Raw genomic sequence first — 144,179 nt, forward strand, 5'->3', positions numbered from 1 at the left:
ACTGGTCCTGTTAGCTAGGGATGATGGGAGTTGTAGTCCCAAAACAGCTGGAGGGACGAGTTTGGGGATGCCTGCACTAACTGATACTACTGGAACCATGTTGGGGTGTGTGTGTGTGGAGGAAGTGCCTGAAGCAACAGAGTCTAGAGTTCAGCCCTCCTCGCTCTCCTGCCATTTCTCAGGTGGAAGGAAGAACAACAAATTTGATGGTTCCTGTCACACTTAGACTGGCCCTGAGCCAAAATTTGCACATGGGTAATTTCTCCCCTACCCTGCACATGTGAGTAGACAACTTACATGGTTAAATGTGCATCGGTACTGGTGCATGCGGTGGAACAGAGCTGCCCGCAGGTGTAGCTGCTGCTTCACTGGATGGGACTGTGATGAAGTGGTCGGAGAGGTCAGGCCATGAGAATGCACTGCAGGTATGTGGTGGTGGATGAGACTGTGATGAAGTGGTCGGAAAGGTCAGGCCATGAGAATGCACTGCAGGTATGTGGTGGTGGATGAGACTGTGATGAAGTGGTCGGAGAGGTCAGGCCATGAGGATGCACTGCAGGTATGTGGTGGTGGATGAGACTGTGATGAAGTGGTCGGAGAGGTCAGGCCATGAGGATGCACTGCAGGTATGTGGTGGTGGATGAGACTGTGATGAAGTGGTCGGAGAGGTCAGGCCATGAGGATGCACTGCAGGTATGTGGTGGTGGATGAGACTGTGATGAAGTGGTCGGAGAGGTCAGGCCATGAGGATGCACTGCAGGTATGTGGTGGTGGGAGTCCCAGCAGCACAAAGGCACCTTCCCACCATTGCTGCCGCCCTGTGCAGCGAAGCAGCTGTGATTCTGGTGCTGTGGTCCATCCACTGCTACTGGTGCTATCCCAACCTAACTCTCATTGTGGGGCAGCTTGAGAGTGATTTGTGAGGGGAGCATTCCTTGGGCCAGGATGCTTCTTCCATCCAGTTGCTACCCATCAAGGCGGTGGTGGAGCAGATGCCCTCAGCTCACATTTAAAGTGAGCCATGAAAGACATGGATCAGTCCATTAGCTGATCCAATACATAACCAGGTTGGTGCTGCCCAAATGAGGAAACAGGCAGAACTTTTTACACACACACACACACACACACAGAGAGAGAGAGAGAGAGAGAGAGAGAGATTGAAATTAAGGTTTGGATGGAGTTACCTCATTACAGGGTCCTATTTTGTTAGATAAATAAAATTGTGACCCTTAAATCCCTGTTGTCGAGTGTCTTCATTCCAGGATGTGTGGGCAATATAGAGAGAGATATTTGTCTTAAAATGAAGGGATTTCTTTCACACTTCACTCAGTACGTTACAGTTCCTTGTTGGGTTAGCTTCACCAGGATAGTGAGCATATTGTCGTTTAGACTACAATAATAATAGTCTTGAACTGAAATCCACACTTTCCGAAGGGTTTTATTTTTAAAAAAATTAATTCAGTAATTAACGAAGTGAACCCCTCCAAATGCTCATCCACTATTTTTATAAACAAGGTGGGCAGCTCACCTGAAGCATGGAAGAGGGAGAAGACAGAGAAGTGAGGCAGTGTTTGAGTTGCTAGCATGCAAGTCTGTCGTTTCAGTTGAAAAACTGGGAAGGAGCCAGCTTTTAAACAACTTGAGAAATTGCTGTGAATTCTGTTTTCATCTTATGTGTGGCTTCACCTTAAGTTGGTGAGAGGCCCACATCTCAATATTTTCACATTAAGCAACAGCACTCCTAAGAAACCTCACCTTCAATAATTATCATAACCAGGCTGAAGTCTACCCTCACATATGTAAACAGGAAACTTTACGTTTACTTCAAGTTAACTTCTGCTGCTCTTCTTTTGGGATGGAAAACAATCGCTCTACCATACCCAGAACTAGTCACACTAGAATTAGCCCTCAAAGGCAGGAGGATTGTTTTTTCAATATCACATCTTTCCTCATCCCTTTCATCAGGGGTGGCTCATCCCATTTCAACACTTGAGGCAACATGGGAAGTGCCATCCTCCCCTGCAGCCATCGTCTCTACAGGAGAAGCGTTGCAAGCATTGGCACCAATTTCAGATGAGATTGTGCTGATTTCTAGTGAGGTCGCGCTGAAATCACACGAGATTTCTTTTCTTGTGTGATTTTGGCAACATCTTGATGATAGTGGAGGCAGCACATCCGCTTAATGACTGCGTTGGTTCTGCCCAAAGTAATCTATTTGTCTCTGTGAACTGTCCTGCCCCACAGTGTGGAGAGATAATATCAGGGCAGAGAAAAATAAATACTTCTTCACAGAGAATATAACAAACCCAGGCCCTCTTACTACCACAAGATGTAGCAATGCCCACCAGCTGGACAGGTTTAAAAGGGGATTAGACAAAATATTTGAAGGATAAGACCACTAGTCATGATGGTCATGTAGTACTTCCAGAATCAGAGGCCTCTGAATAGCAGTTGTTGGAGCTCATGAGTGTTGCATTTATGTCCTGTTGTGGGCTTTCCATAGGCATCTGGTTCATAGCTGTCAATGTTTCCCTTTTTAAAAGGGAAATTCCCTTATTCCGAATAGGATTCCTCGCAAGAAAAGGGAAAAGTTGACAGCTATGATCTGGTTGGCCACTGTGAGGCTAGCTGGACCTTAAATTTCAAAGCTTTCTGCAATTACAAAGCAAACCAATATGGCCTCCTGCTAGTTGCTCTTGTTCCAGTTTCCAACACTTCTGCCTGACATGCAAGAAAGATGCTTTAGAGCAGGGCGGTCCAACTTTTCCTACCAAGTGGGTCACAAGAGTCCTTAGACATGGAACCCACGGGCTGCACACTGCCTTTTGAGGGAGAAAGGGCAAAATATGTCCCCTCAGCCCTTGTGCTGCCTACCTAAAGCTGGGTAAGCAAGGCACCAGGCTTTGGGAAGGGGATGTGAAGCTCTGGCAGGGTCCTAGAGCCCTCCCACATCCTTCCTAAAGCTAGGACCACCCTGCTGTAGAGGAAACTGTTTTGTTGTAGCTGAAGACCTCTTGAGGAAGACCAATGGCTGAAAAACAGTCGACATTCTTTGTCAAACAAATAACTGTTTGAACCGCTTGAGACTAGACTCTTTTTTCCATTTCTGTTGTTTGTGCATAGCCTCTTGTTCTCTCCAACCTTAGACTTCACCATACATTTGAGACTCAGGTTTTAATATAATAGATATAATAGTGGCTTGACCCACATCTGAAAATGTGGACCAGGCTGCACATCTGTAAAATGGGCTTGTGGCAAAATAAATTGTTCTGATTGTAGGATTGCGTCTGGTTCAAATGTGTGGTCTGCCCCGCCCAGGCTCAGAATAATCATTGCTGTCTTGTTTCCTTTCCCTCCCCTCTCTAGTTTTTAATCAGAAGGGAGTTGTTTACCGGCAGATTCAACACCGAGAGTCTATTTCTGCTGGATTTGATAAAAAAAACACAATTAAAATGTTGTGCAGGAGAGTTAGGCCAATTTGGCCAGCATCCTGGAACACACTCCAAGTGAAACCTGGAGGAATATACTGTACACGTAAAAAGAATTGTCCTCTGGGAATCCACCCCTCTTCCATTAACCTGATATTTTGCTCATCCTATTAGGAGATTTCTCTGAGGAGTGAAAATACTAGATTGCCTCATTAAGACTCATCATTTACAAGTTGTTGACAAAGCCTGGCATTTATCCTGTTGTCATAATAAATGTGAGAAAATGACCATTTGGCAAATAAATATATAAATAAACAATTCTCCCGTGCAACAGTAAATCACATAATCCAACCATATTCAGGTCTGGAGAGACAAGGTGTTACTATCTCTATGCGGCTCTATTATGTTGTAAATTATAGACTGCAAGAACAAAATACGTTACATTTTTAAAAAATCTAATCTTTTCTCTTAAAACAAAACAAAACAGTGTGTCTTGATTTATTTTGCCATTTTGACAGTTTTCTATCTGAGGCCGAAGTCCTGTACTTATTCATCTGGGAACGAGCCCCATCGAACCCCTGTGCAATGACACAAAGAGGATTGCACTGTGAATGTCTGAAATATTAACCTGAATAATTTATTCCCAGATCAGTTACTAGGGAGAACATACACTTAGCCTCCTTTTCAGAAGGCATCTACTAGATGGAAGAGGAATTTGGTTCAGTTCATCTTTTAATGCAAAACCTCCCTAATTTGCACTTCCTGAAACAATGCACAGAGCAAAACAGAGGTGACCTACAAAATGCCCACTTTCCTTTTATTTTTAATGTATTGTGAACTTTTTATTGTTTTTTTTGTTTTTCTTTCTTTATTCTGTAACTATTAAACCCTTAATAAATATCTTTTAAAAAAACAAAAAACAAAATGCCCACTTTCCCCAATTTTACAAGTGCAGCTCTCTGACCAAATAACGTGTTGAAAGAGGGTATGTTAGAGGGGAAAGCATGCACAAAGATGCTTAGATTAGTCAAAATTTGTTTGTTATATTAATCAAAATTAGTTTGCTAATGAGAAACATTATATTGGGGAGATTTGATTGGAAAAATTCACAGTAAAATGCCGGCGAATTTTTATGACAACCTTTGAAATAAAAATGAAAATCTCAAACCAAGGCAGAATTGTGAAGAACTGAATTTAAAACTAGAAAATTTTGAAACGGAGAGAACGTGAAACAGAAGATCCACCCATCCCTTTTCCCATTTGTCCATGTCATTTACCAATGAATTAGGTACATGGGACTCAGTAAGCTCTGTTGAACACAGAGGGATTCTGATGAAGCATGCATATAATTGCAGTGTGTGTAACCCTGCCGTTACAGCCTGATCCGTGGCCTGGCAAGTGTTAAAGAGGAATCTGGCTTTGCTGTGCTTCTCAGGAAATCCTCTCCTTCTTCTTGCAAAGTAGAGCTGGCAGGTATTGGTGGGAGCTTCCTGAGCACCTTCTGCCATACCGGCATAACATGATACTATACTCATTGGCAAATGCTCTTCCATAGAGTAACAAATATGTGATCTAGTAGGTCTACAAGACCTCTAAAGGAACAGAAGGCCCTTTTTACGAGACGGTCTTTGAGCCAATCAACTTGACAAACGGGCAGAAAATGTGTTATCGTTATTGTTTTATCCTGCTTCAAGAAACCCAGGACCGTGTATGTCATTGCATTTTTCATTCCCATGTCCATGCTCTACTCCACCACCATTGCTCCAGCCTGCTCTGCGGTGAGAGGAGATAGCAGGGAAAAGACATTACCACTGTATATAGCTTTCCTCCCATTTGTCATCACAGCAACTCTGTATGGTAGGTCAGGCTAGGAGATGATGACTGGCTAAGATCACCAAGAGAGCATTACACCTGAGGGAGGATTTGAACCTGTGTCCCCAGCCCTAGTCCAAACAATCTGTGTCGCTGATTTTCTGATTCTGCCCTGATTTCTCTTTGCCGGCAGAGCGAACAGCTTAGAAAAAAACATGTCGGATAAATATTTCCTTTCGATTTCTTGTGGATCCCCTTGTGGATGACAGGCACTTGTTTTTATTTCTGTTAATTGCAGAATTCCTGTGCAACATTTCTCAAGATGAGATGAAGATGTGCTGAGAGCCTGGTATCAGATGTACATTTGACTGGCTGTGTTTGTTCAACTCCGGAGCCACCCACAGAATCTGGCGGAATGAAGGAATTCACACCCGGTTTAAGGTGGATTTATCGACTACTGTATGCAGTACAACAAATAAGAAATGGAAGGGGCGAGTGACAACTGCAAACGGTACAGCAAAAGGCATAAAGATGCAGTTTCCCCTTCTCTTGTTCTACTTCTGTCATGAAGCTGAGGGAACAGCTCAGTCAGTAGAGCATGAGACTCTTCATCTCAAGGCTGCGGGTTTGAGCCCTATGTTGGGTTAAAAATTCCTGCATTGCAGGGAGTCGGACTAGACAGCCCTTGTGGTCCCTTCAACTCTACAATTCTATGATTCTATGACAACCTCTGTCTAAGACGTACCGTATTTTTCGCTCTATAAGACGCACCAGACCACAAGATGCACCTAGTTTTTGGAGGAGGAAAACAAGAAAAAAAATATTCTGAATCTCAGAAGCCAGAACAGCAAGAGGGATCGCTGCACAGTGAAAGCAGCAATCCCTCTTGCTGTTCTGGCTTCTGTGATAGCTGTGCAGCCTGCATTCGCTCCATAAGACGCATACACATTTCCCCTTACTTTTTAGGAGGGAAAAAGTGAGTCTTATAGAGCAAAAAATACGGTACTTCTGAACAAGGAAGAGAAACAAGAAAACCCTCCCGAAAGTATGTAGACTGGTGGAACATCACCATGGGCTGAAGCATGTATTTATGGTGGGGCCAGCACAGGCTATTTTACTGTGTGAAGTGAAGGACAAAATGGCATCCTCTCCTTTCATATACAGAAGCTGACAGACCAATCTGGTGACAGACACTGGTGACTGGACAGTGTTCTCCTGGGGTCAGCAGTCTTACTTTGGTGGTGCAGGGCAGGTTGTGTAGCCCACACAGTTCCAACACATCACCACTATTTGTCATTGTCCCCCCAAACTGCCTCACCCCCAGCACCCATTTTCCACTCAATGGTAGGGACAGCCCTGGCAGAGGTGGATTAAGGGCAGAGCAACTGGTTCCGCCACACTGTGACCAAGCCTGGGGCACCAAAGGGCGCTACAACTATGGCATAGTGAACTGAGCAGAACAGAAGGTGAGAGGTGGGATGGGGGGCACCAATTGTTGGCCTTGCATGGGGCACTGCTGAAATTTGAAAGTCCAAAGCCCTGGGGTTAACAGGTGGAGGCCCAAGCATGAAATCTGCTGTTTAAGAAGTAGATTCAGCACCCTCCCCAGTTGCCGGCACAGAAGAAAAAAGTTAATAGAAGGGGAGTTTAGAAGTTGTTGCAATGAGGTACGCTTGCACTCTGCTAGGGCAGATAGATGGTTGTCAAATGTATTAGCATTCAATAAAGGCATCGGGAAATTCAGCTTAAGGCAGTTGACATCTCACACCCCGAAGATTCACTCTTTGCGAATTCTCCTTTCCTCCAAAATGGCAGCAGATGTTCTGAGGCATACCACTCTTGTTAATATTCTTTATTCCAAAGTACCCTGTTGAAATAAGTTGCACTCAACCTGGAATTCTTTTCTGAAATCACAAGTTTCTTCTGTAAACACCTATAAACCAAACAAAGAAAGTGCACACATGCACACACACACACTGCTGAAATAACTGTTACAACAGCCAGCAAGAAGAATGAAAATAAAAGAGAAAGTTAATCAACCATCTGGAGTTGCGTGAAGGTTGCTTTGCAGAAGTTGAGCATAATCCCCCCCCCCCTTATTGGGTTACCAGCATGTTAAATAGGAACAAAAATCCTGTGATTGTATGTGTGTGTTTTAGTTTTGTTTTCCTGTGCAACTTTTCTATTCTAATTAAAAGGGGAAATGGTTTACTGCCCATGGAGGAGAAATTTCCTTCATCCACAATAGGCTAGATCTCTCAAATACTTTCATGCAGCAATGTATCTCAGTGATTATGCGAAAACCACAGAACAATAATAATAAGAATCAGAGCAAATGTTAACTCTAGATGGGTGCAATTAGAGGCCACTTCTGCGAACGGAATTTCAGCTTGACTTGTTTTGTGGTTTAGGGTAGTCTCTATTAAATATAGAAAAATCTAGTTAATTAATTAGACCTTAGTGTTAAATGAGTTTTTTAAGCCCGAGAGACAAGGGGAATGTGGGATTTGCAGGGCCCTGACAGTGCACAGTTAATGATGCTAAACCCAAAGTGAGTGTTAATGTAGGCTACAATATCTTAAGTGTCAGAAATACACTGGTAGATATGGATGCGAATCAAATGCTAGAGATTAATGAGAAGTAATAAAAGGTTAATTCACCATTGATCTGCAGGTTGTCCTTATTTGCTTGGGCTTTGTGGCATTGGTCTTCTAGACATTCCTGTTTTCTGTACACTGTCATTAAGAAATCTGATGGGGAAATAAGTATTACTTATAATAGTAATCATCATCGTCAAAGTGATCAATTTTGCAGACTCAAAACAATACTTTAAAAATTTATTTTAACCTTTGAATTTTTAGAATTTTGTAACTTGAATATAAACATCCCCTGTAGCCTTAAAGAGAATGTTTGGCTTCTCCCCATTTCACCTTTTTTTTGAAAGCACCCCTTTGTGAAATGATGCTAAACTGTTTGGCAGCAGGAGTTTTGGAGAGGAGAGGCAAAGTTGGACCAACTTGTCCTTATTTGGTCACATGTATCTGAGGAAGTGTGGGTGCATACCTGAATGCACATACTAATTCACTTGCTGACCCAGCTAGTCATGCATAAGTATGACTAGAGTTGACTTATAGCAAAAGCCTTCCTGTTACAGTTTGGGCTCTTGATAGACCTTTACTGGTATCCGATGGGCCTTGCAATGTGAGGCTGCCTAGAATACTGCCTGCCTGCAGAGTACACAGTCTTGTAATTCTTAACGTATAATGGCTACTTTCAAGCACAGCACATTAATGAAGCATGGGCTAGATTGAAAGCTTTTCCAAAGTTGATTAATAATAATAATAATAATAATAATAATAATAATAATAGTTCTCCACCCATCTGACTAGGTTGCCCCAGCCACTCTGGGTGGCATCCAACAAATATAAAAGGATAATAAAACATATAACTTTCAAAACTTCCCTATACAGGGCTGCCTTCAGCTGGCTTCTAAAAGTTGTGCAGTTATTCATTTCCTTGCCATATGATGAGAAGGTGTTCCACAGGGTGGGCACCACTACCGAGAAGGCCCTGTGCCTGGTTCCCTGTAACTTCACTTCTTGCAGTGAGGGAACCGCCAGAAGGCCCTTGGCGCTGGACTTCAGAGTCTGGGCTGGACGACAGGGGTGGAGATGCTCCTTCAGGTACACAGAGCCGAGGATGTTTAGAGCAATGCTTTGAATTTTGTTTGTAAACGTACTGGGAGCCAGTGAAGATCCCTTAGGACCAGTTTTATATGGTTTCAGCGGCCACTCCCAGTCACCCAGAAAGCTCTCTTAAACACCAGCAATGACATGGTTGTATGCATCTGCCTAGGGAGGGAGTTTCAAAGATGTGGGGCCGCCACAGCAAAGGCCCTGCCCCTGGTTTTCAATAAATAAAACAGCGCTCATCTAGGCCCTATTGACATTGCAGGATGTGTCTGCTTCCTTGCCAATAGGCATGTGCTGTATATCACTAGTCACAAGCAACACCTTGTTGCATGCAACTGTAGCCAGAGTGACACATACACACACCTGTTCACAATCACTCCATTGCACGGAATGTGAGTGATTTTAATCCCCCGAAAGGTATGTAGAAGTCCTCTAATGAATTGCTATCCTTCACAGAAAATGTGAATAATTTGGATAGTGGGGAAGGAGCGCTGTGCATTTATGGGATATTATAGACATCACTGACAGCCAGTTAGAAAGTTCTACTTGTGTCATTTCATAATAAAGAAGAAAGACTATTTCAACACTCCTAGCATCAAAGAACGCATGTCACAGAGATTTGCACAGAAATGGGTTGATTAATTTTTAATGGATTATGCCATAAAAAAGTTTCCTTATGGAAATTAGAGTGAGAATCGTGGCGATAACCAATAGGTTAATAAAGAGATTTCCAGAAAGCTGAATGTGTGGGACTGCTAAGTAACAGCAATCGGTTACAAAGGTCCATTATGTATGCTTTAAACCCCAGTTTATTTGCGTTTCTAGAAAGCATCACCGTTAATATTCCCATTTCCTTCCTCGGCGTCTTCATTCATAATTACCAAACTGCAAATCAAGCAAAGAAACCAGTGAGTCACAGCATTTATGAAAGGCTCTGGACAGTATAGTAAAGAGAAGTTACACCATTCACAGGCCTGTAGCTGATGTTACCTTTTTAAAGGTGCTCTTTGATTGAAAAGCGACTTAGGCTCCAATTCTATACTCACTTACCTGAGAATAAACATAGGACATAGTGAGACCTTCTTCTGAGATGATATCCCTTGAATCACATTCTTTCTATATTTATGGAGGGGGTTTTTTTTTGCCATTGATTGCTGTGGTGCAGCCTGGTCCACATGTGTCTGTGGAAACTTCTGATCAATGTGCAGCAGTGTGCAGGGTCCCCTCCCCCTGTTATGGATTAAGCAGCTCACAGATCAGACATGAAGGTGTAAAGAGGGCACTAACACATAGTAAGTACATTCTCCATATCATATGGTGCAGAAGCAGCATAGCCTTCTGACCTGCAACATGGAAAAGGGAGACAGTCCATGCAGAGGCCTCAGGTGTGATGCCTGATCAAATGGTGTACATATGTGTATGAATCAGATGGAGGTTAAATTGAATTTCTCCTTAAAATGAATGGGGTAAAATATACAGATGTCATAATCATAATCATGCTAATCAGAGATGCTGTATTACTAGATGTATTACTGAGTACAGTGGTACCACAGGTTACATACGCTTCAGGTTACATACGCTTCAGGTTAAAGACTCCATTAACACAGAAATAGTGCTTCAGGTTAAGAACTTTGCTTCAGGATGAGAACAGAAATCGGGCTCCGGCGGCGCGGCAGCAGCAGGAGGCCCCATTAGCTAAAGTGGTGCTTCAGGTTAAGAACAGTTTTAGGTTAAGTAGGGACCTCTGGAACGAATTAAGTACTTAACCTGAGGTACCACTGTACTAGATGTTGGGGGAAGGCCATGCAAGGTAGCTATTTCCATTTTGCTCCGCATTCAAAAGGAATCTGGTTCGTCATGGCTAGACACAAAGTGCAGAACTATATTGACCCCTTGCCCAATCCAGGTTGGATCATTTGAGAGCCAGTGGAGTGGAGTGTCATATTGGGATTGGAGAAACCCAATTTCAAACCAGCCATCAAGCTCATTGGGTGATCCTGTGCCCGCCATCTTATCTTTCTCTCAGCCTAACCTATTTCACGGGGTTATCGAGAGGAGAAGGAGGGATGCTACCTTGAATTCCTGAGAAGGAAGAAGCGATATAAATCAATAAATAGTTCTTATGCTCTTAAGCGCCCACAGACTTCAATCTTAATCAAATTCAACTGGCAATCCTCAGGATGCGCTAACTTTAAAATAGTTTTGTGCTTTTAAATATTTACTCTCTGAGCCTAAAAACAACTTCTCTGTTAGTCTCCTGTCATATGGATCTGGGGTTTATTATACTACTCAAAGACAGCATGGTGAATTTCTCATAATGTTGTTTCCGATGATCAAGGGAATGCCAGCAAGGAATCCAAGCTCATTCTAATTGATCAAACTGGTATGAATTTTCATGGTGTTTTCCCATTCCATGTGAAGATAGCTTCCTGCTTCAAGAGCTAAACACATAACAATGCAGAGCTAAAATGGAAAGAAAATGTAGGTTAAATGTACGTAGAAGCTTATAAACAAAACTAAGGGTAATGAATGTTAGGACATTTGCCACATCCCCGCTGGCCTCATTCCAGCAGCCAGCACGGTTGGACACAATGCTAAAGCTTGAAGATGTGCAGAAGGCTTGTCACAGTCCTATTCCCTAGATCCTCTCCTATTTTCCAATGCAAAAGGTGCTTGGTGGCAATGGAGAAATCATGACACAAGAGAATAGGCCTCAGCTCTCTTCTCTCCCATTGGGCATATCACCTATGAAGAAATGGTTGATCACCCTAGAGAGGCTGCTAGGGTAGTCTCTGAAGAATGTTAATTGCTCAGATAAGCCTTGGCGTCCAGCCCGCTTCGGTTGCGCAGTTCTGCTGGGCCTCCGGACTTCAAAGGCCACATTCCAAAGGCTCTGAGCAAACGCAGAGATTAAGCAGCGGCAAGAGAAAGCTGCAAGCTCAACTGCTTTCTTCAGTGTGCTTAAATAAAGTCCACTCAGGATCTTAGCAGCTAAAAGCAGTTTTTATTTACAGCAGACTATCCATTGTCTATCACAGCAAACAGCATCGTGAAAACACGTCCTATCTCCTCAAAAGCGAAAGTAGAGAGAAAAAACAAAGGCTGGAGATTCTCAGAAATGACGTTCTTTCCCCCTCCCAACTTGTAGGCAGGGCGTACAATCTGAGCTGTTTAACCCTGTAAGCTCAGGTTCTCCTCACACCCCCTCTCGCCCTGCGCTACTGTGGGGAAAGTATGTACAGAACTTACCCCCAACTCCAAACCACCACAAAACTCCCCATGACGCTGGAAGCTTAAAGGTTTGGTAAATCCATCGGCCAAGTTAATGTGACTGGCACAATACTTCAGCCGAATCAAACCTGACTGAACACTCTGGCACACATTTTGGAAGCGTATGTCCAGATGCTTGGTTCTGGCCTTAAATTGTGCAGATTCAGCCAATTTCAAACAAGGTTGATTGTCTTCCCAAACCGTGATGGGCAAGCTACAATCCCCATAGATCTCTTGCACCAAGCATCTATAGAACTCTAGTTCCCGGCACAAATCAGACAGTGCACTGAATTCAGCCTCAGTAGAAGACAGCGCAATGAGACTTTGCTTCCGGGACTTCCACCCAATTAGTGACTTCCCAAACTTTACCACTAACCCAGACACAGACTTGCGGTCCTGCAAATTCGCCCAGTCACTGTCCGCATAGCATGTGAGCTTCGCCTCACCTTCAGCTGGCAGCTTAAGACAGAAGTCTTTGGTATGCTGCAGGTAGCGCAGTACCTGCTTGATACCATGCCAAGCACTCACACTGGGCTTTGACGCTTCCCTACTTAGCAGGTTGGTAGCAAAGGCAATGTCTGGTCTGCTCCATTGGGACAGATACAACAGACTACCTAGAGCTGACTGAAAGAGCTCAGCATTCTCAAACTCAGCACTTTCTGCTTGCTGGCTATCTTTCACGAAGTTTTTCTCCATGGGTGTCCGAACTCCTGCACAATCGGACATTTTGAACTTCTCAAGCAACTGCTCAATCTTGCCTTTCTGACTGAGCAAGAAGCTACCATCCTCAGTTCTCGCTATCTGCACGCCTAGGTAGATCTTTACTGCACCCAGGTTCTTGAGCTGAAACCGCTTCCCAAGCTCTTTGGCAAACTTCTGCACCTGTTTGTCTGCCTTTCCAATGTGGATGATGTCATCAACGAAAAATAACACCAGTTCCTGTGAGTCTCCTAATCCTCTAAGGAATAGGCAACTGTCAGCAAGACTCTTCCTGAAACCTAGCTTCTCCAAAGCTTCATTCAGGCACAAGTTCCAATTCCTGGCCAACTGCTTCAGACCGTAAATTGACTTGTGAAGTTTCCACACAGTACCTTGCTCACAGTCTCGTCCTTTTCAGATTGGAAAGGCAGGAAGTGAAAGGCAACTCTCTGGAACTCCTTTTGGTTTGTCCACCACCAATCTACTTGATGGGGGCAAAGGAAGAGAGGAAGGGGAGCAGTAGAACAGCAGCGGCCAGTGGGGCACAGTGAGAAACAAGAAAGGGCCCACTACCATAGCAGGAAGGAGGCCCACTGACACCATGGTTCCCAATGGCTTGTAAAATCTGAGGGAGCCCTGAAACCAAAGCAGGTGGCAGCTGACTCCTGGCATACCAGAGAGATCTGAGGAAGGAAGAGGCAGAAGAGGAGGAGGAGAATGAGAATTATTACTTATAACCCACCCATCTGACTAGGTTGCCCCAGCCACTCTGGGCAGCTTCCAACAGAATTTAAAAGAACATAATCAAACATCAATCATTAAAAACTTCATGATACAGGGCTGCCTCCAAATGTCTTCTGAAAATCATATAATTCTTTATCTCTTTGACATCTGATGGAAGGGTGCCCCACAATTTGGGAGCCATTTCTGAGATTGCTTAATACAGTGGTACCTCGAGTTACATACGCTTCAGGTTACAGACTCCACTAACCCAGAAATAGTACCTCAGGTTAAGAACTTTGCTTCAGGATGAGAACAGCAGGAGGCCCCATTAGCTAAAGTGGTGCTTCAGGTTAAGAACAGTTTCAGGTTAAGAACAGACCTCCAGAACGAATTAAGTCCTTAACCCGAGGTACCACTGTACAGGGATGAGGGCCTGTGACTCTCCTGATGTTGTTGGACTGACTCCAGCTCCCATCAACCTCAGCCAGCATAACCAATGGTCAGAGATTATGGGAGCTGGAATCCAACAACATCTGGAGAACCACAGGTTCCCCATCCTTGACCTGCTGAGACTGGTTTGAGCAGTCACACTGCAACATTCATCCAGGAGATGAAAGCTTATTGCTAACTCAACCAGACTGAACCAAGAACCTGTTTCACCATCTTCAGCAATAACCTTGACAGTTGTGCAGCTACGGCCAGCACGCACTGCAGCCAACTTCCAGGTGTGCCTGTGATTTTATGGAGGTTGAAGACTTCCATACACAGACAAAGGGGAAACATATTAGTGCAGTGCTGCAGGACTGTGGTTCTGTACTCATTTGTCACATAGTAAAATCAAGACTATGGAAGATATCAAATATGCTGAATGCAGATGAGATCAGCACTTGCAGCAACTGCTACTTTAGATTCAAGTATATTTGCTGCCAACAGTAAAAGAATTTTTGATACGGCAAACTTGCCATTTTTTATTTCACAATTATTCTCTATAGTAAGCTGATGACTTCTGTTTAACGGTGTTTTTACCACAGGGGGAAAAAAAGATTTATTTGACCTACCTATATGCCTTGAAATATGTATTTAGCACAGCTGTTCTTTTGTGTTCAAACTCATCACCAAACACCAGCTTAAATGTAACCCACCATTGATCTGCAGTAAGTGGAAACAAAATCTCTTCTTAATTAGTATCATCCAATCACTTTTTTACATTTCTACCGAACACACACTGTGAACTGTTTAATGGACTATTATTTAGAAAAGTGGAAAAGGGGCTCGGATGGACACACACTGCTAGTGAAAATAAAAAACTCGCCGTGCCAATGAAAAATGTGTTGCAAAATAATGGGGGGAAAAAGATGTTTCGTTAAGATGGGCTTCGCTGGCATTTTACTGTATAGATGAACAGCGCTCCAATTACTGCCAACAATGGAGAAGGAGATAGAGAGATATAGATTCATTACTTTCAACATCCTTAACTGTCTACCACTGAATTCACTTATCTGCTCCCTTTTTCTACAGGACCTGAGGAGGGAGGGGGAAAGAGGAATAAACAAAGAACTGAGTAGAGTGAATGTGTCACAAATTACCACAAACACACTGTGACTCAATGCACTTTTCATTTCTCTCCTCATTAACTGTGTCTTGCTCAAAATGAGAGACTGGGTCTAAACATAATCAAGTCCCACAGATAACAATTGACTTGACTGCTGGGGCAGTCATCACCTTCTAGCTACTGGGAAATAAATTTAGAAATAAAATGAGTTAAAATAAAATTCACTCTGCTCTCTTTTCTGTGCTCAGATAATTTGAAGGCCATCACGGCCTACAGAAACAATCCATCTCGCACTGAAAAGGAAGGCAGCCTGTGCCAGTACCAATAAGGCATGTCTTTAGTGTTATCAAGAGTAAGTATAATTACACAGTGGAAAGGCCATCAAAGTGTCTTGGGCTTCTGGTATTTTTTTTTCCTGAGGTCTTCATCAATACGGATGTCTGAATGAAAAGAAAAAGTGGGGAGCAGGGGGAGAAATATCCTCCAGTTGGTCTGAGTGACCTGCAATCTAGTAAAGCACATTATAATTTGAGAGCAGGAGAGAGATTCAATAAAAAGAGAGAGAGAGAAGTATCTACTATCTCCTACTTTAAACCAGGAAGGATTAATTTTGAAAATCGTTGTGAATGTTCTTGTGGGGCTGCTTTTTCAATGCAGCAGTTTCTTGATGGAGCAGCCAAAGGGCTTGTTCATGATGGCATTGGCACTAGCCATTTGATTCCTGCCCCCCACTACACAACACACACTTGGTGGCTCTAAATTGTGGCTCCCTTCTGCAAGACTGATTTCAACCAGCTGGTAAACTAATACCCCAAACAAAGTTCCATTTCTTCCTGTGAAACCAAGGATATCCAAACTTACATGTCTGTTTTTTAAAGTTACAGTGGTACCTCGAGTTACAAATGCCTCAAGTTACAAACACTTCAGGCTACAAACCTTGCTAAGAAGAGTTACCTCGAGTTGAGAACTTTGCCCCGGGTTGAGAACAGAAATCGTGTGCCAGCAGTGAAGCGGCAACAAGAGGCCCCATTAGCGAAAGCACACCTCTACTTAAGAACAGTTTCAGGTTAAGAACGGATCTCCGGAACAAATTAAGTTTGTAACTAGAGGTACCACTGTACTGGCAATTTGTTCTTATTTAAGGTGTCGCAATGTCTTCCTCAAGAGCACTGGCATTAATAGAATGCCTAGGTCCCCTTTTACCATGAGTCTACCTCAAACAATGCCCAATTCATTTGATGCTAACAATTTTTGTCATTAGAGGAACATGGCTGGAAATGTGTAACAGTGGAAGTAGTTTTCCCAGAATGTGGGCCAGTTAGGTTGCAACACAATTCACAGGAACAAGGGTGCATATAGCACTAAATGAGAGTTCTTGTCTACGCTATGAGTTACAAGAACTAACTCTTCCCCTACCCTCGTTGGGAATAATTTGTGGTCACTACTGTAACTAACCTTTGTATTATCTAGGTGTATATTCCCTGTTTTAGCTAAGTAAGCAAGGGTTGGGATTACTAGGACCTATGGTTAAAAATTATGAACAAGAATTGTAGTTTCATAGTAAAAACTCAAAAGTTATGCTTGCACATTAATATTTCCTGCAATGTGGTAATTTTATTTGATATGGTTTTTCTGAAATTTGTAGAAAGAATGAGTTGCACAAGGCATGAATGTTGCCGTTCTGGCAATCTCAAATCGTGCCCTACAATTTCCTTACCAAAATCTGGCATTCTGTTGGTGTGAATCTTTTCCACATATGCTCTAAACCAAGATGCCTCAGTGAGATGACATTTAACATAAGCAAACATGATTTTTGAGGGTGGTGATGGTGGTAAAACTACAGTCTCACAGTTTACTACCAAACTGTCTGCAGGTTTAATGCTAAAATCTCTTATGTGTAGCATGTATTCCATTTTCCAGGGGAAGCATTGAAAAAGCATGCACTCCATCCCCCTGGGACCAAAATGATGTTGAACAATAGAGAAGGCAGCGGCTTACTGGAGCATGCACGAATTTGGGAGAATTTCAATCTGGCCAATAGATTGCCTACAAACATGGATCCCTTGCTCGCATCTCAGAAAACAGAAAGTCAACACAATTCTTCGAATCTGACTTGCTCTTAGCTCTAGCCATCATAATACCCCACCAAAAGGAAGAGGATATTGTTATTGTTGTTGTTTAAAACCTTTCCCCCTTTTTGTAAACTGCTTCTAGGCTGTTGTTGTTTTAATCAAGTGGTGTAGAAATTTTATGAAATAAACAAATAAATAAATAATCCAGCCCATTGCTTCCACGTGGAAATTGAGTGTGCAGGAAGGGTTCCTGGAGAAAGGAGGCCTGCAGGATGAAAGAATTTGGCTTCCAAGGTATTGTTGCAAGTTTAAGCATTCAAAATGATTCTTGATGCTTTGAAGTCAAGGGCAATTAAGAACCAAATGTGTGTGTGTGTGTGTGCTTTTAAAGGCAATATCCTAATTTCTACATTTAGAAATTGCAATTTCCAGCAGTTAAAAAAGTGCTTATGTAGAGCAGTGACTTTTTAAACATTCTGTTAAAATAAAAAGAAACCCTCAACTTTCTAAACAATGCTAAGCTAATTGCATAAAGTTTGACTTTCCATCCCCTACTTTCTAAATATGATATCATGGCTACAATTTTGTACTCACTTGCCTGGGATAGAGTAAATCCAATTGACCTCCACGGGACTCGCTTTTGAGTGCACTAAAGTTCAGTTTGGTGCATAGTTAAGTTGAGGTAAAACATCCGTTTTCAGCACATGTTCCAAATGTCTCTTATTTTCAAGGACACCCCTGATCTGAACCAATTTCCTTAAGTTTCCTCTGTTTTTAATTGTGCCTTTGGAGGCACTCACCCTTGGGTGACTGGTGCACAGTTTATTTGGGGACTATTGTACATTCATACTATATGAAGTCTCCTCAGAAAATCAAGTCACCAGCACTTTATTAATATAACCTATAACTCTTCTAACTGATCCTGCTGCCCATTTTAAGGTGATTTATTGCGTTCAAGCTCTGCCAAGTACCCATTGATTATGTTGTATGATTGGGATCAGCAGTTCTGGTTAGTCTAAATGCATACTCTTCATCTGTCCTTATACACCAGGGCAGGGACAGCCCCTCTTTTCCTGCTTCCTGTCCTCAATAAATCACTGCTCCTATTCTGTCCCTAACGTTGCTTCTCCTGAGGGCAGATTTTGAAAACGCCTTGTTGAATGGAGTCGGTGAGACGCTGGAGGGTACGCCTGCTTCTTTCCTAGCTATGCAATGTCAATGGAGGAGATAACTTTGCACTTTTCAGTGTGATTTAGATACCAGTGCATTTTGAGACATAACCCAATGTTGCCAGGAGTCCTGGTTCTATGGAGAGGCTTGGCTCAATCAATCAAAGGTCCATCTGGAGCCAAGAACCAGGACTCCTGATGTGATGGCCTGGGATTCAGACTCAGATGCTGAACCTGAGGGATCCCAGCCTGCACAGGACTCCCTGCCTCCAGAACCAGCTGAGCCGGGGCTGGGGCATGAGCCTGAAGGGTCCTCACCTGTGCTGGATCCTCAGGTGCAGGCACCAGCTGAGTCTGCTCTGGCTCCTGAGGGGGTGGAGGACCATCTCCTGCAGGTGCTCCACTCTCAGCCCCGTCAGAGGAAAATGAGGTTGCCTCTGGGTCCAGTAACCCTCCATCCTCTCCTGAGCTGCGGAGGCTCAGGGCAGAGAGACGGAGGGAACTAAGTTTCCACAGGAGGAGTGCTCGCCTCCAGGCCAGGAGAGGTGAGTCACCAGAGGATAGAGGTCGCACTATGCCTCGGGGCAGATAAAAGCCGGCCAGCCCCAGTCCCAAGTTGTGGGAGCAACATTGTTGGTTGCTAGTTCCTGCCTGAACCCTGTCCTGCTTTTTTGCCAGAGCTCCTGACCTGCCCTGGCTCCCTGCTTGCATGCCTGTTCCTGACTTCACCCGACTCCCTGCCGTGCACCCAGCTTCAGCTACTACGTACTGCCTCCACGTTGCACCTTTGTCCACAGTCCGGACTTGGACCTTGCCTCTCGGGTAACCCACGGGACCAGCACATCTGGCAACATTGGGATATGTCTCAAAATGCACTGTTATTGGGGGGAGGGACAAACCAGCAGCCATGCAATGAAGGAGAAATGAAGTATAGGGACCTGCAGTCCATCAGGGACTTGGTAGAGTGGAAGAAGCATTTTTATATCTGGATGGCGAAGCACTGGGGAGATGCTAGAAACATCAGTGGTGTTGGAATTGGTTCCAGTCGTGATCTACCCTCCTAAGACAAGAGTTCTTGTGTTCTGTTCTTTCCTTAGTTGTGTTTGCAGAATGCACTGGTTGCCCTCAAATAATGGACATTTACAGAACATTGTAATGTTGATATGAAAAACGAGGTGCACAGGAAGACATACTGAGTTAGGCCTGATGCGGGAGGTCTTCTGTGAAAATGTCCATGTCAGTTTCTCTCAGTTTCGCATTTTTCCAATCTTAAATTCAGTTCTCCACATCTCTGGAGGAAATCACAATTTTTTTAAAAAAAAACCTTGTGAAAATTCATAAGCATTTCAGGGCAAATTTCTCTCTGTGTGTGTGTGTACACACACATATATACACATAAAAAAAAATTGAATGACGCACAGTTTTAAAACAACTTTCTCTAATATCATACATTTTATATGTTATTTGCACACTTCCCCCCCCCAATATATGCAATTTTGTATACATTGGTTGTCTAAATTCGGAGAAGTGTGGCTTTAGAAGGTTAGTGTTATTGGTTCACATATTGATTTGAACAGGGCAAATTATAATGTTTCTCATTAAACAAAATTAAAATTTCCTCTCTCTAGAGCTCATATGCTATTCAGGTAGACAAACACTGAATTCCCAATGCCTACCTCACTACACCATTAAGAGAAAATATCAGTCCTACCTAGGAAACTCCTCATTGCTTTGATTTGGGACATGGGGAGAGAGTAGAAACTCTGGATATCTCTGTTTTATCTGCCACCGACTTCCTTAAAATTATTTTCTGCCAAGTTTCCATCATTACTGTCCCTTTATTCCACCATGCACACAAGCCTGCCTTGTTGTGGAGATCTGTGACCAGTGATAAGTCTTTGAACTTTGTCGCACCTGGATAAGAGGAGACAGAGAGGAGATATGATAGCCATCTTCAAATATCTAAAGAACTGTGGAAGATAGAGCAAGCTTGTTATCTCCTGTGTCCAAGGGTGGGACCTTCAGGAGGAACTTTCTGATGGCGAGAGCTGTTCACCAGCAGAATGGACTCACTCACTGAAAGCTGCGGGCTTTCATTGGAGGTTTTTAAGCAGAGGTTGGATGGCCATTTGTCAGAGATGCTTTAGCTGAGATTTTTGCAGCTACATGACCCCCGGGGTCTTTTCCAACTCTACAATTCTATGATTCCAATCCTGGAATGCTCTCAGAGGAGAAAGCTGACTATATTTGCAGTGCCACATAATAATCCTTTAATTCTTCCAGGCTTTTAAAAAAGTTGAGTTTTATATTGTCTATTTTCTGTTGCTCTTACTGTCTTACTGTCGGTTTTTGTATTTATTGCTGATTTACTGCTTACATTTTGTTAGCTGCTCTGAGAGGTATTTTACCTTAAAAGCAACATAAAGATTCATAGGAGAAGGAAGACATGGGATTGATATGCTGCTGCTGTTATATTATTATTGTGGTTGTTATGATGATGATGATGATGATGATGATGATGTATTAGTCACTAGCTACACAAAAAGGTTTCCAAGAAATTTCAAAACATTTAAAAGCATAAGCACATTTACACAAAACACTTGCCATTCATAAAAAAAATAAAATTACACACACAGCAATTACCCAATAAGAGCATCAGAAAGCTCAGGTAGTACAACCAACAACAAACACTATAGTGCAGGTAGATCACATCTTACACTGAGTTCACTTATGTGATCATAGCTTTATACAAATCGCCGAAATATAAATAAATTCAGAAAGTGGGTGGTAAGGGGGTGGGAGAGTTGGGGGGGGGGAAATGGCCAGCAATCCCAGCAGCCATTGGGAGAGTGTTTGGATTGGGTTGGAGAGTCAGTGGTGTGTGGAGAGATAGTTGAAGAGGTTTCAGAGAGTTTTGGAGGTGGCTGGAGAGAGATCAGAGGAGGATGGAGAAGGTTGTGGAGGAGTTTAGAGAGCTGTGGAAATAGCCGGAGAGAGTTGTAGAGGAGGTTAGAGAATCACCAGAGAAGGGCTTTGCTGTGTTTCTAGGGGTTGTTATGTCTTTACATGTCAGGGACTGGTCTGTATCTGAAGACTGGGGGATGCAGTCTCAGGTAGATCAGCTTCTCTCAGAAGAGGAGGGAACTATTCGCACCCCACCCCCTGCCTCCAGTGTTTTCAGAAGGAAAGAGAGAGGGAGACACAGAAGCTCGGCCTTGGTCCAGTATACCTCGGTCCAGTATATCTGAAGGAGCGTCTCCACCCCCATCGTTCTGCCCAGACACTGAGGTCCAGTGCCGAGGGCCTTCTGGTGGTTCCCTCGCTATGAGAAGCCAAGTCACAGGGAACTAGGCAGAGGGCCTTCTTGATAGTGGCACCCGCCCTGTGGAACGCCCTCCCACCAGATGTCAAGGAGAAAAACAACTACCAGACTTTTAGAAGACATCTGAAGGCAGCCCTGTTTAGGGAAACTTTTAATGTTTAATAGGTTATTTTATTCTAATATTCTGTTGGAAGCCACCCAGAGTGGCTGGAGAAACCCAGCCAGATGGGCGGGGTATAAATAATAAATTATTATTATTATTATTATTATTATTATTATTATTATTATTATTATTAGCTGAACAGCTTAGAGAGGAGCAGAAGGGAGGGAGCAGCTAGGAGAGACATCAATCAAGAGTATGGGGAACCCCCATCTCCCTGGGCTCGGAGGTCTGAACGTATCAGAGAACAAAGTGGGCAGAGGGAGGAAGGGACTTCCTGTTGGCGCCTTTCTTGCTGCGGAAGTTGGAAACAGGGTTTAGAGTAGGCAACTGCCCTCCTTGCAGAGAGCTGTGTATTTGTGATCGCAACAGGAAACTGTAATAAAAGGACTATAAATCTATCAACTTATCATTAATTCTTATCTGTGAAGCTGCAAAAGGAGGAGAGGACTCTCCAAGCTTGCCATTGCATGACTTTGCTGATATACGCAATAGGCAGGAACGTAACTCCAGTGTAAGATGAGATCCACCTGTACATCAAAAGCCTCCTTGGCTAGTCTAGACTCACATTGATGTAGGATAGATGACTCATGTATAGGTCTTGTCTCCACATATTTTACTAAGGAGAGTCAGTATTATATTATTTTTGGCAAGTGAGCCATCCAACAAACCCTATAGTTTCTCCTGTTTATCTGCATCTGTATACATCACAGCTTATTTCCTCTACTGCTGGTGACTTGGTGAATCACCACACAATATGGCCTCCTATACACTTCACCGGATATAGCAAGTGCAAAGCTCTCCTCCCCCCTCACATTCACATAATGCAATATTCAAGACAAAGAGATCTGGTTTGTATGGTTTCCCCCCTCAAAGCTTTAGAAAGTAGGAAGGGGAAGCTGAGGATCAAAATATATTAATTTCTGTAACACCAGTTTTCAGATGTTGAAAAATAAGAAGATAAGGAGAAAGGGTACAAGTAAAGATTAGATGGGTTGCAGAGTAAAGAATAGAAGAATAAGGAGCAAGATTTAAAAAGACAAATCAGAAAATAGGCTGTCACAACTTGAGAGGTAAAATAAGGTAATTACAGCATGTCTTTTCCTTCAGTTCTCCTATGCTTTTCTTCATCTTTCCACTCTTCTTTTACTCTTTTTACTTTGTAAACAATGCATTTTTGGTAGTGAGAGTTCAGAAAATCAAAACCAGGCTACGTTTCTGTTTCAAAAGGGTTGTATTCAGTGGTTGCATGAACAGAAGGATGCTCTCACAGCTTATCTCTCTTTTCCTATGCTCCGTCATCCTGCTTTCACAGAAAAAAACCTCTCAGAAAGGTCAGGGTCTCTGCTGAACTGTGAGGACTCTCTTGCATGGGTTTCAGTTAACTGGAGGCAGTGCCCAAAAGGAGGTGGATGGATGTTCCATCTGTGGAGCTTCTGCTGGTGCTAGAGCCCTCTGCCAGATTTTGGTGGTTCTCCCATCCTGCTACAACCCTGCATGGGACAGCAAACCACTGTTTAGGTTCCCCATCAGTGCCCTGAGGAGGGTTTTTGGAAGCCCAACCCAGGAAGACAAAGATCAGTTGTGCAGAGTACTTTCTGCTCACACAACCACTTGATTCCTTTTACAACTCCTCAGACTGCAGTATACAAAACTAGCAGGGAACTAATATATCTGCAAAAATAACACTAACCTGACTACAGGTGTGCCTCACCAATATTCCTATAACATTTATTGCAAATCTCACATCCTTACATTTGGTCAAAACTTTTTCCTTTTTGTCAAACGCGTGGCTCTGTTTTGCCAACAAAGTATGCGGAAAGAGAAGGCTCCATTCACATTCATCTGTGGGGGATTCAGCAATTAAATCAATTTGATTAACCAAAGACCCATTCTGCTGTGTATTTACATACTGTAATTACGAATTGGCAAATAGCGGAAAAAGTGGGGGAATGAGAATGTTGTACTGACAGTCATTTGAAGGAAGCAAAAAGAACTTGCTATTTTAGCATCCCAAAATGGAAAAGTGGACAACGATAGGTTTTCAAATACTCATGTTTGTTTGTTTGCTTAGACTTCTTTTTTCACTCTTAGGCTCTTGCAGCATTTTAACAGAATTAAAAATAACAATTTAAACAGTAAAATGCCACCATCCAACAAAATTCCCAGCAAACTACCCTCAGGCAGCTGTCACCTGCCTGCCTTCTTATTTACAACCAGGGGCGGCACTGCCTGTCTGCTTTCTCTCTGTCAGTTTAAGTGCTGCCCTTGGAGACCTTAGCCAGTGAGGAAAATGGGGACAAAACTAGACTGAGTAGGCTCTGTTTGACATTGGCTCTCTCGCCACCTACTGTTGGACCTCCTGTCATCTGCCCTAACAATCCCAATGGGCACCAGCCACCACCAGCAGTCAATACAATGTGCCAAGCTAGCGTAGTTCACCTTGTTGATACCCAAGTAAGTGAGCGACAACATAATCATGGACTCCTTAGATCTCAGAGAATACAGGGAGACAATGCCCATTCACTGAGTTCTGCAGGAGAGGCCCTTCTCTCCTGTCTGTCTTCAAGGACAAAAGATACAGCTATTTTTTTGTAATGGCACCTCGGTTGTGGAACTCCCTCTTGAGGCACAGGTGGCATTATCATTGTGTAGCATTTTTAACTAGCTGAAAATGTACCTCTTCTCCAAGGCTTTTGTGAGAAGCTGCTTTCATGTATCAGCTGTAAACCAGTATTGCTTGCTTGTGTGATGATTATTGTTTATCAGCTACGTATTTCCAATCTCCCCCGCAACGCCAAATAGGTGCCGGAACTCACCATGAAGTTGTTACAGTAGATCCCTGGGTGACTCGCGTCAACCCAGAGCAGATGCCAGTGCTCCTGGTTCTGAGATGGCACAACTCATGACTATCTCCCCCTGCCTCCAAATAAGTTCCCCTAATAGTCTAAATTTTACATAAGGTCTAAAGAGTTTAAAACTCTTGGAGTTCTTTTGGCCGGGTGAACAGGAGCTGAAAAAAAGCATAATAGAATTCATCAGGGCTTGGAGTCACCTTCTTGACAATTTGCTAAGGGTCGGACAGGGACGTTTTTGTACATGATATATAGAAACATAGATCATTTCCCCATCTCCATCATCAGCTTTCTCTTGTAAAATATAACGTTGCTTTGCATCGCTTTCTGCAAACAGACAGCTCCAGCCGCTTTGCCACCATCCCAATGTTATGTAGTGAACAGATGACTAAATGTGACGTGATTTTGGATGGCTAATGCCAGAACTATGATGGCACTATTTATCATGAGCCAATAACAGTTCTGTTACAGCTGCAAGGAGCTAAATGTTTCAACGATGTATTAAACCTCTGTCATCACAAGCTGAAACATGGCCGAGAAAGAACATCCTTCAATCCTCATGCTATTATTGCCATCCCCATGTGTGACTTGCCAAAAATTAAAAAAACGAACAACCTTTTCCTTTTGGTACTGAGCTGGAATTTCTCAGGAAAATAATTTTTTAATGAAAACGTCTGAAATTTTTATTTTTCTCACCCAAGGCCACTTTGCAGAATTTTCTCTTAATATCTTCCACCATATTTTCTCTCTCTCTCTGTGTGGTGACTCCCTCCCCACATTGCCCTGAAACAATGCTAGGTCTGGGGCATTGTGCATAATGGTGGTTCGACTGCCCACACAGTTGCTGATGTAACACTTGCACCAAAAATATTAGGGGTAAAGTAGGAAGCTGTGCTGCTGTCACTACTAACAGTGAGCCCCACTTTCCACCCAAGACATTTTAGGAAAATTTCTCATCTTCTGGAGAAATTTGGTGACATGGTTGCCCTAATTTCTCTGTTATTTCTGCTGCCTGCCTAGCGTAACAAAAATGGAGGTATGTCAAGCTCTTGGCATTGTATTGAGCTTGATGGGTTCCTTGTGGTTCTTGTTCACCTGCTATTTTCTTTCAATTCTTCTGGGTGACTTCATCTTATGGCTTTCAGAGGTACATATCCTGATGACACCCAACTCTTTAGCCACATGTTTCCCACTCCATCCAGACTTGCACATTTGTCTGCCTTTCAATTATCCACAGGTATGATATCTTCCAATTATCTTCCATGTTTAAGATTGTACTCAGTAGAATTGCTTTCCAGCCTTCGTCTCTGTATCCACTAAAAACATCACCCTCCACGGTTTTGACCAGACATGTGGACTTGATACAACCTGTCTTTCTGGACTTATGTTCACTACCTCTGCTGCCTGAAAGGCCTTTGGGAAGTTAGAAAAGCTCTTCCTTTTCTCCCTGGATGCTTTTTAGGCCCAGGTCTTCCACCAGAACAAATATGCACAGCCACCTCTCCCCTTCAAATCCCTCCACAAACACTACCTTTTCTGTGATGCTTATGGCTTTATCCCTGATAGTCTTTAATTGGCAGCCAAAGCAAAGCCTAGGCACACACAACATTTGTTCATGTTGGTCACAGAGCTGAGGGAGAAAGTTTTTACCTACTTAGGATGGGGCTGTGACTAACAGTCCTAGAATCTGAAGGTGGAAAATGAAGAGATTCCCATAATTTTCCTCAGAGGCCCCAAGGCCTGGATACATACCAGAAGACGTCATTGGATTAACTCCCAAGTCTGGTGTCTGATTGAGAATTAATTCAAGATTAATTCTTCTTGGACTGAAGAGAATTTGCCTATCCTTACTTCTCCCATAAAGAAGGCTGATCGCTGAAGAATTGATGCTTTTGAATTATGGTGCTGGAGGAGACTCTTGAGAGTCCCATGGACTGCAAGAACATCAAACCTATCCATCCTTAAGGAAATCAGCCCTGAGTGCTCACTGGAAGGACAGATCCTGAAGCTGAGGCTCCAATACTTTGGCCACCTCATGAGAAGAGAAGACTCCCTAGAAAAGACCCTGATGTTGGGAAAGATTGAGGGCACAAGGAGAAGGGGACGACAGAGGACGAGATGGTTGGACAGTGTTCTCGAAGCTACCAGCATGAGTTTGACTAAACTGCAGGAGGCAGTGGAAGATAGGAATGCCTGGCGTGCTCTGGTCCATGGGGTCACGAAGAGTTGGACACGACTAAACGACTAAACAACAACAACAACACCTCTCCAACATAAGACAATTTTTATTGGAGGCCAAACCTTTCTCCCACATTTATTAGGCAGGAGTCTCAGGACTGAGGCTGAATTTGGAAGTGGACAACAAGGCATCAGGAAGTATCTGCTTAACCCTTTTTCTTCAGTATTTCCTTCAGCTGCTTTCTAACCAATCTCTTACGCCGTGGTGAAAATCAACCATTTAAGCAGCAGATTTTGAGCTGCCTGGGGGCGGGGGTGGAGTCAAGGAAATCCAGGAAGAGAAGTGTGAAGTTGCCTTTCATTCTGTCGGTGATTATGCTCCTCATTTGAACTTCCAGGAGGTGCTTACAACAGCAGCAACGACAAAATCCAGAATGCTGAAGAAGGAGGATTTGCAGAGCAGCCTAGGATGCGTTGTTTGGGGCAGTGTCTACCCCTTGTTGAAGGCTAACAAATGCGAAGCACCCTTTTGCAAGATAAATCTCCCATAAGGGCTAAAGCAGCACATGCAAACATCATGCCAAGCCGGGTGGCAACACCACCTGCACAGAGTGCTCCAAAACTGCCACAGACAACATTCAAAACCAGCTGGAATGTTAATGTTTCAATTAGATCATCATAGGCGTGCGTTAAAACCGAAAACACTATTTATTTATTCAAATGGCACTACATGAAATTTTCTGTTTTAATATTTGTTTGTTGTGCAATAAGATACAATGAACTGTTGACTTACTTATTTAGAGCTTATTTATGCACGCCTTTGGTTGAGATGGGTTTATTTTAGGCTTTGCAAAATAAATCGGATCCGCGTGGGTTTCCCCCCCCTCCCCACCCTTTGCACCCAGAATACAGAGAGGACTGGAGTGCAATAAGCTTGATCACATGCTGTCAAACTTTAAACTTTAGAACAAGTCTGGTGGGGTGAGTCTCATCCTCTCCAGCTGTTGCTCCCTGCTTCGTATGTCCTTCTGCTTTCATGGCTTTTAACAGTGCGGCCATTTCCACCATATTTGGGTCACACATACATAGTCCATGGCTGCTGTATGAAAAGAAGCACAGGAAACCATGGGAAATAGCTCAGTGGCAGAGTATGGTGACGATATCAAGTTCAGCACCCAGCATTGTCAGGTAGGGGAGACTCATGCCTAAGGACCTGAAAAGCCACTGCCAGTCAATTTATACCAGTGGCCTTCAACCTTGGGTTCCAGATTATGTTGGACTACGACTCCCACCACTCCTGATCCTGACCACTGGCAAGCTGGCTGGAGATGATTGGAGTTGTGGTCCAATAATGTCTGGAGATGCAAGATTGAAGAACAGTGGTGTAGACAGTATTGAGCCAAGAAGACCAATCAGTCCATATAAGGCAGCCTCCTATGTTCCTAAAGCAAACAACAGGTGGTATATTGACCCAACAACAAGTACCTAGACCAGCAGGTGAGGCCACACAGACATTCAGTGTGAGTGTGAACTTGGGTTTCTAGAATCCTTACCATGTTTTGGTCCATAACATCCAACTGTTCCTCAGTCATCCTCCCAGGGAGCTTGCTTCCTAACTCAAAAGAGCACAGTCTCCCTCATACCCCCCCAAAACATTTAGGTTCCTCCCTGCATTTCTTTCCAAAGCAAAGCTCTGTCTGTGTCATTTCTCACCATAGACCCCCCCATTCTTAGGACTTCCTTTGTGCCTGGCAACTCTGTTTCTATTTCCAATACTTAGGCTAAAATAGAAATATTCTCTCTCTCTTACTTCTTTCTTTCTGACATTTTTTATCCCATCTTTAAGAATATTTTCCTTCCGCCACAGTGTATCTCTCAAAACGAATAATTATACAATATCTAACAATATACAGTGTCAAAAACCGCGTACACATCAAAATACACATCAAAAGCACATCAGCAGAAATAAAAGAGTCAGCAAGAAGAATAGCAGTGATCAACAGCATTTCGAAAACTCAAAATTACACCATATTGGTTCGAATATAAGTGGTTCCCAAATATAGGTCGCACCCCTAAAATTAGATGTCTTTGAAAAATATATATACAATAAATGTCTCGCACCATCTGGTGCTTTTTACAATCTAAAAAATACATAAAACCTCCAGATTAGCTGCACAATGAGTAATTCAATGGGCCAGTAGTACTACCTGTTGAGAAGTGGGTGAGTCTACCAAAGGGCACCGAAGTTGCACACCTTTTCCAACTAAGAAGGCAACTGCTTTTTATCTGTTATTGAAAGAGGAAATAGGTGGAGGGATGAAGAAGGGGTTGTGGGATCAAGGTGTTATGGAAGGTGGGCTGGCTGGAGCACTGTGGGACGCCACACAAAATGAGAAGTATCAACACAGGGGCCATTTGCAGAGTGTGTTTTAGAAAATGGCATTGGTGTCAGTCAATCAATTAGGGGCATGCTGGGCCACAGCAGACTTACTGATGCAGCAGCAGAGGCTAGTCTAGGCATGTGGATTAGTTGCTTAGCACAGCAAAGAAAAAAGAGAAAAAAATTAAGCAAACTTCTGGATCCTTCATTATGATCTCCAGAATTCAATTCATGGTGACCATGGTGACTGTAGTGATCATTATATGTAGGCTCTAATTTTCACCCCACAAATGAAGCTGTAGTTCATATGTGCCCAGGGGGGGACTTTGGTCTTTCAAATTACAGTGGTGCCCTGTGCAAAGACAGAATTTAGTGCCCTCACACTTTCCATTCTGTATTTCCCCATAACCTTCCTTACTGCCAAAGGTCTGATTTCTGGGGAGGGTGCAGGGTGCAGGTTTATTGCACAAGAGTGCTGAGTCCTCTCTAATGATGCAACCTGAATCTGCCTGCATGCAACTGAGTCCCTCAAAACAGCGACAGTCTGAAAGTGCACTACAGCTTCTGTGTTTGGGGGGCAGTTTCTATCCATTTTGATTAATGAAAGGCACATACAGAGGCAGAATTAGGGCAGTGTGATCATTGCCACCACACTGGGCGCTGAGCAACGCCATGCTCATTTATGTAGGGTAGCCATCATGATGTATGCACAGTCTTAATGGTGCAAGAGTGTTGGAAGTGAGAGGTATGGCTGCAGAGCAGGGCGGGGACTGCTAAACTTGAGTGTAGGAACCGTTGGGTTCCTGAATTCATTAGATGAAATATGTTCATTTGGCTTATACATAGTTAAAACAGTACGACATTGGAAAGGGTCCTGTTTACTAAACTGAAGGACACTGGGCATTTTGGTTGTTGGGTTGGTACCTATATATTCCAAAAGGAATATCAGTAAAAGTAGTAAGCACCACTACCCCCCGGTATGCTTAAAATATTACACTATGAATGCAGTGCCCATATTATTTATTTCCTCTGCCCTGGTGAGGCTAATGTCATCATTAAGATGACTAATATTAAGGCTCCTGTAATATTACAGCTTCTATGCTCCCTCATTCAATTGAGTCTCCAGAAAAGATTGTTCTGTTCACTAAGATATACAATCATACCTTGGTTTTCAAACAGCTTAGTTCTTGAACATTTTGGCTCCCAAAAATTGCAAACCCAGAAGTGACTGTTCTGATTTCTGAACTATTTTTGGAAGCCAAATGTTTGACAGGGCTTCTGCGGCTTCTGATTGGCTTCAGGAGCTTCCTGCAGCCAAGCAGAAGCTGCACTTTGGTTTCCGAATGTTTTGGAAGTCAAATTTGCCTTCCAGAAAGGATTCTGTTCAACTTTCAAGGTATGACTGTACAAGGTCAGGTCTATTGAACAAGTATAAGTTCAATGCTTGCCAGGGATTTGAATCTAGGAATGGTAAACTGCCATCACTCAATGTGCAATGCAAATATAATATAGACAGGTCTTGCCAATCATTTAGAGGACACTTAAAGGCTTCTCTCTCTCTCCCTCCCTCCCTCCCTCCCTCCCTCCCTCTCTCTCTCTCTCTCTCTCTCTCTCTCTCCAAACTTTAAAAATTCCTCTTCTGACTTTACTTTTGCTATGGACACTTTGATCTTCATGTTGCTTTCCTAGACACTGCTATTATCTATTAAAGCATATTGCCTGAGAACTAAACCAATAGCACAACCTGATGTATGGTACTCAGTTGCTGAATCAAAATAAGAACAAGCCATCCCCTCCATAACTTGGTGCAAAAGCTTCACAGTTAATGAATGTGTGAACTAACAGTGCAATGTTATAATGTCTGCTCGGAAGTAAGCCCCATAGACTTGAATGAGGTTTACTCCCATGTGTGTACTAGATTAGATCCTAAGACAACTTTACTGCACCTGAGCTGTTAGTTAGGTTACATCTAAGGTCTTGCCTGCATGTATTTCTCAAATTTAGTTATGAGCTTTCTAGCTGCTTAGTTCCACCCAAGTTTCTTAATTAATTCTTAACTTTTTGCCAGCAAGGTAAGCCAGGGATGCCTTGAGTAGAATGCACAGAGTGTGGTGGAATAATGCATTAATGCTGTTCAGTCTCGGAGACACAACACAAAATGAAAAGGGGCTGGGAGGGAGTGGGACAAATAAATAAAGTCAGCTCAGGCACTAAGTCAAACTTACAGAGATCTTAATGGCCATGGCCTCATTTGCTTCATTCATTTTCACACAGAGCACACACCCCTTTCCCCCCTTGACTTCTCAAGGCTGTTATTTTGCTTCCCGGCTTATCTGGAGGCAATATTGCTGTGGTCATGTGTTGTTCTGCTTGGCCCAGGACACAACCTCGTTCAGCTGGGGATCAATTACCTGACCCACTAGGAAAGAAGTAAGTTTATGCTACCTTTCCAGCAAAGCTGCGAGGTTATGACCCTGGGTCAGCTACTAGAGTTCTTCAGCACTCCAACATAGGAATATGAATGCACACAAAGAAGGAACGGAGGACGTCAAATTACATTGCCACATGTACCGTGTATAGAAAGGCGTATGCCCATTGCATACTAAGCACCATTTTTATTTCAATCTTCATTTCTTGTGGTCGAGATTTATGGACCCAAAAACGTTGCAAGCATCTTGCTGGGAATTGGGTATCCCAGAAGCATTAAAAGTTTTCTAAAGTTATGCCAACATCAACTGAGTCAGCCCTCCGCTTATAATGAAAACAGCGCTGCCTGAACTCATTTTACTTGTGACCTTTTGTAGTTTATCTGGGACAGCTATGGCAAAGGCTGGGATGCAAGAGACGTGCAGCCACATCTGCTTTTACAGACGGCATCTGCAATAGGTGCCCCTGATCTGAACAAAACCAGAAGGCATACAATCATAGAATCGTAGCGTTTGAAGGGAGAACAAGCATCATCTAGTCCAACCCTCTGCTATAGAGGATTCAGGTGGAAGTCTCCCGTCGTGTCAGAAATGCCCTGATTATAAAATGTGACCACGATTAGGGAAATGTAAACTAGCTTAGCTTTTTCCATGATTATGTATGTTATAGGATTTTAAATATGTGGTTCTTCACTGGGATCTTACAGAACTAGGGGTGCATAAACAGCATTGGAGCCCTAATCTGTTTAATCTGGCGTTACCAAGGAGTCAGCGGGTAAGTGACTCCCTGCACACATTTTGCTCAAGAGTTAGTAGAGGTCCATTTTCCTAGTACCTGACTCTCCTGATGTGGAATTTTCTTTATCACACACGTCTGCATATGCTACTGAACTTTACACAAGAAAAGTGATAATAAAATAAGTGTTCAAATATGTTCCAGTTACAGAAAGGTAGCCGTGTTGGTTTGCCATAGTCAAAACAAAAATTTTTTTCCCTTCCAGTAGCACCTTAAAGACCAACTAAGTTAGTTCTTGGTATGAGCTTTCGTGTGCATGCACACGAAAGCTCATATCAAGAACTAACTTAGTTGGTCTTTAAGGTGCTACTGGAAGGAAAAAAAAATTTGTTCAAATATGTGTGTGCTTATATCAAAGGATGGATGGTTGGACAGATGGGTGAATAGACTAGATAATTCTTGTCAAATGATCCTGAAAATGTCCCTGTAGAATTAGAATACATTTGGTTAGTTCTCATCCTTCACTGATTAAGCAGGCCCATCACTCCCCTGAAATTAGTGAAGTTTGGACTCTTAATGGCAATTGCAAATCTTCCAAATCAATCCTTCTGTGAAATCACGGCATGTAAGGATCTGCTAATTACATTTATATGTTTGAAGCATCATGCTACACATACACAAACCTCCACACCCTCCAACATTTCATGGGTGAAAACAGGGATGCGTGAATTTGTAACATCCATCTTACCTTTCTAAGAAGTTACTGCATGAGCTCATTCAGCTCTAGCCCATTGCTGATGGTTCTTGCCCTGATTCTAGGCAGCAGTCTTCATTTTCTCAGGAATAGCCCGTTGCTTCAAAAGCACAACAAGCATCTTTAAATTTTAGTTAAATATATACGGGATATCCTGTAATGCAGGGGTCAGCAACCTTTTCCAGCCATGAGCCAGTCCACTGTCCCTCAGACCTTGTGGGTGGCCGGACTATATTAAGGGGGGGGGAATGAACAAATTCCTATGCCCCACAAATAACCCAGAGATGCATTTTAAATAAAAGCACACATTCTACTCGTGTAAAAACACCAGGCAGGCCCCACAAATAACCCAGAGATGCATTTTAAATGAAAGGACACATTCTACTTATGTAAAAAAGACTCTCCTCCCTGGAAGAGAGGGGAGTGGTTGTGGGCGGGAGCCCGAGCTCCGCCCCTGGCCGGGGGCCTTAGCCCCCGCCCCTCCTCACCTGGCTGGTGCCCACGCCCACCGGAGGCAGCCAACCAGGTGTCTCCGGGGGGCGTGTTTAGCAGCTTAATGCTGCGGCTCCAGCTCCGCCTCCTCCTCAGTCGTCGTCGTCCCGCAGCGAGTCACCCACCCTCCACTCCCATTTAGCTCAGGGTCTAGGTTTTTTGGCCTTGCTATGGACCTTAGGTTGGTCGCCCCGGTTGTCTGGGGGGCCTGGTAGGAATTTTTCCATTTGGCATTAGGCTTTTTGGTTTTTTCGCCTACCTCGTAGCAATCGTCACAACTTTTGTGGTATTGGTGGGTAGGTTAGGCATTGGATTCATGTGTGTCAAGGGCTAGGTGTGGCCATCGCCTATGCTATCTTGGGTTATTCCGTTAAAGGAATCTGGCGGTCGTGTATTCCGTCCGATGCCTGCTTGGCGGGAGGCCATGGCACGACCCTCGGTGACATCAGGGGGTGAGCCTATAGTTGGATTAGCATCAACAGGCTCCACCTACTGTTGAATAAACCCACCTCCTATAGTCATCCAATGCCTAAGCCAATACCTTTTCACTGCTGTAATCAATAAAGTTGTGGCCTTTTCTTGCCCATTAACCTTATATCACGTGTCCTTGTGTGTTTATTTCACATAGCGGGGGTTGGGCCCTCGATCCACAACATGCTGATTCCCAGACCGTCCATGGGCCGGATTGAGAAAGTGATTGGGCTGCATCCGGCCACGGGCCATAGGTTGCCTACCCCTGTTGTAATGTGTTAACAAAGGTCCACCAGGCTTCACCATGTGAAGCACTCAACATGTCCGGCTGTATGGCGGTGTCTTAGTATTCATGCTTTTGCAGTACAGCCAATTTCATCTCTTTCAGAGATGTACAGTGCACTGCTAAGCATTCCTGCTCAGAAGCAGCCTATTCAGAGTTCAATGTGACTTACTCCTGGGTAAGTGTATATTGTTTTAGTAAAAAATAAAATAAAATAGAGAACTCTCCAGCTAATCGACAAAGAAAGGCACAGTGGAGTGCGAATACTTTTCAAACTATTTACAAGATGGTCGTCCTACAATCCAGAGCACTTTGGGAACTCATTGGCCCTCGTCATGCTTGCCAAGGCTGATTGGCAAGTTCAACAACAAGATATGGAAGGCCAAAGGTTCCTCTATCTTGGTCTAGACCAGGGTTTCCCAAAGCTGTTTTTGGACTACAGTTCCCACCATCCCTGACCACTGCTCCTGATAGCTAGGGATGATGGGAGTTGTAGTCCAGAAACAGCCAGAGACCCAAGCCAGAAACCCTAACCTGGAGATACAGAGGAGGGGAAGGGATAAGCTCTGCAAAAACCATCAGTCCAACATTATAAAATGTCAACAGGACGTCACAAAAGCATATGTCCAAGCACAAACAGAAGGAGAAGTGTAGCTGCCTTGTAAATGGATGGACTCTCTGTCCATTCAGGTAAGAATGTTCTGCTCTAAGTTGCATCAGTTATCCTGAGTCTCAGACAGAGGGTTTGGGGTATTTTGCACCATTGGAAAGTAGTGGATTTCCCTTTGTTGGAGGTTCTAGAGCAAAGGCTAGATGGTCCCCTATCTGGGATGCTGTAGTAGGTAGGGGGTTGGGCTAGGACATTTTTGAAGTTCCTTCCAACTCTGTTATTCTAGCACAAGCCTCCTGATTGTTGACAAGCCTGATCCTTTACAGAAGCTGAACCTTGGACTTTCTGCATGTGGTCTACAACTGACAGGATGTTGCAACATAGAACGATTGATATACAGGTGGAGGTAGCGAGGATGGGGCGGTGGTAGGAAAGACAGCCGTGGTAACAGAGAAAACAAAGAATCCTGAGGCAAATAGGGATCATTGGAACATATGGACTAAGAAAACTAGCAGAATATTGAAATACAAAGCCAACACATATCCATCTTACTCCCAAGCATGTCAGATGTTCCTCACTGGAAGAGACCTAAAATAATAAAAAATGAAATCAAAGTCCCATTGAACATAATGGAGGCACCTTATTTTGCCACACAATGTTTTGACGTGTTCCTTATTTTTGAAACTTTGATCTGGTGACTTTTACTTATCCCTGCCACTCTTGCAAACAAGTCAGTTTTCAACTTCTGACCTTCTGGGTCCTGTGATCTTTTCCCTTTATTTTCAATATTAGTTAGAGGGAAGCTTGCGCTTTCCTCTTTTACTTCCCCTTTCCTTCCTGGCACAGGGAAAACATATGCCACTTTTAATAAGCACGTAGGAATGATATAAGCACTGCTGTTGCCATGGATTTGAGATAAACACATATTACAAGTTACAACTCATCTTAAGCATTGCTGGAGCTCATTTAAAAATACAGATTTGGGTAAGCGGTTTCTCTTTCTCTTCCTCCTAATCAATCACAGATCCTTTATAAATAGTGAGAGTTTGTAGTCCTTGATTCAATCAAAACAGTGCCTAAAGTTCAGGCGCCAAATACTGCAAATATATAAGATGCTGAGTTGATTATCAATGATGCCAAACAACACACAGTGACTTATTCTGCCTGTAGAGACTGCAGGTGCATCAAAGATTCACCAATGCCAATTTTTACATGGCTAAATATCAATTTCTGAGGAGTAAAACTATTTCCTGAAATTTTGTGTGTGTGCGTATTGATCCTTAGAATGCAGGTAAGAGGAGAGGCAATTCTGTTGGGGGCCATTGTTTCTGCTAGTCGCTGCAACTGCAGCACAACTCTATCTTTGTGGACGTTGCTTCTTTGCTCTTTGAGGCTTAATCACATGGGCGTTCCCAGCCAATCACAAATCATTTAGTGAAAGGTGGTATTGTCACAGCATGTCTAGCCAATCAGATTTGCCTGCCGGATGACAACACAGCGAGAGCAAATTGGGGGAATGGAGACTGCTGTAGGTGGTAACATTTAGGTGGACATGTGGGGTAATGAATTGACTGTTGTGAAGTCCATCAAATTTGGTTGTATAAGGTAAATGAAGTCAATTGAAATAGGATTAAATGAAGCTTCCTTAACCAAGTCATTGCTACCTAATATGGTTCTGATATCTACCTTTAACTGGTTCTCAAGCAGATAATTTTCCCTATATCTCCTACCTCTTTCAACTAAAGGTACTGAAAGGACCTTGTTCAAACAAAAATGCTTCAGGCTGGACACAAGGTAAGGTAGGTCAAGCTTGGGCAGAGCTCTGAAGTTGTTCCAACAAGATCCATAATTGAGAAGATCTATTTTGGGGAGCCAAATTTTGACCTCGCTTAGGGCACCAAATATTACCAAAGTTGACAAAAGTCTACTCCTGATTTATTGCTGTGGAGTGGGGAGAGCTTCAGGTCCTCCTGGGTCTTCTACAGCTAAGTCTTCTCAGCCAGAGGATAAAGGTAAGGTAAAGGGACCCCTGACCATTAGGTCCAGTCGTGGCCTACTCTGGGGTTATGGTGCTCATCTCGCTTTATTGGCTGAGGGAGCTGGCGTACAGCTTCCGGGTCATGTGGCCAGCATGACTCAGCCACTTCTGACTAAGCCACTTCTGGCAGAGCAGCACACGGAAATGCCATTTACCTTCCCGCCGCAGTGGTACCTACTTATCTACTTGCACTTTGAGGTCCTTTCGAACTGCTAGGTTGGCAGGAGCAGGGACCGAGCAACGGGAGCTCACCCCGTTGTGGGGATTTGAACTGCCGACCTTCTGATCGGCAAGTCCTAGGCTCTGTGGTTTAACCCACAGTGCCACCCGCGTCCCTATCAGCCAGAGGATAGCAATGCCTTATTCTTGGGCCAGGGGGAGGGTGTTGTTCCAGCAGGTTCATTTCATAACCACGCTGCTGGTGTCCTTCCTATTCAGGTTTGCAGTCCTTGTTTCCTGATTCCTACTAACGAAAACCCACAGTAACCCTGAGACTGGTTATCTAGGAAGGAGGTAGCTTTGCATACTGGGCTCTCTTTTGTTCTGTATTGAAACTCGCCTCACCCTGATCCAGTGTGGTAATTTACTTTTTGGCAGATTTCTCCTTTGTGTAAAGGTTTCCTGTTCATTGAAACAGAAGGGCCAGGCCTACATGCTCAGAAACAGGGATATGGAACCTATTGCCCCTCCAGATGTGTAATTCTTTCACCTCTGATGCCCTTCACCCCTGGGCATTAACTATGATGCCTGGGAGTGATGGGCACTGGAGTTCTACAACATCTGGCAGCCCAAAGATTCAAAAGAATATGTGCATGGATCTAGTTCACAGATTTAAATGAATGAGGCATCCTGTGTGTTCATCTCAGGGCATACAGATTTCTCAACAACAGTGTCTATCTGCTTGTAAGTTCTGAGGACCTGGTCATATTCATACGGTCATATTCAGCTGAATTCTCTCCACATGCATTTTGTCTCACGTATACACACGAAGTACAATATTTTGTAGCATTTTTAAAAATACTTTTTTTGCACATTAGTGCAAAAGTGCACAAGTATTTCTACTTCTGTGGAAATCTCTACATATGAACCCCAAAGGAGATCGCTAGAGAAGGTTTTGTGGTGAAAACGCATGCGTGTGAAACAGGTATTTAACAAGGTCTTCAGTTTCTGTATTTTGCAGCTTGCAGACTTGACCAATAGATCTTTAACAAATCACCACACACAGAGCAGCATGATTACTGAGATTGGAAGGCGTTGGAGGGGGGCATTGTTCACAGATCTAAAGGCTGGCAGAGTGTGGGGGGGCACTCTGGATAAAAAGATGGATTTGATAGGTTAAGAAGTCATAGAACTTTGACAAAGCATAACTTTACTAATACAAATAAGCTCTCTGAGCTACATTTGAATTCACATCACACCACACCTGGTAAGAATTAGTCTAGCACAGCATCATCAATCATAGTGTGGTTGTCAGTTTTGACATCCTTTAAGTCTATGTTGTGTGCTTAATGACTACATTACAGAAAATGTAAACAGACACCAAACATACAGGTATGCCCTATTTTTTTTAATCCCTTTTTGATTTTTTTTTTAAGTCTCTTGGGTGCAGAGATCTATGCAAGTTGTGCAGAAAGCTACACTACCACCAACAGCACGAGAGTGAGGTTTCAAACTGAATTGAATAAAAGATAAATTTCTCAAGTGTAGGGATCTGGTTACAAAAATGTATAATTCATATTTACACGGGTTTTCTCTTCTTTAGAGAGAAAGAGAAAATGGGAATACGCCTTATTAAAACCAGTGACAAAACACCCATTTATTTGCATGCAACACATATGAACTGCATTATATTCGCACAGTTTCTTTATTCTTAGCCGTGATGACATGTCCACTGCGTACTACCAAGGATTCAATGGTCAGTGGCGAGAATGTTACATGCTCTTCATCAGACATATATGGGAAGAAAATGTGGGAGAAATGTTTGCATTTATAATGTGGAAACAGAGCTGCTGCCACTACCCGCCTCCCGCCGCCCAAATATTAACTGAGTGGATGTACTCTCTGTCGATTCCCCCCACCCGGCCACCGCCTCCTCACAAATGTGTATGCAGGGATTACAGATACAGAGATCCTGCATTATGTTTCCACATAAAGGCCTGGCATGGTTGTGCTTGCTTTCAGGCAATGCAAAGGTAAAGGGGGGAGGGGTGGTGGCTGGGTGGGTGGGTGGAGTGAGGAATACATGCTCAGGAGAAAGTTTGTAAAATCCCAGTGTAAGAAAGAAATAGGCAAGATCTTAAATTAGACCAGGCTTCGACTTTTGGAAACAACTCTTAAGAGCAAATGCGCCATTTGGCTGAGATGGTTCGTGTGAAGTGTGCAAATTTTATTTCTAAACCAGTATTTCGTTAAATACTATTAGCCCTGTGCTGATTGAATGTTAAGCAAGTTGCAGTGAGATATAGTCAATTTATGCAATCTGCCAATTCGAACCCAAACTTTAGAGCAGCGTTGCTTGTAAGACTGTGATATTAGTTGTGGAAGGGTTGACGACAATAATGCATTTTATTGCACATCTCAGCATTAACGTGGCTTTACGTTATCTCAGTAACGTTTACAGCAGCCTTGTAAGGTAGTCTAGCATTCTTATCCCTGTTTTGCAGCTTGGGTGGGGAAGAGGCTACTGCTGAGAATGTGACTTCCCTCAGAAAACACAGCCCTATAAATTTTTACTCAGCACTAAATCTCAGTGAGTTCAATGGGTCTTAGTGGGTGCGGGATTGCAGTCTAAGGCTATCTACCAAGATCGTTTGTGTAGCCATCTTTTGTGAAATCGTTTTAGTAGCACAGCATTTAGATGGATCCTGTACAGTTTATAAATGGATAAATACCTTTTGGTGTGTTTTTTGTGTTCCTCTCTTCAGTGCATATGCATCACAAACTTTGGGCAGGCTGCAAGCTAGAGAAACCCTCTCCTCAAATGTGTTGTTTTGAAAGTAACATTAATTTCATTGGGACTTATGTTCAGCTCCTATATTTATGATCCGGGTGGAAAGTATTTAATTTCAAGTCTTCGATTTGCAATATTCCAATGTCTTCTGAAATTCTATGACGAGGAGTAGAAACCATAGTTACCCATCTCTCTGCCTCTCTCTCAAAAGCAGCTCTGAGCATGGTAAAAAAAACAACGTAATACTTTTTTTTAAGCATACAAATGTTATATTACACAATGGACTGCTTTACAAAGGGTAAAGAAGGAGTGGAGTTAAGTATATATTGCAATGAGACTTTTATTTTCCAAAGGATCAATGGGATAAATCTGGGCATGTTATGTAAATATGAATGTGTATGTGCGTGTGTTCAATTTCCATCAAAGAGAAGAATCAGTGCTGTTTGATAAAACTATTTTCATACATCTTTTGCCTGGTTCAGGCAAGCATTTACATGACTTCCCTAGAGCATCAATTCCCAAAATGCCACAGTTCTAGGAATGAAACATAATTAATAAGTTGTACATTTGTAATGTGTAATATTATATTTTTAAAAGAGATTTGTTTTGGATCAAGCATTATCTTCAGTACGGATCCTATGGAAAGGTATCTTCCCCCTACGACCCATGTTACTTTTGCACAATGCCATTCAAAATTCACTGTCAAAAACATCAACACATATAGGTAACCAATAGCCTAGTTCTAAAACAATTTCCATTTTGGGATGGTTTTACCTTTAGCAAACCACATCCATTGCAATATCGACTTCTGCCCTTGTAGTAATTCTCCCCCATTACAATATTTGCCAAGAATCCTGGAGAGGAGGAAAGAGTAGAAATCTAGGCTGAAAGAGCAGCATATATCAGTTTTTCAAGAGAAAAACTTTATATAAGGAGAAGGGAAAAGATAATCTTTTCCTGTGATCTCTAAGCATACTATTTTAAGGGTTGCATGCGCTCTCTCTCTCTCTCTCTCTCTCTCTCTTAAAAAAACACCTCCTGATGCTGATTCCTTTCAAGCCAAAGTTTCAAACCAACTCTGCCTGAATCCAGAATATAACTGACTGCCCTTCTCAGAGTGCTAATAAAGGGTTACACTGGCTTTAATGAAAATGTACTAGGTTCACATAATTCAGTAGCTAATTAAAAGCGCGGCTGAAAGCCGGGAGCACAGATATTGTTTATATTGATAGCTATTGTATTACTTTGGTATATAATGCAAGCCTCTTCAGCTGACTGATGCCCAAAGGAGGGACTAACAAATCGCTCAGCTGGTGGTTGACATTGGTCCTGAAGAAAGCTAGCAAGGAACACTCTGCTGCCTTTTCAGAGCCTGAACACCAGCTGTCACCCAGCTATGGGTGCTGAAAAGCCGCTGTCACTTCATCCAAAGGGATTTACTTGGTCAGAAGGGAAAATTTAAATACAAAGCATGCAGCTAAGAAGCTAGTGAAAAGGATTATGAGTGCACAGGAGCACATGTGTATAAGACACTAATACATCTTTAGGAAATTTCAGATTCCCCCAAAGCCTGGATTAATGCCAGAGGCAGGGTGGTATACGTAGGCAAGGACCTTTTACCGTTAAGTTATTATCTCTCAGCTCATTCAGTGTTAGAGGTCTTTCATTTAAGGGGGGGGGGAGAAAACGTTTTCCCTGCCCACCACCCCACACATCATCATCCTCCCCTCATCCTTCAAAAAAGCTGAGCAATTCCTTCCTGGCCTGCTCTGAATGAAAGTGGTATGCAACACCTATGGGCATATACCCCGTTTCATTATTTTTTTTTTACCATCCGTGGCTTATTTGGCACACATGGCCCTGAAACCTCACAAAATTGTAGCACGAAAGAAGACAGGTGTCTCGAATGCATTCAGCAAATGGCGTGCGAGCATTAATGGTGGCAACAGAGGAGAGAGGTGCATTTTATTACGGGAGCTCTGAGGTAAATATGTGGCGGGGTGGGGTGGGGAATGGCCATCCTGACTGAATCCATTGCTGGTATTCATAAATAAAATTGCACAGTGGACAGGGATCGAGCGTTGTACCCTATAGAGCCTTGGGAGGCGAGTTGTTGTTTTGTTCTTTCTTCGAAACGGAAAAACAACAATAATAATAATGCATTTAGCAATTTGTGTATTTAGCCAGCTAAATGCACGGCAGTGGGTTTCAGCTCAACCCCACGTTGCTTTGACTGGGGTGAGGCACTTTTCTTCCTGCTGTGAATAGAGCTTCTGGCCTGCCCTGCTGGCGGCAGGAAACTGAGGAGAAGAGAAACCGCCAAGCTGTTTATAGAGGGAGGAATGGAGAAAGGCGACCGCAGTGGAAGATTCAAGATGCAAATACTGGACCCTGTGGGAAGAGTTATAGAAGACATTATTGCAGTCGGTCTGAACACACAGCCTTGACCTTGCCTCCAACATAGGCAGTGTTACTAATTCTAGAATGAGGAAAAAGTGGTGGTGGCGGTGGGTTTTGAAGGATGGGCCCTGTGGGAGACCCGGTGACTTGGAAAAGGACCATGAAATAATGGTAACGACAATAATGAAGATAACCATCAAAATAAATAAATAAAATGTAATATGACTGCATGTGGGGGTTTTTATTTTGGGTGGGTGGGTGGGGGGAGAGGCAGAAGGTGGGAAGCAGAGAAATTCCTGTTAACAAGTCCATAAGGATGTTAATGACATGTGTGGCACAAAGCCTTGAGATTTAACAAAAGTGCACACAGCTCAAAGCAGCTGCCTTTAGAGGTCAGTAGAACATCGCTGCAGTATTTACAAATTTTCCACGAAGGATTAGAAGTTAGGCTTAAAACCTTTATAGAGATACACAGATGTACAAACAAAATCTCTCTCTCTCTCTCTCTCTCTCCCTCCATATATATATATATATATATATATATATATATATATATATATACATACATACGCACACACGTAAATCATTCCAGAGGATGCTGTATTACTGTTATCTAAATTTCTTCACATAGACTATCGTGTATCTGCCCCAGCAAAGCTGATTAGTGAGCAGCTTGATTCTGACACATCCTTTATGCCAGCCCCAAGCCGCCTAGCACAGCCACCTTATTCACTGTGGAGACAGGCCTGAAGCAAGATTGTAACACAACATATGCAAATGAGATGAGCCTCACACCACTTAAAATGAGATGGCTATAATATGTAACAGCTTAATGTGCCCAGGGACGTGATTGATGCCCTTTCCCCCATCTCTAAAGAGCTTTGGGTTTGGCTTGAGACACCCTTTCAAGCCATATATGTTTATTTCTTTTTAACATCATCTTTCCAGCGATGCGTTTCCCTCTTTTCTTTAATCCTACATGTTGCGTGCGCCTCTCTGTAGATACAAGTAATGTTGTCGGATAGCAGATCCTATGCATGTAAAAAATAAAAAATGGAAAGGCGTCGAAAGTAACTTCCTTAAAAAGTTAAAACAGATTAGGATTATTTCCACTTCCAAAGAGCAATTATTAAATCGAGACAAAGCGTAGTTTCAATTAAAATATATTGTTTGAAATCTGGCATGGCGCCTCCCATTAATAAACCGCCCTGCTCTTAGATTTCAAAATAGTGTTGCAGAACTAGTGCCTTGCAAAAAATAAAAACAAAATCCCCAAATAACCAAATGTTGCCCAGCTCAACTGCCTGTACACTGCTAATCAGTATTCATTTCCTGTCCTTAAAGTAAACAGAAAACAGATTTCTCCATTTCCCCTAAAATCAATCTCTCACTGTATGTCAGTTGCTTTATCCCAATTAGTATTCTAAATTCATTTATTTTTGTCATAAATTAGATTTTTTTTTAACATACCTTGGCACAGCTTTTCATTCACTACTTATATGTAATGTGACAGACCTAACGTCATGTAGCTTAGTGGGAATTAACAAAAACAAAAAAAAGGTAACTTGTTAATGAATCGAGATGAATTGGAGGGGAAAAGGCGTATTAATTATTGCTTGCCTAGTAGGTTAAGCTTTGGCTCTTCACCTCAGTGGCCCAGAGTACATTTCTTGCCTTTGGCCATGTCGGAGGGGCTCATTAAAACATCTCTTGGGAGGAGACAGAAATTGTTAGTGAAAAGCATTGGTCAGTGCCTCTACTAGAAGAACCCAGCAGGGGAAAGAATCCCTGATCTCGGAGAACTAACAAGACTGTGTATATTACACCTGTAATCAAACTGCTTAGAAAATGCCAAGAGACCAAAGTCTTCTCTTTTTTGACTGGAAGAGTTATCTGAAAATGCCGAAGCTCACCCGTGATTGATGTGCAGGTACAATTACAAGCCTTCATATATTATACAACATTGTGGCTGTAAACCTTAAAGCATAAAATGAGGCACTGGGTAAGATAATCAGGTGACTGCTGAATGCAAGGGCGTGTGTGTGTGTGTGTGTGTGTGTGTGTGCGCGCGTGTGTGTGTGTGTGTGTGTGTACACACATCCACACCCACACACTTTTTAATGGTGTGCTAACCAGTACCAGCAAGAGATAGCGTAATGGCTAGATGTTGGGGCACACATTTAGGAAGACTCGCTGACTTATCCTGCTCACTGCTTGGAGAAGTTCCGAATCAGAGATTGGTGTAAAGTTTATATGCTACTCTAAGCAATTTGGAGGCAGGGTGTACATGTGACAAAATAAGGGCTGTGTTTATAAGGGCTAGAGCCCCGCTAGCTAACAGGGTGCCTTACAGATGTAATGGACTGAACTCCCATCATCCCTGACTATTGACCATGTTGGCCGGGTCTGATGGGTCTTGTGGTTTACAACATCTGAAGGACAACACTGGACCTTACTCTGGCTCTGTGGTGCATGAGTTAAAATGATCGGGTGACAGTGGGCAGAATACACTGCACACAGAAGATTTTAATTCCTAGAATCTCTCATTAAAGGGTCTCAATTTCTTGGTGCGCCAAGTGACTACTCTGCATACCCTTATGTCAGACTAATAGATATTGAGGCTTCAGTGGCATCAGGATCAAGTAGGACTGATCCTGATGCATATGCCTAGCTTGAGGTCAGTGCAGGAGGATGAGCTGTTCACATAAAAAGTCCTCCATTTCATGTGATTGCTAATTAATGCACGGTGTCAGACTAAAGATATATGCAGGTAAAGTCTTGAAAACGAAGCGATTGCTGAAATCAAAACATGTTGTAGCATCCTGGCAGAATTCTTCGGCTTGAACATGCCTAAGCAGAGGCAAGGAGCATTAAATCTGCAAAGCATCTGAGAATATTTCCCTATGTGTGGTTGTCTTTCATATTTGACACTCAGTGGGTGCTATTATGAGGCCATTCACACTGCGACAATAAATAGATAACAAGATATTCTCTAAGATATGAAGGGACCAAGATGCATTACTGTCTTACGTAATAAGAAGGCTACCCCCCAAACAATATTAGACCTGTCCTGTAGACCTGACTGGCAGATTCATATGAAAGCCAATGTTTTTTTCTAGGCTAAATATCTACAGTCCACGATGGGGAAGATCCTGAGCTGTGCTGATGTCACAGTTAACTTTACGCTCTTCACTCATGTGAAGGAAGAATATCACAGAATGTTGACGGTGGAGCTCCAGCTGAGAGAAGCAGAAGGTTGGCTCAGCTGGAGCGAAGACTTCACACTGGGTCCAGGAAGAGAGGCAGCTGAACCTTTGGTCACAGATCTTTAACAGATATAGTATGGGATAAATCTACTAGGTGTTGCAATAGGGAATGTCTTGTTGGTAGACCTCTAGAAAGATATGGGTGTATCTAGAGTTTAGGTGAGTGAGCAGGTAGGTAGGTAGATACGTAGACAGACAGATATTGCAGTGTTAAATACCAGATAATTCTTAAAGAAGGCCAGTTGTGTTGATTAATGGTCTTATCTATTTTCTAAATTTATACCCCACTCTTCCTCCCGGGGTGGCAAACAAAACAAGCAATGAAATGGTTATTTTTTTATAAAAAAAAACCAATTCCAATATAGATTGAGATTCAAGCAGTGCCAAGACTGTCCTAAATTCCAGGCTCTATACAAATGTTATTGAAAGGACTTTGGATGCCTGGACTGGAATGCCAGATATTGTGATATGGTTTCAGGACATTTGAATCCATCCTTATTTCAGATCGATTCCCCTCCCTGCCCCAAACTGCTGTCCAAAACTGTCATCTTTGAGCCACTTTGTAGAAGGGCACATTTTAAAAGAACGAGAATCCTTGGAAGATGACAGCACTTTGTCATATGCATAGGCATCCATTTGATGACTAATTTATATAAGAGAGTATTATACCTTTAGATTGGTTTTGGGACCGATGATTTACATGGCAGTTCTAGATAGCTTTTCTGGGGCTGCCTTGTGTTGAATTGTAGCCCTTCTTGAACTGGCAGTGTATAATATGAAGTGTTTTTGTTGTCACCTCTCAAAATCTTTGCCTAGTAACCCTGATGCTCCTTGTTCTGCTGAGGACCAGTTTATACATTCAGCAGAAGTTAGTAGTAGAAAACCCCCAAGACTTTAACACTTCAGGATGCAGATCCAGTAATGGTGTTTGAAGGCTCCTCTAGCTAACACACGTTATCTGTTTTGTCTGTCTAAAGCAGCCTTTCCCAACCTGGTGCCCCACAGATGTTGATGGGCTACCACATCTCTGATCATTGGCCATGCTGGACCGATGGCCACAGATTAGAGGAGTATAGCCTAAAGAATTAACCACCTTTCCATTACAGTACAAACACTCCAAATTATGTTTTAAAAAATGATTTTGTAGTGCAGAGTCGATACTTTGTACAGCTGCCCAGTACACCAAACACATTTTTTTTACAATGTTAATTATTCCTCAAACAAGATATTTTTATTTACTACACCTTTCATAAGAGCTGGTTTCTGGGGGCTGAGGCACTTTAGACCTCCTAAAAAAATTTTTTAGGGGGCTGCCCCCTCCCATTGTTTAGGTGGGCACAGAGCAACAGCACGATGTTGCACAATATTGTGTCTGATCCCCTCAATGTTCTTCAGAAGATGGCACCTCCAACACCATCACAACATTTTTATATCACTAGAAAATGAGAAATTTTTTAAAAATCGCAAATGCTAAGCTCAAAATTTTCATTTGTCTTGAAAATGAGACCACAAACTAGGCCTTTAAGGGAGTGCATTGTGCAATTCCAGAATCATATCCCAGAAGGCCCACTCCTAGGCCTACTCTTTGTTCCTGGAAAGATGGCATTTGGAGCAGAACCTCATCAGCAGATCTGCAGATCTTAAAAAACTCTGGTGGAGAACTTGCAGTGGTGTAGTGTGGTTTTTTTGGTGCCTGCAGTGTGTGCATTTGTTGCACAACATAGTAACAAAATCAATAATTTTAAAAAGCCATAGATTGTTTAAGTAGCCAATGGCCCAGGAGGAGAGGAATCTTTTTGCCTGGCTAAATCCTATCAGGCTTTTGGATATGCCCACTATATCTATGTTTCTTTATACTGTGTGCGTCATGTACTGTAATGCCTCTATCTTGGCTTGAAGACTTCTGGCATTAGCATATAAATGCCTTTACATCATATCTCTTGCCCAATGCAATTGTGTTCGGTTTATTTATTTTTAGTAAGACCCTTTTGTCCCTTTAGCATTTCTGGTTTCCACTCCTGTTGCAGGAAAAGGTGACTCAAGTAATTGTTTGTTTATTTACAATATTTCTATGTCACCTTTCTTGACAATGCTCATTTGCGACAGCTTACGACAACAGGAAAGTTACAAGGCCAGCAATACAAGAGTAATTACCCTTAAATGTTTTTAAGCGTTTTTATTTATACTTTTAATGTTCCCTGTAAGCTGCTTCGACGTTCTGCTAAAATCAAGTGGGATATATATTCTGTACATAAATAAATATATTCTGTTCTACTGCCTTATTGTGCCTGCAGATGTAAACCCTCTGAGCCCACCTACATTTAACTGATTTCTGTCCCCTGCTACTGAGAATGAGTTAGGTGGTGTGTGTTTTTTTTCCATAAGGAAAGTCAAGGCATCCCCAGATGCTTAGAAAAGTTCGGCTAGCACCTCATGAGAACAACATTTCACTTCTAGCCATTAGGATTTGCCCCCTAGCTTATTAGAGAATGCAGAATTGAGTCATATTTTGCTGGCAGGCAAAAACAGCCATATTTCTCGGTTTGTAGGTGTACCTTTTTGTTTAAAGTATATTAGGCAAGTGTGTGTGTGTGTGTGTGTGTAGTGTATATGCATCTCATACCTATTTGCATATACAATCTATTTCCACACAAGGATGCATATATGCCCCACATAAGGACGCCATGCAATTTAATAATAATAATAATAATAATAATAATAATAATAATAATAATAATAATAAAAGCTACCCCAAAGCAGTCTCACAAAAGTGATCATTCCAGTAAATGATGCTTCCAGCCTGTGGTCCCTGCTCTGAATGCAAGCAGGTGAGGAGTGGTGCTGCTCTGTCCTTTTGATGTTGCCAACTCCCATTTGCCACCCAACTTTTTTCTCCTCCAAAACCTCTTAACAAACTTCAAAGGCCTCCTTGCTTCTCGCCTTAATCCAGTGCACTGAGACCTCTAGTTCAAAGAACTTTCCTTAAACCCTCTTCTTAAACTGCAACCAAAACTTTTCCTTTCCTTTCCACAAAGTAGCAATTACAGCTCTCTTGCATGGTGATTGGGCTTGGGCCGATCAGCTCCTGCAATTAATTAATCTCACAAAGGAGACTCATTTCCTGGCATTCAAACTGACAAGGGACTGGAGAACAGAAAGCCCTTTCAAAGCAGTTCCAGTTAACTGAGGGAAGAGGTATCGCAAGAAAAAGGCCCACAGTATTTGAGGTAGAGGACATATTTGATACTGCTTTAACTCGCTTGTTGATTGAATGATTTTGTTAAAGAGAGTCCCTTTTTTTCTAATCTTTTACCTGCAAAAAAAGCGTGAGCGTGGGTAAACGCCGCACAAATATCGCTAAACTGCAACAGAAAAGCCTTTGCTGGCCAGCCTTTCAATTTCCCTTGTACAGTGCATCTTTCTGGAGCATTATACTAACTTTCTTTAAGCGGAAAAGTGTTCCCTTACATGGCAAAAGCTCTTGGAAGAGAGGGAGATGAAGAGAGGGAGAAAAAAGAAGAAGAATAGCCGACAAGAGATTAAAGCTTTTTATTCAGTATCTCTTTCGTATTCAAATTGTGCTAAGAGCTCTGTGAGAGTTAGAAGCAAGCTTGTTCAGGAGGGCTTCTAAAGTGTGTACATGGATTTCATGGGAATAGAAAAGAAGCCATGGGCTGGGTAATGAAAGAAAGATAAGATGTCCTCTATAAAACAACTTGAGAGTCATTCAATTACTTCAGCAAGCCATCAAGGAACGCTTTGAAGATTTGTGAAAACACGGTTAAAAAATTTAACAATTCGCCCCTTACTCTCCCTGTCTCTCTTTTCCCTGTTGCAGGTTTCGTATCAATAAATGTTTGTATACAATATGAATTGCTTAAGCTATATTCCCTGTAGAAATATTGTTTACCTTATTCGGTGGTTCTCCCCCCTCAGACACACACACTAACTGGAAGAAGTATTTTGGCTGTGCTTCATAGCTATGGCAAATGAGGCATTCAGGGTGGATAGCTGCCTTGTAGCAAGGGGTGATGGCATCAGCATTAAAGCATCGTTTATGAAACTAAGCACTTGTTTGTTGTTGTTCTCATAACAACAACCCTTGGCAAGAGTTTTACATGGTATAAAGCCATGGGCACAGGCTACGTTTGAGAAAGAACTGTAACTGCACTTGAGATGGACAAGTAAGTTGGAGCAAAAGTACCACACAAAACACAAACATAGACTGTGTTATACCATGCCAGACCACTGGCCCATATACTCTAGTGGCGTCTACTCTGATCAGCAATTGCTGCCCAAGATCTTAGGTGAGTGGACTTTGCCCCACAGCTAGATTGAAGACTCGAGAGAGAGGAATATGGCTACAGGTTATATATGTGCAGATGATGTGGAGACAAAGGATGAGCAAGTGAAATCTTCAGTGATACACTGGGCAATAGATGTTGGTCATAATGTAGACATGGAAGTACGGTAATGATTATGGAATACGCATATAAAATTTAATGCAAGTTATGGTTTAAGAGAAAATTATATGAAAATGCTATATAGATTGTACCTAACACCCAGTAGATTGGCAAAAAATGTATGCATCAAAGTCAAATAAGTGTTGGGAATGTAAAGAAAAAGAAGGCACCCTTTTCACATGTGGTGGTCTTGTAATAAGGTTAAAGCTTACTGGGAAATGATATATAATGATATATAAAATAACATTCATAAAAAAGAAGCTTTTCTCTTAGGAATTATAGGATTAGAACTACCCAAACAATATAGAAATTTATTTATGTATGCGACTACAGATGCAAGAATGTTATTTGCCCAAAAGTGGAAGGATGAAAAGGTCCCAACGAAAAAAGATTGGATGCAGAAACTAATGGAGTGTGCAGAAATGGTGAAACATACTGAAAGAATAAGAAATCAAGACTTTTAAGAAATAAGAAATCAATAAACTTTTTAGAAAGGAATGGAAGTGGTTTATTGAGTATTTACAAACTGTAAACAGATCAAGACATTGGCAGGATTATTGTAAAAACCTGCAGTTTTAAAACTATATATGAGATATATATCAGAATAGATGAATAAAAGAATAAGTTAAGACAATTTGGAGTATGCAGAAAAGGACGAAAATTGCACCACAAGAAGGAATTCTCCAAGCCAGACATCTATGGAGGCTGGTTGGCAGCGTGTCCTCCACCCCACATGCCTCAGGGTACTGGCCATTACCATATTTTTCCGTGTATAAGACGCCCTCATGTATAAGATGAGCCCTATTGAATTGAAGTCAAAATTAAGAAATCAATATTTTACACATTAAACAGAACAACTTTGATATTTTATTAAATATTCAAAGCACTGGCACTGGCATAGCAGAGTAGGGTGTGCCCACCAACACCCGAGATTGCCCAAAGTTGTTCAGCTTTTTTTGGAGATCACCTAAAGTTGTTGAGCTCCAGCGCCCTCTAGCCCCCATGATTGGTGGTTCTGGCAGTTGTGGGAAGGTAAGTGGTGTGTTGTTTTTTTAACATGTGTGCATTCACCATTGGTGTATAAGACGACCCATAATTTTTGACATACAATGTTTTTTGCAAAAAAATATATATCATCTAACGCATGAAAAAATACGGTATCTAAAGCTTTTACCTGTCTGTACTCAATGCCAAATAAACCAAACAGCCTATGTTTATTTATTTTGAACTCCTAACTGACCCAGTTATCCCCCCCACCTTTCCCTTCCCTGTAAGGTAAAAGGTAAAGGACCCCTGGACAGTTAAGTCAAGTCAAAGGCGACTATGGGGTTGCAGCGCTCATCTTGCTTTCAGGCCAAGGGAGCCGGCGTTTGTCCACAGAAAGCTTTCCGGGCCATGTGGCCAGCATAACTAAACTGCTTCTGGTGCAACGGAACACCGTGATGGAAGCCAGAGCACACGGAAACGCCATTTACCTTCCCATCGTAGTGGTACCTATTTATTTACTTGCACTGGTATGCTTTTGAACTACTACGTTGGCAGGAGCTGGGACAGAGCAACAGGAGCTCACCCTGTCATGGGGATTCAAACCGCCGATCTTCTGATCGGCAAGCCAAAGAGGCTCAGTGGTTAAGACCACAGTGCCACCCGCGTCCCTTTTGTGGTAATATATAACTGCATTTAAAGGGGATCACACATTTAACTTGTTCCTAAACTAAGGCAATCTTGTCTGAGGCCATTCCTTCTTTTCCTCTGCTCTGTGAACACTGCTGTGTCAACCCCAAGGATTTGATAGCTTTATGCAAGAATCTATGCATCTTCCAAAACAGGTCCAAAAAGATATCCACCTCTTCTTCAATATCTGACTAGCCCGCCTGCCAGTATATACCAATATCAATCATGTATGGCACATAGTATTTTGCTTACTATGGGTGTTATTCTAGCAGCAAGTAATAAAAAGGGGCAACCTCAGAACCCAACCACAAGGTGACATGCAAACCTCCAGCTTATACGACTTATCCTTGTAGAATATAAATGACAATAAGCTCAATACGCTCTGATTAAAATCTTCCTTCGGGGCAAGTGTGAAATATTAACAAATAAAATGCAGATAAAAGCAAACATATAAATAAATTGGTGCAACAAGAAATGTGCATTTTAAATCCACCCACAGCGTCTAAGGGCCAACGTGATTTCAGTGAAACATAAGGAAACACAGTGACATGAGATTTTAGTTTAAGTTATTGGGCAAAATTTAGGCCACAACTTTATTGAATACAGAATGTGAGTGGTATTGGCTTAGGCACTGGCATCATCCGAACTATATCAGACTCCCACCCGCTTTTGCGAGGAATCTGATAAAGGGTGAACACCGCCAGTGGGTCCTGACTGGCGCTCAACCCCAGTGGCCCCGTGGGTTCCTGGTATGGCCCTAACCCCCTCCTTGGGGGTTTCGGACAAGACCCAGGCCAACCCCTAGATTCTTTTAACAGAATACCCTTGAGCTTGGAGGGGCAGGTGATGGGCACACCTCCCCTCCCCACCATTGCTGATCCAGTGCCTAACCGCCAAACCTTACAAAGTTGTGACGATTGCTACAGTGGTAGGCGAAAACCAAATGGCCCTGCCAACTTGCCAGATGGAAAAATTTCTACCAGGCCCCCATTACAAAACAGGAGACCAACGAAGTCCATAGCAAGGCCAGACAGACCTAAATTAAGGGTGGTTGGGTGGGTGATCCACTGCGCAAAGGCAAACAGAACCAGCAAACAGTGTGCAGGGCTTAAATATTGTTTCGCATTCACCCCCCAAGCCAAACGATTGGCTTTAGGGTCCAAGTGACTGTGAAATGGCCAACCAGAGTGGAGCAGGGCATAGCCCCGCCCATGCCGGGAGGTGGGCAGTGCTTAGAGATCCAATCGCAACGCGCTCCCTCCTTTAAGAGGATTCGATTTGTTGAGGGTATCTCAGTGCGGGTGAATGTTTTGCAGGTGTAGGGTCAATTGAAGAACAGATGTGTTAGTAGATGTGGATGTTGAGTGAGTATAAGTGTATTGAGTGAGTGGGATTCTATGTCATGGAGTTTGGTGTTTTATACATTGTGTTATTTTTGGATGTTGATATTTTTCATACTGCTTGAATTTTTATAGTTTCACATTTCCTTCCTGCTTTCCCCCTGTGAACTGCTTTGTGATATTTTCTGATGGAACAGCAGTATATAAATACTTGAACTTCGGTGAGTCACCTTGGCAAAAGGCGGCGCAGAAATAAGCTATAACAATAAGGGTGGCCGTTTGCTTCTGCCACAACGTGACAAAACAATCCAGACCCAGCAATTAAAAGCAATTGCCATGGCGTTGAACTAAATATGATAAATATCATTTCAAAGACATTCTAAAGCTCCTCTTTAGACTGCTAAGGTGCAGAAACCCTTGATTGATATAGAATTCTTCATAACCAGCAAGACTATAATGTTCTCTTCATGAAGTCACTGCACTCCCTCCCCCCCTCCCCCTGCACCAGTCTTCCCCAACCTTGTGCTTTCCATATGTTTTGGACTACAATTCCCATGATCCCTGACTTATAAGCCATGCTAACTAGAGATGGGAGTTGTAGTCCAAGAACATCTGGAAGGTACTAGGCTGGCGAAAGGTATCCTACACTCTTTTTTAAAAGAGATATTTCATAGCATTCAGGTTCTTTAGTGCAAGTTATCAGCCTAAATGTGCCCCAATCTCTTCAGAATCGTTAAACGGATTCAGTTGAAAAGTGAGCCCCTTTCCAATTGTGCTGCTTGAATAATGAAACCTGTGGCAAATATCTTAGAGACAACAGGCATGGCTACTTGCTTTTAAAAGCATAATTTACTGATTAAAATTTGCCTGGTTGAACCTTTATACACTTGGAAGGGACTCAATGTTTATTAAGGAGCCTTGTTGAATGGTCTATGGAAACAAATGTCTATGAATTCCCGGCTATGAAAGACATGATTATTTCAGTCTCTACTTCTTTTACTGACAACAAAGTGTAAATGGTGGCAAAAAATAGAATGTCAGCGGAACACAATGAACTTATTAAACAATCAAAGCCCATTCAGTAAGATGCTGAGCACCTCTTCTGAGCCACCGTCTTCAAAATGCTTATTTTAGAGAAGTCTTACTGATGGGAACGTTACTCTACTTGCTCTGGATTGCAGTCTTCTAGTTTAGCAGGAATTTTGAGGGGGGGCAGTTTCTGCAAGAAATAATTGAGGGCAGCTTGACCGACAAAACTGGGATATAAACATTAGCCATAATTTAGAAAAATTAAGAATATTATAACTCCTCCACAGAAAACAATGGGTGTTTTTTTTTTAATGGAGTGAAGTGGTTTTTCACTTAATCCATGATACTTTGATGAAGGAAATGTAAAAATTTCATTGAAACAAAGTTTCCTGTTTAGAAGAAGACTGTCTCCCATCTTTGCAAGGCCTTCTGTAGCATAATTCAGTGACTTCATCTTACTTTGTGCCTAACTGCTAGCTGTTGGTGGCGTCCAGAGTGAAATTGCCCAATGCATGGAGGATATGAGATTCTGCTAGTGGAATCTAGTTGGTGATCTTACACTCATCAAAGGGCTTTTGACCCAGAGGTCACATCAGTTAATAAGAAGATAGGAGACTTCATTTTTTGTTGTTGCCAATTTTGCTCTTCCCCCTGTAGCTCGCCATACTCTATTACTCCATACTCTATTACTCAGCCCAGACCTGGAGGATCTCCCAAGTCTCTCAAGCCAATTTTTGGGATTTCTGGGGGGAAAATATGGCTTCTTCTGTTAGGCATTAATTGGATCAAAAGTCTATTGGTGAGTGCAAGATCGCCAATTGTATTCCCCTCTCATTCTCCCCTCTCATTCTCCCCTCTCATTCTCTGGGTCTTATTGTTGATATTTTTGCAATAAACAGTTTAAAACCTAGATCCACTATTTTGCTATCAAATTGTTCATTTCATTGAATTGTTCTCTCTCTCTCTCTCTCTCTCTCTCTCTCTCTCTCTCTCTCTCTCTCTCTCTCTGTGTGTGTGTGTGTGTGTGTGTGCTTTAATGGATCTCTCATACATCCCAAAAGCAAAAGGCTTCAGTTGTTTCTGCACACTTTCTGCTGTCATAACACATGATCAAAGAAGACTAGGTTGGGGAAAGAAGAAGACTGCATTGTACAATAGGTTCTCTATGAATGGCAGATGAAAAGCAGTAGGCATTGGAATAAGATGGAGAGTCAAATATGCAAACACAGGGAAGAAAGTTCATTTTGAGGTTGCCGGCACTGCTATATTTTTCATATGATGGAGTGTTTAAGTAGATTGAATGGTGGCACTGCTCTGAAACTGCACTTAGGTGTTTGATTTGTCACCTTCTCCTAGGGATGAGCTCTGGAAAAATATCTGTATGGGGCACTGATTGTCCCATACATTGGCTGGCTTATGTTGTCATTGTACACCTTGCCAGGCATTGAGGGAAGATGCAAGAAAAACAACACAATCAGCATTTCCGTTTGCTAAAGGCCAGAGTATTATGAAGTTTGGGGGAAGCTGGGGAAATGCACTTTGACTGAAAAAAAAGTGGCTCCTCTTTTTAAGATACATCTGCCTGTATCCCTCCAGTCTGAAGTTCTAAACCTGGACAATCACAACAAAGAAGTCCAATGTGCATATGGGAGTTAGCGTGCTCTGTGCATTTGCAAGTGTATTCCAAATACAGAGACATCTCCAGAATAAATTTGCGTTGACCTACTGTGAAAATACTTAGTGTTCAACAGCCCTTAAAATTTCTCATTTCTCACCTGTGGTGGGGCGGTCCAGCTCACTGCTGCGTTCTGAAGTTTCGTAGGCAAGGAGAGGCCGGACAAGAGGAGTCAAGGGAAAGTTGCAAGAAAGGTTTGCAATACGTAATATCTTACTATTTCATTTTAAAAGATTAACACTGTTTTATGCTGTATTTATTAGTTTTATACCAGTTCATTTCAGACAAATATCTGTTCAATAGTGCTCCAAAATCTTAAACATATTTGGCCAAATGGTTGTGCTAATGGAAGCCACCACAACAATTCCCACTAGTGCGATTGGACGTTCGTTCGTCCCTCTCCTCCCCCCCACTCTCCCCAAATCTGCTCTGGAGGGTTGGGAAAACCCCTAGAATAGTGCATGAGGGGGGAGAGGGAAGATCATTTGGTCAGGCCACCAGGAATACAACCCTTTATTTTGAGCTTGAAAGATGCAATAACATCATGATACCACAAAATTAGCAGATCACAACACCCGAAACACACCGGTGGCTTATTTGCACACGATTGGTTGTTGGGATGGCAATGAGTATGTGTAGTGGTTATAGGAGATAGCATGCCAAACACTTTACTGGATTATGGTCTGTAGACTTTTATGTGTATCTCTTTTCTCTTTTAAAAATATATATATACTATTTCACTATAATAAATTCAATATTCTTAATATATATTTAGTATCATTGAAACATCACATGGTACTACAAACTTAACAAAACAGCCTTAAGTGTTTTTAATTATTATTACTATTAAATTTGTATACAATGGTACCTTGGGTTACAGACGCTTCAGGTTACAGACGCTTCAGGTTACACACTCCGCTAACCCAGAAATAGTGCCTCGAGTTAAGAACTTTGCTTCAGGATGAGAACAGAAATCGTGCGCCGGTGGCACAGTGGCAGCGGGAGACCCCAGTAGCTAAAGTGGTATCTCAGGTTAAGAACAGTTTCAGGTTAAGAACGGACCTTCAGAACTAATTAAGTTATTAACCTGAGGTACCACTGTACTGTTCTACACCCATAGACCTCAGGGCGGTTGTCAGGCTTTACAAACTGCTAAATGAAAAGATAAGTTGGATCTCAGCAGGCTTGCTTTTATTTATTTGTTTGTTTGTTTTTTAGCCAACATCCGGTTGTAGACTTGCTTCAATTCAACCCTTCCTCAGGTGTGCTGTTATTTATGAACATGTCAACGAGTTCACCTGCAATAACACAACAAGGCAAACACAAAGAATTTCCTTGCTGCATAGATCTGACTAACATCCATCCAGTTTGGGCATCCAGGGAACATGATCACTCAGCCAGTAGAGGCTCTCAATTTCAGAGTTGTGGGTTTGAGCCCCACATTGGGCAAAAGATTCCTTCATTGCAGGGAATTGGACTGGATGACCATTGTGGTCCCTTCCCACTATGATTCTATTTAGATCGTCTTCCAATGAATTGCAGCAAGCAGCCGAATCTTCGGTAAGGAGCAAATCTGGTTATTTTGCCAGCTCAAATGTACTCACTAGCTGCTCTGCTGTTCCATCATACTGTAGGTACAATGTGAGGGCGCATGAATTGCACCCATCAGCAAAGGAGAGAGCCAGCCATTTTGCTGAGTGATATCCAGTTGTGGCAGCAACGACCATTCTACTAATGGGAGCCTCATTCTGAGCATAGCGCAATAGCCAGATGTTCCTCTGGGTCTCCCCTTCTCTCTATGGCATTATTTTGAATTGTATGCTGTGTACAACACTTGTCTTGATACGAAATAAATTTGTAACGTTGCAAAAGAGCTAAAAACAAGCTGCATATTCAACACACAGCGGAAAACAAGGCTAATATAGATAGACAAATGATTGACCTTCAGGCAGCTAATGGGAGCACAATCATAGCTTAAACATGGTGTGTTTGCGGAATGCGAAAGACAGAGGTCAAACGTAAGTATGTATTTTTCATTCTGAATGAAGTCCAGTGCACACTATAGAGAGCTAACCAAGATGAATGCATAATCCTGACTGAGTATGATTGGAACTTCCTGCTGGCATTTATACATAAGTTTAAATCCATTACAATGCTCCTATCTAATATTTGCTTTATATGCCTGAATAAATAATATTTATAAATGCTAACAATCAGTGGCCATTCTACACAAATCACCTCATTAAAATACAAATACTGTAGGCACAACGAACTCTTAATTTATCTTATTTTAACAAATGTCACAATGCAAGTTGCAGTGAGAAGTTGGAAACTTTTTAAACACTTTCCCTCTCCATTTTAAAGAACTGGACTAACTACTTTTTAAACAAGCTACCTTAGATTGGACAGGCTACTGTTGCATGAGTAAATGGTAGGTGGTTAAAACAACTACCAAAATTCAAGAGAAATCTTGAGCACAGATGGGAAAATACTGGCTGAATAGAATATAGTGTTATTACACACCTGTGTTATACATGTGTTTAGGTGTTCCTACTAAGCAGGAGGTGCATACATTCCTCCCCTCATGGACAGATGTGCACATATTCCGTAAAACATTGTGAGTGTGCACAATGGCTAGGTCATGCACACATTAGCCGTTCAACTCACGTCACTCCTAACATGTATATCACCCATATACACATGCACATGACTTTTACTCTGCTTCCTATGTGGTTCATTTCACATTTCTTGATTTCCCCAGCAGTTCAGCTCCCCACGCATAGATGACACCTCAGCTACTCCTTCAGAAAATAGTCGATAGAGTAATTATTTGCAAGCAGAAGTGAATAATCCCTAGGAACCTTCCTGCGACTATGCTTTGAAATTAGTATTTTTACACAGGCATTTGATTGAGTTTTGAGCTTAGCATACATGTTTGGCTTGAGAAGCCAGAACTTTCTCCAAAAGTTAAATATTTGATCATGCCAGACTGTGAAAAGAAATTTTCTATGATTGGTTCTAGTTGCTCTCAAAATAAAATATGGCCATTTTAATTGATTTTACTTCTGTAGTGTTTTTAATATTAGAGTCTAAAATTTTTAGCCTAGACTCTAGTGAAGAATGTGGTGGACAGACTGTTGGTAGATACAATGGAATGGGATCACAGTTCATCTATTCCTCAAGGATCTGCACTGGCTCCCTATTTGTTACAGTGCCCAATTTAAGAAAATTAAATTGGTCTGTAAAATTCAATATATATTGGGACCCATCTACTAAAGAACCACCACTTCCTGAGAGATGCCCTATTCATAGTTCCACTACTAGCTGTAGTCCTTGATATGACATCATGGAACAGAACCTTATCTGTTATGCACCCCAGAGATGGAATCATCTCCCTCCTGCAGATGTTTCTCATCCCACCCATTTTAACATTTCAATGCTTATCTTTTTCTCTGGAAATGGCTGGTGTGAAGGCTGTGGAATTTCTGTTTTATAATGTTGTCAGTTTTATTATTTTTCTACTGTCTTGATGTCACGTATTTTAATGGACTGTTGTCCATTAAAATCAAACCTTCGGTTGAAAGCTTGATTATAAATCTAAATTATTATTATTATTATTATTATTATTATTATTATTATTATTATTATTATTATTGACTGTCCAGCTGCTCTCCTTAGTAAAGGCTTCCCCTTTCCCCACATATCTGCCTGTGTGTTAAAAAACTGCTTCGGTGAGGTGGACAACACTGGAGGCCATTTTCTTGGTATAAGACAGCGCCCATAAAAACAACATCTATCATGCCACTTTATTTGCTTTGACAGAGTTTTCAGCAACAATTTCCAAAGGCAAATTAGGGGTGTGTGTTTGTGTGTGTGTGTTTTAAACTGAATTAATGAAATCCTTGATTCCCCACTGAAGTCTCTGAGAGATTTAAGAGTGAATTCAAGGGAAGTACCTTTATTGCATTTGGAAGCCTCAGCTCCAAAGACCTGACACCGAAGTCTCACATCACTCCCTTCATTTCGACTAAATATTTGCAAATTATGTAAATAGTTGAGCGCACCCATGAAATGTGATATAAAGAAGACAAACATTACTGCTCATTATCATATTCATGTTGCTGGGACTGTGCTTTCAAGCTGGAGGAGTTATTGTGGTCTTCAGTCAGCAGAACTAGGCCTACATATCAACCCTTCAGCTGGCTCCTGTTTGTGGCACACTTGCTTATCTCATTTACAAAAATGATCTTTGCTGGGAAGATCGCTTTGATCAGCAGATGATTGGAATAAAAGATTAAAAAAAAGTGGGAAGTCAACCACAGACATGCAAAAAGAAAGAAATGTTCAAAGGATCACTGTATTGTTGATTTGCATAACATTTTCAGATTCATTTAGGACGATGACAAATCACTCTTGAAAGCCCACTCAGTCAAAATATCACGAAACGTGTGCCAGGGCTAGATGCAGAGCTCAAAACTTAATATGACATAATTTGAAAAATCCCAATCATCCCATTAATAATGAAAAGATGCAAAGTTGGGATCATATAACATTTAGCTGAAAATAAAATACTCCCATTGAACCAGTAGGCAGTCTAAATTCTTGGATCTTTACAACAAAGCAGAGAGGCAGGGAGGTGAGGAAGAATATTAAATATAGATGCTAAAGCCCTTTTCATTCAAGCTGAATTCTCCTCCTTTTGGCACTTGTGTATCCACTGAACTTGCAATATGTTGGCTTTGGTTTTTCTAATGAGGCTTACTTTGGGTAACTAAAGGTACAAAAGGACAACACTTCTTTACCTTTTATAGTTAGTAGAACTGCAAACTTCAGCAGTGGAAGTTTTACATCTGTGATTGGTAAGCTGTAAGCAGTAAGCAGTGGTGTATTGTGCAGCGGGACACAGGGGCAGTTGTCTCAGGAGTTCAATTGTTAGGGGGCATAATATTTCAACACCTGGTGCTGCCTCAATACAGCTGCACACTTCCGTTGCTGGAGTCTGCTGAAAATGGCTTCTCCATGCAAACCAGGAAGTGACCTCTCCAGACAATGGAATGACTCTTCTTTTCTTATCTCTTCAGCTGCGATCTCCTGGGTGACACAGGCACATGTGTACTCCATCTGTTTCCCTCCCCTGCTCCATGTGGCCCCGGGCACTGGCAACCCATGCTACACCACTGGTACTAAGATGCCCTCCCTTCCTGGCTTTACATAGCTATTGAAGGTTCTGAATGCTCATTCTACTTTGCATCTGGTTATCCTAGAATTCGCTACAAATTCAGGGCAGCCAGTTTTCTAGCATATAGTTCAGGGGTTGTCAACCTTTTTCGATCCATGCACACATTTGCAAATGGAATAAAACCGATGTGGGCGTGCCGCACACACAGCACATTCAAGTGTGTATGAATCAAATTTTTGGTTACAGTGGACTGCTTCTTCCTTTCATGCCTATTTACAATGGAGAAATAGACCCTGCAGCTGCCAGGGAAAACTTCTACAGGTGTGACACATTGGTGACCCCTGATATAGTATGTGCCACTCTTCCTCAACATGATGCCCTCTATGATGCACATTCTTGATCATTAGTCATGTTGGTTAGGGCTAATGGAAGTTGTCATTCAATTCATCTAGAGCACACCAGGTTGGAGGAATGCCACTAAATACTAATGATGAATTAATTCTCCAAGTAGGCAGAATGGAATGGAGTACTGTCGAAGACAATATGGCAGGCTGGCTAGAATCCTGAACAGAAGTACTCAGCACCCACTAATGCATCATCATCATCATCATCATGCATAAACAAACAAACAAACAAACAAACAATCCTACTTATCCTGAGTGCTAGTCTCCTGGTACACACACCTATTTTTATGCTTACTTAAATACAGTTGCTGAAATATCTCTCAGCACTTCTTGAACATGTGCTGCTTTAGCTTTAAGAAACGGCACTAATTGGAGCGCAAAAAAAACAACCCCACACCAGATCGGGAAGCATGAGATTTGTTAAAGATACAACATAAATCCCAGTTTTATTGCTTCTTCTGATAGCAAATCTAAACAGAAGTCCTGGAGAAAATCTTCAAGCACCTAAATTTTATGTGTGCTCCAATAGCTTTTTCTCTTCCCCCGGGGAAAGAATGATACCTCTGTATGAGCATCGTGGAGATCCAGAAACTCATTGCTCCCGCTAGTATAAATCTCTTAGTTTATTTATTTATTTGACAGGACTGGAAATCATATCAGAATCATTATATATATATATATATATATATATATATATATATATATATAATCTGCAAACAAACAAGGACTGTTTCATAAGTTTTCCAGGTCTTTGGGCACAAGCTCTCTACCACATGCACTCATTGCTCTTAGGCCTCTCCCATTCATCTCAATGGGGGGCTGTGCCACACAGCTTGTCATTGAATTGGGCCCAGCCATGTCTATCCATTCCTGTAACGTAGGGATGCTGGTGGCTTGCGGATCGAAAGGTCAGCGGTTCAAATCTCTACAACAGAATGAGCTCCTGTTGCTCTGTCCCAGCTCCTGCCAACCTAGCAGTTGGAAAGCACACCAGTGCAAGTAGATAAATAGGTGGGAAGGTAAACGGCGTTTCTGTGCGCTCTGACTTCAGTCATGGTGTTCCGTTGTGCCAGAAACGGTTTAGTCATGCTGGCCACATGACCCAGAAAGCTATCTATGGACAAGCACAAGCTCCCTCAGCCTGAAAGCGAGAAGAGCGCTGCAACCCCATAGTCACCTTTGACTGGACTTAACCATCCAGGGGTCCTTTACCTTACCTTTTTATTCCTGAAACTCAGGATAACATTTCATGCATCTGATGAAGCGGATTGTATTCCGTGGATAATTATGCCATAATATATTTCCTAGTCTTTAAGGTGCCACAACACTCTGTTGTTTTTGCTGCAACAGTCTTTAAGAGACAGTGGAAATTGAAGGTCAAATGTTCAGAACTATCTATGCCTTGACTAGAGTTAAAGCAATCGAGGATCATTTCACACATTACTTGATGCAAATGTGTGTATCAGCTAAGAAAGTAAACAGATCCTGGTGCTGTAATGAATTATATTTGTATGCTACACATATTTGCATATGCGTGTCTTCTTAAAACACCTTAGATGCAAACCTAAATAGAGGCCAGGTATCACAAAGATTGTGACCTAAGATTAGGTTCTACTAACACAAATTGGGTCTCAAATCTATCCGTTCATTACTCAGAGAGTATTGTATCAAATGATGGCTTGCATTATGGAATGGCCATTGTACATTAAATACCACAGGCAGAATTTCATATGGTGCTTGAAGGCAGCAGGGAGGAGCAAAGGGCTTCAAGCAATCAGTCTCTTATATCTTACTTCCTGTGCCCCCAGTAGTCTGGTGATGAAGGGCATTTTTTAGGCTTCAGTACCAGGCCGCCTGCATACCCCAAACCAATCAGGATCCCCACAAGTCCTTTAAGCTTCACCAGGACCCATAAAGTCCCAAAATCCCAGTCAGCTCCTCAGTCTGAGCCAAACACAACCTTGGCGCAAGCAGCTGGACTGATTTGGCCCTTACCTAGCCTTGTAGCCTACCCTGCACCTCCTTCCTGCTGCTCTACTCCAAAAACTGTGCCCTATCACATCTTAGAATGCATCATCTGCCTGTTGCCCTTTGGGTCCTTGTCTGCCGGCTCCAGAATCTGATCACTGCTTTGTTTTTGACCACATCCTTTCCTACTAACCCTTTCGACCTCAGCTTAAAGCCAGACCCCAGCCGCAGGCTGACAGCACTTCACTTTTGTAACAACTCGTGTAAAACCTGCCCGATCTTCAATACACACTTCAGATGTCTTTACGATTCAGCAATACTTTTCAAAATATGCAACGTTGCACATTCAGCTTTGATTCACTCAGACTGCATACACACAAGGCATTTGAAACACAATGCTAGGACTGTGGTTTGTTAAAAGCAGACCCTCTGAGTGTCCCTATTTTCCAGGGACAGTCCCAGATTTACAGAAGCCATCCTGATTTCTGATTTGATCCCAGAATGTCCTGCTTCTTCTTAGGACCTCCCTATTTTCAGCAGAGAAATGCTGGAGAGTACACAGTTATTTGACCCTGACCCCCAAGCCATCTGAAGGCACCCCTGTATAGGAAAGTTTTTTAAAATGTGAAATGTTTTATTATGTTTTTAGATATGTTGGAAGCTGCCCAGAGTGGCTGGGACAACTCAGTCAGATAGGTGGGTCATCATCATCATCATCATCATCATAGAACAGGACATCCCTGTCTTCATCAGAGAAATGTTGGAGGGAATGTAAGTGTGCTGGGAATTGCAGCTCTGAACTACAAGATTATATGGAGGAAACAATATGGGAAAATTAAATATGCTTTACATGTATGGTGTATATGCAGCCTCAGTGAAAAGTCAGTGAATGATGAGATATTAGTGGCACCACATTTTATGACCCATATAACGCTTGTTCTTTAACAATATCTGTGAAGCTTATGGAACTGTGCAGGATGCACATAAGAACAGAAGAAGACTCCTGCTGGATCAGGCCCATCTAGGTCAGGATCCTGTTCCCACAGTGGCCTACCAGGTGGCTGTGAGAAAGCTTGCAAGACCACTTACCTAAGTCATTCACACAACACAGAAGAATTCTGTATCAGAAAGGGTCAGTGGGTGGATGTGGATGTTGTGTAAGGAGACCCATGAGACTGGTGTGATACATTCCTGTACGCTGCTTGAGGTCCTATCTCTTGTTAACACAATACTTGGTGACTGACTCTGACTGTGCAAACTGGCTGACCTGGAAAAGAAGCATTGTGTTTGAGGTAACGTAAGATGAGGCGCCTTCTGTCTGCAAGGCTTGAAGGAGGATGATAACCTAATACATTCACGTATTCAAATCATCACTTGATCTTGCTGAACAAGATGGATGTGTGAACTAGCAGGTGATCCTGAGCTGGGGGGGGGGCACTTCATCCACGAAGGAAAAGACTGTGGAAGCAAAAAGGAAAGATAAGGTAGCTTGGGGGGGGTAATCCATAACATCATTTCTTGGAATCCTTTACTTCTGGAATGCGGCTACCTTTACGTTTTATAATTGGTTTTGGGCTTTGTGACAGGTAGTCAGTTTCTAAATGAGCTGTTGTCCTTTCGACTTCCCAAGTGTTTCCTGATGCTACTCGACTACCTAGATGTATTTCTTTGGGTGGAATTATTTTCGCTCTTGATGGTTAAAAAGTTGAACTTCCGGATAACCTCCAGCCAGGCAGAAGCAGGCTAGCTTAAGTGTGAATAAGTTCTCCCAGGCTGCCAATGACCTCGGCCCTGACCCAGATGGACCACACTCTACAGAGCAAAGATATAATTATACTTCTGTGCTGTTTCAGTCATGAACTTATCCCGAGGCTGTCAACTGTGTGCATTGGTGTTTATTTCAACATGATACTTCGGTGTTCTTGGCTGCTGGGTAATTGGAAAAGATACTTTTTTTGTTCTTGCCTGTTGGGTAATTGGAAAGGTAAAATTTTACACACACACACACACACACACCCTGTACCTCAAATTCAAACAAGTGAAAGAAAGGAACAGACAAATGTTAGCTCAATAAAGGCAGCTTTATTAGCATATATTTAAAGTGCACTCCCCAAGAATCCTGGGAATTATATTTTACCATTCACAGAGCTATAATTCCTAGTACCCTTAAGAGTCTACATTTCCCAGGATTATTGGGGGGGGGCAGAAATGTTCTATAAATGTACAATTTGTAAAATCTCTTAGGAGAGGCTTCTTCATGGTTCTGGGAAACCATATTCTTTTAGTCAAATATTAAAGACTGGACTAACAAGTACTAAACAATGAGTAGAAATGGAATTTGGATTTTAAACATTGCATTTCTTATACTTCTGAATCTTCACATTAGTGTTCTGCTGGATGTTCCAAAATCACATTTAAATGAACAAGAATTATGCGTTTGTACTGTTATTATTTATTATTACATTTATATTCCATCTTTCCTCCAAGGAGCTCAAGGCAGTATACATGTTTCCCCTCCTGTCCGATTTGATCTACAACAACACTGTGAGGTAGGTTAGGCTGATAGGCAGGGACTGCTCCAACATCACCCAGAGAGCGGCATGGTTGAGTAGGGACTATTGTGATAGTTTGGGTCTTTTCATATTTCTTGTTGTCTGTACAGCTTCTGAACTGCCTCATACTCCTGGGAGTGAAACATGGATGCACAAGACCAATTAATTATTTGTGTTGCTTGAAAACTTTCAAAGCCCATGATGCAGCGTGACAGCAGGCAAATGTGGGTGCTTGAAAATATCCAGGGCCTAACTGAAGTGAGACTTCCCTCTACAGCACGTACAGAAACAACCTTCTTGACTGTTGCTTTTGTCTGCTCAGTCCACCAAACCCGGTCTCTGCATGCAGTGAAAGCCCCTAACTCACCAAGGGTTTGAGAGCCATCAGCTCCTCTCACATAGTTTAGCCAGCCAGTCGAAGCCATGTGGCTGCTGTCTCATGCTGACAGCTTCTAGGAGCCACAGGTGAGATCTGAGTGCAGAGTGGGGACCAAAGGTGGACAAACGACCCCAGAAGGAGCATGATGTCTCCCCCATCCGAGGTACTACCCCTCCCCTAACACCCCATGCACCCCCAAAGTAGCCATGAGCAATAAATTAAACATCAAATGTACATATAAGAACTCCCCCCCCCAAATCATAAGATGATCTAAAATAGAGATACAAAAAAATTACTTTCAACAAAAGCAACAAAAATCTAAGTGACACCCAACCCAAGAGTCTGTTTGGCAGCCTCTGCTTTTGTAGCTGTCGTCTGTCTCAGCCTCCCAGCCCAGGTGGGAAAGGGGCTGCAAGGCAGGGAACAGGTCTCCTAGGACTCACAGCAAAGATGGTACAGTACAGTGGTACCTCGGGTTAAGTACTTAATTCATTCCAGAGGTCTGTTCTTAACCTGAAACTGTTCTTAACCTGAAGCACCACTTTAGCTAATGGGGCCTCCTGCTGCTGCCGCGCCGCCAGAGCACGATTTCTGTTCTCATCCTGAAGCAAAGTTTTTAACCCGAGGTACTATTTCTGGGATAGCGGAGTCTGTAACCTGAAGTGTATGTAATCTGAAGCGTATGTAACCCGAGGTACCACTGCAGAAAGAAAAGCCAGGATATTCTGTACACATTCTGCTGACGTTGTACCCAACTGCACAATGTGACCCATATCCTTGTATTCCACTAACTATTTTCAACCCTACCTCCGAAAGAGCATTACAATTTGAATGCCATGGTATATTGTCCATTTACCTCGGCGCCTTGACACTTTGCTGTGCAGCTGACAACATTAACGACTGTTTTTAGCTTAATGTATATGATAACACTCCAGTTGTTCTAACAAGCAAAATGATTAGTTTACTAGGATACCTCAGAAAGCGGAAATTATAATGACATGTATTTTTAACTTGTAACTTTATGCTGTGATTTCAAAATCATTGCTTTGCCTGCAATTCTTTTGTAGCTCAAGCTTGTATTTGTCCTATTATTTGGAGAAAGACTGACAACTTTTCACTGAAAATAATTATTAGTTAATGCTCATGCACTATATTAAGTACAAACACTTAAACCCTACAGCTTCGTGTGCGACTCACGCAAGCGTATTCAATTGCTGGGGCGTTTATGGAGCCTTGCATTTCAACATCTGAGCCCTGCTCATCAGCTCTGTAGGGGATTTACTTTCTTAAAACTTTGGGAGGTGCAGCCATACCATAAAATCTTTAGATTGTTCTCTTCCTCTCAGATGTTATAAGGAGAAGGCATATCATTTTCTGTTCCAGAAAGGGTGGAGTTTTCTTGTACAACCCCATATCATTTTAAGGTGCTTTTCAAATAGCATGGTGTTAGCAGGGTTAAAAAGGTAAAGGGACCCCTGACCATTAGGTCCAGTCGTGACCGACTCTGGGGTTGCGGCGCTCATCTCGCTTTATTGGCCGAGGGAGCCGGCGTACAGCTTCCGGGTCATGTGGCCAGCATGACTAAGCCGCTTCTAGCGAACCAGAGCAGCGCACGGAAGAGCCGTTTACCTTCCCGCTGGAGTGGTCCCTATTTATCTACTTGCACTTGACGTGCTTTCGAACTGCTAGGTTGGCAGGAGCGGGGATTCGAACCGCCAGCCTTCTGATCGGTAAGTCCTAGGCTCTGTGGTTTAATCCACAGTGCCACCCGCATCCCTTATGTTAGCGGGGTTAATGCAGACTAATTTGCTGGGTTTCCTCCAGGTTACACCAACCCGGCCAGGTTGGATGATTTTTTTCCCAGTTTCAGTCTCTTTGTGACAGGGCTGATGACAGTAAGGGCTCTGTTTCTGATGCACTCTCTGATGCACACTGGTGAAGTGCAGTAGGAAGAAATTGCTTCCTCAGGGGAAGCACCTGTGAGGGTCTGGACTCTGACCCATGATCCAGGGTGTTCCTGCAGAGATTGGATACTTCCATGCATGACTAATAATAATAATAATATTTATATGTCGCCGATCTGACTGGGTTGCCCCAGCCACTTGGGGCAGCTTCCAACTAAATATCAAAAATATTAAATATTAAAAACACAATAAACATCAAACAGTAAAAACTTCCCTGAACAGGGTGGCCTTCAGATGGCTTCTAAAAGTCAGATAGTTGTTGATTTCCTTGATGTCTGATGGGAAGGTGTTCCACAAGGAGGACGTAGGTGGCGCTGTGGTCTAAACCACTGAGTCTCTTGGGCTTGCCGATCAACAGGTCGGTGGTTCGAATCCCTGCGACAGGGTGAGTTCCCATTGCTCGGTCCCAGCTTCTGCCAACCTAGCAGTTTGAAAGCACACCAAAAAGTGCAAGTAGATAAATAGGTACCGCTGAGGCGGGAAGGTAAACAGTGTTTCTGTGCACTCTGGTTTCCGTCACAGAGTTCCGTTGCGCCAGAAGCGGTTTAGTCATGCTGGCCACATGACCTGGAAAAGCTGTTTGTGGGCAAACAACGGCTCCCTTGGCCTGAAAGCGAGATGAGCGCTGCACCCCATAGTTGCCTTTGACTGGACTTAACTGTCCAGGAGTCCTTTACCTTTTACATTCAGGCAATTCCATGTACATCCCCCACAATGGCCTACTGATGTTTGTTTTCCATATTTTGCTTTCAGCTTTTTTTTTGTTTTTTTACTGTGTGGTTTTATATTTTTCGTATTGTTGTAAACAGATGTGCTATATTTCTATGTTGCAGTAGCATTTTAAATATTTTTATTTATTTTTTTAATTGCTCAGTGTGAATGCAAAAAAGCAAGCCTATCAATATCTAAATATCTATCTATATACTGCTCATTCTACAACTGGTAGAAGCCCACTGCAAATCCAAGCTTACTGAGCTACAATGCATTATTACCTGAAGCTGAGAGCCATGTATTAATTACATTATTACGGGGGCCTCAGCCTCAGATAATAATGCCATGACCTTTTTTTTAGCTGGTTGATTTTTATTTTATCAGCCTTTAACAATCAGATCCTGAAATTCCTATTCATGAATAATTTTATTGATTTCTTTCTTTCTTTTTGTGTCACTTCTATATGCCAGTAAATATGTTTAGGAACTGAGCAATGGTGCACTGAGCTAAGTTACATTTAAGGTTAAAATGCACATTCTTATCTATGGTCTCAAAAAAAGGGGGAGTCAGTTATGATACTCTGAGAAATAAGCGTTTAATAATAGAGGTGCTAACTTGGTATTGCTTGGAGTGATACTAACATCGGCTTGGTGAACAGAAGCAATTGAATCAACAGAAAGAAAGAGGCACTATTTGCTGATAAAACAACTTGTGATGTACCTAACAAAGATTTTTTTTAAAAAGGTAAGAATGGGGGAAGTGCTTGGAAAAAACAAAATATACAGTAATTGTGAATAATACTGCAAATTAACAGATTTAATATAGCACCAATCTATCTGTATTTGTCAAAAGCAAATGGTGCAAAATATGCGTTGTGGGGGAAAAAATCTAAGTGGTATTAATGGTAAGGCAAGGTGAACAATACTGATAATATTAAATTAACCCAAGAGAGTCCTAATCAGGACCCCAATGTAGGAAATCTGCTTGCCAACTGTCGTTCTTTTTCCCATTGGTTTAGTTAAGGGTTGAAGTTCTTCTTGAAGTTTCTTTTTTTTTAATCATTAGATCCCGACCTTACAGTTTTCTCTGACTACTTTCCTTCAGGCTGTCTTTGCTCCTGTCAATTTAGGATTTCCAGGGAATTATTCTTCTTTGAAATGCATATTCCAGGCTTGAAATGCTGGCATATGTACACTGTAGAGTAATTGTGGAGGCCAAATGTTTAATTACACATGACAGCTGGAGCTGTAGGAGTCCGAGGCATGTGGAAAACAACTCATGCCCTATGCAGTCTTAGAGAAAGGAACAAAATAATATATATTTAGTTGGTGTGCCACATGCTAGCCACTGTGCAGTGTCTGTTTCTCGACGGAGCCGGAAGTTTTAACTGCTTGTTTTCTTCTTCTTCTGAGAACTGCCTCGTAATTAATATACACAAATTATTTCCTTCTCCTTCTGTCTTGATCTGCAGTTCTAGGCACAAAACTTTCATCTCACAGACACCATCGCACAGTGAAGCCTCAGCAATTCTGGTCCCTGTTCCTCTAAGCCATGGGGAAAGTTTCTCCCCCCTCCCCACCTTTAATACAGAATTGTCTGTGGCATTTCATTTTTATCAGTGCTTAATGAGAATTGGTTCTGGAAGAGCCATTCCAAGATGAATGTATGGTTTTTTAAAATAAATAAATAAAATTATATAGGATGGAGAGAGACAAGTCTGTTTTACCACCATGTGTTTGGCCTGCTCAGAAAGCTAGCCAATGGAAACTATCTTAACGTTATATTTTAAAGAAATCCAATATTCTTCTATTTTTATATTTCCATACTGTTTCTATATGTTTCCATTTCAAAGAGTACTAAAACAGACCCTCGAAATGTGTCTCCATTTTCCAGGGGCATCCTTGATTTAGAGAAGCCACCCCGGTTTCTGATTTGATCCTGGAATGTCCCACTTTTCCTTAAAATGTCGCTATTTTCATTGGAGAAATGTTGGAGGGTATGGAATTACCAGACTCCCAAGCCCTCTGAAGGCAATCCTATATAGGGAACCTTTTTAAATGTTTAATGTTTTATTATGTTTTTATATATGTTGGAAGCTGCCCAGAGTGGCTGGGGTAACCCAGTAAGATGTGTGGGGTATAAATAGTAAAATTAACATTGTGTAATAGGACTTCCCTATTTTCACTGGAGAAATGTTGGAGGGTCTGCTGAACGTGGTTTATGGAGAGAAACTTGGAAATTGTGGAGACTGTGGATGGAATGATATATTGGCCTAGTTTTTGAGCAAAACATGAATCAGTTGTACATAAGGCAGTGACCATTTTACGTTTGCAACCACTCAGACACTCACTGCTGTGGACCCAGAAGTGGCCCCAAAATGCCCCAAATGGTTGCTGCCTGTATTCAGTCATTATTAAGTTAGAAACAAATTGAAACATGGATTTTAGAGGATGTCAGTACCAGTAACAAAGAGAGAACAAATAGCACAAGACTGGAAATTGTGGAGACTGTGGATGGAATGATATATTGTACTATGTTTTGCGCTATTTGTTCTGTCTCTTTGTTACTGTGTCACCAGCCCACGCAGAACAACTCTCAATGCTAGGGTTGCCAACTGACCGGGAGGGATGTTCTGGGCTGCTCTTGTGTCTTTAACAGTTGTGTTCGAAGGCGAAGCTCTTCACAGCATGGGGTCAAACATTATGATCTGCTACCTGTCGTTGGAACAGCTAAAAGGGCTGGTTCAAAGTTGTCTCTTCATTTCTATTGGACAAGGATCAAAATAGCTAAAGCTCCAAGGCCTGGGGAGGGGAACATCTCCTGTCTCTAGCACAAAAGCAACCTTCAGCTTTCAGAACTGGCCAAACCATTCTCACTTTCCTTTTTTCTCCAGCCTCTTCCTGGTTTCACAAAGAGCATTCTTCACAGATAGCTCCCTCTAACCACTGTCACTGGAGATCTAAGGACCACACATTCCACATTCCTCTTACAACACACCCTCCATCACTAAAGCCAACTAGGTCTTGATACATTCAAACATGTATTTTAGCTGTGGGATCCTGGTGATACTGAAGAACATGAGTGTGTCCCATAGCTGTGGTTCTCCTGCAGGTTCCTGGCATTATTTTATAGAACTCAAGCAAATGATTTCTTTGACTTTTGTGGAGCAAGGAGAAAGATATGCAAAGGCAGGAATGAATTAGTGTTAGCATGTCAAATCATCTCCTCCTCCTAGTGCCCATAATTCCTAAGATCCAAGTCATGGACAAGTACTATCCATGTTGCCTTACTCCTCTTGTGGGTGCTCTGTACATATAAAAGCTGTCCCACAGCTTCTCCCACTGCTTTGATCCATCTTTCCTTTCCTTTCCTGGCTACCATGCTTCGTCTCTTGTGCATCAAGAAGCCATGATGTAAGATTTAATTTCTACAGTATTTGACACAGAGCTAACTAATGTTGCTTTAACCTTTCAGTGATCAGTCTTATAGTCAGGAGGGGTGGGGGGGAAATGCTAGCAGTGTGAAACAAACAAATAAATAAATGAAATTCTCCCCTTTTCCAAAGTTAATGAATGTCTATAATGCTCTGATGTAGAAACAAACAAGCAAAGAACACTTTTCTTTTTCTCCTGATGACTTCACTTTCCTTTTGCTCTCACACAGGATAGGCTTAGATTGGTTTGACAAATGAACTTTAAAGGAATAGATTTCAGTGGCGCTGGAAAAACAACCACCACCAACCACAATAACAGAGCTTTGTACAGCAAGTTAAGAATGAACGTTCATAATTGACTGAAGTTGAAAAAGAAAGTCTGGCTCCCACTAGTAAACAATTATAGGCACTTGGAAATTAGTGCCACGCATCAGCAGGGAAGACCAAAGCGCTCCTAAAAATGTGATGCAGAACGTTAATTTGAAACTACTGTGCGTTTCAGGATCCAAGCGGTGTCTTTATTTCTGATGTGAGTTGGCTTGTGAAGGATGCAAATGACGACAATAAATTGATACCACTGCAGTCTTCTCTGCCCTGGTGTCTTTGGAGATCTTTGAAATGATTCTAAGATTCTGGGCATTTTAACAAGATGTAGTCCCCTGGGAATAATTGAATGTGTGGATTTTGGAGTATACCTCTTGTGAACATTAGCACAAGGAAACACATAAGTAAAAAAAAAAAAGGGGAGATATAATTTTTAGGAAGTGCTTAGTGGATTGACTATCATGGCTCCATTGAATCTGAAGGCACATTTTGCCCTGAACCTTCTGCATACCCAATTAACTACAACCAGCGGCCTCATTCTGCATTGGCTGTATAAATATTCCTCAACTGAAAACCTCCCCATTCAAGGATATGGATATTATTCTGATTCTACTCTAGTGGCAGTAAAGGAGGGGAAATGACCAACTATTTCTGTGTAGAAACTTAAGTGGAAGCAAATCCAATTGAACTCAATAGGACTTGCTTTTAAGTAGGCATGTATAGGACTTCTCTGTTGACATGCCCAAATGGTGGTACTCAAAGTTACTTCTCACAGCATAATCTCAGAAAGGTAATGTAAATTCATGCCCTTGGTGTGAGTATTTTTGTCCAACTTGCCTCCACACATGTCAGGAAGCTGGTCCCTGTTACTTCTCCATGGGTTGAATGGAGCCCATTTTCCCAGAAAGAGCCAATTCCCCCCAGAATTAGAACCCAGCTTGCATTTTGCAGAGCTAGAAGGCTTTTCGTGGTTTTGCTCCTTTAAAGCTGGGACTCTTTTTCCTGCCAGCAAACCATGTCAAATCTTCAATCAGAATATTAATGAGTTTTAAAAGAAGTGCCACATAAATTCCATTTTTGCCCCAACTTGAGCTGCTCCAAATTCAATGAATGTAGACATCTCTCCCCGGCTTTCCTTATTGTTCATGTTGTGAATTTTCCAATTACATCGAATGTTCATAATGCAAATGCCCAGGAATGGATGTCATTCAAAGCAGCAAAAACAGTTCGGAAGAGCCTAGATTCATGTAATATGACTTTTGGTTGTTTCCAGGGCAAGGGAAGGACTGTTATTTGTCGTGGACATGCCAATATTACCTGTAGATATTACCTAATGAGAAGATAAAGGAAGAAGAGGTGCTTATTGTTTCAAAAACTATGAACAAAAATTAAACTCACCCCCCCCAATCCCTTGGTTTGGTAAATTAACCCAAAAAATTAGGCAGCAGGCCTATTTATATGTTGCTAGTATCATTTATTTTTAAATAACTACAGTGGTACCTTGGTAGTTGAATGGCTTGGCTCCCGAATAAATCGGCTCCCGAACGCCGCAAACCTGGAAGTGAGTGTTCCGGCTTGCGAACATTTTTTGGAAGCCGAATGTCCAACGTGGCTTACGCGGCTTCTGATTGAGTGCAGGAAGCTTCCTGCAGCCAATCAGAAGCCGCCCCTTGGCTTTTGAACCGTTTCGGGTGTCGAATGGACTCCTGGAATGGATTAAGTTTGAGAATCAAAGTATCACTATAACATTGAAATTGCTTACATACATCATTTGTAGAATACCCAGAGAAGCACAGGAAACTGCCCTCCACAGAACCATACAATTTGTCCATCTATTTTAGCATTGTTGATACAAACCAGCAGCCCCTCTCCAAGGTTTCAAACTAGCTGTAGCTTGGAGAAGCCAGGGACTGAATCTGGGAGCTTCTGCATGCAAATTGGATGCTCTATGACCGAGCTTTGGCTCCTCCCCTACAACAGACACAATATACTATAGCACATTCATTCAACTTCAGCCATCATAATATAGTCAAATAATTATTTAATATTTATTGATAGTCATTTCAGATTTTGTTTTGGGGCTTAATCTGGTGCCCTACTATGCTATCAAAACAAATGTCACCTAAATGGGAACCTCCAAATTTGCTTCATATTTCGTATGGAAGAGCTGGTGAAGATACATGGTTGCCAAACCCTTACTGCAATTCATTGCCTTCCCTAGAAGTCCCTCAGATTTTCTTCAAAATTCATTTCACATTTCTCTGCATGCAAAATCCAGTGGCAGGACTTGAATCATAAGGTAATGGGGAAAATTCCAAAAGTGCAATCCCACACACATTTACCCGAGAGTAAGCCCCTCTGAAGTGACCAGAACTTACTTGTGAGTAGATATGCCTGGGATTGCATATACATCAATACATTCATTTGACCTCAGCCATGAGAACGTTGTGAAATAATATTCTTTAATACTTAGTGATCTTTTTCAAAGTATTTCAATTCCATTTAGGTTGCAGGGCGCACAAAAGCAGAGAAATGCTGAAACGTTTTTGTTACTGTGGGTAATATTTCCAGGAGCCCGCAAAGAAGCGATTGGGAGTTAAGGCAGTTCTCAACTGGCTTTTAATTTAATGCAGACTTCGAAAGACATATGTTGACCTATGGGCTTTGCCAGAGTTTAAATAAGAGTGCAGGAAGTGATACCCAGAAAGAAAGCTGGAACACCTGTATAGGTCAATGTTGGTCCATCATGCTTAACTAATTTTTAAGTGACCTCTGATCTCGATTTTCAGAGGGCCATGGGGATTTGTATCTTTCATCCAGAAAATCCTACACCTGCCTTCAATTAATGAAACTCGACTTAACTTTGTTATCTGATCAACTGAACTCACAGTGCTGTGGAAACAATTGTTTTATTATTGTACTGACAAATTATCCTATTAACAACCAGCTACTATGAAAATCAATTAAAATCTTGCTGAAATACTCAAATATCATTGGAGGTACAACTGGGAATAAACTGGTGAGTTAATGTTATTGTGTATGCAGTAAATAAATTAAATGCAACCAGTTTACTCCAAGCAATTCGTATTGATAATTAGAATGCTAAATTATTATGTAATATATAGAGAAGCATAGTGTGTGATTTTGGTTTTTATTTATAGACTGCATACCTGTGTGAATCATTTCCAGTACATTTCAAGTTATATTTCACAAGTTTCTCATTTCCATACTTATATTCTCTCTCTCTCTCACTTAATATTTATATATTCTAGGCTAGATTTTGTTCACAGTTTTACCTTTTTAGCCAAGTCATTCTGAAGTACCAAATCTCATGTTCCACAGTGGATCCCGCAACAAAATGTCACAGTGGGGGTATTCCTGCCCAGTGTTCAAGAAAGCAGCTATGTCTTCCTTCTAGATTTCACCACAACTCCCAGTTTTTGATATCACCCTCTTGCCAACAGAAACAGCATTCTGCCTTCTTCCCCATTAGGTTCTCATTCATTCTCTCTCTCTCTCTCTCTCTCTCTCTCTCTCTCTCTCTCTCTCCCGCTCTCCCGCTCTCCCTCTCTCCCTCTCTCCCTCTCTCCCTTCCCCAATCCCCCCCTCTCTCCCCCCCTCTCCCTCTCCCTCTCTCACACACCCTATCTATATGAAACAACTTGGTCATCTCCTGAAACCTTCCTGTCAAAGCAGCTAGGAGACCTTGATAAGCACTTTGAGACTACTTCCTTTAGGGCTTCCCAAGACATTTTACCGCCTGAAGCAAAAAACAATATGACATCCTCCATTCCATCTGCAGAAGAGCCAGCTGAACTAGCAGTTTCACGGGACGAAGGAACTCTGCCTTATACCGAGTCAAATCATCTGCCCACTGGCAGCACTGACTGCCAGTGACTTTAGGGTTTTAGGGCTGGTTCCCTCCCAGTCCAACTGGAGATGTCAGGGATTGAACTTGGGACCTTCTGCATGCAAAGCATATGCTGCATCACTGAAGTATGGCATTTCCCTATACTTACTTCAATACTGGTGATGGAATAGCATCCTCTGCACCTGAGGGCAGCAGGTTAGTTTAGGGGAGGGGTAGAGAACTGAGTGATACCAGCAGGGCAGGTGGTTATTCCTCCCATTCCTGGCAGGCCAAGTTTGATAAATGGGTTTGGCTAGTCACCTGTCAATCACCTGATGCCGAAATGGTGCCAGGTACCTTTTTTTGTTGTTGTTCCCTACAAAAGGTATTTCAAAGCATCCTGCAAGATGCCGATTCTCAGGTCTTGTGAAGCCCAGTTGCAAGCTGCTGAACAATAATTATCAGATGATTAGAGGGCCTGGTGAAGTCTTTGGCACAGGGCTTTGCGGGTGCGCTGCAAGCCCCTTTTGGCTAAGCCAGGTAGTTACTTGACCCAGGTATGGCTGGGGGCATGACTTGGCAAAAATGGCCTTGTGGGCCAAATTGGAAGGCCTATCAGGCCTAATTAGGATTGTGGGATGGAGCTTCCTAACTCCTGGTATAGGGTTTTACAGAGCAGACTATGTGCCACAGGCAGTTCTGCCCCCACAAGAGAGGAATGGCCAGGTGACTTTCACCAATGCCTCCCAACATCTACCGCCTGAGGCAGTCACACCACTCTGCTTAATGGTAGAGCAAGCCCTGATCTTCCTGAAAGATGGCTCCAGATGAGGAGGCTACAGAATCGCAGGTGAGAAACATACAAATGCCCCAAGGGACCCAGGAGTACAGAAAGCAACAGATCCAAATAGATGTTAAAGATATAAGTTTAATGTGCATGTTTGTATGCAATGTATTTGGAAACTTATGCAGAAGTTTGCATTTTGTAAAGATAGGTTTGCATTAGACAAAAGAAGTTTAACTGTAGCTGATGCGGCAGGAGAGGGTGCAGGTTTCCATTTGAGTGTTTAACCTAAATTATGATCCATCCCTGGAAACCCAAGTAGTGATCTCAGCAGGAGATGACGCCAGTGATTCAGCTCAGCATTGTTCCATAAGCAAGTTGCTTGCATAGGCTCTCTCTCTGGGATCAGAGAGTAGCTTGTTCTTTGGCTGCATTAAGGAAGTAAAGAAGACTAGACTGCATTGCTAGTTTTTTAAGAGCAATGTGCTACTTTGTATTTGGAACATTTCTTTTGTAACTGGTTTAAGGCAGTTTGTAGCAAAACCTTTCGGAACTCTTTCTCGTGGTGGAGAGCATATTCATTTCTATTCTGCACAAGGATCAGGGATTCTGCTTGCAACAACTCTCACAATAGATGCTAAGACAAGGTGTCGCCCAGAATGAGAAGCTTTCTATTCATTATTACAATATCTCACACATAGGACCCTAAGTGTAACTTCTCCTTGCTCTACAGTTTCATATAGCTGATGACACACTAATTATGCACATCTGATTACACCTTTATATAGCAGCTTGCATCAGAGCTCTCCAGCATATATTTGACTATGATGACTTGATTGGACCTACACGTGCAACAGAACGAGACGGTAGAGTTCGAAGATGGTAAAATGAACTGCAATGCTTCAGAATACAGATGGGGGATTTTTATATGGATATAGTCCTGTCTCTTAAAAAAGAAATTTGCAAGGAGAAAAACAGCACAGCTCAGAAAGAGCTGGGTAAAACTCATTCTTCCAGATGTGCTTCCTCCCTCCCTCCATTCCTGTATTTTCCACCTGAAGTGTGTAGCAAGTGGGGGGGGAATTTGGTTCGATTTTCATATATTCATTCAAACCCCCTAATTTGCACTTACAGAAGCAGCACATGAACAAAAAATGTAGCTGTTCTTTCAAATTTGCACTTTCTGAATGTTGTGGGGCAATCAAATAACATATATTAGGCAGAAGTGTGTGTAAAAATGCATATCTCAGTGCTGTGAACATACAAAAATGCATTATATCAGGGGAAATGGCTTGCCAAAATTTATGCATTAGGCAAAACTGCATAGGAAAATGTGTATAATGGGAAATGTGTGCAATATAATGCTGGTGAATGTTCATGAGGACTTTTTAAAAAAAATCACAAACTGGTGCAGAAATGTGGAGAAATGAGCTTATTACAGGACAAATGAGGGAGTGAGGAAAGCTGAAATTACCATGTTTATCCATTCCTAGAAGTGGAGTGGTCTTCTCTCTCACCTCAGGATCTTGCCACTTCTACTGAAGGAGACTGGAGCTCAAAGCTGTATTCAAAATGAACCAAATCACTTCCCAATAATTTCTGAGTTTTCTGTATTATCCATCGGTAACAGTTACCACCCAGTGTTAAAAGAATCAAATCTATGTACATTTTCAAAATCAAAGGCTTGCTTTGACACAAATCTTTTTAGAATATCTGTCTCAATATGTGGTGTGGGGGGGAAGGGGGGGAATATACTATTTATATATGTCCCGGTGATGCTTTTTCAGCTAATAGGTGCTTATAACATCAAAGTGGCCTCTCAAACACCCATCCTGCACTTTATGCAAAAGTAAGTAAAATTATACATACAGTATGAAAGTGTACATTATTCCCTGGAATGATCTTCAGCTGCTATACCTTAAAATGGGCTTTCTGATTTTTTTTTTAAATGATATTTATTCAGAATTTCATCAATACAAAAACAAAAACAAGAAAAACAGAAAAATACAGCAAAAAAAAAGGAAAAAAGAAAAAAGAAAAAAAAGAAAAAATACAAATCTCAAATTACAACTTTCCATTTGCCTATTTCTTGAACCTCCTCACACCTCCCTTTTTGTATTCTAGTTTAATTCGTTATTCCAGCAAATTCTTCCCATGTTTCTCAATTTTAATTTAAATGATTAATCTTCACAATCTATCTTATCAATTAATTCAACGTAACCTTTCCATCTTTTAATATAATCTGTTATTCAATTTACCTTAATCTTTTTAACCTTATCTTATCTTTAAAAATCTTAAAATTTCAAAATCTCCTTAAATCATTTCTGCTAAAGCCAATTTGGTTCCTTTCCAACATATTCCCTGATATTTCATTGATGTTACACTAATTCCAAAATTAACAAAAAAAAATTCCCTTAATATCTCTAATTTTTATCCAACGTCCCTTCTTCCTGGTTTCGGGTCATGTCAGTCATTTCTGTCCATAAAATGGGCTTTCTGGAGGTATAATCAGTGGCACCTCAGCAAAAGAAACAATGAAACTTTTAAGGCATACCTATACTTTCTCTCAAGTATATTACATTTAATGGAATCTAAAACACTTTAAGCTGATATCTGCAAGGGAAAAAAAAATAAGATTTCACTTTATCGCAGAGGAATTTCAAGCCAATGCATGTTTATAAAGGGAGGCTGGAAATATTTTTGTTCAGTCAAGTGTTTTTAGAGAATTAATTTTATGAATTCTTTGCCATTTGATGCTGGATTTTACAAATTTACAATGTTTTAATGAATTTTTATTGTATTTTTTAAATTTGGTGTATTTTGCTGCAATATTTTATTATGAAGTTCTGTTTTTTGTTATGGTTATTAATTGTTACTATTTATATTTATTGGTCAATTTACTCACAAACATGAGACAAAGCAACTTACAACACAGTATTAAACCCTTAAACCAAATTACAACAAACAAGCACCATCTTTAAAGACACCTTTTTAAACTAAGATCTTTTGGCTTCTGACACATCTCATTTCCCATGCAAATGGCCCCGTTTCAAACAAACACATGTGTCTAATCTCTTTAGCCCTGGGTTCAGTCGCAAAGTGTTGTGTCCAATGTAGTGCTAAGTTAAAGTCACTTACAGGTGAGCTAGTTCTAGTGGATTCCTCTGTTGCACAACATTAAATCTCACCCATCTGCTAGTGCTAGAGCCCTGGTGCTACCAAAACCAGAATGTTGGAGACAGTCTTGGAGGATTTCTCTGCCTCCTGGAGAAATGTGGTGAAATGGTTCCTCCAATTGATCTGTCCGCGAGGAAGGTGTAGAATTTCAAGAATTGTGCGCAGCTCTTTCCATGAAAAGGAACATGGAGGGAGGACCAGTTTGGGTGAACTCCAGCAGAGAATTGAAACCTAGGAGGGCATCTATTTTGGGTTCACTTGGAGGAAGGGCTGCAGAAGCATTGAGGAAAGGCCCACACTTCAGCCCTGAATGGAATAATTCCCCAAAGTTCACAGCAGCAAATATTACCACTGCTGCAGGGCAGACAGCAAGTTTGTGGTATATTTACGGGTTCACTTGCTACAAAGCCAAGAGCTGAAAGAGAGAAGCAGGAATCTGTTTATTGACAATGCAGGCTATAGAAATGATAAACATTGTGAACTAAAAATAGCAATGGCCAATAACACTTCCCTCCACATACTCCCCATATGGAACAGTTCCTGCAAAAGCTTTTTTTGCAAAGATTTTCAATTGCGCTTTATAAAGGCTCCATTGATTTCTTTTATTTGTTTATTATTATACTACAAAGCGAACTGTAATGGCTTTAGGGGTTGCTTGTGCGTAAGTTACCGCCGCTCTGGGCTAGGTTGCCTGGTTAAACCGTTTCTCACTGGACAGCCATCCACTCCGTGGCTGTTCAGTCGCTGGCAGAATCCGTCAGTGGGCGTTTCTTGAACTTCTTCCAGCAAAGAAGTTCTTTGATGCCAAGTCGCCGCCTACTTTCCCTGCGCGGAAGTCTTCTGCGCAGGGTGGGTGTGGGCAGCGGAGGACCTGTGCTCTCCTCGCTGGTCTCCTGCGAAGAGTCCTGGAGCCTCGTCTCTGCTTCCCCCATCGGCCCCCCTCTATCCCTGGTGTTGCGCTGATTTTCTTCCCCAGCCGGAGACCTGCCTCTCTCCCTGCTTGGCCCCTCTCCAGCATCGCTGTGGAGCCTCGCCTCCTCCGCTAGTTCCGATGGCAGTTCCCTGACACGAACGGTTTACAGTAATGCAGAGATATGCATCACTATGTAAAGTCAAACAATCAGCCATTTAAAAAAGCACACATTTTCCCCCCATTTTGCCTGGTGACTCCTTTTAATTTAATGTAGTTATTTTAATATTCTACACTTTAACTCCCTATTAATAATACATAGTTGAAATAATTGTTAAAATAACCTATCAAAACAACAAATAAGCACAGTAAAACAGCAAATACCAATCAACCACCACAAAGGAGGCTTATAAAATTATGCACGGTGGTTTGAGAGAAGTTTCTCTCTCTCTCATCGTACTAGAACTTGGTTAAATTGAGCAAAGCTGAATGTGTGAAGACTTAAGACAATAAAATGTAGTACAGTGCATAGTTAAACTATGAAATTTGCTGCCATAAAATGTAATGTAATGAGGACTAGACAAATTCAAAGAGGATCAGGGCCGAATGAAGGCATTTTGCTGCCTGAGGCAAAATCCCTCCCCACACATTCCACATACAAAAACTATCTAAACCAGGCATCCACAAACTCGGCCCTCCAGATGTTTTGGGACTAAAACTCCCATCATCCCTAGCTAACAGGACCAGTGGTCAGGGATGATGCAGGTTGTAGTCCCAAAACAGCTGGAGGGCTGAGTTTGGGGATGCCTGATCTTAACTGATGCCTGAATCTTACCGCAATGTGGTGATGGGATGCCATCCTCCACTGCACCTGAGAGCAGCAGACTAACTTAGAGGGCACGGGGAAATTGTGTGATACACACAGCCCTACTAGCACCATGCCTCTTAGCTAGGGGTAGGGGAGAATTTTGATTTGGTTCATGTTTCAAGGCAAACCTGTTTACCCTGCACATCCCAAAATAATATGAGAACCAAACCATAGCCTCCCACTAAATCTCTGAATTTTGCAGTGCAGTTCTCCAGCCAAGTAAGGTGAACAAATATGCATAACCTGGAAAAGTGCCCGTTAAAATGCATATATTGGTGAAAACAACATACAAAATTCCATTATTTTAGGCAGAACCCCTTTGTATCAATGTGTATATTAGGCAAGAAGGCATACAAACACTTGTATGTGAGGAGATGTCCATACTAAAATGCTGGTGAATATTTCTTTCTTAAAAATCTCAACCTGGTGTGGAAATGTGGATAATGGATGAGTGGAAAAAATGAGAGATCTAGAGATATAGATCCACCCATCCCTACTCTTAGGATCTGCTCCCTGAAGTGGCCACTTCTCTCTCTGCCTAATGGAGGGTTTGGGTTTGGATCTTTCACTATCTCAATGACATCATGCTGTATCTCTCCTTTTCAGCTGATTCCAAGGGGACATCAAAGTCCTGAACAGTTGCCTAGACACAGTAATGGATCAGGCGAGGACTAAAAATGTGAGGTTCCATCTTGAAGAGCAAGAGGTTCTGTTGGCTAATAGACAACTTGATCAGCAGTTTGTCAGCACAGCCTGCTCCAGATGGGGTTGTACTCCTTTGAAAGGACCAGGGGTGTTTCTGGGTGTCAGGATGCTGCCAGCAGCTCCATGCTGGTTGCCCAGGAAAGTATAAAGTTTCTTACAGGTTTTTTTTTATTTCAATCTTTACAGAGAGAGGCTATAGAACCCAGCCTTTTGGATAATGGCTTTGCCCCAAGTGAATCTCCACCCCACTTCCTCATTTGTCATCATCATCCTCTACACGTGCTGCTACGTACCCTTTGTCTTTGAGCTCTTTGCTCTCCTACTTTTAAGGGTCGGTCTCTGGGTTCTGGGAGATGGAGGGTCTGAAATGCTTTCTAATGACAACGAGTTGGCCAGGAGTTGTTCTGGCTTTCCCATGATTTCTGAACTTTCCCCCTCATCTGCCTCTGAGCTGTGACATCCCTCAAACCTCTGTTGTAAATCTATGCTGTCTTCATCTTCCTCCTGCCTGGAAGGGTCAGGATCCTCCTCTGCACAGTCCCTGACACTGGGTCCAACGTTGCTCCAGGATGCTCACGTGTTTCAGCTGGTGCAGCAGTTGAGTACTCTCCTAGAGAAGATGAATCTGACGAGAACAACCGAGTCCTTAGTCAACTCTGGCTTCAGCATGTTCTACATGGGACTGATCTGTTCGGAATTTGCAGCTGGTGCAACATGTTGTGACCAGATTGCTTTCTAGCGTTCGTTTTGTAGAACATGTAAGAACTCAGTTCAAGGTTGTGGTACTTCCATATGCATCTCTCAATGGATTGGGACCAGGATAAGTAAAAGACTGCCTCCAGTCATATGCGCCTGAATGATAAATATCTTCTTTGAAGGCCCTGTTTTATGTTGCAGCACCAGAGGTGGATAGGTTGGTGGAAACCTGTGACAGACCCATTACAGAGTGAAATTCCATTTGTCCTTTCATTGCTTCACTTTGCACAGGTGGCAGAAACATTTCTGTTCTCCTCAGCATTTGATGGTTTTTAGTTAAGCGGTTGATAGCTGGTTTTTGCTACTGGGCTTTTATTGCTCAATGGTTTTGTGTTTTATATATGTTTTGCTGCTTACAATTGCTTTAATGTGTGCTTTGTAAACCTTTTGGAGTCCGTATGGATAAAATACCATCTGTAAATATTTTAATGAAAACCTCTTTCTCTCCCACACATACACAACCCAGAAACTCTTAGTTGTCTGGCCTTTGGGTGCATGAGAGGGGATCAGCGCAACTACAATTCAATCTCAGATCTTCTCCACACAAAGTGCACACTTGGCCACTGAGATTCACACACAAGCAAAAGAATTTCACAAAATATTTTCCATATGACATCTTGCACCTAAATAAGTCAACAGACCTGGATTTGTCTCCACTGTGTCCTTCAGCAATAAGCAAACAACCAAGTTGCTGACAGAGGTAGGTTTTGTTTTCTTATTTTGGAGTGATTCCGATCTACAAAGATTTGTGCATCGTACAAAAAAACCTTTGGTTTGTTTTTAATTCTTTATTCATATTTATTGCATTTCTTTATGCATTATTTATTTTCCACTCTCTCCTTTTAGGCTTTTTCTTTTCATAAATAGTGCGAGAAGTTTCTGGTATTCACTCTCCCACTAAGCCAATCATTTGTTATGAGCAATTGTGAATTTTATATGACATTTATATAATGTATATTTAACATTCACATAGGCAGCAAGAACACCATAAGCCAAATTTACATTTCACAGTTGAAATCATCATTCCCTACATACATCCAATATGATATAACATCAAAAGAACAATGATATATCCTGTCCCTGGAATATGAAATACTGTACATTATCCAAGACGATGCATAATGATGAGTTCAGGGATGCACCGGCAGTGAAACACACCAATTTGTCTCCCTTTGTAAGAGCAGCAAATTAAGTGAGGTAATAAATTTGGGGAAACTTTTGAATTCTCAGGACTCTGTGATGATAGCCTAGCTGCACTGTACTTTTCAACATGAGAACACTTTTTGAGGTTCAAATCAAAACATACCTTTCTTGATTGTAATGTGTGTGTGTGTGTGTGAGAGAGAGAGTTTTAAAAAAATCATTTGGACTTTGTAGAACACTGTGTCTCACCAATTATCTCCCACCGTCTCAAATTATACTAATAGATTTTATATATATATATATATGGTATGTTATAATTAAAACTATCAAATCTACAATCCTAAATGCACTTTTGGAGGAGCAAATCCCACTTAAGTCAAGATTGTAATCTAGCCATTGGCCTGGATTATTAAGCTGGCAAGAGAAAAAACTGTCAGGCCACTGTTCCATCTAACTCTATTGTCTACACTGGCTGGCAGCAGCTCTCCAAGGGCAGGTAGTCCCTCCCCTACTTGGCCTGGTCTCCTTGGCAACGCTTCCCCCAGGCAGGATTGGACAACTGACTGAGGTAGGTGGAGACCTCCAGGTATCCACGCAAAGGGCGCCCCCCAGTTTAATGTGGGGAGCAGTCATTCCATTATTTATTTTTTTAAAAAAATCTTTTTTATTGCATTTTACATTGAAAATTCAAGTTCAAACAATAAACATCATCATCATCATCATCATGATCATCATCATTTAGGATTCCCTGAATCCTTTGACTCCCCTCCACCCTTCCATGGTTACCATTTTCCACTGCTTCACTTATTTTCTCTGTTTTTCTTATATAATCCAATTTTACCTTAGCTTTCAGTACATTACAAACGCTACCCGATTCCTGCCAAAGTTTTTATTTGTTTACAGTGTTCTCTTAAGTACAATGTTAATTTTCCCCATTCCTTCTTAAAGTTATTCTCTTCCTGGTTTCTCTGGGCCAGTAGTATCTGTGCTGCTGTCGTCGCATACATAAATAATTGTCTCTGCTCCTTTGGTATCTCTGCACCTAATATTCCTAGTAAAAAAGTCTCTGTTTTTGTCACAAACGTTGTTTTGAACATTTTTTTCCAACTCATTCTATATCATTTCCCAGAATGCTTTAGGGTGTGGATTTTCCAAGCCTTTCCTGGTGATGCTGTAGATTGAAGCTGGGCATTCAAAACAGAGGCTTGATCGCTGAGGAACAACCTTGCTTTCTTTAAGATAACATAGTTTTTGGAAGGAACTTTCCCATGTTCTCCTCCTCCTCCAGCTACCTGCCCAGTGCCGGATTTATGTATAAGCTAAATAAGCTATAGTTTAGGGCCCCACTCTCTTGGGGCCCCCCAAAAAAATTTTAAGGGAAAAAACCTTGAATGTACATTTCCAAAATATAAGATAAAAAACAAAAAACAAAATAAAACCTACAGTGGCAAATGGCTTCAGATACCTATTAGGTCCATAAATTACCATATAGCATACATTCAACACAAAAGACAGCGACAATTTGTTGTTGACAAACTACATTGTCCAAGAGGAATCCCTATCCGTGGGGAGGCTTTCTCAGGAGGCAGGGGAGATGAAGGGACTTCCATGAACTTCCTTAAGTTAAAAGAATGACCCTCGCCTTAGAGGGGGAGAGAAAATGCCTTCCTCTCAAATCGGAAATGGTGGCCATTGGGTGTTGAGGAATGGTATTGCTCCTTAAATCAAGCTTAAACATATATGAAGGTGTTTAGTAGAACTGGAGGAAGACCAGTTAGGGTGGAAGGATAAGAGAAGATGGTGAGCTTCCTTCCTCCTTTTGTCATACCTTCTGTACCTACCACAGGTCCCCATGTGTGTGTGTGTGTGGGGGGGAGCCATATGCTTCAGCCATCACAATTAATTGGATTTTTGCTGCTTCACACTGCTAACACGAGATGTTTATGAAAATATGTAACAAATAATTACAATGAAAACAGTGTCTAATAAAGATGAAGAGGATATAAACCCTCATGCATTTTTAATCTGAAAATAAAAGGCCATTATCAGGACTTAATTATATCATCAAATATTTAAAATTGCCTCCCATACTAAATTCTATTTGTATTTTATTTATTTATTTACTTTTCTTTTTTTTAAAAAAAAACACCCTATCTCTAACATTTTCATAAAGTTTAAAAAGAAAGAAAGAAAAGTGCTTCGCGCATTGGATCGTAAGAAAAGCATCGGAGCTGAATCAATAGCCTTTGTCAACTTTATAAAAACTTTATGTAACGCTCGAGAAACCTGATGAATCAGATATTAAAATTGTTTTGGAGGGATGATCCGCACATGGGAAATGTCTTTGAAATGACAAGGATCTCACCATTTTTAAAGGCACTTAGGGTCGATTTGATCGGGATGGCTTCCGTAGAGGGGCTGCAAAAAAAAAAGCCTTTTTGTTCTTCCTTTGATGGAATGCATAGATCAGTTCAGTCTGCATAGCTAAACCTCTGATAATATAATCCTGGCCTCACATACTGCATACAGTTGAGGGTAGGCCCATGGTAAGAAATTTTCAAATATTATGCAAATATTATGAGCCAGTGTGGTGTAGTGGTTAAGAGTGGTAGACTCGTAATCTGGTGAACTGGTTTTGGGTCTCTGCTCCTCCACATGCAGCTGCTGGGTGACCTTGGGCCAGTCACACTTCTCTGAAGTCTCTCAGCCCCACGCACCTCACAGAGTGCTTGTTGTGGGGGAGGAAGGGAAAGGAGAATGTTAGGGTAGTGATAAAGTGGGATATCAAATCCAAATCCAAACTTCATAGATCATGCTCTTCAGGCGTTTTCCTTTTTCCTTTTTAGATTATCCCATCACCCTATTAAGGTGTATGTTACTCATGGGTACGGAATGTGTGAAGGGGCTCTCTAGAACATGCAAGCTCTCCCTGCCCCTTAGATGCCCAGCTAGAAGATGGAGGCTAACCCCCCACTGTAGATTGCCCCTTTCTGCATTTGGTACCCACATGAGTCTCAAACACCTGAATGATACAGTCTCATGGGTGTTGGATAGAGCTTTATTGGAAGCCAGTCTCAAGGCAAATTTAAAATCTCAAGTTTTTAAAAATGTAGTATAAACACCAACAATTGGGAAACACTTGCCTGCAAGTGCTCCAACTGGAGAACAGCCTTTACCAAAGGTGTCATGGGCTTTGAAGATGCTCGAACTCAGGACGTAAGGGAGAAATGCACTAAGAGGAAGACACACTTGGCAAAACCTCATCGTGATCAATTCCTGCCTGGAAACCTATGTCCCCACTGTGGAAGGACGTGTGGATCCAGAATTGGCCTCCACAGTCACTTACAGACTCACTGTTAAAATTGTGTTTATGGAAGACAATCTTATTCAGCTACGAGTGATCGCCAAAGAAGAAGATTGGAAGCAGGCTGAAAAACACATTTCAAAGAAGAAGCACGGGTATAAATGTCGGACCCAACATTGGCTTTCAATGTATGGAAATGTAGTTCAGAAAGAGAAAGAGAAATAAGAAAATATCAGAGGCTGGAGCCATACTCAATATACATTCTTCATTTTGCCATAGCCTACCTGAAAACATTTTTATTTCCGCAAGTTTACCCAAGCATATAATCTAGGTCTCTATGATTACTTTACTGATTTTGACAGTGTTTTATTGATAATTACCTCATGTATACTTGTATTTTTTTAAATAAAGAAACCCTGATGGGTTGTAGTTGTGTGTTACTGATAACTCTAATATTTACTTACCTAAAAGTCCCACAGTTAAGGTGTCTAAATAAACATACAAAAAAGAAAGAAAACTGAAATTCCAGTTAGAAACAGGTAGCACCCATTTCAGTGCAACCCTTTGTAGATTTACTCAGAAGTATACCACACACAATGGGACTTACAGTACTCCCTTGAATGTGTAGCCGAAGTAAAAGCTTAAACCTAACGGTTCCATGCTTATGACCTGCCCTGGCTGAAAATAAAAATGAATGAACATACGTTTTTGTTTTTAAAGCAAAATATGTCTCTCTGTGTGTGGGTTTATTGAGCTATCTAATTGGTATATAAGCATTTTGCGGAAATAGAACTACTGAATAAACATGGGAAATATGAGGACTTAATAAGCAGAATTTGTATTTTTTTAAAAAAGAAAAAAGAAGAAAGACGAACCAACAAGCCCAAAGTTAATTCATCACAACTTTCACATCAGCCTTTGTTGGTGAATCTGGCCAGGCCCATCACATTATCTGTTTGACTCACTGAGTCACTCTAGCTAATAGAATTTTGCCCTATGTTTGTTGTTCCCATGGCAACGCAATATTATCAGGCATGTCATGTTCACAGATCAGTAGCAGCAGTGCTGCCGCAGACACACAACAGCTTTCAGCCTTTGACCATAAACAGGAATTCACTCCACAGTCAATCTGTCAAAAAGGAAGTTGGCTGTGGTGAAGAAGCACTAGTGCCAGTAACTACTAGCCTTTTCCTTTTCCCTTTGTCAGGGAGGGCTATTATCATTAAAATAACCTTGAATCGTCATGAATTCATTCATTCACAAATGTTGTCAAAGAAGGTGCAATAGTTCAAGAGAATCCAAAGGGTCAAAGGGAGGACTAGGTTTAAATCTGTGCCTATTGAACCTGGAAATGACATAGGCTGTTAGATATAATCTTATTCTTACCATAGCAAATCAAGCTGTGTTGACTGGCACCAATGTCCAAGTCCATTCAGGGGCATGAAAGGTTACTAAGAGTAAAGAGGTCATATCCTTTGTGGCATTGCTTTGAGAAATAAAATTAGGGATGTGTGGGAATATTTCACAAAGAATAGCCATCCCCCCCTCCCTCAACAAAAGTGAAAAGCAAATCCTGTCAGGAGTCCATAGAAAGTTCAGGTAGTTTTCCTTCTGTAGGGGGAAGAAATGCATTTATTGCCAATGTAGAATAAAAAAACGTTTTATTTCTCCATAGTTCACCTTTCAGCAAATTATATCGGTGTTTTGTCTGAAGGATTCTGGATGCTAAATAAGTTTTCAGTTTGATATTTGTGTATAATCTTAATATAGATTTTAATTCATTATAGCAAGTATACTCATTATACCTATATAGATTTATTTTAAAACTTTTAAACCTGTGCATTCCTTTTTTCTTCATCGAAACATGCACTAGAGCTTTCTTAAAACCCATTTAAAATGAGTTCTTCCAGATTTGCATCATTATTTTTTTTTAAAAGGACAGTAAAGTAGTTTCATCAAAAGGTTTGAGGAATGGCGTTGGTCATCCACAATCTTGATGCTAGCCTGTCACAAGTAATGCCATTTATTTGAGACAATTTAAGAGTAAATTGCCTGGGATGCTGGGCATAGTATATTAATAGTGGCTAATCCTTTGAAACGATTGTGGTGTTTTTTTCCTCTAGTACAAACCCTCAACTGAGCGTTGAGAATTACTTTTTTTTTTTTGCTTTTGACTCATGATGAAATTGGACTCTCTTGAAAAAAATGGTTTTTTTAAAAAAAATGAAATGTTAAAAGACAAGAGTCTGAAAACTGATTTACACTTTTTAAACGCAGAACTTAGGGTCTTCCATGCAGCCCTGCACCAAGGCAAGCTAATCATATAATTCTATTCATAATTTTAACTCTGCCAGTAGGTCTTCAGGGACTGAGCTCAGGTAGAGAGGTCACCCCATCTGACGTATTTTAACAGAAGAAGCCAGAGATTGATCAAACATCAAGAAAGAAGACTCAAGGTGGTTTCAGAAGAGTTTATTGTGGTGTAAAATACTGCAGTCAATATTCTATAAATCTAGACTACAATTGTTGACGCTGTTGTACTACTGGACCTTCCTACTGAAGAAGCCACTCATTTTGGCATCAAGTGTTTATCATGCATAACATACCACTAAATAATACTGAACTGTAACAAGCAAGCCTCAAAATCGCTTAATCACAAAATCAAATCCTTCTCAGACAACATGAATGATTATGGTTTGCTTCAATACAGCACTAATTCCCCCCCAAAAAATAATGTCACCCATATTTCTTCATCCAATTATGACAAGACGGATCCATGTGAGGCATCTTCAAATACTATAGACCATTACGTTTTATCCGCAGCATACCATTGTTCTTCACAAAAATGCTACAAAGAAACCAATCTGGGTTCCAGTGTGATCACATGAGCTCCCATTAGAAATGGTCGATCAGTAAGTTTGTGAATGGAATCACCATTTTATTTAGAAATTTCTCATCCAGAAGACTGATCCAAGTTCTCTCAGATGCTGGAAGTTTGCAGCTTGGTCATGGGCATGCTTACTCAGAAGTCGTTTCATAATGCTAAATGGTGACATTGCAAGTATAATCAGAATTGCAGAAGTGTACTCCATTTCTGTTTGTTGGGAAATAAGTCCCACTGGTTTTATTGGAGCAGAGATGCAGCCGCAGCCATAACTCTGCAAACCCAATGTGGTTGAGGGCTGCATATAAATGATGCAGCCATCTGAAAGGGCAGATCTCTGGATCTTTCCCATGCATTTACACCCTAAGAGGAGGAGAAGAAGCCCCATGCAATCTGTCAGGCCCACATGGTTGTACCATTCCAATGCCATATGGGATCAATGCATAAAAAGTGGGTCCCATGAAGCCATGAACGTAGATGAAGTAAGTTCTACTCCTACACCACCAGGTATTGAATTACTCAGTAGATTAATTGCTCTTTTTGTAGCTGCTACCTCAATATGCTGTTGACAGTGCTATGTTCTCTTTTTCTGCTAACTCAGCAGTGAGGGATGTCAACCGACAAGCATTATTGTCATACTGTGAAACCTGCACATTTCAACTATATTTCTTGTAATGTAAAAACATGATTATGTGCACATTGGGCTGCAGACAGGACCTGTACCTGTGGAAGCCACAGAAATAATTTGTTGGTCGACAGTATTACTGTAGAAGCAATCATGCTCATCCAGAGAAAACAGCAAAGTCATGTTGCCCATTGCCAAACTCCTTCGCTTTGCTGTTGCTACTCAAACAGAACCTTTTAACGGAAGCAATTTTAATATCCTCTTTCTACATCGCCTCCACACCAAAATGAGCAGAGCTAGAAATGTAAAAAAAGAAGAAGAAAGACAATTGCATTTATTTCAACACCACTGCAAAAGTGATACATGCCTTTGTACAAATCTAAAGTTCAATATGGTTGTGAGCCAAGCTATTCCATCCAAGCATGGCACAACATGGTAGTAGACAGGGGAGTCTTGGTTAATGAGTCATCAGCTGCCTATTGTCTGAAGCCACTCTGGCAAGGTGCATAAGAGCCCAAACCTATGAAACAACTTTGGTTCACATGAGTTTCAGCTTTGGTGTGTGTTAGGCTCAAACGGCATGTTACACACCTGCAACCTGAAGGGTCCCTTTTATTTTAAACACAACTTTCCTGTTAAATTTATTTTACCACCATTCTATGGCATCTGGGAGGGGGATGTGGTGATGTGGTGCCACAAAAAATGGCGGCCTCCAGTGGCAGCCACCAAAATAACCTGGGATGACACTATGATTTGCAACATTTCTCTTATTCTACACCAGATCATTGGCTGGTTGGTGGTGGGGATAAATGCAACATTATAATGTCTCAACAAAGAGAAACATACTTACTTAAAGAGATTGTGAACACAAGGCTTCTGTGTCTGTTTTCACCCTGAAAGTGTCCTGGGCTTCCCACTCTTTGAAGAAGAGAGTGAAAGTCTAGTCCAGCAAGACATGAGTAAGGCCACTGCTCTGAATCTGTGTGAAATTTTATGCTTATGCTTGCAGTTAACAAGAGTATTGAGACAGGTGGAATTTTTAGGTCATGTCCTGATTGGATGCTGACAAGGTAGACTTAATTTGAACTATATTAAGAAGAAAAGAACCTTACAGAACTGGCATAGTTTGGAAGAAATCTAAAGGCATTTGGGGGCAATGTTTGGAGGGTGATGTGACAATACTCAAGCCAGATGATTTGGGGTGTTAGTAAAATATTTTAACGAACATGGCTTTGTTTCATATTTTAGGCAGACTTCCACTTTCATCCGGATGCATCCAAAGACATTTTACGCAGGCATCATGCTGCTCATGTAGCATGCAGTCAAAGAAATAAGACCATGAGAGCATTAATTAATTTTGCAAGAAAAGGGATGGGAAAGCCTTGCATAAGGAGGAAGAGGGGATATGAAAAGGTGGGTAGAAATAGAGGAAGGTGAGTGAGTGAAAATGATGTGATACAGTTAGGGCCATCTGTGTCAACTGGGGAAAAAGGTCTGAAAAATGACCTCCCTGGACAACCTCCTGTGGGATAGCCTGCCTCTTCCATTGGTGAAGCCTTGCCTTGCCCAAACTGGTCAAAGGCTTGCTTCTGCTTGAAGATCTGAGGTCTTCGTCTTTGTTGGGGTTCAGCTGCAGTGAACTTCAGTAAGTAATTATATCCCTTTTTGTAGCAGAAGCCTTGTAGGCATTAGTTTTGAATTGTGAGTGTTTACATTACATCTGTAAACAATAAATTAAGCTGTACCTCTCCCTTTTGTGGTCCGGATTTCTATTCCTGATTACACAGTCCGCATAAGCCTGGTAAACCCTCACATTGACTTGCACCAGGACTTAAAAGGGAGCATAGAATTAGGAAAATCTGAATGAATATTTTCTTGGATTAGTTAATTTTTGCACCAGTTGGAGGGCGAAAGTTCTATAATTGCTCTGAAGTAAAACACCTGAATTCAGAAATGCCAAGCTGATTAGAAAGGATGACATATGTAACAATAAACTTTGGGGATGAAATAAGGGGAATAATGACCCCAGGTTATGGTTGGAAGGTGTATGGAAATATGTGGAAGCATGCTGCGATCACGAGGAGCTAGGTGGCACCCAACTATTATCTCCTTGATAATTCAAGAACCATGTAGGGGCTTGAATAAGCTCGTGTTGGACCTTTTAGGTTGTGACCCTTAAAGGGTTAATTTTACATAAGATTGTCTTAGATGAATATGCATTGTGTCATATAATGGAATGTGAGTTTAAATGTCAAAGAGATAAAGCTTTGACGTGGTATGACATTGTACGTGAATGAGGTCAATCTGGGCTGATTTGCCAAATGCCATGGTTAACTCATGGTTTGGGAGGTTCAAAGCCATGGGAATGCTAGTGACTAGTAATCTCATGCTAATAGAGAGGAGAGGGCAGTTTGTTATGTACCTGGAAATTGTACGTGATGATGCCATTGCCATTTTCTCTGGCTGACCACAGGGACATGGCTGTCTGCCATATTCCCAGGCCAACAGTATAAATATGGGAGGCAGGGGTGCCAACTTGAATTTAAAAAATTGGGTGTTGGTGGCAGGCAAACCTCACCCACTATGATCAGTCACAAGACATGGCACAAACACATTGGAATGGCAATGCCCATCAACTTGGGGTGTGTGTGTCAAATATTTTATTGGGGGTGGGGCTGAAGGGACTTCAGCTCCTAGGAGTTGGCTCCTATGATGGGATCTGTTAAGATCAGAAGCCAGAGACAGATCCCAACACAGGCAAAGGTGACCATTTGCTGTCATCTCTAAGGATTGTCTAACAGCAGATAAAACATAAGAATGAAACAGTCTGAGAAGGGATGGTGCTTAAATACTTAGCAATTTGCATCCATGTATATGCATTTTATGGGACGCGGGTGGCGCTGTGGGTTAAACCAAAGAGCCTAGGACTTGCCGATCAGAAGGTCGGCGGTTCGAATTCCCACAACGGGGTGAGCTCCCATTGCTCGGTCCCTGCTCCTGCCAACCTAGCAGTTCAAAAGCACGTCAAAGTGCAAGTAGATAAATAGGTACCGCTCCAGCGGGAAGGTAAATGTGTTCCTCTGGTTCGCCAGAAGCAGCTTAGTCATGCTGGCCACATGACCCGGAAGCTGTACGCTGGCTTCCTTGGCCAATAAAGTGAGATGAGCGCCGCAACCCCAGAGCAGAGTCGGTCACGACTGGACCTAATGGTCAGGGGTCCCTTTACCTTTTATATGCATTTTATGTCCAAATGTTGCAATGTAGCTAATCAACTTCACACCAAAGTGTGATTATTGCCTCCAAATCCAAAAGAACAGCAGCTGCCTTTTGGCAGAACAGAAGGCAAATGAGGGTACCACTTTGCTGAAGCTAAGCAGGTCTGCGTCTTGTCCCTACTATGGATGGGAATTACTGGTGTGCCGTCTTGGGTGCCATGATGAAGAAAGATGGGTGAAAGTGGCAGTTGTTCTGGTCTCTGCACTGCTTCTCAGTTGCCTGACCAGTAGGTGGGATGAGAGGGCTGGAGGTGGAGCAATGGAATGAAGCTAGAAACGTCTTGAAGACTCACCACAGCAACATGTGTAGACACATCAGAGTGCAAGGGTGGAGGGTGAGAGAGGAGATAGAGGAGAGGGTTGTTCACCTTAAGTCCTCCTTCTGGGCTTCCCAGAGGCATCTTGTTTGGCCACTGTGGAAAACAAGATGCTGGTAAGACGCTGATATTCTCACTAGACAATAGCTTCTGGATTGCCACCCCCACCCTCCGCAATAAATGCTCTTATCTCTTTCTATTTTGTAAAACTATTCCGGAGTATGACTTACACCACATTGATTTTAATAAGCATTCTCTGCAGACCAACGTGTATAATGCTGGAAATTGTATAATACAATTGTCCACAAGTGAAATGCTATAGAAAATTGCACATTTTATACTGACATGTGCCCCATCAATAAAACAGTTTTTATATCTTATTTGTAGCTATTGATCTCAACAACATAATGAAAAATTGATTGCAATGAAGTGCACTACTTCTTAAGTATAAATTTCAGTGTCACATTATTTTATCTATGCTTCCCAATCATGGATGAAATGTATATATATTTATATATGTTTTCTTTTACCAAACTTGGGGAACCAGCAAATTAGATAATAAGACAAGATTCCGGCAGGTCAATACAAACCTAGCTGTTTGTGCTAAAATATAATTCCAGCATTAAATAAGCTAATTCAACTTCTTCATTATAAAAAGAATTAAAGCCTCGATGCATATGATCACCTTGCTGGGGGAAACAATTTAAAATAAAGTAATATATCAAAAGAGGATACAGGTATACACATAGAATAGAACCATCCAGAGGTATGAAACACAAGAAGCATAATGATAATAACGCTATAAATTTTATTATGTAGTCAATTAAAAAATAAAAAGTGTTTCTTTGGTACTGCCACAGAAACAAACCCTTCAACCCTTTGCATGTGAAAAGCATGTAGCCTTGTGCCTTTGTTGTTGTCACCCGCCTGAAAAGTTCCACTGCCATCCCAGACTCATAAACACTCATGGTTACACATAGCTGAAGGATCTTACAGGAGTTGAGTATGCCATATTCAGTCATCTGAGGATGGGTTTGACATACGGTGTAGTTAGGGGTTCAAGGATCAGTTTCAGTTGTTTCAGAAGAAGTGGACAAGAAGCTCAAATCAGTCAGTCTGATCATATTGGCTTTCAGCCCTTGCATATCATGGCTGATGGGGGGATTGGCTGGGTATGTCCAGAAAGGTGCTAAATGCATTATGTTAGGGAACGATGCCTTCTCCCATGAAAGAGGCAGGATTGCACCCTTTCCTGAAAGGCTCCCTGAACCAGGAAGTGTATGAGAACTACCATCTCACCACGAATAGGCCCCTTATTGGGCATAGTGCCCAACAGAGTGGTGGCAGGTCATCTTCAGACATTCTTTGAGGAAATGGATATCTTGCTTCATTGTGATCTGGTGTCAGCGTGTAGTACTGTACCTCCGAGTAATATGGTCCCTGACATGTAATTTGGTCCTGATCCCTCCTCCTTTTAAAATCAGCATCTGGCACTCCAGTCAGTACCATGCAAGTGTCCCTATTTTCTAGGGACAGTCCTGGATTTACAGAAGCCCTTCCGTTTTCTTCTGTTGTGCAATGTATAATATAGGCATGGATAGAAGACGTCTTCTGCATGCAAAGGACAGTTCTGGATCCTGCCTGTTGTGCAGGATTAATACTGCTGCTCGCTAAGCAACAGAAGCCACTAATGGCCCAGCCATTAGTTTCCCAGCTCTTGAGAGCAGTTTGATTCAAGATGTTCATCTGAAGTTCATCTGATGCTGTATGCACAGCCCAGGAGAACGCAAAACGAATCACATTTCTAAAGGGGCAAAAAACGCAGAACAAAAATCTACATCTCCTTAAGCAAATACTGCATCTTAAAATTATTTTCCCTGTTCTAACACTGTCACTAATTTAGAAGAGGGGTACATATTGAGATTGGCTGTGCTGCCTGCCCCTGGCTTGCATCTCAAATGTATATCTTATGCCTGTGAGCATAATTCTAGCTTTACACGTAACACTCACATCTCCAAAGTAAATTTTGCTATGACAGCAGCTTGGCTAGTTAATTTCACTGTATCTCAGCCTTGCTGGTCACTTAGGAGAAATTAATTGAAATCCACATTCTGTGTGGGCTGCGTAAATTTAGGGGAAGCTAAAGGGGGGGGAAATAGTATTTGATTTAAAATAATACAGCAAGGCAAAGCTGAATCAAGGGTCCTCAATCAGCAAAGGCTTAAAACAACAGTTGCTTTAATCAAACAGGTTAACACCCACATCTGTTAATATAATCATTAAGAGGCCAGGCTGAGTGAGGAATAAAAGTATAAAATGCAGGTTCTGGCAATGGACTCTTTTGAAGAGCTGTAACAAGGCTGCTTGTAATTAATTTTGTTTCCTGGACACACAGAAAAGCAGTCTTAGGTTTGTATAAATACGTTAATTCCTTTGTGGTTAATCTTTGTTTTTTTGGAACATATATTTGACTGTTCTTATTATATATTCTAACATAAATCAATTTACGAGCCTACACTGAGTAGCTGGAGAGGAATATCCTATTTGGGGTTGGAAGGAAATCAAGTACAACACAGTTTCAACTATGTGAAATTCTAACTAGAGAGATTCTTTGGGGATTTAAATTTTATGAGATACTCTGTGTGTGCATGTGCATGTGTGGTAATGTATTGGGATGTAATGAATCACATGGAAATGTTTTTGAGCTTCTCTAAAGAATTGCAAGAGATGGGTGACTCATAGACCATAGTGGGAGGTTGGGAGTGAAGGAAGTTGGGAGTCCAACAGTGTTGGGGAGGGAAGACCACATGTTCTCCATCCTTGGTGCAGTGAAATAAACTCTGTGGACAGACTGAAGAGACAAAATATCAGTACCCCACCAAGGAACTGTGTCAAAAAACAGTGGCATTATCACCAGTGTGGTGTAGTGGTTAAGAGCGGTAGGCTCGTAATCTGGGGAACCGGGTTCGCTTCCCCGCTCCTCCACATGCAGCTGCTGGGTGACCTTGGGCTAGTCACACTTCTCTGAAGTCTCTCAGCCCCACTCACCTCACAGAGTGTTTATTGTGGGGGAGGAAGGGAAAGGAGAATGTTAGCCGCTTTGAGACTCCTTCGGGTAGTGATAAAGCGGGATATCAAAATCCAAACTCTTCTTCTCTCTTCTCTTCTTACAGAGAAATCAAGCTCAACTCTAGAAGATTAATACAGGCAAGGCACTTGGTATAAGAGGTCCACATTTGAAGAGATGAACTTTTATCACAGAGTGTTCTGTTTAGAATTATGATTCTTCTTAATATCCCCTGATGAAGAGCACTGCAAGTATCTGGTTGCACTGAATGTACTCTTTTCCCCCCTATGAAAAATTCAAGGAGCACAGAATTCTGGAAGACATATTACCCTAGGTAGGGACCTTAGGCTGGCAAAGATCAGCTTTGCACAGAGTCTGCAACAAGCTAGCACTCCTGGACATGCTGGTCCTAAACTAGGAAATTAAATCAATTGAGTTTTCATCTTCTTTATTGCATTTATGAAGTACACAATATAGAAGCTTGATGCAAAGGGAATGTAGTTAGGCAAAGAATTACTAGCTGATGCTTTGAGGATCTGATAAAGGCAGTATTCTTGGGCTTCCTCAATATAACTGCTTATCACATGTCTTCTGCAACCACAATATATGGCTTGACAGTATTTTCAGAAAGGGCAAGGAGACCTTAACCACCTCTTAACCAACTTATCTAAAACAATATTGACACTTTTATCTCATTTCCAATGATCTAGAATGCCAAAAGACAGAAATTAAAGTATTGATAGGTCAACCTCAGCAATTTTGGAGGGTGATATCATTTGGATTAGATTGGCAAACTTGATGATTCTGCAGTGGAATTTGTTTTATATAAGAAGTTACCTGGCACAATTCTCTCTCTTTTGCCTCTCCGCTTTCAACTGTTCACACTAGTAAAGACAGTACTGAATGTTCTTACCATGTATGTAAATATTAACCAGAGGGGAAACCACTTGCAACCTCACTTTTTAGTAACTAAAGAGATTTTTGCTGTTCTTCAGAAGGTTTCGGAAAAACTATATTTTGTATTAAATAATAATACAATATATATGCTTTGTACGGCATTTGAACCAGGACTCAGAAATCAAACACTCTTGTCACTAGAGATGGAGGGGAAATTGATTGTGTTTGCATTTTAATTAGAAACTACCTAGTTCACTCTTCTTGAATAAATATGCAAACTGAAACAGAACTATCCTGCAAAATATGCACATCTCCAAATTTTGTGATTCAGTTCTACAAACAATATGTACAGAAATAGAATTATTGGGTAAGTATGCGTAAACACACACACACACACACAAATACCACACACAAATGCATTGTATAAAGGAAATTGCTTTCAAAAATGTGTATATTCCAATCCAAATAACTTTATTGTACTAGCTATTTTACAGGTAAAATGGGTGCCGCACCACAAATGATAATCTCTATTGTCAAAACTGAATATCAAAATAGGCAAAAAAAAAAAAGCACTAAAATGCTCAGAAATGGTTCTTTATAAGCCCTTGTGGTGGCAGCTGGGAGAAAGATGGACCATTGCTAAGTTTTTGATGATCAAAGCTCATCAAGCTATCTCTGTTTCTTCTGTCCTTCCCTCAGGGCAAGAAAGAATTTGGACATTGTTTAAGCAATAGCCTCCTCTCTTAAAATTAGTTTCCTCTTTACAAAATTAAAAGTAATATGCTTTGGTGACTTGATATGGTTCAGTTCTTGTTTAAGAAGTCTCAGGGAATAAGCTACTGCTTGTGTCAGCAAGTCAAGGCATTTCATACCCTGTTTTGGGCCAAATCACCTCTTAAAGTGTGTGTGCGTATGGGGGGATGTGTTGAGAAACAATATATTTATTCTTCAAGAAAGGAAAATAACTCCAGTACTTCAAGCTGCTGCTGCTGCTGCTGCTGCTTCTTCTTCTTCTTCTTCTTCTTCTTCTTCCTTTTCTTCTCTGTTGGTGTTTTGATGTTCCAAATCTCAGGTAAACAAAATGCCTTCCTTTCAAATGGCCCAAGTGTATGAACCAATACTTACTAGGGAGTCACTAGGGATTCTCTAAAAGCTTGAAGAATTCAAAACTCACTTTCCCCCTCTCTTTGAAAATCTTTCCTAGCTCTATTTTTGTTTAATTATGTTAAGTTTCATCAAAGTTGTATTTATTATGTTAAACTGTGCACCAGATGTTCCAAACTATGATATCTTATGCAGTTGTTTGATATTTTCCTTGTAAATGTTAACCTGGTTGCATCAAGAATTTTAAACAGAAAACAGGGCTGTATGGTGATGAGACTGTAGGTCAGGAGTAGCCAAATAAATGCCCTCCAGATGTGGTTGAACTCCTTCTCCCATCAGTCCCAGACAGAGTGGACAATAGTCAGGGATGATAGAAGTAATGGTCAAACATCATATGGAGGACATTGTGGTAGCCATCCCTCTGGTAGAGCATCACCAAACATATCTAATAATGAATAATAAAGTTTCCCCACCCACTCTGGGTGGTTCCCAACAAAATATTTAAAACACAATACAACATCAACCATTGAAAAATTCCTTGAACAGATGTCTTCTAAAAGTCAAATAGTTGTTTATCTGTTTAACATCTGATGGGAGGGCGTTCCACAGGGTGGGGCACCACTACTGAGAAGGTCCTCTGCCTGGTTCACTGTAGCTTCACGTCTCACAGTGAAGAAGAAGAAGAAGAAGAAGAAGAAGAAGAAGAAGAGGAGGAGGAGGAAGAGGAGTTTGGATCTGATATCCCGCTTTATCACTACCCGAAGGAGTCTCAAAGCGGCTAACATTCTCCTTTCCCTTCCTCCCCCACAACAAACACTTTGTGAGGTAAGTGAGGCTGAGACACTTCAGAGAAGTGTGACTGGCCCAAAGTCACCCAGCAGCTGCATGTGGAGGAGCGGGGAAGCGAACCTGGTTCACCAGTTTACGAATCTACCGCTCTTAACCACTACACCACACTGGCCCTTGGAGCTGGATGATGGCAGTAGAGACACTCCTTCAGGTATACAGCGCTAAGGCTGAAATCACCCTTGAGCCTTTCTCTTGGTGCTTATGCAAGTGTCTGATTAGTCTAAAGGTGGGAGAGGAATCGGAGGAAAGGCATTTGTAATCTGAAGAAGCATTCTGCCCAGTGCTGGTGTTTACAATTGCATTCTGAACCAACTAAAGCAAGAACCACTTTAAGGGGTTGAGCAGATTGCAATAGTTAACATGAGTGTATGGATTCAAGTCCTCTTCTGGAGATTCCCCTCATGCAGTTACTACTGCACAAGGGAAGAAAGCAGAGGGGAGAGAGAACACTCCATGGTCCCATCACATCTCCATTAGTACTTCTACGCTTTCTCCCTCCTGACCCCTCCCCATCTCCCATTAGAGATGGACGAATGAGTCAATGTTGGTTTCTCTCAGTTTCTCACTTTTCCAGTCTTAAGTTCAGTTATCCACATTTCTATATCAGTTTTTTATTATTTTTATTTTTAAAGTGTTCATGAAAATTCAATGAGAATTTATCCTAATAGATTTATGTATGCAATTTCCCCTGATATGCACATTTTGCAGAGCAATTTCCCCATCTATAATATACCGTATTTTCCTGTCGATAGGACGCTCCCATGTATAAGACCCCCCACCCCGCTAGCGGCAACAACCAATCGCCAGTCCACCCTTGGCACTATCCATGTATAAGACACCCCCTAATTTTTGACATTATTTTTAGGGGGGGAAACCTAGTCTTATAGACAGAAAAATACGGCACTTCTCTATGTTGTTTTATCTGTTGTACACATTTATATGCACAGTTTACTTTAACATGCATTTTCATGCACATTACTTCGTGGAGAACTACACTGCAAAATTCAGAGAAGTGAGAATTAGGATGGCTGTTTGCTTATTGTTTTGGAAAGTGCAAATTAAATAAGTTTTTCTTCAAATAATGCCACATAGTTAAAAGATGTATGCCTCCTATCTGATCTGAACTTCCAGAACTCTTTGATATTTTCTCACAGCCACAGAGTCCATAACGAAACATATCTAAAGAGCAACTCTTCCCAGATATCTTAGAGAAGGTATCTCCAACCTTTCCAGACTCAGAACCCATTTTTAACCCAAACATGCATTTGGGAACCCATTTCTAGATCTATTTGCATGACGGTAATGCTCCTGTTGCAACCAACTTTGACTTAGGTTAGAACCCACTAGTGGGTTCCAACCTACCAGTTGAAGACCAGTGCCTTAATGGATGAGGAAGCGAGTCATGAGACTCCAATCCAAGAATGGCAATTCAGGTGAGAAATCTGAGCTATTACTACTATTTAAACACTTCTCAGCTTTTGTCTTATGTCAGGAGCTGCTGGGGCTCAAACCAGGAACTTTTGGATTTGCTCATAGTACAGGGTGTGCTTTGTCTTTGTCCGTGGAGTTTTCTTGGCAGGGATACTGGAGTGGCTTGCCGCTTCCTGCTCCGTTTGGTCAAAACTCCCCACTATGACCTGTCCATCTTGGGTGGCCCTGCACGGCATAGCTCATAGCTTCTCTGAATTATTCAAGCCCCTTCACCATGGCAAGGCAGTGATCTGGAAGGACAGATCGTGAAGCTCCAATACTTTGGCCACCTTATGAGAAGAGAAGACTCCCTGGAAAAGACTCTGATGTTGGGAAAGATTGAGGGCAGAAGGAGAAGGGGGTGACAGAGGACGCGATGGTTGGACAGTGTTGTCGAAGCTACCAGCATGAGTTTGACCAAACTGCGGGAGGCACTGGAAGACAGGAGTGCCTGGTGTGCTCTGGTCCACGGGGTCACAAAGAGTAGGACATGACTAAACGACTAAACAACAACACAGGGTGAGCTGGTGAGCACTTCATTCAGCAGCCTCTGCTTAACCCGCCTAAAACCACTAGGCTCTGGTCATTGGACCAACATGGGCAGTTCTAGCTAAGCCTTGCTTGGATAACAAGACCTTTCTGAGCTCTGGAGTGTTCCTACAGCAATTTGTTGGTTTGGGTCCTGGATTTTAGCTTGTGTCTTGATTGTGCCCCCCTTGTTTCTCCTTTTAAACCCATCTATTCTTCAGTCCTGCCTCCAGGATTTTCTTCTGGCCTTGGCTTGCCCTTTGGTCCTGGCTTCTGTCTGGCTCATGGTCTAGATTCAGATTACTCTGGGGGGGAAATATAGCTTGAGGTTGTTTCCCCATCCTTTTAAAATGAAACCAGCCAGTTTCTCCTAGGCAGTACCTGCAGACAGAGGTGGGTTGCTTGCTGATAAGTAAGGGTCAGCACCCATAATTAAATTTGTGTCATCGCTTTACGTGATCAAAAAGAAGGTTTCCTCTGACTTCATTCAAAATCCAAGCTAAAGAATCCAGTCAGCAATTCTAGCTCTTTTAAGAAACAAAAAAGAAAAGAAAACACCCTTAAGTTTACTTGGTTGAGAACTTGGCAATTCCCTAGTCATCTTCCACCCCCTGCTTTAAAATGCCTTTGGCTGCCATCTAACTGCAGATAGGAATTATGTTAAAATGAAGAATCTTTGTCTCTCTAATTCAAATATTGATGGAATCCAAGGCCTAAAATACCTTTTCATATTTCAATAATGTTCAGAGTCCATGCCTGAAACCAAAATGAGCTCAATTGAGAAGCAGTAAGTTTGGCAATAAGATTTAATCTCTATGGCAATCAAAAGAGGAGGTTCATTTTTATTGTTTGATCTTAATTGAATTACTGGGGGGGGGGAGCTCCAGAGTAATGATATTATTTTATATTTTCCACAATCCCAGTTCTTGGCTTAGGGGGGAAAAATGAAGTAAGCAAGCCGTGGTTAGTGGGGAAAATGTGTTTGTTTTAGCTGTCTAATAATTCACAGCTTTGAGGAGAAGCTAATATGTTCTAAGTAAAAGACTAATATCTATCTATGGGAGTGCTTTTCCTGACCCATCTGGTTTGTCAGAGAAGTCTCCTACCTCTGATATTTATACAATATCATGCAAATGTCAAAATCTGAATGTCATCTTCAAAGACCCTTTTATGTCAGGCAACCCCTTTATAGGGAAAAAATAAACAATTTTATGTATGCATGCTTGATGCCAGTCCAATTAATAAAAGCCTTTTTAGCTATGCTTGGCTACAAGCAAGTTTCTCTTTTGAAAATGAACAGAGGGAGAATGAGATAAAAGGTCTGTATTGTTTCCTTGCAAATTTTACAGTTTCATTTTTAATTTGTGTTTGGATGTGAGGATCTTGGTGCAGATGGTGTGATAGTCCACAGTATGTTCTGAGAACCTGAAATGATAACAAAGATATGCAAATCGAGAGGGTGCTTTGGATGAAAGCCAGGATATCCAATTTCACAATAGCTGAAAACAAATTGATGTGCCCGGCAAACTACTCAGAGTAGCACTAGGAAATGTAACTGTGCCAAAACAAATTATATTAATGACCCGAACAGTTTGTTGAATTCTATTGGCTAGCTTAATGTTGGTTACATTTGTCTGCTTTGGCACTTCATTTACCGCACAAAACAACGTTGCTAAATGGGGGGGAAAACACACTTAATGAAAAATCAATCTTGGTAATTGCAAAATAAAGTTATACAAGTATTTATTTTATACCTGAGAAACGGCCAGCGGATTTTAACTTGAAGCAAAATTGAAATATGTGTGTGTTTGACAATTGCAAATAAGTGATTAAATTGTCATACAAGGAAACAACAATCCCAGCTCCCCTGTAAAAATTTCCTTTAGCAGCCAAATGTTTTGTCTTTTAATATGAAAAGTGATAACATTTTGCTGCTATCAAGAATACACTGAAAAAGAATGAAACAACATTTTCACAACAACCTTAGATTTGAATCCATTGAAATGCCCCAATCCTGTGAACCATCTCCTGGAAATATGTATCACTGACTTCCTTCCTTCCAAGTAAACATTGAAAGAATTGAGTTGTATATCGCAAAGCTGAAACAGTGTAATTCATATTTTCATGGGCAAAGTTAAAGTCATGTCTCTTCGATCTAAGTCGAAGACAAACTTTACTGTCTGTAAAACACTCCAGTCAATATGTTTTACTAGTTTTCATCATGATCTGGGAGAAACTGATTTCTCTTCTGATGTCCACTGAGTCACAGATGTACCCTATTGGCTAGCAACATAACATTGTCAACATCCCAGACCCCAGAACAAGTAATGGGGTGTATGTACATATAGTTCTGGCAAAACTATATAACTCTTCAGGTTGCCATCTTCAGGTTCTACCCATGTGGCTTTATGGCTGCAGCATAAGGTAGGGACTGGGTGATGCATTGATCAGGGGCTGGTGCATTGATCAGGTCCAGATTGGGCCTGTTGGTGACCAGCAATAGTTGTGGGACCATCCATTGCTGGTCACCATCAGATCCCTGGCCAGCTGAGCCCCAACCCTTCCCTGCCCCCAGAATGCCTTGTGTTGGGGCTTTTCACTGGGTTCCGCTGCTGAGGATATTGCAAGTGAGCCTGCTGTCCACCTGCATGTTTGGCGATCAATGGAAGGCTAGCTCACCCTGGAGAACTGAGCAGAGGGATGTCACAACTCAATCCAAATTCCCCACAACTTACCATGGGGTGTGTGCATGTTGGGTTGCTATGCCTGAAAATGAAAAGAAACCCTGCCTGAGGCATGAGACAAATTCATGAACTTTAGAGTTGAACCATATGATCTCCTCATACAAAATATATTATTTTCTGCCAAAAGAAGATTTGTAATCTTTATGTTTAAATGCAGACACTGTAACAGCATCAGGGCATAATATCTGCCTGCAGGGCAAACCCAGCCGCCCAACAGTTGGTAAGATCCCACTATTTACCAGTCAGTTGCAAGATTGGTAAGATATATGGTAATTCCTCAAAGATGTGCAGGAGCTTCAAATTATTTGTATGGAAAAGTTATTTGTGTGTCAGCTAGACGGTTTCCAGTGGAATATGGCCTATTGCTGTGGCATCAACTGCACTTAAATATTGGAAGGTGTCGATAGGGCAAGGGGGCCCTAAACTATACAACCAACATTGGATATATACAAAATGGTGAGCAGAGTATGGCATGTTAAGAACAACAAAAAATCTTCATGTAAGGACATGGATAGTAGCGATTAGCAGCAACACATTGACCACAGAGCGCAGAAAGCGGGCAATGGGACATGAGGGTTTTATAATATGTATTTGTGGTGTTAATTGCCATTGTAATGACAGTGATAATGACTTGTTTTCCATGTCAACCAGTGGTACACACAACTCACTAGGATCTTCAGCTGACTATTGCTCTAGATGTCATGCTGTCAGATAGATCTTTGTTGCCTCGATTTTGGTCCCCTCCTATGAATCCCTCAGAGCTCCCTTACTTCACGTTCCACCAGGTGGGTCCTTAAATTCCCAGGGATTCAAAGAAATTTCTCGGTCACAGGTTCCTTTATCAACAAGCACTTTCTGCCTATCCTTCCAGGCTTTCCTGGCTTGCAACTCTCTCTCTCTCTCTCTCTCTCTCTCTCTCTCTCTGTGTGTGTCTATAAAGCCTCTGGCTGAGTTTCTAGTCTATGTAAAGCAGTGCTGGCTTATAATATTCATGGATTGGAAAAAAATAAATCAGCAGAATTAAGACCATCTCATAGTAACTAAAGCTCCACAAATCTAGAAAACTGGAAGCTAAGGTTAATGCCTTAACAGATATGTTCCTTTATCTGTAATGGCATTGTGCAATGTCTCACCTCGTACTTGTGTATAACTTACCCATTATGTGTCCATTATTTTCCTTGGTCTTTCAGGACCAAATCCAGATGGTGAGGATGGAGTTCCTGGGACTAGCAAAGATGCCTCAAATTTTCTGGTCCTGTATTGCCTTATGAAGCACTTGAGCCTTACTTCACTGGAAGAGGAATCCCCCTTTGAGTTGACTCTTTGGAATCTTGGATAAAAAGTGCTTTCTTGATTCTGCTCAGGTTCATTCACCGGAATACGCCATGGGTTGGAAATGCAACACCTGAACATCATACCCTCCAACATTTATCTGATGAAAATAAGGACATCCTATTCCATAATAATTATATAATGATTTTATTATTTATACCCCACCCATCTGACTGTGTTGCCACTCTGGGTGGCTTCCAGCATATAAGAAGAAGAAGAAGAGTTTGGATTTGATATCCTGCTTTATCACTACCCTAAGGAGTCTCAAAGTGGCTAACAATCTCCTTTCCCTTCCTCCCCCACAACAAACACTCTGTGATGATTATAGAAAAACATAATAAGAAATTGAACATTACAAAAAACTTCCTCATACAGGGCTGCCTTCAGGTGTCTTCTCAAGGTTGTATAGTTACTTATCTCCTTGGCTTGGAGGTTGCATGATTCAATACCCCCCAACATTTCTCTGACGAAAATAGGGACGTCCTAAGGAAAAGCAGGACATTCCAGGAACCAATCAGAAACAGAATGGCTTGTGCACCTACAGTTCTTGTGTCCCTTAGCCTGACTGAAATATGGATCGCTTAAGGGGAAAAAAGGTCCTATCCAACTAAGTCAGTGTAAATAAGTGAAATCAATGGACAAATCAATGGGCAGATATGTTTCCCTATCTTCCTGTTCCCTATATCCTGCACTTCCCTATCTATTCCACTAGTTTACTCATCAATGATACGATCAAGCAGAAAAGAAATAGCTGCACAGTTTATTTCTGGAATATTCTTTAATTGTAGCTATGTTTTCAGTTATGTCTGCAACAGTGTTTTAAAACATTTTTTTTAAATAGGAAAAAAGATACATGGGAAATAGATTTTAACACGATACACCAAACACTCAGCATGCAACAGGCTCGGCTCTAATTACCAAAAGCCAGCCTAAATAAATGTTTCAGAAATATGCTCAGTGTTTCTTTGGCAAGCCTCCAGGATCAGAGAGTTCCACAGCTGTGGGCTAGCTACCGAGTGTGCCTCTCTGCACGCTCTTGTCCAAACCTGGCACACAGATGGTGCAGTCAAGAAAGTAAGATTGCAGTGGGGCAAAGGGAAGGTGATGATCTCTTCAGTTTTTTCTCTCCTTTTTTTGTGCGTGTGTGGATCCAAGCTATTTAGGTAATGACTTGGATTAGCACTTTGCAACTCGCAGGTGGGGAGAGGCTCGTAAAACCTGCTCTCAAACAGTTCCTGCTCTTCGTAGTATCATTAATTAAATCACACGGAAATATAATGGGGTATATCTTCTTGATCGCAGGTGACATAGGATCAAGACTTCGCATAACGGAACTTAACTCGAGAACGCGAAGGACTAACCCCACAACCCGATGTTTTTGTTGTTTCCTTTGCCTATTGGTGTCTGGTACATATTCAGAGGAAATAGTGGAGAATATATTTTGCCCTCAGGAAATCTGCAACATGCAATGAAATATTTAGATCCCTTTTTGTTAGCCTCATCATCAATGAGGGAGGGGGGATTTGATTTAGTGAGTCGGCATTTTCCATCCCCTCTCATCTTCCACTGACTTTCCAAGTTAATATGTTAATCTATCACCATTATTATAAGGTATGTGTTACGCTGGTAATGTTGTTAATTGTTCTGCTGAAACAAAAACATCCAGGGAACAGAAGTGTAGTTGTAATTATGCACAGCACTATTCTAAATAACTGCTCGTTTTGGGGTTGTTTTGTTGCTTAAAAAAGATAAGGGTATAGATATGATGAACTAGGTTATTTTTAAAAAAGCAACGTATTTAAATCTTGCTTTAAAGAGATACCTTGGAGCTGTCCATCAGTTCCACAGACACACACAAATCCAGAGCAATGAGGCAACGTGCTCTCTGCCTTCATGCATAATACATACAAAATAGGTGAAGTAGTATGTAAAGTGAATTTTAATTGGTTATAATTGTCATTTCATTTAGTAAAGTATTATCTGGAGACCAGGATATCAATTAGCACTCTATGGACTCTGTTACTTGTGAAAATATGCATATACAGAGACGATGTACTCTCATCGTAGATATACTTTAATTAAGAAAACGGTACAGTAAATTAAAGACCTTTAAAGTATTAATTAATTGCTCTATAGATTGGTTTGGAGTATCAACTTAGGGAAGTTACAATCACTGGGTCTGATATGAATGAGATAAGAGAAGTCCTGTTTGGGATTCCTGATAGGATTTTTCTTTTTTTTCTTTTTTAAGCAATGCTGTTCAGTTGCTCAGGAACAGCCCAGGTTCCACTTGAGGCTAAAATAGTTTAAAGGTATCATTTGAATGTTATATTATTACCTAAAGCCTAGCCAGTCTGAGTTTTTATCCTTCTTCAAGTATCTAACCGCTGCCTATGTGATTCTTTACATACGTCCTTCATAGCCCGGGCACTTAATAAACATTCCGGTATCAATAAAAGTAAAAGAAAATGATTGACATAAGCTGCTATATTATTAAACTGTTGGTTACCAAGGCAGTTTCCCTTTTTTTTCTCCATGGGGGATGAAGAAGGACCTATCCCTTTTTAACCACTTGCACTGAATGACTTTTACATCCAATATATAAGGGAGAGGAGAGGATGAATGTCACCTCTCTCCTCTTCCTGCTCCTGCCGACACATACTCCTGCTTTTGATTGACAGCTACTAATAACCTTCCTGCCCTAAGTGCCATGGAGACACTTTATTAGGACAAACAGCCAAGGAAATCTAGGAATGAAGCCAAGTCTGCAGTGAGTTATTATCGGGCTTGTATTTATCTCAGCTTTGTAATTTTTCCCAGTGATATGCAAATCCTGAAATAGATCTTCTTCTCTTGAAGGACAGGTCCCTCTGTTAATTGATCCACTGAGATTCAGCCTAACCTCTTTTAGCTATCAGCCAGGGAAACATGCTACATAAAAGAATCTCGACACTGTATACAGTTCACATAAATTCGCTGTACGTATGGCAAGGAGAAATATTGCATAGAAAAATGCAGTTTTGGGGCTGTCCCACCCCCCACATCTACAGTTTCCGTATCTGTGCTATCTGCATAACAAATCAAAATGATTTATTTATTTGCTTATTAGGTGCTTTGACATTTATGCTATTTATTATAAACAAATACAATTTCAGATGAAGCTTGCAAGCTTCCTTGAAAAGCCCACACCACACACGTATTGCAATGACTTTCAGACTTAACCAAAATGTATTTGATCTGAATTTTAAAGAAACACTATATTTAGAAATGTGGGGTTCTTTTTTTTTAAAAAAAATCCCATGTTCATTTCCAATAACATATGCTTTGAGAGTCTGTAAAGGTTTTCATTCATTGCTTTCTTATGTAGATTGGCTTCAGAAGGGAATATAATTTCAAACCAATACTTTAATGGCATTAGTAGTAACATGGACATAAATGATTTGTCTACATTGGCATGGAGGTCTATTTATTTAAAAGGTAATGCATTTTAAAGAAGAGCAGTACTGCTAACAAAGGGAAATATTCAAGCAAATAAAATTAGCAGGGAACAGCCCAAAGCTAAAGGATGATTGTACAAAGTAATAATAATACTAATGTTTGAGAATAATACAGAGCCCTTTTGTCCTAAGAAACCGAAATCTCTTCATTAAAAATATTACTTTACCTGATCCATAAATCTGTGTAGTTGAAGTACTTGGATTTGAGCCAAATTAGTTCTCCAAAATCCATGGGACAAAACTGTCATTTTAAATACAAGTAATCTGGCTTTTCTGGTTTCGGGATGGACTCAAATTACTATTGCAAAACTGCCTGTGGCCAAGAGTAGCAAGCAGCTATGAAAAAGGACCTATTTGACTATGGATTGTATTCTTACGGAAAGCCCCCACAGAGGGGCAGACTACACATTACACAGAAATGCAAGTAGCTGAGCCCCAGGTTTTTTTTTAAAAAAAATGAAAAAGCTATTTAGATGCTGCTTGTGTGGAGCTCAGAAACAAAGGGCAAGTAAAAGATATTAATTTAAGGCTCACACCATGTGTAAATACACCAGGCTTGGACTGTCCATGAGGTGCATTGAGGCAGCCATTTTGGGCAGTGTAAACCCACAAAGAGTGGTGCCCTCATGGGCATCCCGCTTCCTCTTCCACTCCCCTTTACCTCCAGCTTATATTCAGGGAGGAAGTGAGAAAAGAGCTATTTAAATAACCACAACCAATAACAACTAAAAGTCCCATCAGTGATGGGGCCATTTCCCAGGAGTGCCATTTCTACTGCTTCTGGAGCATAGAACTTGATGCTGTCAGACTGAGCTGTTCAGTGTTGTGTGCTGGCAGTGGCTCTCCAGTTTTTCAGAGAGGGGTCCACACCTACTTGGAGATGCTCAGGATTGGACCAGGGACTTTTGGCACTGAGCTTCACGCCCTTCCTTGGAAGTGCTGGGAGTAAACACACTTCCTCATAGGCCGGACTCACTCATTTCCAGGCCTCTGTTGCATCTTGTGGCTGAAGCTGTGCTATGCAGCAAGAGCAAGACAGGCAGGTATCCCTAGAGGTCTTTGAGGCCTGAATCACAATCTTCCCTGGTCCCATTGCTAAGGTTTGCTGTGCCTGCAGAAGGACCAGTTAGCCATCAGTCTGTGGGGTTAGCAGAAACCCCAGGCGGCCAGCTTTTTCTCCCTTCACCCCTTCTCCTTGTCTAACATCGCCTAGTCAGTATTCCAGAGAAAGCAGGAGAAATGCTGCTATCTTTCAAGAAAGTTAGGCTTTTCTTCTCAGCTGGATACCGTACAGTGGTACCTCGGGTTAAGGACTTAATTCGTTCTGGAGGTCCGTTCTTAACCTGAAACTGTTCTTAACCTGAAGCACCACTTTAGCTAATGGGGCCTCCTGCTGCTGCTACACCACCGGAGCACGATTTCTGTTCTCATCCTGAAGCAAAGTTCTTAACCTGAAGCACTATTTCTGGGTTAGCAGAGTCTGTAACCTGAAGCGTATGTAACCCGAGGTACCACTGTATTATCATTTTAGAATCCTTTCCCTAGAGAATAAAGATTTCTCACCCCCACCCACAGAAGTAGGTGTGCCAGAGCAAACGATGGGGCCCTCGAATTCTAGTTTCCTTCCAGAACTATGAAGACGAAAGTTTGAATAGACCAGTAGCTGCAAACATAAATGAAAATTAAGTGAAGGATTAACATCGGAATGGTTTATTGGCTAATTAAGAAATGCAATGGGATATTAGATGATTAGCACTCTGCGAAATTCAGAGCATGGGAAGTCACCCAAAGATATATAATTTGGCAATATATTTGGCTTTTTTGATTGTATTGTAATTTGGAATGTTTTAATGTGGTTCTTATTGGATTATTAAATTGGAAAGCTCAACACACACACACATCTAGTTTCCTTCTTCAAGGTCAGTGCAAGCCTCTGTGCTTCCTCCTTTCCCCGCCACCTATGTTTCCTTCCTCATTGGCTCTTCCACTCCTCTTGAGTTCTGATTCTGCTCAAATGCCCTTATGACTGGGACACTGATTCACACCAAGACCACGTCTGCACTATATGCTTAAAGCACTATTATACCACTTAAAACACCCATGTCTTATCCTAAAGAATCATGGGAACCCTAGTTTATTAAGGGTACTGAGAGTTGTTAGGACACAGGGGAGGCTGGTCCACTAGCACTGATGGGGCACAGCCCTCCCAAGGAGACTGACAAGTAGTTTTTAATGCCGCTGGCTGTCTTTGAATGAAAAACCTCCATCTTTGTCACCCCACCCCCTTCTTCAAGCAGTTTAAGCAGGAAGGAATTTCCCTTCCTTAACCTCTGCTGCCATTATAGGTCGTATTGCTGTGGGGAGGCTTTCCTGAGCCTGGTGACATCTGGAGCTTTCTAGACTACAACTCCCCTCACCATTGGCCATGCTGGCTGAGAGTACAAAAAGGGACTTGCAACTGGCACATGACATTTTGGCACCTGAGGTAAAACAGAAATTGCTGCTGCCACCGCCATCACCCCTACCTCCACCCCAGTATGCTGAATTTGGCGGGGGAGGGGGGAGAGGCTGGAGAGGAGCAGATGGGAGAGTTGGTTGGAGGCAGGAGTGGTGGGGAGCTGCAGAGGTGGCAGAGGTAGTGGGCAACAGGAGCGGGAGGTGACAAGTGGCATGCTCATTTGGGGGGGACAGCCCTCCCAGTTGTCTGCAGTCTGCCACCTGAGGCAACTGCCTCACTGAGCCTTGTTTGCAGGCCTGCCATTATGACCACCATTGGTTCTTGTCCACAAACTTTAATCCTTGTATGCCGGTCAGTATTCTGTGCTCCTGGCCCCTCTAGAACTCTTCTCAGAACATGAAGGACAAGCTGAAGTCTGCTACATGATTGGCTCTCAGGCATGTCCGTATCAGAGAGCCCAGCATAAGCCAATCTTCATTGGCTTATCCCTGGGCAGTCGCATGTGCATCCCACAGACCAATCTTTGTCAACTTGGCTCCTTCCAGATGTTTTGGATTACAACTGCCTTCAGGCCCAGCCAGCAAAGCTGTGGTAGCTAAGGCTGCTGGAAGTCATGGCGCCAAACATTGGGAGGGCATCAGTTTGATGAATACTGGTTCAGATATTTTTTAAACAGAAAAGTTGAAACAAGCCAGCTTTTAAAAGAAATAAACACCTGTGGTTTCACATTTGCTTGTGTGTAGCGGGTAGGTTGCAAAGCTGCCTATAGGAAAAATGGTCTTCTTCTTCTTCTTCTTCTTCTTCTGCTTCTGCTTCTGCTTCTGCTTCTGCTTCTTCTTTGCCAAACCTTTATTAAGCATTACAAGTATAGGCCATCATAAAACATCATAAAGTATCCAGATAGATAGATAGATGATAGATAGATAGATAGATAGATAGATAGATAGATAGATAGATATATGAAATAAACAGCCATGTAAAATATAGAATAACGAGGATTTTCACTGGGGTTTCTGAAAGCCCTGTTGAGGTACTCTTTGTTACAATCTAATTCTAAAGAGCAGAACACACCCACACACAAACCAAATTGCCATGCCATCTTTTTATTTTTATTTATTGATACAGTCTTCTGTGTTTTATACGTGACAAGAACAGAGAAAATGACAAAAAAATGTGTCTTTTAAAAGCAGGGACTAGGCGACTCAGCTTTCCTTGGTGGACAAGGCAAGGGGCGAAACACTCAGATCCTGAAAGGAAAAAGGAAGTCAGGGTATCTCAAAGTCAGGGCAATACAGCAGGTGACAGAGAGTACATTGCCTGGGGCCACTTTGGTAGGCTACTGCCACTTCCCTCACACATTTTTTAGTGAATGAATGGTTTTCTCCCGAGGCAATGCTACACAGAACGAGTTAAAAACCACTTTGGAACATCAGATGCCATGTCAGAATGCTTCAAGTACACCGGTGCAGCACCACAGTGCATATAATGATTTTTCTCTGCTTCATTTGACAGATCCAAAATGTACATGTAAGGCCTATCATTGCCCACTCAAGTCCCCAGAACTTCTCCCCCTCACACACATCAACATCAAGATGCTTTTTTGATCAGAACTTAAAATAAATACACCTTGCCAAATAATGTTGGAAGTTACCAAAACATGTAAGGATTTTAAAATAGCTTTTTCTTGCCTGTCCTTGTGGGGACCACCAGAAAAGCTGGTTAATAGCTGCAGTTTATGGTAAACACTTTGAATTCTTATACCCAACTAACTGTGACTCAGAACTGTCTAAGATCTTGCTTCCATCACAGTCCCATCTGCACCTAAGGGTGGCCATGTGTCCCGCTTTTCCAGGACACACCCTCTCTTTTTCAAGGGTGAAATTTCTGTCCAGGTAGATTTTTTAAATTTGCCAAAATGTATCTGGCTATACTTTCTGGATGAGACATAGGCATAACTGATGGCTTCCTCGGCCTGAAAGTGAGATGAACGCTGCACCCCATAGTCACTTTTGACGAGACATAACCACCCAGGGGTCCTTTACCTTTACTTTTACCTTTACCTTTACCTATCATATACTGGGACAATCATATATTATAAAGAATAAGCTAGTTCCAACTGGTCCCTCACTCTACAAGAACAAAACTGAGGTAACCAGAGAAACATATAAATCAAAGGGTGTTTCTTAAGCAGAAACCCTTTTATTTTCCTATAAACTTAAATTAAAGGAGCGTACACATGACACACCAACACACTTATTCCCCAGTGCTGGCTCAACCAACTTGCTGCCAGCCACATATTTGGACATAGGGCTAATGACCCAAAATGTGCAGATGTAATAGAAAAGCCTTTTGGAAGAGCCCTAGTTTCAACAACAGAGACACATTGTGAGGTTTATACCCCACAGTGCTGTAGCTGTTGTGAGGTATAAAAAAGAAACCTCAAAAATGTTTCAAAACATACTGCTAAAAAAATAAAATTGGATGTGTTCAAAAATGAGCTTTTAAGTTCTGCTAAGAGACTCTCCACATGCCGCTCCACACAATCCCTATAATCTCTACAATCGTGATCCTGAACAAGTATGAAACTGTGTTCAGGCAGGAATAACTAAATAAATAAAACAAACCTGCAGCGAGAGACCCGCCCCCCCCCCCGCAAAGAAGCCAAACTATCTATGCATCTACCTATCGCCACAAATAAGCATAAGAGTTTGCCTGCCTCCCACTGATGGGGAGAAAATGCTCTCGTGTGCCGTCCATTGAAAATCTCTTCATCCTAATCGAATTGTAACCCCTTTAATGTGGTCAAGGTCAGTGTCAGTTTGTGTTACATCAAGCACATGCTGGCTGGTAAGGTGAGCCTAACGGGGGCACCTTCGCTTTTCGAAAAGGTTGATTACCAATGCTTCATCAACACAGTGTGTTCTCCTTTTGTTTTTTAAAAAATGATTCCATTACTTCTTAATTCTTCATTTCTGCATTTTATTTCCCCTCTCCCAGCTCCCATCCCTTCTCGAGCCATTCCTCATTTCCATCCTGACACCTGTGGTCTTGAATAGCACTTTGTTAAAAATATCCGTCATGTGCATGGCACACGCTGTATGATTTTTCAGTGTACCTACCCAATAATTGACCTCGCATTGACTATCAGTTATTCATGGCTCTTGCCTTGAAGAAGATCCTAAACAGCCAATCTCAATTTAAAAGTATATTATCCTGCCTTAAGCACATTTATTCACAGCCCCTTTCACAAGTTATTGGCTATTTTCTTTCCCGGAATTAAGGATTATTGAAGCATATGTAAGAAGAACTTTGTTCTTCATAACTCATCTCTCTCTGGCTACTTGCTTATGCAGCGAAGCGCTGTTATTTGCAAGTATCTGCTCTGGAGGACCCGCGACTTCGCCGCCTCTTCAAAGAAGAGGACAAAGACAAGTCAAGAGGAAGAAAAACATTTACAACATAATGAGAAGGTAAATCAACTTACATTTACTGCAAATAGCTTGATGGGAAATATCACTAATGCTACCTTTTAACTCTGAGGATAAGGCACCTCTACATGTTTCCTTTTAATAATGATGCAGTATCTTTGCTTTCTAATTTAAGGAAATCAGAAAGTCCTTGCCTAACCCTTATTTCCATGTTTTACGCTGATATCAAAGGCAGTGGCGGAGGCAGTGGCGAATTCATTTGCTGCTAATAACCATCCACACATAGGTGTAAAGAGAAGGGCCGTTGTGTGAGGTGCGCCACAACTTTTGTGTGGACAATTTCATTCCACTCAGGCATTTTAGTCAGACTGGCAAAACAGATCTTTATTCCGTCACATTTGTATTCTTCGGAGAAAGTCAGCGCAGAAACAAAATAGGGCCCACGTCCCATTTGATCCTCACAGCAAGCATGGGAGATAAGATAGGCTGTGAGGCTATGGCTAGGCAAGGTCAACCGGTGCTCTTCCTGGATGTTGAACCCAGGGTCCATCTGTTCGAAGACCAAACTCTATTCACTTTTACAGCACATTGGCTTATTTCGAGCTCACAATTTTAGAAGTGTTCCAGAAGCCACCAGGACATCAGAGACACATCCACCTCTCTTTATCCTCCATCTAAAGGCAAAACTAGACAATACTTTAAATCGGTGTTTCCCAAACTTGGGTTTCCAGCTGTTTTGGACTACAACTCCCATCATCCCTAAGTAGCAGGACCAGTGGTCAGGAATGATGGGAATTGTAGTCCAAAAACAGTTGGAGACCCAAGTTTGGGAAAGCCTCTCCTCCTCCCGGAGGGGAGGGGTTGCGATCTGGAGCCGTTCCAGCGCTTCGCAGGGGGCGTTCCAGCCCCTGCTTGCTGTCATTGCTGCCGTGCCACGCTCCCCAGTCAGTCTTCCAATTGTAGGGAAGCTTGGGGGCGGGGTTTAGCTGCTCAAATGGGGCCGCGGCAGCTCTTTCCCCTCATTGTGCTCGGGTGGCGGTTAGGCATTGGAATATGTTGTTGGTGTATGGAAGGGCATGGTGTGGCCATCGCCTACCCCTCCACTTTATGGGTATTCTGTTAAAGGAATCCGGCGGTCGTGGATCCTGTCCAATGCCCTGCTGGTGGCTGGGGGCCATGGCACGACCCCCAGTGACATCAGGGGAGAGCTTACAGTTGTATTTGCATCAACAGGCTCCCCCTACTGGTGGTTAACCCTTGTTAGACTCACCCCTCCCTGAGGGGGTGGAGTCAAGCTCTGCTGTTTATCCAGTGCCTAAGCCAATACCTCTCACATGCTGTAATCAATAAAGTTGTGACCTTTTCTAGCCCATTAACCTTATAAACTGTGTCCTTGTGTCTTTTTTATCCCCAAGCAAGGAGGTGGGTCCTTGAATCACAACACTACTTTAAATGTATATGGGCATTTAGGAAGTCTTCTTCTACTTTTTTTTTTTTTACTTTCTTAAAATTAGCAGTTCTTGGGGGATCAGGACTACTGTGCACAGGAGTAGGGCAAAACTCTTTCCTCCTACTCCACCATCTCATTGGAAACTTTTTCTCCTAAAGCTGCTTTTTCTCCCAGGAGGTGCCTGGTGGCAATGCATTCCACCAGTCAGCACAGATGAGTACAACAGATATACACAGCCTTCCCTAGTTATCCTCAGTTTAAAAACCCTTGGCCTCCACCCTTTCATATAACTGTATGCTCTGTTTTAATATGGGGTACACAAAGCCATAGAGAGACAGCTGTTTTAACCCGCGGAAAGTTAAACATGCTTATCTCCATTGAAATCAACAGGACTTAAGTGCACACTTGATTCATGTGTATCCAAGGCTAAAAAAAATTAAAAATTAAACTTCCGTGCTCCAAAAAGCGGAATTCAATGATTTCTATGAATTATGCAGATTGAGCAAATTTACATATTTTCTCTTTTTAGCATGCTTTCTCCCTGCAGTTTTGCTGTTTTTGCATAATTTAGTCTGCTTGTACTCTTTATGTGTTCCCACAGAATTGCAGTGTAATACATACAGTCCAGAAGCGACTTTAACTGGAATGTTCACTGGATGACTGCACTGCAGAGTGATGACTGCTGTCTTGGGCTGAAGACCTGCATGCAAAACACTAGGGCTGAGCTGAAAGGTAAGGGAGCTGCTTTTTGCTAACATTTTTCCCCCTTTAGTAATGGCAGAAATCAGCTTTCCTTCCAGATATGTTTCAGACCCTGCATTAAGGTGGATAAAGGGTAAAGGTAAAGGGACCTCTGACAATCAAGTCCAGTTGCGAACGACTCTGGGGTTGTGGTGCTCATCTCGCTTTACGGGCCAAGGGAGCCGGCGTTTGTCCGCTTCCGCAGACAGTTTTTCCAGGTCATGTGGCCAGCATGACTAAGCCACTTCTGGCGAAACCAGAGCAGCACATGGAAACACCGTTTACCTTCCTGCCAGAGCGGTACCTATTTATTTACTTGCACTGCGTGCTTTTGAACTGCTAGGTTGGCAGAAGCTGGGGCTGAACAATGGGAGCTCACCCCGTCGTGGGGATTTGAACCGCCGACCTTTCAATCAGCAAGCCCAAGCGGCACAGTGGTTTAACCCACAGCGCCACCCATGTCCCTGCATCAAGGTTGATAGAAAGCATTAATTCACCAATGGAAAGTAAGGACAAGGCTGCTTTGCTCTTGGTGAAACCAACACGAAGGCAATGCTGATTGGTTACATGCCATTGTTACATCATTATGTTTCCTATATAATCCCTAGTTAGCTAGGATCACCTCTCTGATTATCCTTAGGAAGAAATTGACTTTTTGTATTTAAAAAAGTGCTCCAGCAGCTGATTGGGGGAAGCCACAGATCACCACCAGATCAATATGCCCACCTAGCCAAGAGGGCACTTTGCTCTTCAAACATGAAGCCATTCCTGAGCATGATCCCGTCCAATAAGTTATAACAGATGTTGAGGATGAAACTACAGTGGTACCTCAGGTTAAGTACTTAATTCGTTCCGGAGGTCCGTTCTTAACCTGAAGCACCACTTTAGCTAATGGGGCCTCCTGCTGTTGCCGTACCGCCAGAGCACAATTTCTGTTCTCATCCTGAAGCAAAGCTCTTAACCCGAGGTACTATTTCTGGGTTAGCAGAGTCTGTAAACTGAAGCGTCTGTAACCTGAAGCGTATGTAACCCAAGGTACCACTGTAATTTGCCCTGAGATACTGAAAATTTTGTTTATTATTATGTTGATATCACACTTTTTCCTTCAAGGAGCTCAAGTTAACATACAGAGTTCTCTTATTCACATGTTATCTTCACAACAACCCTGTCATTTAGGCTAGGCTGAGAAACAGTGACTGGCCAAAAGTCACCCAGTGGGGTTCATGGCTGAGTAGGGATTTGAACTCTGGTCTCCCAGCTCCTAGCCAAACCACTATGCCATAATGGCTTTCTGTTGGGGGAAAAGGTATGTGATCTTTCTTCCAACATAATCTGGTATCTATAATTAAAAAGTGGCCATAAGAAGCAGTTATTCCCCGCCCCCCTTCCTGGTTATCTTATAAAACGGCTGTTCAATTTTAATGGACGTTAATCATATATATATTTTTTTATCCCTGTATAACTGCCCCGGATATTTGACTCTTTTTCTACCCCAGTTAACTGTTATCAGGACAACCCATTATAACAGCAGCACATTAAGAAAAAATAGATAATATCTTACACAGAGGAAAATGCAGCAGCAATTTCCATATCAGATCCTTTACTTTCTTGGCTGTGTTCATCTAAGTGACCCTTATGTGGTAGGATCAGAAGGAATAATATATGATTAATTTCTCTTTGGAATCCCTGTTTGAAAGGTGCTTTATTTGCATTAGCATTCCTAATTACTTAATGACAAATCAGATATGGTTCATTGCTAGTAAGTGTAGAAACATGTTGTCTGAAGGATGTAGTTTAATTAGTATACTCCTAAAAACACGTCCCTCATGACCATTGGATGTAATCATTATTTTATGTATTTAACTGTGAAATTTATATTTACTCAGCAGGCTAGAGCCCATCTTTTTTCTCTCTTCTTCTTCTCCAGAGTGACTTAATGTAGCACATTTAGACTTTAAAGGAATCCACAAAGTCTCAACAGCAGGTACTAAATAATAATAAAAAAAGAAATTTAAATAGCTATTATTGCAATGAAGCAGATGTATACTTTCAACAAAAATATAGCAAGGATAATATTGCATCCATAAAACACAGAGAATGGAATACATATTTAGGGGAACTCATTTTAATTCCTCGGTTAATAATGTAGAGGCAGGAGATGCACGCATTTGCCTAGATCAATGAGGCAATTTGGGCATTCCTTTATTCTTGATTAGCAAATCTGAGCATGACCTCATTCCAAGGGCACACAGTGGTTTTCTTGCTCCTACACCCCTGCCGTAATATGAAATGCTCCTTTGAAAACACTTTAACACAATACAGAATCAGAGGCTTTCCTTTTTCTCAGAATATTTCTCAGCAGTTGGAAATCTTTGATATAATATTCACTGAGACTTCAGGCCCCAGTAAAGAGTTTGACTTTGCTTGGCTCAGAATATTTGTCAGGAACAAATGATGTTCATGGTGCTGTATAGAAATAGATAGGTCCCTGCCCCACGGAACCTACAAGCTAAATTGAAGCATTTCATTTTCTTAAGGCATTGCTTTTTCTAAATTCGAAGGCTCAAGTTAAGTAGTGCTATTTTTTCTAGAAAAGGGGATACTGGGACTCACAGTGAACACCTCCCTTGTTCTCTTATAATGCCAATGGCGCCCACCTGAGAGGTGCCAGAACTGAGTTCTGGAGAGTTCCGGCTGAAAAAAAGCCCTGCTACAGTGGTACCTCTGGCTACAAACTTAATTCGTTCCAGAGGTCCGTTCTTAACCTGAAACTGTTCTTAACCTGAGGTGCCACTTTAGCTAATGGGGCTTCCCGCTGCCGCTGCACCGCTGCTGCGCGATTTCTGTTCTCATCCTGAGGTAAAGTTCTTAACCTGAGGTACTACTTCCAGGTTAGCAGAGTCTGTAACCTGAAGTGTTTGTATCCTGAGGTGTTTGTAACCCGAGGTACCACTGTATTACTGAGTATTTTTTATATAGAAGCTCAGTTTGTAAAAAGCACTTGTGCAGGCCTGCTGAAAGGAAAAGGGGGTTCTTTAAGAGAGTCCTGGCTCACTGTGTCCAAATGTGTGGATCTAAATGACTTTGGGAACTTTTTACTTACTTTTCTAGAGAAGCCTCCTCACGTCCCTTCAAAAACTACTCCTGAGGGGTAGGCAGGGAGTGGGGGGTGGGGGTGGAGGAAGGAAAGCACTTTAAGATGTGTTTGTGTCCCCCCCCATATAAAATCGTATTGAATTATGACAGATACATTTCTGGTGGTCCACCTGCATTGCACAAATACCAAACCAACAGAATCATGAAGCTTCCTTAAATTCAAAAATGAGAGAGTAGCAAAGGCAAGTCGGCTGCTTAATTTGGATTTTTACACCAGACTTCATAAAATGGATAATGCATTATTTGGTACTGGCTATGAATTCCAAAGGGACGCGGGTGGCACTGTGGTGTAAACCACAGAGCCTAGAGCTTGCTGATCGAAAGGTCAGTGGTTCAAATCCCCACAATGGTGTGAGCTCCCGTTGCTCAGTCCCTGCTCCTGCCAACCTAGCAGTTCGAAAGCACACCAAAAAGTGCAAGTAGATAAATAGGTACCGCTGTGGCGGGAAGCTAAACGGCATTTCCGTGTGCTCTGGCTTCTGTCATGGTGTTCCGTTGCACCAGTAGTGGTTTAGTCATGCTGCCCACATGACGGGGAAAACTGTCTGTGGACAAACGCCGACTCCCTTGGCCTGTAAAGCGAGATGAGCGCCGCAACCCCAGAGTCGTCTGCGACTGGACTTAACTGTCAGGGGTCCTTTACCTTTACCTTTTATGAATTCTGAGCTTTTGAAATGTTTAGCACATGTTGAGCAAGTGCATAAAATGTTGCATATATATATATATATATATATATATATATATATATATATATATACTACCCGGCAGAGAGTATCAGAAGGTATGGATGATGATGAACAGCATGTGCAATTTGGACCAAGCAGCATAATTGCACATATTTGCTACTTCCAGCAAATGAACAAACATGATCTTGTTGGCATCTGTCTGTGTCAGGAGACAATGGAGTGCATCTTTGGGAGTTAAGTCAAACTGCTGTGTGATCAATTAGTGGAGCCTTTCAGAATCAACCCCACAGTTAGCTACATAGCTTCACCTTGCCTTCTGTTTCTTAGCTATGCAGAGGACAAAGCCTGTGTAACCTGCACACAATCCCCAAGCCATTTTGAGATTGCTTCTACATTGGGTGCATGGCACCCACTCCCTTTCCAGTAAGGTAATGTAAAGGTGAAGGATGGTTGTGCCCAGTCGGATTCGACTATGGGGTATGGCAGTCATCTCCACTTTCAGGCCAAGGGAGATGGCCTGACAGCTTTTCTGGGCCATATATATATAGATATAAAGACACAGGCCAGACTCCACGTATGTCTGGTCAGTAATATTCAGCCTGGTGAGAGAACTTTTGCAGACCTATGCTAAGAATATATGTCTGTGAATGTAAATGTAAAAGGTAAAGGACCCCTGGATGGTTAAGTCCAGTCAAAGGCGACTATGGGGTTGCGGTGCTCTTCTCGCTTTCAGGCCGAGAGAGCCTGGGTTTGTCCACAGACAGCTTTCCAGGTCATGTGGCCAGTAAAACTAAACCACTACTGGCGCAATGGAACACTGTGATGAAAACAAGAGTGCAAGGAAACACCAATGACCTTCCCGCTGCAGTGGTACCTATTTATCTACATGCACTGGCATACTTTCGAACTGCTAGGTGGGCAGGAGCTGGAACAGAGCAACGGGAGCTCACCCCGTCATGGGAATTCAAACCGCCAACCTTCTGATCAGCCCAAGGGGCCTTAATAGTCTCAACCACCACTGCCACCATCAGAAAACTGATAATGTGTTTTTGTTCTTAAAAATCCACAGCTAAAGAAAATATTTCACAGAACAATGTGGCTGCATATTTATCCTTGAGCAGGCATTTCACCATTGCTTTCAAAAGACTTGAAAATCTGAGCTCTCCGACTGACCTCTATTCACAGAAGGCATCTCATAAGCAAGGGCCAGCACAGACCGTGCGCCCTAGCTGATTAGCAAGTTTCTTTTAAATTCGAACAGGGCATGACCAAAGGAACTCCAAGGTTTTCTTATGCTGCTGGGTTCTTGTTGGGGAAACTGCAGGGAGCGAAGGTGAACGAAACCTGAATTGCGAGAGAAATATCCTGCATTATATCCATGCTTTGGGCAATAAGAAGTTTCCATTCACCTTCTTTAACAAAACAGCCTTAGCCCCTCAGGATCAACCCAGTATCTATCCATCAATATTTGTTCTTCTTCTCTTGTTGCTGGTTGCTGAAGGAAACAGGGAAGTGTACGAGAGCTAATGGAAACGTAATTTCCATGCCATTTTTTTCCTGCTGCAAAATTGATCCGTTGAAAATCCTGAAAGCATCAGAGGTGCAAACTTTAGAAAGCATGGTGTGAAACTAAAATGTATATTCTTGGCTACTGTGTTCAGAGGGTCAAAATGGGCAACTGAAAAGGTCAGCTGCGTCGCCAGTGAAGTCCCAGCTGCAAGAACTACAGGGGATTTTTTGCATAAAAATAACGTGTGTGATACTTGCTTTTCCGGGTCATGAAGTTCTGTTGTTGGTTCCTTGCTTGGTTTGCAGACAAAGTGGAGCACATGTGCTGAGAGAGAGAGAGAGAGAGAGAGAGAGAGAGAGAGAGAGAGAGAGATATTCAAAAGCATAAAGAAATTTCCACTTGTGGATGTTGTAATGAAGTAGGGTGTTTGGTGTGCATATGTGGGTGGTATTGTAAAAAGAAGAGAAGGTAGAAATGAACACTGGATCAGGTCCGGATGATCCATCTCCAACCTAATAATAATAATAATAATAATAATAATAATAATAACCATCTAAAAGATGGCTGGCACTGGCATTCCTGAGAAGCAACCTTGCCCCAGTCCTAGCTAGTAAGATTTAATATTTCTCTGCTCCAGTGAGCTTTTTTCAGAGTATCAGTGTACTTACAGTGTATGCAGATGATGGAGAAAGATCACAGTGCTGAGCCCCCTGTCTCCAGCCCATGCACATTCTTTTAACATCTATGTGGTCCCTAAATGAATTCAAACTTCATAGCCTAGGCACTGTAGGTGAAGTCCTGGGCCCTGTGTAGCACTCTGTACCATTTTGTACAGAGCCTAGGCACAATGATGTTATAGGAAGTGTGTGTAAATCAAGGTTGGAACATACTACCACAATCCCACTCCCCTCTGTGACAGTAGCAAAAAGTGCTCTAGTCCCACATTGCATTCCCATTATTGTGTTGTTTCATCCGGTTGTGAGAAGACCTTGGTGGCCTCTTCAGTCTTCTGTGCAGCTATTTTGCTGGACCCCTGGAGGTTAGGATGGCACATCTTTCAAAATTCAGGCAATCTCCACTGGAAAACCAGCAACTTGCAGTCTTCTTTCAGTCCACAAATGATATGCAATTGATTATGTCACCTCCACACACACACCCAGCTGCATTGTGCATCCTTTGCACTGAAATGAATGAGATGGAGTAACAGAATGACAATTATATAATTTACGTAAGTTGTGTAATTTTGCCATTGCAGACAACAAGGCGAAGAACGTTGCTTGGGGGTGAAAGACAAACTGTAGTGCTGCCTTAGGAGGAGCGGTTGAAGGAACTGGGAATGCTTAGCCTGGAAAAGAGGAGACTGAGAGGAGATATGCTAGCCACCTTCAAATATCTGAAGGGCTCTCGTGGAAGATGGAGCATGCTTGTTTTCTCCTGCTCTGGAGAGTAGGACACGAACCAGTGGCTTCATGTTACAAGGAAGGAGATTCCAAATAAACATCAGGAAGAACGTTCTGATGTTAAGAGCGGTTTGCAGTGGAATGGATTTCCTCCGGAGGTGATGGACTCTCTTTCATTGGAGGTTTTGAAGCAGAGGTTGGGTGGTCATGTGTCATGGATGCTTTAGCTGAGATTCCTGCATTGCAGAGGGTTGGATTAGATGACCCTTGAGGTCCCTTCCAACTCTATGGTTCTGTGTGAGCAACACACAGTGAAAGGGAGAGTGGTGCCTTTTTTGCCTCCTTAGTTGTTGGTATCTGCTCCTGTCCTTCCATTCCACCCATGGTAATAAACATACAAATCATACACAAGCAACAAGCAACAGCTGTTTCATGCTTTCAACTTAATAATTACGCTATAGGGCATATTTCAAAATAAAACCACAACGAAGTTCAATGGCTCAAAATATTTCAGATTAATTTGAAATATGTAAGTTAGCACATACAAACAAAGCATGTCATTTCTTCATTTAAACATAGCTAATCACCAGTGTTGTCTAATGGCAATCAAATAATGGAGCCTCACCTTAGGACTGTGGCCTGTGCTCAAGAAAGAAGAATTGATACCGCTTTATAATTTTATCCTAGCTAGTGTCACAGCAGATGCTCTTCTTGCTCATATAATAATTGCCTAATCCTTTTTTGAGATTTGCTAAGCAATTCTCCATTATAATTCAATAATAACCTGAAGCAGTTAGTTCAACAGGTTAATTATATGATACATTGCAATAGAAAGTATTTCATTTTATCACTTTTGCATTGGGTGGCACCCCCCTCCACTCCCTCCCGCTTTGATTGAAAGCTCTCATCATTTTAATGTAGGACACAGTCAATGTGACTGGTTGGCTGGTCTTTTCTGTTCCCAGTTATTGTGCATCAAGACAACCCAACAGCTAGCCAAGTCTGCATGCTGCACTTGATGTGGTTTGGTCTGAGGATAACAGCATAGGGATTAGTCTAATTTTATCAAGTCTAAGCTGTCAGTTAATATAAAACTACCGTTTTTCATCAGTCATTTGGACTGGAGCTTCTGAGGTCCAGGAGCAAAAGCCACAGAGACATGATTGGATGAATATAGGCCACAAATCTATCTTTGTCTCACTAATTGCAGCCATAGTCCAGCCAGTGTGGTGTAGTGATTAAGAGCAGTGGACTTCTAATCTGGTGAACCGGGTTCGCATCTCCGCTCCTCCACATGCAGCTGCTGGGTGACCTTGGGCTAGTCACACTTCTTTGAAGTCTCTCAGCCTCACTCACCTCACAGTGTTTGTTGTGGGGGAGGAAGGGAAAGGAGAATGTTAGCCGCTTTGAGACCCCTTCGGATAGTGATAAAGCGGGATATCAAATCCAAACTCTTCTTCTCTTCTTGCAAAGGATATACAGTTGTACCTTGGATCCTGAATGCTTTGGCACTCAGACGTTTTGGATCCCAAATGCCGCAAACCTGGAAGTGAATGTTCCGGTTTGCAAACGTTCTTTTGGAACCCGAACGTCTGATGCAGCTTCCGATTGACTGCAGGAGCTTCCTGCAACCAATCAGAAGCCGCACCTTGGTTGCTGAACATTTTGGAAGTTGAACAGACTTCCAGAATGGATTCCATTTGACTTCTGAGGTACGAGGGTATAGGCAGGATCGTGATATGAGGCAACCCACCTGTTGGTCAACACCACCTTTTGCAGCCCACTGGCAAGGGAGTCACAATGCATCAGGGACCATTCTAAAGTAAACCCCACCTTAGTCCATTCTAAAGTAAACCCCACCTTAGTTCAGTCCTGAATCCTAGCGGGCAGTGCCCAGACTTAAAGGGCAGTTGCCACCTAAGACCCCTTATGGTGGCCCCCCTGTATGATTAAAGATCCTGCCCAATGCCCCTCGCCCTCCAACAAAGTTGTGACTAAAATTGCAAACAGACACTCTAGCTCCTTTCTACAAGGAAGGCAAACACCCATCCCCAAAGTGCCAAAAATGTGAAGGACAAAATTCCCTCTTAGCTTTGTGAAACCAGCAGCTGTCATTAACCAAGACAAGAGCCATAACATGGCGAGGGTGAACTGGGAAGTCACTGCCAACAGTGGTGCACTGTGTTTTTAGATTTTAAACACTTCCCCTTCCAACTTTGCAATTCTATGATACTACATTTTATGTACGGCTTTGAATACTGTAATGCGTTTGCATGCATAAGTTTCCCTAATAGAAAGCAGGTTAAAGTTATTTTCACTAATATATTTATTTTTATGCACACTTTCCTGCAATATGTGCATTTTGGTAAACATCATTTGGTTTCAGGACTGCAGCACAAAATTTGGAAGAATTTCAAAGGATGGCTGTGTTTCAGTTCTCATATTTTTCCAGAAAGTGTGAATTTGATCGATTCGTCTTTATATGTGAACAGAACTGAAGTCCCTCCACTGATGTCACTGAGGCACAAACAGATTGCTGCCAAGTGACAAAGATGAAAAGAAATCAGTTTAACAACACACACATGAAACCTTGTTTAACTGACCTATGTATGAATTCTTTTAAACACAGGAATAACTCCATAAAAGGTCTGACTGAAAATCTTGACATCAGGATTGATTGTGTTTGAAATTAATGATACATTTAAATAAATAGCTAAATTGCAATGGAATTCTATGTTATATCTTCATTAATAATACCCAAAGAATTATCTGTGATTAATGTTATAGGGAATACCAAATGAATTAATAATGACTGACCACTTATGGCTAAATGGGCAACCCTTTATAATAAGTGGCAAATCACTCTTCCTTCCTTTGGTATTTCTTGCAATAACTTTAATCATGATGAATTCTTTTGGTATTCAGGTGGATATAATACATGATTCCATAGAAACTCCATTATAATTGAATGTAATATTGCTGAAACGATTTTCATTTAAAGCTCACTAATAGATGTGGTGAAAGTATCAAGAAGTTATACTTGGATCTGAGAGAACAATGAGGATGAATGAGGGGACAAAATGCAAGCTCCCATATCAACCACTGGGATTTTTCTAAGAGCCTATTTTAAATATTGTCTTGGAATGACATTTTTTTAAGCTCATCTGGTATGGCTACTATTTTTGTATGTTTTATCTGTAACCACAAGGCAATTTATTATCATCAAAAACCACAGCCCCCAAACTTACATAGGAATGTTTCAGTCATCAACTTTTCAGTAGAAATGCCACGTTCAGTTTTGCAACTGCCATGATGCCTTCATTCTGATATGTTGCCATTTGAAGCATTGCACATCACAGTTGTATCCTGACCCTACTCCAAGGACACCAGGACAGAAAGCATAGGCTACCGTGTTTCATGAGCAGAGAAATTAGGTGGGGTACTGAGAGACTGGATGCAGGTGGCGCTGTGGGTTAAGCCACAGAGCCTAGGACTTGCTGATCAGAAGGTCGGCAGTTCGAATCCCCGTGACAGGATGAGCTCCCGTTGCTCGGTCCCTGCTCCTGCCAACCTAGCAGTTTGAAAGCACATCAAAGTGCAAGTAGATAAATAGGTACCGCTCCAGTGGGAAGGTAAACGGCGTTTCCGTGTGCTGCTCTGGTTCGCCAGAAGCAGCTTTGTCATGCTGGCCACATGACCCAGAAGCTGTACGCTGGCTCCCTCGGCCAATAAAGCAAGATGACCGCCGCAACCCCAGAGTCAGTCACGACTGGACCTAATGGTCAGGGGTCCCTTTACCTTTACTGAGAGACTCAATTCAAGTCAGATGTCACTGCAAACCATGGCTTTTGAAGTGAAAGTATGCTTTGGCTTGATGTATCACCAAGGCAAGGCAATGAAATTTCTCAATGAAATTAAGAAGCTTGCAAAATAGTTGATAGAAAACAGTAAGATATAGGTAACCAAAAGCAGTGCCCTGACTTGAATGAGCAGAAGTGCTTCTCATGAGCACCAAGCCACCTTTGAATTTTGTGGTAATGTACAGTTCTTGGCTTACACTTGCGTCCCCAAAATGTTAACCCAAGCCCAGAGCTCACGTAGTGACTACAGCTTAAAGCTCTCAGCAGCCTCTGCTACCACCTTCTCAGTCTGTTTCTTTGTGCTTCCTGGGACAATCAAGGAGGTGTGCAGCCAATGGCTTCCTGCTGCAAGAAAAACCAAGTGAATATCTCTAAAATGAGATTTTACAGCTTGCATCTTTGCTAATGCAAAAATCCCTTTTGTAAGGAAACCGAGTACTTTTCTTTTTAATTCACTTGGAACCTTTTTATTTTTGTTTTACTGCCAGCAGATGGAGGCTTGTTTGCTATAACTTCTAGAAATTCTCTGAGGAAAACATTCACTTATATGCAAAGCTAAGGGTCTGTGATTTATTCTAGCCTAAGTAATTTTTGTGGGGAATGTTTGTTTAAAGGTGGTGGCGGGAGGATGTAAAATCTAACCAAGTTTTAATGTGCTTTGTAGCGATCACCATTGTGCTTAACTCTGCTATAGGAGAGTAAGGATCTCTCTTCCGAACCTCTCTCTCCAACAGATAGAACCCAAAAGAACCAACCAAAAATTTGAATATGCACTGATCCATAATGGTAGTCCACAATCAGTTGCATCAAAATTGGCCTAATGTGATGATAGACCTGCTTTTGCATCATAGAGTGAGTGTGCCTTGGATATACCTTGGGTTAAGTACTTAATTCATTCCAGAGGTCCGTTCTTAACCTGAAATTGTTCTTAACCTGAAGCACCACTTTAGCTAATGGGGCCTCCTGCTGCCGCTGCGCTGCCGGAGCACGATTTCTGTTCTCATCCTGAAGCAAAGTTCTTAACCCGAGGTACTATTTCTGGGTTAGTGGAGTCTGTAACCTGAAGCGTATGTAACCCGAGGTACCACTGTATATGGGAGAATTCACCAAGCCCATGCGTACAGTTCTCTATCACTGTTCCTGCCACCCTTTCCAAAGGGGCTTGTGTGGGAATCCTGCACAAGATCCATATACATGAGTAAAGGTTAAGTGGCAACAACTGGTGAGGCATGTGGGGCACTTACTTTGGAACCTAATAATATACCTCTGTGCTTTCATGATCATTTCTCTCTTTCTCTCTTTTTCTGAGGGTTTATTTTATTTTTGAATTACACTCTTTAGAAAATAAAGCTTTGCCATTTTTAAAAAGGAAAACGGGCTCTTCTGTGTAACTGAAGCAAGAGAGGGGTTCTGCTTCAATGGAACTAACATGACCTAGCAGGGGCAGCAGAATAATTTAGAATGCAGATTTCTGAGATTTCTTAAAAAGAATATCCCCAGAAACTCTAAAAATGTTAATGAAAAGTTCTCTATTCAAAGCCACCAGTGACATTGGGGGGCAAAACCTTGTATTCTGATCCAATAAGGTCAGCAAATGCTGTCTCTTTGTACTCTGTATTTCGCCCGCCCTTTTCTGGAAAAGGAGCACGACGAATGATAATGCTCTTACAGATACAGCTTTATATATATTCTCCTTGAGATTCTTAAGTGAAAAAAGAATCTTAGTCTTTCCTTATAATTTGTCCATCCCAGGGAAAAAAAGTGACTGGTAATATCTAGGTATTTCCCCCCCTTTTTGTCATCAGCAAAGCCTTGAAATCTGAACGCTTTCATATTTATTGTCCGGCAATGGTTACAGCTATTCATTAGGGAAAGTATCTCTATTACCCTGACAGAAAGGTGATAGCCTTGCCTTCCACTGGCCCAGTTATTTATTAATGACTCCCAGATACCATTTTCCAGCTCTGTGCACTGCAGTATTTTAATTTAATGATACAAATTAGGGGCCATCCCATGCCCTCGATCTGTGCACATCGTTCTCATTGATATCAATGTTGGCTGTGTTTTATCTATGGACAGAACTGACGGCCTTAGTTACTGGTAACGCCCAATGTAATATCTACAGTATTTCCAAAGAAGAAGGAGATAAGCAAAAAAGCAATTCAGGCCTTATGGGATCAGAATAAATTCTGGGTGTATCCAGCTGAATACTGATAGCCTCTGTTGACATACCTGCTCTCTTGGCTATTATGCAGACATTCTAGATTGTCCTAAGTAGAATCATCAGCCTTTGTCTAAAACTCTCATTCAGGTTAGGCACGTGATAGATACGTGTGTAAGCTATTTTCATCTAGCCATGCATCCTAGGATCTCTAGGACTATATGTGTGTGCATGTATAGACAGAGAGAGACATAATGAATGAATATTAAAAAGAGAGGAACATTTATGGGGCAATGTTGAAACACACACACACACACACACACACACACACTTCTTTTGATGTAGGTTGGTACACTTTAATTTACCCTAGCCTGGCAAAACATGTGGCATAATGCTAGGCGTTAAACAGAAGTAAACATAGGTGCTAATGGGATAAACTTACCTAAATTCTACTCAATAATTGGCTTCTTTTCTGGAATCAAGTATAATAAACAACATACTATATTGAATCCACTGCATAACTGCCGACTTTGGGCAAAACCGTACCACCTTCTCCATGTCAGTGAGAGATCACTAAAGCCAGATTAATTTAGGTAAGAGGGATTACGCCTGCTCATACTAATTTTTGCCTAGGTTGGTAATACTTAACAGTAAGAAGAAAATGCTTGGAAAAACATGACGTTGTATTTTCAAATTGTTCTCCTTGGGTAATCAAAGGAGCAAGTGGTCACATGAGCAATATTCTGGTGCGGCCAATGTATGCTTTATGAGCGGATAATTTTACGAGGTAGCAAGTTGTTTTACAGGCTGACTGCTCATTACAGCTGTGGAAAATATTCTCAGATGTTGATATTTGCGTCAACAGTAGCACCTTGGATGAGCTAAATGAATCATTTCGGCACTGGCATTTTAGGATTTAAACTAAGGTAGTGAGTTCATGCACACTGGGGTCCAATATTTAGGGTGCTAACTCTGGACATCGGGTAACTCCATACCGTCCAACATTTCTCCAAAGAAATAGGGACATCCCATTCCATAATGTTAATTTTACTATTTATGTCCCACACATGTTACTGGGTTGCCCCAGCCACTCTAGGAAGCTTCCAACATATATAAAAACATAATAAAACATTAAACAAAACTTCCATATACAGGGTTGCCTTCAGATGGCTCGGGAGTTGAATAACTCCATACCTTCCAATATTTCTCCAATGAAAATAGGGACGTCCTAAGGAAAAGTGGGACATTCCGGGATCAAATCAGAAACCAGGATGGATTCTCTAAATCAGGGACGTCCCTGGAAAATAGGGACATTTTGAGGGTCTGAAGTTTAAATCCCAGCTCTGCCCAGGTAACAAGCCACAGTAGCTCATCTTAAGTTTTCATTGTTAAAATGAGATTTAAGATGACCTTAAAGGTACATGGAATTGAAAGCTGAAGTATAATTTTTGCAATTTTGACATGGATCTCCTCCCCCGCCACAAGCAGATTTTCATCCATGTGGGACAATGTTTCCCAAACTTGGGTCTCCAGCTATTTTTTTGACTACATCTCCCATCCTAGCTAGCAGGACTAGTGGTCAGGGATCATGGCAACTCTAGTGGATCCTGGACTACCAGGATTGACTTAACAAGTTTCTGAAGCTATGTGAAACCAGTGACTTACCAGTTCTGGGTGCAATTGATTGCACTACTTCAAATATTTACAAGAAATGTATAGGTCCTTCAAAAACAAACAAACAAAAAACTATGCTCATGGGAAGAATATACAATACTCAGACCCTCCAAGTAAGGAGTTATCTGACCCTCGAGCCTTCTGAAGGCAACCCTGTATAGGGAAGTTTTGTTTAATATTTTATTATGTTTTTATATATGTTAGAAGCTGCCCAGAGTGGCCAGGGCAACCCAGTAAGATGTGTGGGGTATAAATTGTAAAATTATCATTATGGAATGGGATGTTCCCTATTTTCATCAGAGAAATGTTGGAGGGTATGTAATCTCTTGCACCAAGTAATTTTGATTATTGGTGTCGCTCCAGATTGATAGCACAAGCGTTGAGCAAAAACTGACTGCCAAAGCCGGCAGCAGGCCACACACCCTTCATAAATGGAGTCTGCTTAGAAAATGTTAAACATATAATTAAATATTGCAACAATCTCGGCCACTCCCTTGGTGATCACAGCAGCCTCCCAAGGGAGCCATTACAACCTAAATATCAGCATTAAAGAAAACATACTTCTTTGCACAGCCTGGGTACACTTATGCCCTTTGTTCTCCCATGTAAACTGATTACTGAGGAATTTAAAAATCTATTTTTTCCTTTGCTCATGCTGTCGCTTGAAAACGTTGTATGAGAATATTCATAGTGCATCTCATATAATATATTGGCTGGGAACCAAGACCTTGCATTTGCACAGAGATGCTATGCTAATAAGACTTCCACAAGAGTGTACACTGTTCTTTTCTTTTTTTCTTTTTGGACTAGATGCAAAAGAGGACAAGGATGCTGTTTCTTTAATAATTGTTCAGAAAGTGGAATTTGGGGTGGGCTGGGGATGGGGAAAGCTGCCTTTGCTTTCAACTCTTAAAGGCACAGGAACCCTTTGCACTGTCACCTTTGGATGGTGGTTTTCCAGGGGTAAGGAGCTAAGAGTAAGAAAGGATTATTACAGATACTTGTGGGCTCTACCATAAACAGAAGGGTTAAAGGGAAGACTTGGAATGCAGCTCATGTGAAGCCGTACTTTGCCCCCTCCCCCCAATAGGGGAGCCCCTTCAATATCCAGCAGTGATGTTATGGCATTGCATGATGTTGTGTACATGATGAAACAACAACAACAAACCTATGGTTATGTGAAACATACTCAATAAACGCACAAGGCGTAACCGGCTGCACTTTTGAATAAATAAGGTATACCATTCATTGTATCAAATTGTAGATTTTAACGGAAGTCTCATAAAGTTCAACGAAAAAAGCAGAAGACCTAGTGGATCAGTTCATTCTCTAGTCAGTTCATGCATAAGGTCCATACATGTAAAAGTATCTATTCCACCCGTCTGTTCAAAGAGTCCACATGAAGGGTTGTTACAGTTCCACAGAATCCTTTCACAGAGTCTAAGACAAGGATTTCTGGAATATTAGCCTTGTTTCACCAGAACAGCCTAGGATGGCGAAACAAGGCTAATATTCCGGGAAACCTTGTCTTTGTGAAAGCATTCTGTGGAACTGTAACAACCCTTCATACAATGAATAGTATACCTTATTTATTCAAAAGTACATCCGGTTATGTCTTGTGTGTTTATTGATTATTGTTGTGTACATGACATCACAACATCGGTAGTGGCGCCCGCCCTGTGGAACGCCCTCCCATCAGATGTCAAAGCGATAAATAACTACCTGACATTCAGAAGACATAAGGGAAGTTTTTAATCTGTGATATTTTAGTGTATTTTTTGTTTCTATGGAAGCCGCCCAGAGTGGCTGGAGAAACCCAGCCAGATGGGCGGGGTACAAATAATAAATTATTATTATTATAACATTGCGTAGGATGTCAAGGCATTGTGTGTGTTTCATGTCACTGTTGCGTATGATGCACGTTGGCCCCCCTGGTGCAAGCCAGCATCAATGAACCTCACCAACTTGAGGAATGATCGACGGTGCTCCTCCAGATAATCCCAGTAATCAAACTGGGATATAAGGGTTAGGGCAATCTCTGAGGTACCCTGGACCTAAGATGTTCAGGGCTTTGTAAATTAGGACAAAGTCAAACAGGAAAATCCCTTTTTTAAAAACAACAACAACATTGGGATAGGCCCAATGGATTTCATTGGCTAATATGGTGGTGCAGGATCCGTGTGTGAGCCCTTTCACTGAAATCATAACATTGTGGTCTCATTGCCCTTACGATCTAACTCAAATACCAATGCAATTGGTTTGCAAAACAAGTGTCTCTTTTTTTGCTTTCATGTGCCCTAATCTCTGAGTATAACTTTCCCTGCCACATATATTTTCCCTCTCTGAAATACAGTTGGTGTATCTGTGTCACAATACAAAGACTACAGGAAGAGAAAGTCAACTTTCAATGTGATTTAGATTAAAGCCTCACACCATAAGTCGCTTCATGCAGGGTTAAAAAAAAGAAAAAAAGATAAACTGAGGGTCACCTAAGGTCATATGGATAGAGACAGATATTTTTCAGCAAGGAAGAGACTCTTAAAAAAAACACCTGGTTAAAAACAGATGTCAAGTGTCCCTTATTTGAAGGGACAGTCCCTTATTCCAGCACCATGTCCCGCTGCTGTCCCTTATTGATAGATGTCCCTTAAATGTCCCTTAAATGATGTCCCTTAAATTTCAAAGGAAGCAGCTCCTCTTCCTCCCTCCCTGCTGGCCAACTGTGTTGCTTGGCTGTGTTGCTCACCCAATAAGGAATCTAAGAACAACTGGAGGTGGGGTGGAGCTTGCATGCCTTGTATGTGGCTAGTTAATGCAAGCTGAGGGGGTTTTTGAATGCTGGACGCCATTTTGTTGCACGTGCTGCTGCAAACTTTGCAGTGCAAAGCCAGGCCGGGGAGCCATCTTAAGTTGAGGCTGCATAGGCCTTGTGGTGCATTTGATTCAGATTCTATTCAGTTGAACCTCTGGTTACAAAGTTGGTTGGACAGTGTTCTCGAAGCTACCAGCATGAGTTTGACCAGACTGCAGGAGGACAGGAAGACTGGAGTGCCTGGAACAGGTGAGGCTGCAGGTCCCTTATTTTGGCTGCTGGTCCCTTATTTTCAAGGCTGCTGGTCCCTTATTTTCAAATCTGTAAGTTGACAGCTATGGTTAAAAAGCAAAACGCAAAGGGCAAAAGCAGAGAATGTTGTGACAGGATTCACTTGCACACTGGTGAACCCAGATACCTTTTCCTTTGTTGCCCACTCTTTTGAATATTGAGTTTAGCATCTCCAAATGAATGGTGGAGCAATATTGTGCGTTTATTCATTCATTTATCTGTTCTTTCAGCACCATAATTGTCAAAGGCAGGATTTTCTTAGGAAGGAGAAAGAACAACTCCTGCAGGGAAAGTTGTACAGTTTGTGTGTGTTTGTGCGCATTTCTCAGTGATATCATAGACACCAGCTTCACACACAGCCAGCTTCTACTGCAAACTCGTAGAGTTGTTTTGCTGTTTTGCCAAGGACTGAATCTTGGAAAGAAAGTTACATTTGGCCTGAATGTGTGTGTGTGTGTGTGTGTGAAATTTCCAAATCACCCTCACTGATCTCTCAAAAGTATTAGGGCATCTATCTTCACTGTCAGCTTGCCAAGAAGAGCAAATGGGCACACTGCATTGAGGTGCTGCTAGCGGAAGGAGACCCCAAAAAACCACCATAGAGGCAGCCACAGAGCAAGCCGATCGGGCACCTGGGGCGGCGCATGTGCCCTGCCCCCAGGGGTGGGGCCAGGCGCTTGTGGGTGGGGCCAGCCGGGGCAGGATGCTTCGCAGGGCCTCTGAGGAGTCTGCCTGCCTCCTCCCATTTACTCACCCTACAGCTGAGAGGGTGGTGGCGGGTGGACTGTTTGGGGCAGCGCAGAGCCTGCGGACACCCAAGCCACTGCATCACTCCCAGGAGAGACGCGTGGATCGGGCACGTTGCAGGCCGCATGGTGAGTGCCACCCGCCATTTTGTCACCCCCTCAGTGGTGACACCTGGGACGGCCTGCCCCTACCACACCCCCTTCCTCCGCCACTGCATAGACCTAGGCACAGTGGTTCTCAACCTGTGGGTCCCCAGATGTTGTTAGACTACAGTTCCCATCATCCCTGAGCTCTGGCCTTGCTAGCTAGGGGTGATGGGAGTTGTAGTTCAACAACATCTGAGGACCCACAGGTTGAGAAAGGCTGGAAGAATGGAGCAAAGAGCCATCCCATGGTAGTTAAAGAAAGATAGGGATAATGTTTCTGATATTTAAGCAAGGAAAGTGTAACAGGAGGAAAATGGTTAGAATTATATTGTGTTTTGAGACAGGGTGGAGGCAAGCAGGGAGCTGAAATATGAGATGGCAGGAAGGTGAACATCTCTTGTTAAAATGTAAGCAACAGAAGAAAGATGAACATTTAAAATTGGTTCTTTGCATCACAGAGGGAAAATCAGTGAAAAGATGTCCCCAGGCATCCTTCTTTAAAAAAAGAAAGCAAAACAACAACAACAACCCCACAACTATACTTCTATGGAAGTAAAAATTAATCTGGAACAAGAGTACAATGGCTTTGGGGTTGATATATACATGTGTTTGTTTGGATCCTGGATAATGCCATGCACAACAATTCAATTTAGCAAGGACAAAGCCTTTTCTTATGTGTAAAGATAAAAGTACGAAGAGTTCCTTTGCACTGCAAAGAAAATGCATATCCTTTACATTCCTATCTGAAAGCATTTCATCTGGAAGTGGGTGCTGCCATGTCTTTTAAACAGATTCCCTTCTAATTTCCCTCGTCTCGCAAACACTTTGGGTAGTGCGGCTGCGTGCAAGAGAGAAACAGAGGGAGAATTGCAAATACACATTGATATGTAAGAATTATTTTGGACTTGGATCAACATGCACTTTTTTTTTTGAAGGCGTTACAAATTGGAGCCCAGTTGTTGGTGTCCTCCAAGCTACATTTATAAAGCCAAGTACAAGATATTCATGTGGAGCTATAAATATTAATCTGAGCCTCACGCCAAGGATATCCACTAGCAGAGATTCAGCAACCTAATGCAGATTTATGGCTTGCTTTGTACACAGCTGTACTAATTTAATTACTTACAGTGTAAGTAGGAAGACATACAATAATTTAAAATAATCCACATGCTTTGTGGATGTCTGTTTCTACCACCACTAATCACTGCATCTCGAGTAAGGGCGAATAATGCAAACAGCAGGCTGCTCTGGAAACAACCTCACCGTATTCAGCCCCAAACGAACCTATTTCTCTTCAAGGTCAAGGGTTTTTTTTGGGGGGGGGTTAGGAATAGAGATCTGCAAGTTTCAAGCTAAGCACCTTGCTAAATGGCTGCTCCTCACCCCTGGCAAATGATGTCTTGGTATCACCAAGAAACAAGGGATGATACGTGCATGCCCTCCCCTCAAGATGCGCTTTCTGTCTATGCACAGGAGTTATATGCCTCTCTCCCCCTACCTTTAATACGAGTCCCAGAAACAGCATCAGAGAAAGTGTCATCAGTCATGATTCCTCTGGCATTGCCTTGGAAGAATGTTGGTAGCCAGCGATCATCCAGTTATAGTGTAGGACTGGATGCAGTGGTGTGAACTGGTGTTGTTGTTGTTTAGTCGTGTCCGACTCTTTGTGACCCCATGGACCAGAGCACGCCAGGCACTCCTGTCTTCCACTGCCTCCCGCAGTTTGGTCAAACTCATGCTGGTAGCTTCGAGAACACTGTCCAACCATCTCATCCTCTGTCGTCCCCTTCTCCTTGTGCCCTCCATCTTTCCCAGCATCAGGGTCTTTTCCAGGGAGTCTTCTCTTCTCATGTGGTGGCCAAAGTATTGGAGTCTCAGCTTCACGATCTGTCCTTCCAGTGAGCACTCAGGGCTGATTTCCTTCAGAATGGATAGGTTTGATCTTCTTGCAGTCCATGGGACTCTCAAGAGTCTCCTCCAGCACCATAATTCAAAAGCATCAATTCTTCAGCGATCAGCTTTCTTTATGGTCCAGCTCTCACTTACATCTCACCAAGGCTATTTCCAAGCAACTAGAGACTTTGTGTGCAGCTAACTTTTCCTCTGCCCTTTTCATGCCTCTTCTGGTTCTGGGAGACAAAAGGGGAGGGGAGCTTGTCACAGTAGGAGGGAGAGACATCCGTGCCTTTTCACCAGCCAGACTCACCTCTGCCTCTTGGCTTCCCTCCTTCCACTCTCCTGCTTCAGCTTCTGCCTCTGATTCTGGACTTCTTTCTGCCACAGACTCTCCCAGCTCACCAAGCCCTGTTACCTCTTCAGCTTCTAAACCTTCTCTTCACAGCCTTCCCCTTCTTCTCCCACCACCATTCCCCAGGCTCTGAGCCTTCTTCCTTGGCGGTTCCTCCTACCATTCCAACCAGTCAATGACAGTGACCTTCGTCTGCCAACTACACACTAATGCAGAAAGTCAGAAACTGAAATGGGAAATGTATTAATTCAGACCTAATGCGAGCACACAATTGCTGTCAATGCATAAATAGAACAGGTATTATAATTTTGCGTACAAATTTCCATTCACATTTCCAAATGTCCATTTACATATTTAATTACTTAGCTTAAGTGCTCAGTAGTAGTAAATGCATACTAATAAGGTAGGCAATCACATACATATTTTAAGTATTTAACCACACATGCCCAAGTTTAACTTAGATTTAATGTATGTATATCTATATATCTATAAACACATTAAACAATATATAAACAAAAACATCCTAGTGACTTAGTTGCATACTAATTGCCTAAATTGTTGTTTTGCTTAACAATTTATTCACTAATCAAAGGAAGTGCTGACTGTAATATTTCCTGGTTTGTGAGACATAATTTTTTTAAAAAAATTTTTGTAGGACAATAGCTGGCAATTGAACCACCTCCAGTTTTTAGATAATTGGTGCCATTATTCTCATTTACAATGTGATGGATCCAGACCTAGCCATGCTTAGAGTAGACCCACTGAAATTAGATTAGTTCTGATATTCAGTTTATACAACTATAAGGAAAAATAATGCAGGGTTCAGGTTCTCATCATGCAAATATTTTCCAGTAACTGGAGCTGAATATTGATAATTGTATCCTATTAGAAATTGAATCTGATAAGGATTTGAATCAGGAAGTTTATTCAACTGAACAGAAAGAAAAACTTGACAACTTTGAGAATTTGGAGAAGGAGACATATGTTGTCCCTGAAGAAAAGGAAGGAGGAGCTGTAATTCTGCAGATGATGAAGGAGGACTTGAGGTCTGACATGATGGTAATGAAGGAAAATAAGAACTTGATGTGGAAAATCTGGCCTGAATTGGAGATTGAAAAAAGGAGAGATCTCCTTATTTGGAGATCTGAAGACCTAAGGATTACAAATTTGCTTAAGGTGGAGGTTGGAGCCTTGGGGACATTTGGACTTGAAAGGGGTAAGAAACAAGATTTGGGCTCCACTTTTAAGTATGGAGGACTGGTTGGAAGAAATATGGATCCTGAAGGGCCAGAGCTTCTCCGAGATTTGGTGTTTAATTTTAAGGACTATCAAAAAAACCGGCAGAGAGGAATTGAGAGAGAATTAAGAGCCTCGGATGTGAGATCTCCAGGCTAATACTAGATTAAGACTGATGGACATTTGTTGGGGACTGAAACCGGGAAAGGGGGGGTGGGGTTTGGGAATCCAAAGGGTACATAATTATAATGTGTTTTGTTTTTATTTTGTTTTTGTAATGTGTATGAAAATTGGGAAATTCGTGAAAGGGAATTTGGGTCAACTTTAGAAAGAATGTTTTTAAGAATGTGTATTGATGTATAGGTATTGATGTTTAAGTTTGGATAAGGTAAAATTGGTTTTTTTAAAATGAACTAAATTAAATGAAAATAAGGTTAACAAAAATAAATTGAGGAAATGGATGAAAGAGAAAAAGTAAAATAACAGTATGTTAAATTAAGTATAGAAATAGGTTAAAAATTATGGATAAGGATTTGCTGAATTAACAATTTGAATTGGAATACAAGAAAGGGAGGTATGAGGAGGTCAGGGAAATGTGTTATTGAAAAATAGGTATTGTGAAATTTATGTGTTTTTAATCTTTTTTGCTTTTTCCTTTTTGATTCTTTTTTTATTGTATTAAATTTGAAAATCTTAATAAATATATTTAAAAAAAATAATAGATGGAGACAGAAAAAAAAAAGAAATTGTGCCCCGTGAGATTTCTGAGGTCTTTGAGATCTAGCTATTATACCTCTGAGGACCCTGCAAGCAGGACCTGAGCTCAACAACATTCTCCCCATTTGTGATTCCCAGCGGCTGGCATTCAGACGCATACTTACCTTTTTAATTCATGAAAGCCACAGCATGAACATCGCTGTCCGCATGCATATCATAGCCATTGAATCATAGCCTGTAACTACACCCGAGCGATACAGAAAGGAACTAGGTAGGTTTCTTCAGATTAATGGTGCTACTGTAATGTTCTTGAAACGTGGCCAGGAATTGATTGTAACTTTGAGGTTAGTTGTGCCCAGATTAGATGCTCTGGGCTTAAAAAACAAAACCCGGAAGCAATGTGAAAGCTGTCGACTTAAAACACAGAACGATGAGTCTTTTTATATGCTTAGGTTTTTGCTTTATCTACCTGAATGCCTTTGTTATTATTTATTGTTTACTAGTCATTTGTTTCTAATTGATGTCATTATCACCTGCCTCTTTTCTTGCTGCTTATCCACCCCACCTCCCCATTTCCTTGGCCAAATTACCAGTTATCCCAGAGTGACACAACCTATTAATTGGCATTAACCTCAAATTCACCCCAGTATCCATCATACTAAAAGAGTTCTGAGTCCATTGTGGAATCAGAGATTTGGATGCACAGCACGAAATGGGTGGGCCACATAGATTTTTGTGGTATCATGAGAATATTGGAGGCTGTCACCGTTTCATACTGTGATCCTTAACATGGAATTGTTGCATTTATAGGTATATCACTAACACACCTGTATACTTTCCTTAGCAAATGCTGTTTGTAATGCACACAGCCCATTCTTATACAATTTGTAGTGTACATGTCTGTTCAGGAGGAAGATCCATTGAGTGTAATGGAACTTACACCCAGATAAGTGTATAGGACTGCAGCTTTTAAGGTCTTAACGAGGCTTTTAACGAGGTGCCTTTCTGAATAATTTCTCAAATCCATGTTTTGCCCTCAGACTGTGAATCAGCATCAAAAAATCATCAATATAGTCATTCTGATGTTCAAAATTTGTTTCTACATTGCAAAGTAAAATACATCCATCCAGATGTGTGCAGCAACACATAATAGTATCACATTTGTTTGGAAGGTCATTGGTGTTGGTAGGCTGCACATTTTAGGTGATCAGATGATGTGGCAAAATAATCATCATAATAATCATAACAATTTATTTATACCCCGCCCATCCAGCTGGGTTTCCCCAGCCACTATGGGCGGCTCCCAACAGAACTAATAATAATAATAATAATAATAATAATAATAATAATAAAAAGCAATAAAACATGACATTAAAAACTTCCCTAAACAGGGCTGCCTTCAGATGTCTTCTAAAAGTCAGACACAGTTGTACCTTGGTTTACAAACTTAATCCGTTCGGATCTCTGTTCTTAAACCAAAGCACTCTTAAACCAAGGCATGCTTTCCCATAGTAGCGGGGGACTCAATTTACAAATGAAACACACTCAAAAGGAAGCGAAACATGTTCTTATTCCAAGGCAAAGTTCACAAACCAAAACACCTACTTCCAGGTTAGCAGTGTTCTTAATCCAAGTTGTTCATAAACTTAATAAACATAAACATAAGCTTAGTTCATAAACATAAGCTTAGTTCATAAACATAAGCTTAGTTCATAAACTAAGCTGTTCTTAAACTAAGGTACCACTGTAGTTGTTTGTGTGGAGTTTGGAGCTGACAGGGTCAAAACTCCGTGGTGTCCTGTATCTGGGAGGAGCTCTGGGAGGAGGAGCTTGTCGCAGAGCAGTGAGTCACAGCGTCTCTCTGCATTCTGACTTGCTCTCACTTCTCACTGAGCAGCAGAGGCTGCGGGTGTGCTTTTGGAGCACGGCTGAGAATGTCACCAAGTTCCGATGGAGTGTGACTGATTTATGGCTTGTAAATAAACGCTTCTAGAGATAAGAACCGAACTGTCTCTGGACTTGATTTATCCCTTATCTCACACGGACACAGGACCGCTGCTACTCTGCTCTCCTGCCAGGTCAACTTCCAGCAGAGCGACGCAGGGAAGCGTGACTGGACGCAGGGGTTTTATTACACGCAAAGGTTATGGGAGTTACGTGTTTCCTGACAAGTGTGAGAAGGGAGGAAGGCTGCCAGCGGTGAGTTGCTGTGATCTCCTGCCGGGAGATGCCGGAGAGCGGAGCCAAGAGCCAAGAGGAACGGCTGCTTCGAGAGTCCGGCTTGCTGGCAAACTTGTGAGTACGCTGAAGCCCCGGGGGGGAGGAAGATGGCTGCTGCACAGCAGGGCAATGAGAGCTTCAATATCCCATTTGAAAGACTGAATGGGGCCAATTGGGAGGACTGGAGTAAGCGCATGTTTTATTGGCTGGAGGGAAAGCAGCTGTGGGAATGCACGCAGGCCGATCCAGTCCAGGCCCCACCAAATGCAACTCCCGCAGAGGAGGAGAGGGCCTCAGCGGCGGCAAAGAAAGACAAGAA

General features: G+C 41.8%; 2 long non-coding RNA genes across 2 annotated transcripts; one reads left to right on the plus strand and one right to left on the minus strand.

Moving 5' to 3' along the window:
- Window positions 1-41,963: 41,963 nt before the first annotated feature.
- LOC128411805 (uncharacterized) lies at window positions 41,964-48,012 on the plus strand. Its single transcript, XR_008329915.1, has 2 exons — window positions 41,964-42,056; window positions 45,592-48,012. It is a non-coding gene; the product is annotated as an uncharacterized LOC128411805 (long non-coding RNA).
- A 25,851-nt stretch (window positions 48,013-73,863) lies between these two features.
- LOC128411804 (uncharacterized) lies at window positions 73,864-89,296 on the minus strand. The gene is made up of 3 exons (XR_008329914.1): window positions 89,206-89,296; window positions 88,795-88,818; window positions 73,864-74,150 (listed from the first exon to the last, which is right to left on the minus strand). It is a non-coding gene; the product is annotated as an uncharacterized LOC128411804 (long non-coding RNA).
- Between the last annotated feature and the right edge of the window lie 54,883 nt (window positions 89,297-144,179).

Source organism: Podarcis raffonei, chromosome 4, assembly GCF_027172205.1.
Source record: "Podarcis raffonei isolate rPodRaf1 chromosome 4, rPodRaf1.pri, whole genome shotgun sequence".
In the NCBI taxonomy this organism is placed as follows: Eukaryota; Metazoa; Chordata; class Lepidosauria; order Squamata; family Lacertidae; genus Podarcis; species Podarcis raffonei.